Source organism: Schistocerca serialis, unplaced genomic scaffold (assembly GCF_023864345.2).
Source record: "Schistocerca serialis cubense isolate TAMUIC-IGC-003099 unplaced genomic scaffold, iqSchSeri2.2 HiC_scaffold_1261, whole genome shotgun sequence".
NCBI classification, from domain to species: Eukaryota; Metazoa; Arthropoda; class Insecta; order Orthoptera; family Acrididae; genus Schistocerca; species Schistocerca serialis.
Window position 1 is genome coordinate 2,866,948 of NW_026047471.1, and position 115,461 is coordinate 2,982,408.

Consider the following 115,461-nt stretch of genomic DNA (forward strand, 5'->3'; position numbering starts at 1 on the left):
ATAGTTTAGACAAGAAGAGAATAGAAGCTTTCGAAATGTAGTTCTACAGAAGAATGCTGAAGATTAGATGGGTAGATCACGTAACTAATGAGGAGATACTACTGAATAGAACTGGGGAAAAGAGAAATTTATGGCACAACTTGACTAGAAGAAGGGATCAGTTGGTAGGACAAATTCTGAAGCATCAAGAGACCACCAGTTTAATATTGGAGGGAACCGTGGAAGGTAAAAATTGTAGGAGGAAACCAAGAGGAGAATATATTAAGCAGATTCAGAAGGATGTAGATTGCAGTAGTTACTCGGAGATGATGAAGCTTGTACAGGATAGAGTAGCATGGAGAGCTGCGTCAAACCAGTCTCTGGAGTGAAGACCACAACAACAACAATAACTTTCTTATTACCTGTAACTGCCAACAAACCAGCAGAGCTGGAAGAAGCTATTGTTCGTACTGACGTGGCAAATGATTCTGATGTAGAGGGTGGAGTTGCCTCCAGTTCCCGTAAGAGACAAGGGATGACAGAAGGGGAGAAACTCTTTCAGGTACTTGCAGCAAACATCAAGAAAAAGAAAATTCATCAAACCGTGAAGGAGATTACCCTGATAATCATTTTCTACTGTCATTATTGGATGATTTGATATCTGTGGAAAAACGTTTAAAGATGGACGATAATTTTGAAATAATGTCAGTTTTGTGGTAATACAGCAGGTCTTACAGTTCACCAGAAAACTGTAAGTTTCAGATCACTTCACACATACCAGTACCTATATATTCAAATACACCATAACTGTTCATGCTTCCAATCCATGTCCAAGTACATCAAATCACGTTCACCTATATCACCTGATTCATCAGTGACCACTGATTTATTCTCTGGGTAGCGTAGATTTTAGGAAGCTGTTTTAACGTATTTCATCGAAAAAAATTATTGTCGAATTTACTTTAAAAATAAATTTATATGTAAAAAAGGCATTTTATTTACCTTGAAGTAATCATTCGTCTTTCTTCTGATGATATACTATTTCTCATTTACGTACTTTCTTTTATTTTGTTAGCCCTCAGCACAGCACATAACTGATCAAAAGACGTCACAGACATTCTGAAGCAGTTAAAGCATTTTTTAGAGTTTTCTTTCAATTTCTTATAAATTATAAAAAAAGTCCATGTTTTTCTCCAGTACTTGGGATGATGTCGCTGACGCCTGTGTTTTCTTTTCAATAACAAAACGAAAAGCAACACTTTCTCATCAGAGTCCGTTTCGTCGCTAAGTAGCAGACGCATACAGACAGCTCTTGCCACAGAGCTTCTGCTGCGTGGTACAGTTGCGTGTCTGGCAATTCGACCACGCTGCTCAAAAGTGCGGTAGTCGCCCATTGCTGCGATTGAACCGCGTGGCTGAAACGCCACAACGAAGTCGCCAGTGTGAAAGCAGCCGTAGTCTGCGTCACAATGACACAGACAACGGTCGCCAGATGTTGCCCAATAACATCGGCCGACAGTGTGGTCATAGTGCGTCTTATCTCCTCCGTCTGTTTTTGTCAAGGTCAAGAAGGTTAGGTTAGAATCTATTGTGTGTATGATGTGGGTTAGATTTTAATCTCTTAAGGTGGGGTGGATACGACGACGCCTCTGTGTTGTGGATACAAGTGCTGCGTAGCAGCTTCTGCTATTAAAGAGACACCGAATGCATGGGAATGAGCTTTCGTGAATCGTAAAGAACGTGGCAAGTACTATGCTTTCTGTCCTCAGTTAGTGGAATAACCAGACAAGTTTTACGAATATATGAGATGACGGGAGAAACGATGTTCTATACTCGAGATAATTCGTGGTGACCTTGAAAAGCTAGTTATAAACACACGGCGTCGCTGTATTTATTTGAAGTTGTGCTGACGTACATCAATCAGTGATTGTCGTTTTACACACGAGTGAAAGACAAGTAAAAGGTGTAGCATAAAGTACTCTGAAAAACTGAAGCACTTAAAAGTGGAAATACTTACCGTACACTGCATTTTCAAACCACTTCATATTAACAGCATCACTAACCTACTGGCATGAAACGCCAGTAAGCAGTAATAATAATTTGTAGACAACTAATGACATCCTACCACAAGAAAGATCCAGTACAGTAGCTATGAGCATAAAAGATACGCCACCCTCTTCACATCAAAAAATAAATTTTTGAGGTTATAATCTATTCCTAAAATTTCCAATACCGATTTTGCATATGAGGATTCGAATAAACCTGCGATTTTAGTCCATAAATTCCGAACTATGTGCCGATTATGATATTTTCATCCTCAGGATGCCACAAAGTCATTCTCTTTTGGCAGTTTCTCATGCTCCATAGCTCGTGTGCGAGGATATCGGCCGATTTGACCAAAGGAAACAAACTGATTTGAATTTCACCGATTGCCATTCGAAATGTGTACATTCAGGAGAAGGGATCAGTTTTAGTTTGATCGTGCACATAGTGGCGTACGTACTGATTTGGAAAGATCGGCCGTCTCCAGACGATGTCGGTCGTCGGCAGAATCCAGCGATATCGGAGCCGCTACGACTGCAGCCTTAATCCAAGTCCACTTCTTCAAACACTGTCCCATATGACCGTGTCTGGCTGGCGTACCAGATGCTACTTTTGCCCCTGCAATGCAGGCACCATAGACTCAGCCAGCCCCACAGTTTGTCCCACTCATCAACAAGTCAGAACCAGAGGACTCAATCAGCGGTCAGTGCTCAGAGGTTTGTACTACAATGTGCCTGTCCCTATATCCCTGACTGTACATAAACCATTCTGACCCATGTCATCTGTTAGCGCAAACATCATAGATAATTTATATCACAAGTGTATGTCTATCATTAGCACGGCGCAGTTGGGTGCAGTTCAAAAGGATTCGAAATATCATGTTGCGAGAGTGAGTGAGGCACATTCCGTTAATCTCCTACAAAACAATGGACAGTAATCATTTGGACAGAGTTATGTTATGGAACATTCATTTGGCCTGCTCTAATAGGGAAAATCTGGTTTATTTCCAAATGGAATATAAAATTCATATTATGGGATTGGCAGAAACTAGGATAAGAACAGTACATAACTTCTACACTGAAGAGGCAAAGAAACTGATACACCTGCCTAATACCGTGTAGGGCCCCCGAGAGCACGCCACAGTAGTGCCATAACACGACGTGGCATGAACTTGACTAATGTCTGAAGTAGTGCTGGAGAGAACTGAAACCATGAACCCTGCAGGCCTTGGAGATCTCTTCTGAACAGCATGTTATAAGGCATCCCAGATTTCCTCAATAATGTTCGTGTCTGGGGAGTTTAGGGCCAGCGGAAGTGTTTAAACTCAGGAGAGCAGCTCTGTAGCGATTCTGGATGTGTGGGGTGTCACATCGTCCTGCTGAAATCGGCGAAGTGCGTCGGAATGCACAATGGACATGAGTTGATGCAGGTGATCAGACAGGATGCTTACGTATGAGTCACCTATCTGAGTCATATCTAGACATATCAGGGTACATATAACTCCAACTGCATACTCCCCACACCGTTACAGGGTCTCCACCAGCCTCTGCTGACAGGCTGGGTCCATTAATTCATGAGGTTGTCTCCATACCTGTACACGTCCATCCTCTCGATACAATTTCAAACGACACTCGTCTGACCAGGCAACATGTTTACAATCATCAACAGTCCAATGTCAGTGTTGACAGGCCAAGACAAGGCGTAAAGCTTTGTGTCGTGCGGTCATTAAGGGTGTATGAGTGTGCCTTTGGCTCCAAAAGCCCATATCGATGATGTTTCATTGAATTGTTCACACGCTGACACTTGTTGATGGCCCAACGCTGAAATCTGCAGCAGTTTGCGGAAGGGTTGCGCTTCTATCACGTCGAATGTTTCTCTTCAGTCATTGATCCTATTCTTGCAGGACCTTTTTGCAGTCGGAGCAATGTTGGAGATTTGATGTTTTCCGGATTCCTGATATTCATGGTACTCTCGTGAAACGGTCATATGGGAAAATTCCCACTTCATCGCTACCTCGAAGATGGTGTTTCCCATCGCTCGTCCGCCAACTGTAGCACCACATTCAAACTCGATTAACTCTTGATAACCTGCCATTGTAGCAGCAGTAATCGATCTAACAACTGCGCCAGACACTTGTTCTCTTGGATAGGCGCTGCCGACCGCAATGCCGTATTCTGCCTATTTACATATCTCTGTATTTGAATATGTATACTTATATCAGTTTCTTTGGCACTTGATATAACGGAGATGAAGGTGCGTTCGGTAAGTAATGCAACACATTTTTTCGGCCGGTTTTGGTTGAAAAAATGCGGAATTTGTTGTGCAACTTCGTCGAATATTTCCACTTCAGCTCCTATAGTTTCATGAATTTGTGAATGGTGGCGGCACTATACATAGCCTTCGAAATAGTGTCTGTAATGCATGTGCATTCCAAGCAGAGAGCTGTCACTGATTTCTTTTTGTGGAAAACCAGAGCACTGCAGATATTCATGGTCGCATGCAGAATATCTATGGGGACCTGGAACAAAAGAACAGTGAGTCATTGGGTGTTGAGTCAGTTATCATAACAAGGTTGCGCAAACATGCCCAATCCCCTGCGTGCCGGCCGGCTGCAACTCCTGCAATGTTGGAATGTGCAGACACTCTCATTTGAGGTGATCAATGGATAACAGTCAAACTCTCTGCACAACTGGATGGCTCTGTTGGTAGCCTAGTACTCTCGTCCTCCAGTTGGGGTACATAAAAGTGTGTGCTCTGTGGATTATTTGCTACCTAGCAGAAGACCATAAAGAGCAATGAAGGACGATCTGTGTGAAGTCACTTGCACGTTATGAGGCTGGCCATGACAGTTTTTCTCGAACATCATTGCAAGCGATGAAACATGGGCTCGTCACTTTTAACTGGAAACAAAATGGTGACCCGTTGAGTGGTGCTACACCAGCTCTGCTCCGTAGAAAAATTTCAAAGTCTAACTTTCAACTGGTAAAGTCATGGTTACAGTCTTCTGTGCTGAATGAGTTATTCTAATTTATGCCCTCCAGTGCCAGATTAAGGGAAGGGAAAAGGGGGGCTCTAGACCCAGGACTCCATGTGGACGGGGGGCCTCCACTCTGATCTTCCTCATCTGGCTCTCTAATAAGAATCATTCAAGATACAACCATCACAATGGGATAAAATAAGACCCTAAAATATAAAACAAATTTCTTTGTTTGTTACAACCACCATCTTAAAAAACTATCATAAATCAGTTTAAAACAAAAGGTCGAATATAGTACATGATAATTATGATTCATATTTTCTCGTTGAACAGAAATGTTCTGCAGTCTCATGTAGTCACAGAATACCCAGTCCAAATCCAGCGAAAAATTAAGTTACTGCGCAGTTGCGCAACATTCCTTTCATGTCAACAAGTTCCATCTATTTATAAACTCCGTATGCGTGTATTCGAGCAGAATTTTTGACCTTAACAATAGGCAAGTTACTTCAAACACTTTTGTGTTTTGTGTGATGCACTCACCATTCACCCATCGCCCTTTCCTTCTTCTGTTCGTTGCTTATATTCCTCGTCTATTGTTGGAGAGTTGAATTGTTAATTCGAGCAAAAGAAAAGCCCAGAAAGAAGGAGCTACATTTATGAAGAAACTGCCACAAGTGACTGCATAGTCTTACGAAAAAAAATTGCCCCACTGGTAACGTTAGTGAAGTCTGTACTGAACCGGTACCTTTTACATTGGTATATATTTCTTCTAAGGAGTGTTTTACAGATCCCGGTGAAACTGAAATTGTAGTCGGGCAGTATTTTGTAATTGAGGTGGCAATGAAAGCGAATGTTGAACTAAGCGATCATAAAATCTAAATCGGAGACAGAACTTACAGTGAATTAGTGAAGTGCCCAACATTGGAGAAACATTCAGCGAAATGGAAAAACGTGAAACATCATTGGTTGAATTGATTTTAGCGAATGGTTCAGACTATGTTAAGAACAATTTAGATGATCTAAGTAAATCTGAACGTGTCTATAAATCACAAAAAATGTACTCACCCAACACCTTGTTCTTTAGAAAACTGCTAAATGGAGAGAAAAATGAAAGGAAATGGCTGTAGTATTCCGAATCTACAAGAAATGTGTTTTGTATTTTCCGTAAATTATTCAGTGACAGCATTGACTTAGATGATATGTGTTCTCCATTTTCAACCTGTGGGCTTTCTGTCTGGAAGAAAGAGGTAGAAAAAGTGACATCTCATGAAAACAATGCTATTCATCCCAAAAATTCTGTGACGCGGCTTCTACCATGGAAGAATGAGAGACGTGCTGTATCGACGGTGAACTGCAGCATACGATTTAAACCGAGGAAAATTATTGGCAAGAAGTGCTTCCCTGCGTGATAGAGGTAGTTAAGCATTTGGAAATAAGAGGATTTGCTTTTCATGGTGACAACAAAATTTTTTGGACCAAAAATAATGGTAACTATTTAGGTTTCCTTGAATTAATTGCTCATTTTGACCCGTTTTTGAAACAACACATCCATGAGCGTTGCTCTAAAGGTCATTGCCATCAGTCATATTTTTCCAAGGCTACCGGTATTGTGAAGAATTTATCGGTCTTGTGGGAGTCAAGGTATTGAGTAAAATAGTTGGCGAAATACAAACAGCAAAATTCTAAAGATTAGTTGTATATTCAACAGTAGACACAGCACATGAAGATCAGCTAGCCCTTGTAGAAGGTATTGTTTCGAGGGAAGAGTTTATGAGGAAGATTTTTATGTTTTGTTCCCCAACACAGACACACAAGAGAAAGTCTTAGGAAAGTTTACCTAGATCTCTTTTGGGAATACAGTACCGTATGAGGACAGAAGATTGTCGTTGCCAGTAACACGAGTGGGAAATATTCAGGTTTAAGTGCAAAGATAAAGGAACTGAATTAATTAGCTTTCTATGTGCCTTGTGTTGATACCTGTTAAACCTGGTGTTCCAAACAGTGCTAAGAAATCGTCAGAAACAGCTGTTTTTTTTCCAAGTTATTCAATGACTATATGGCTTTTTTGTAGTTTGTACTCACCGTTGGCACATGCTTGTGAGGAAGAATGAGTGACTTAAGATATTGTGTGATACTAGATGGTCATGCTGTGAGGAAGCAGTATCAGCTATTCGACAGAATTTCTATGCCGTTTATGTGTTCTTTAAAGAAATTACTGAGAACAAGAAAATGCAGCGACAAGAAATGAGGCAGAATCGCTTTTGAAAAATCTGAAGGCAGCAAGCAGTACTAGCTGTCTTCTGCGATGCCATGTTGTCTTGAGTGGACAAAACTAACAAATATTTGCAATGGCCTGGACTGAATTTAATTAGCGGGTATCATGTGTTGCGATCATTGATTCCATTTTTCAGCCATGTTAGTGAAAATTTTAATGAACGTGAAAACCAGGCTAATTCTGCGACTGCCATTCCCATTCCCGAGGCCTCATCTCGCAAGTTATGAGGAAAGAAGAGGGTGAGGAATACACCCCATAAAAAAACTTGAATCCATCTGGCTCTCGATGGTAGTATCCTCTGAGGCCCCCACCTAGGGTTACAGGTGAAACCGGTCAACAGTCTCAAAGGCAGAAAGGAATCCTAATTCCCAACAGCAGAGAGAGCGGAAGAACCTAATGGAGAAAACCATGGGAAATCATTTTGGACTAACAATCCGTTCTTATCTTGGAATTTATTTCCTGCCATGTACAACATACAATTTCAATTGCAGAATGGAAGGGCTGGTAAAAGTAAGCACTACCCCAGTTGGTAACTCAAAAGAGGTATCCACCATTTGCTTTATGCAGTGCTTAGGGACCTAGAGTTTGAGAAGCCCCAACATGTGCAGTAAGGACGACATTAAGAAACCTTGGTGTCATTCCAAACTTAAGTTCAAAAGAAAATCTTTACAGCCATCTTGAATGTAAAAACTGGTAAACAATAAGAACTGAAAATTACCTAAGATAAACATGAAATACAAGTTTCAGCAGTACAAGAAACGCGAGTTTTGGACAAAACTGCTACAGAAACCAAAAATCATAGAATTTTTAAGGGTAAACCAACTGCAAAAATTATGAAAGGCATACCAATACTTGGTATCAGCTTCTATACTCATAAAAATTTAGTAGATGACGTTACAGAATTCAAATCCAGTTCAGAAATACTCTCTCTTCTCACAGTGAAATGCAAAAATAAACAGTATATCTTTGTTAACGTCCAAGCTGTATTTAATGATGACAGTTAAGATAAATCTGAGTTAAGTAGAAGCATTCTGGCAACTTTTGGCAGACTAAATTTAAAAAATTCCAAAATCAAATATTGTGATTTTACGGGGGTATTTTAACGTACATGTAGGAAAAGCAAAAAGCTATTTTAAAAATCGTAGGAGAGTATCCAACCCATTAATGAGGAAAAAAAAACCATGCAATTTGGAAAACATTTTTGTTGAAGTTAATGTCAACTTTCAAAAAAAAGTGCTAAGTAAAGCAAAAACATATATATCTCCAAGTCTAGTACTACAGAAGTTCCAGTTAGATCATGTGGATATTTCTCAAAGTAATGTTAAAGAGCTCATAAATGTAACAAGAAACAGGGAATTTTACTTTGTTCATTACCTGACGAAAATTAAACTGAAATTTATCCCTAATAAAAAGGGTAAGAGACAGCAAAAATTGATTAAATATAACGCAGACAGGCTCAACATCACAGACACAAACGTGGCAATGAAACATTTTCAAGAAGAAATTAAAATATCTAAATCAGAGTAATTGGAACAATTATCTAAAGAAATCAACAGGGCAGTGAAGAATGAATTTGAATCAACAAAAATGAGAAGAAAGTCTGCTGGAATGAAATCTGTGAAAAAGGCAGTTGCAGAAAGAATAAAACAGTGGAAGAAATGGAAACATTCTGGGAAGACTGAGTACCTTGATCAACTTAAACTGCAAATTTCAATTTATTGTTCATAACATGTACTGTAGTTTTACATGCATGTGCATTTTCAACTAAGTATAAAGATTTTACAATTACAATTTCTTTTAGTTTACATTATTTCTGAAACTTCCTAGCAGATTAAAACTGTGTCCCAGATCGAGACTCAAACTCAGAGTCTTTGCCTTTAATGGGCAACTGCTCTACTATTTTTTTTCCCTGTAATTCTCATTTTGTTTGATATTGTTCACTGCATTTGTTTGGGGTAGGTGTCGTATGTCACCCATCATTGATCCGTTCACTTTTTTTTTTCGTTGCAGATGGCAGCTAACTCTCTGACTGAACATGCTGAGCTACTGTGCTGGCCTATCTGAGCTACCCAAGCATGACTCACAACCAGTCCTCACAGCTTTAATTCCCCCAGTACCTCGTCTCCTACCTTCCAAACTTTACATAAACTCTCCTGCATCTGTGCTACCAAAGGACAACTCACAACCCATCCTCACAGGGGGTCGTGAGTTGTGCTTGGGCTGCTCAGACGATAGAGCCATTGCCTGCGAAAGGCAAAGATCTCAAGTTCGAGTACTGGACCAGCACACAGTTTTAATCTGCCAGGAAGTTTCATATGAGCGCACACTCCACTGCAGAGGGAAAATTTCGTTCTGAAAACATCCCCCAGGCTGTGGCTAAGCCATGTCTTCGCAGTATCCTTTCTTCCAGGAGTGCTAGTCCTGCAAGGTCTGCAGGAAAGCTTCTGTGAAGTTTGGAAGATAGGAGACGAGGTACTCATAGAATTAAAGCCATGAGGACAGGTCATGAGTCGTGCTTCGATAGTTCAGATGGTACAGCACTTGCCTGCAAAAGGTGAAAGTTCTGAGTTTGAGTCTCGGTCCAGCACACAGTTTTAACCTGCCAGAAAGTTTATATCGGTGCACACCCTGAAAATTTCATTGTGAATACATTATTTCTTATTAAATTATAATTCATGATAAATTCAAGTTATGAGGGAATTTTTGGATAAGGCACTGCTTGACTCGCTTTTTGAAAGTATCCCCTGTCAATATATTAACTTCATTTGGTTACAAATTATGAAAAACATATTTGACATAGGGGCTTTTTGCTGGTAAAGCAAAAAATCTTTTGTTAACCATACAAAAGTCTTTTCTATGCCGTATTTCACAGTTGGGAATATCTATGTTCCTTTTTGTAATCTTAGTGAATGCTTTCACTAGGATTAGAGGTTCTAGGTTGTTGTATATAAATGGCATAAACTGTGAGACTATTGTGTATAATGAATAGGAATTTGCTATAAGTTCCTGGTTTTACTTTTGCGATGATCCTCAACGCTCGCTTCTGCAGTATGAAACCCCTTTTCATATTAGTTAGGCCTCTTCCAGCCCAAAGTAGTAGTCCATAAAACAAGAAAGGGTACACTAATCCAAAATACACAGTCCTTAGGGTTTGAGAATTAAGATATGGTGATAATCTTTTTTTTAAAAAAAAAAATAAAGACGGTGTTAATTTTTTACAGATGTAATCAGCTTGCTGCTTCCATGAAAGTCAATCATCTATGCATAAACCTGATTATTCACAATGTTGTTGGTAGAATTTCATCAATCACAGTATTTTGTCTGTTTGTACCATTTGGTTTAAAGTGAATAATATTAGATTTTTCTTTTTTACATTTAGGTTGTCTCTTTCAAAGTGAGCACTTATCTTTTCAATAAAGTAATGTATCTCTTCAACTAGGCTGGGCTCATTGTCTGCACAGCAGACACCAGATGTATCGTCTGCATGCATAGTGATCAGTTGCTTATTGTCAAGAGAACTTGATAAATCACTTACATAGCATATGAATAGGACTGGACCTAAAATGGAGATCTGTGGAACATAAAAACATATTTGCTTATACTTGACCTTCTCCTCTCCAGTATTTCTTCATTAGAGTGTATAATCTCCATGCACTGCTGTCTACCCTTTGAACATATTTCTAGCAATTGCATGAGTTTTCCAGTAACACCACTCTTCACAGTTTTTGATAAGACCACATGATTATGTGCTCTATCAAAAGCTCTTAAGAGGTCCAGGAATACTCCTGCTGCTTAAGGTTTTTCATTTATTTTTTCAAGTATATTATGGGAAAATAGTACTGCTGCTGATGTGGTAGTTTGACCTCTTCTGAAACCATGCTAGAAATCACCTAATATGTCAGCATTGTTGTAATGTACCAGGACTTTTTTAATATTATTTTCTCTAACAGCCTGCTGAAAGTTGAGATTAGGGCAATAGGTATGTAGTTCTGTAAATGCTTTTTCAACTTGTCAGGGAACACCCCATCCTTTAGAACACAGTTTAGTAGATGAACTAGTGGTTTCATTAGTTCATGTTTCCATTGCTTCAATATATATGGTTAAATTTCATCTAATATTGCTGATTTTTTGTTTGTATCAATAAGCTACAGAATGTCATATGTGCTTATTGAGGGTAGTTTACTGCAGTTCTGTTTGTTACAGAACTCAGATGTTTCCTGTATTTCCTGTTTCACAGAGACATCATTTTCAATTTTCGATGAAGGAATTATTAAAAATATTGCTCACTAGAGGGGGATCAGAGATATTTATTATTCATAGTTAATTGTGCATTATTAATTTTAGTTTGCTTCTGATTTTATGTATAACTGACCAGCAAGTCTCTGAACCATTATCTGAACCTCATATCTGTTGGCTGATTCTTTCTGCATTTAAGCTCCAGTCTTCATTGTGGCATTTATATTTGTACTGCTTGTAGAATTCTTTATGTTACTCTGAGTTAGTCACTCTGAGTAAGCTATACATGTTTTCCACTTTTTCTTTCAAATCTTTTGTTTTAAAATCTAACAGCATAGGTTTTGATTTTAAAGGTTGACTTTTCTGTTCACTCACTTTTTTTAATGGCATGGCTCTGTTTATGTCCTCAGTCAGAATTTCTGTGGACATGTTCTGTTTGTTCTTGATCCTAATGGTAGTAATAACTGATTCCCATGATTTCTGGCTTAAACTATGTCTTAGTGTAGCAATGTTGTTTGCAGACAGTATTTGCCTGTGCTCATACATTTTTCTTGGTTTGAATTTGGTGTTACATTTTAGCACCATTATTCAGCCTAAATGATCTGGGAGGTGACCATTTATGACATCTGTTGAGATGATGTGGTCATAATTTGTGATAGCATGATCAGTTAAACTACTATGTGTGTTAGATATCCTGATGGATACTAATCCAAGAAGATCTTTAGCCCTGTAAGACAGGACGCAATCTGTAAAACGTTTGCTTTCCTGACCGTCACGTAAATTGTTGATGTTCAGATCTCCCGGTATGACAAGATGTACAGTTCTACTACCTGACATTAATTTACTTAAAACTCCATCAGTTGATTTCAGAAAAAGCATCAATAATTTCTGGATAGGGATGTATATACACCTATGACATAGAAAAGAACAGTGCAAAATGTGAGTTTAAGCATTGCAAAACCTTTGTCAACACAGAAATTGTTCCCCCATAGCACTTTTTCTGTGGTGGTTACAAACTTATAATTTCTTGGGTAGATGGCAACACCACCACTTTTATTATGTGTTCTACTGTAGAACATATCTAGATTGTAGCCTTCTAAATTACAATATTGGTTGTTGTCCACTGTTTACTGCTGTTCCGTAACTTATACTACATGTGAAGATAGTCCTGTGATAAATGATTCAAAAGCATCTTATTTTGTTTCCTAAACCCTGTACATTATAATGCAAAAGTGATAAATTAGATTAATAAGATGTTTAAAAATGATCTAAGGGGCTATTGAGCTCCAAGTATTAGCTCGAGATGAAAATGGTAAAATAGGCCTAAGCAATACCCAGAACTGTGAAATACTAAAAAAGCACTTTGAACAGCTCTTGAACTGTGAAGAACTGTACTGTGAACTAGAATTCCTGGATCTTCAAAAAAACACAGAGGCGGATCCCCCACCTACAGCTGAAGAAATAAAAAGAACAATACATATTCCGAAAACTAGCAAAGTCTACGGAGAAAATAATCTCAACCAAAATTTATAACTATTCTTCAGGTCATGTTTGAAGAAATATGGGAAATTGAAAAGATTTCATAAGACTGGAATGTGGCTCTTATTCATCCTAAGCACGAGAAAGGTGATAAACTTAATGTGAATAACTCCATAGGTATATATCTGTAGCCAATGGGTTATAAGATATTTTCAACAATATTACTAAGCCTCTTAGAGAAAATAGTTGTAGAATGGAAACAAAAACTAAAAGAATATAAGATGTCACCAGTAACTCTGGGGACTAAGAACAAAGGTATTAAAATTAACTGTCTATCATTTGCAGATGATTTTGCCATTGTTTCTGGAAACCTAACAGATGCAGAAATACAAATCAATCTGCCAGAAGAAATAGCCAACAAAGTAGGTTTAAGAACTTCTCTAGAAATAATAAAATTTATGATAAATGTAGAAACTGCTCCAGAATTCTTTGTAGCTGATTTGGGACAGGTAAAGAGGGTTAATAAATGCAAGTACTTGGAAAAAATTATTCAATGAAATGGCTTAGAACAATTCGCTGCAAAAGAAAGAGTACATAAAATGCAGAGAGAGCATATGGTACAACAAGGAACATTTATGAAAAAGGTATTTGTCTAAGAATTTGAAAACACAACACTACAACACAGTAGTGAAACGAAAATGTATTTATACAAGTGAATGTTTAATACTAAATAACAAATTACACAAACTTGAGGTCCTAGAAAGAAGAATGATTCAAAAAATACTTGGTCTGCTAAGAAATTCAGAGGTATGGAAATGAAGAAGTAATGAAGAAGTGTATCACAACATAGAAAATGTAACTGAAATACTACAGAAGATTCAATTGATATTTTTTGAGCATTTATAAAGAATGAACAACAACAGGTTAACCAAACAGATATTTAAATATATGTGGGACAAGAAGTCAGTGATAGGCTGGATTCAAGAAGTTAGGAAAGATATGGAAAGAAACAGCATAAGTGAAAAGGATACAACAGAAAGAGAGATTTTTAAGATGAAAGGATTCCAAGGCAGTTGGGAGAAGAAGATGGCTGAAAACGGTTTGAGAAGAGAAAAAGATACGTAGTGAGGAGATGAAAGAATACTGTAGGAAGAAGAAAGAAGAACGAAGCAGGAAGCATTGAAATTGGTATGTGGTCCATATGTAAGCTAAACAGAAAGAGAAATAAGAACAAGGAAACCAAGCTAGCAGGTCAAGTGAGCTTGTATATCAAGAATATAGTAACAAAAGGAAATTCGAAATACACTCCTGGAAATGGAAAAAAGAACACATTGACACCGGTGTGTCAGACCCACCATACTTGCTCCGGACACTGCGAGAGGGCTGTACAAGCAATGATCACACGCACGGCACAGCGGACACACCAGGAACCGCGGTGTTGGCCGTCGAATGGCGCTAGCTGCGCAGCATTTGTGCACCGCTGCCGTCAGTGTCAGCCAGTTTGCCGTGGCATACGGAGCTCCATCGCAGTCTTTAACACTGGTAGCATGCCGCGACAGCGTGGACGTGAACCGTATGTGCAGTTGACGGAATTTGAGCGAGGGCGTATAGTGGGCATGCGGGAGGCCGGGTGGACGTACCGCCGAATTGCTCAACACGTGGGGCGTGAGGTCTCCACAGTACATCGATGTTGTCGCCAGTGGTCGGCGGAAGGTGCACGTGCCCGTCGACCTGGGACCGGACCGCAGCGACGCACGGATGCACGCCAAGACCGTAGGATCCTACGCAGTGCCGTAGGGGACCGCACCGCCACTTCCCAGCAAATTAGGGACACTGTTGCTCCTGGGGTATCGGCGAGGACCATTCGCAACCGTCTCCATGAAGCTGGGCTACGGTCCCGCACACCGTTAGGCCGTCTTCCGCTCACGCCCCAACATCGTGCAGCCCGCCTCCAGTGGTGTCGCGTCAGGCGTGAATGGAGGGACGAATGGAGACGTGTCGTCTTCAGCGATGAGAGTCGCTTCTGCCTTGGTGCCAATGATGGTCGTATGCGTGTTTGGCGCCGTGCAGGTGAGCGCCACAATCAGGACTGCACACGACCGAGGCACACAGGGCCAACACCCGGCATCATGGTGTGGGGAGCGATCTCCTACACTGGCCGTACACCACTGGTGATCGTCGAGGGGACACTGAATAGTGCACGGTACATCCAAACCGTCATCGAACCCATCGTTCTACCATTCCTAGACCGGCAAGGGAACTTGCTGTTCCAACAGGACAATGCACGTCCGCATGTATCCCGTGCCACCCAACGTGCTCTAGAAGGTGTAAGTCAACTACCCTGGCCAGCAAGATCTCCGGATCTGTCCCCCATTGAGCATGTTTGGGACTGGATGAAGCGTCGTCTCACGCGGTCTGCACGTCCAGCACGAACGCTGGTCCAACTGAGGCGCCAGGTGGAAATGGCATGGCAAGCCGTTCCACAGGACTACATCCAGCATCTCTACGATCATCTCCATGTGAGAATAGCAGCCTGCATTGCTGCGAAAGGTGGATATACACTGTACTAGTGCCGACATTGTGCATGCTCTGTTGCTTGTGTCTATGTGCCTGTGGTTCTGTCAGTGTGATCATGTGATGTATCTGACCCCAGGAATGTGTCAATAAAGTTTCCCCTTCCTGGGACAATGAACTCACGGTGTTCTTATTTCAATTTCCAGGAGTGTACAAAGATTCCCTGATGGAGAAAAATCAGAATAATTTAGTGACATGATAAATTTTATGTGCCACTTATTGCAGTTGCTGAGAAACTGCAAGCAAAACTTAAAAGTGAAAAGAAATGTATTGCAAAGCAATCAGTCTTTTCCTACCTTCAACAAATACATAGTAAAGCACAAAGCTAAAGAACTCTTAACAGAAAAGTATAAACTTCAGGAAAAATACTGAGGTAATCTCAATGAGGAAAGTTTTTCTTGCCAAATTCTTTATTTTAGTGAATATTTGAAGAGTTCTCTAAAAGAAAGCTGCTAAACATTTCAGTAGTCAAACTATATGGCATTATGTATTGTGCTATGAGACCAAGAAGCTGCTGTGTTCAATTATATATTATTTATTACAATAGGCCTATTTTGACATAATTGCCATTATCAGGTTATTGTACATCAGGTGGTCTTGATGGCCATATGACATTGGTGTCTTATTTGCGTTCACTAATGTATAATTTTGCTCCTTTGACATTGGTGGAGCTATAGTAGGTGTTAAACTGCAACTGGAGCAGTTATTTATGAGGTTTTACAATTATGAAATTTTATTTCATCAGTTAACATCATTATGACATAAACTTCCATAGTTGGAAATTTCAGGAATAACTGCTCCAGCTAGAGTTTAACATCTACTATAGCTCCACCAATGTCAAGGGAGCAAACTTATACAACAGTGACAGCAACCAAGACAGTGATATCACATGGACATCAAGACCATAATCTGATGGTGGCAATCGTGCCAAAATTGGCCTGTTGTAATAAAACAATGTAATCAAACACACCAACATCTTGGTCTCATAATGCAATATATAATGTTCTTATATGACATATATGATGCAGAAGGCCCAGATGAACACGAATTATATGAATGATCTTGGGGATGTTTTTCCAAAAGTGATGATTTCTTACCAAATTTACCCTGAAAACCAATTGTGAATTGTGTATCTGAGAGGGGATTCTCCAAATTAGCCCTTATCAAGAACAAATTATGTGTTATAGTGCAACAAATATGCATTTTCACTCTCCCCTTGTTATCAGTTGAACATGAGGTGTCTAGTTCTCTTGACTTCCAGGATGTGATAGAGGACTCTGCCAGGACAAAATATTCAGGAAAAGAAATTTTTCAGATACTCATTTTCTATTTATTGCATTTATATAATAGGGTAATGTTGTGTGATTTTTTTAAAAATGCAATTGCAAAGTTCTGTTAGGCATAATATCATCTCCTGATGGCATGGTTGATGTCATAAAAATATATGTATTCTTTTACTTTTCTTATTGTACTTTCACAGAAAGGAATTAGGCCTACATGAAGCAAGCAGGATCCACACATTTTTTCTAGCCCCAGGCCTCCACATGGGTTAACCCAGTCCTGATGTCCTCCCTCAAGGTGCAACAATCAACTGAAAAGTGTATTTTGCTACCCTCATGAAACTGAAGAAACGACTTCAATGTGTTTGCCACCATTAAAATGCCAATGGACTTCTCCTTCTCTGACAATGTGAGGCCTAACAGAAGTCTGTGAAAGCAAGAAGAGTTCACAAAACTTCATTGGACTGTTCATCCTCATCCATCCTACAGCCCGGATCTCACACTTTCTGATTTCCATCTGTTTGGCTGAATGAAGGATGCAGTCTGCAGGAAGCAGTATGTGGATGATGGGGAGGTTTTTGATGCAGTAAGACATTGGCTGAGACGGTGACCAGTAGAGTGGTACCATGCAGCCATACAACCCCTCCCATTGTGATGGTCTATGGCCATCACATGGAACAGAGACTATACTATAAAATAGGATTTTGTAGTCAAAAGATTGGGGAATAAAATGGTGTATTGAAATTGTGAATAAAACAACATGCTTTTAGAAAAAAAGTGTTGCGTTATGTATTGAACACTCCTCATAATATGGTATGCATAAACAGAGAAGACAGATTTGGGGGAGATGGTATAAAAAATAAAAAATGATTAGTACTTTAATTAATTTACTATAGACACTGGAAATGACCTCTTTCAGAGATCTGCTATTAGATCACAAGTAAAAAACATTGAAATGTCTATTGTGCTACATACTGAGTCCCACAACTTAATGACACCAAACATGCCTTCCGTAATTTGATGGCTAATATCTCCTACAAAGTAATTATTATGAGAGACCTCAGTGAGCATAATAAAGCATGGGGAAGCATTATAACAGACCAGGTGGGCATGTTAATGCTTGATACAATGCATGACAATAACTCAGAAGTCCTGAATGATTGTTCTGCCACTGGTATGTCAAGGAGAGGTGAAGCCCATTCAGCAGTAGATGTGGTCCTAGCATCTCCACAGTTGATGCCACCCAACACATGAGAGGTTCTACAAGATACTGGGGATTCAGATCACTTTCCAATAGGCATGAGCATACTGAGAGATTTAGTTTAGAATATTTAACATTAATCTATTTTGAACTGTTTCATTCTCACATTTCATATGGACTGCTGGTATGGGGGGGACTCTTTATATACAAGTGATATACTGAAGATATAAAAAAGTCCTAAGTGAAATGTGCAGGGCTGCACCAAGAGATCACTGTTTATTCTGTTAATATGTATATATATTGTTCAGCACTATACATTAAACTAAATGTAGAATAATTTCAAATAACAGGAGATATAGACTAACACAACACTTGGAGAAAAATTAAAATGGATATTCCAAGACACAGGTTGGTAAAAACACCTTATTTGCCCAGAGCCAGGTCCACAGAAATCCTTAAAAAAGTACCACACTCAGCATAGTCCATGTCTTGTAAAGTATTTCAAAGGAAATTGTATAAATGGTTGGCTGAAAATCAATTTTGTAATGTGAAGGAATTTTTTGATTTACAGATTGTGAGCATATGTTAAAATTTAAAATGCATCTCTAAATGTCTATAATTGTGTGTGTAATTAAGTGCATTTATGTTATGTATGAGAAATCAAGAACATTGTATATATGGTCAATGATTAATAAAGAATGAAGATGAAGGCATGTGTTGCAGCACTTGCCCCAGGACATAGGTCCAAAATTTTTCATTCACTAGAATTAGTTTCATCTCAAACTTACATGCATTGTAATTATCTTTCTATTTTAGTTTCCCTAGCACTGGAGTCATGGTTTTTGTCAAACTGACATCTGAAGACATTTTTGGAAACCTGAACCATAACAAATAACTCAAGTAACATGGACACATAAGGTAATACACTTATTCAATTTTTATATTCCTACCAGCATGACATACATAGTTCACTGCAGAGATTAAGCCCACAACCTATCACAATTTGCTATTGTTTATGATATTATGGATAAATAATTCATAATTATTACATTCATGCATCAGCATTGCATCACACATACAGACAACAAAAGCAACAACAACACAGAGATAATCCATTGACTTGTAGATGGTTACAGCAAAGATTAAATCATGTGCTGGGTCACCAGGATAACCACAGAAGTGCTTTCATTTGCTTGATGTTCCCACAGCATGTGATAGGATATTGAAAACACAAATGCAAACTATACTTCTAATGATACAGAGAAATTTATTAATATTCAGCTTACAGGCACACATGTTCACAACTGAAGTACAAACAAAAGTGGTCACATTAGTTGACGAAGTCAACCAGAGTTCCTAGTTTTGCTCTGAATTCGAATTACTCATTGTTGGACTGTTGGACCTCTGTTTGCCATCTGTATTGTTGCCAGAGATGTATCGAGAAGACATTGGCAATAATTGCTACTTATTTTTGTCTGTGCTATGTTTGGTCTATGAAGTCAATCACATGATTGGTAATATAAGTAATTTTTTTTGTATTAATTATTTGTACCACCATTTTTATGGGTTGAAATCTTTCCTTATAAAATGAGTTTCATTTTTGCTTGTACTTTTAGGGCTCCATTCAAAAAAGGATTATCAGAAGAGGAAATTGAAAAGGTTCTAAATGATGGTTCCAATGACCGCAAGCATTCTGAATTTGACTGGTCCATCAGGCAGGAAGAACAAATATGAGTTAGTGATCACAAAAGTGAATTAGAAATAGAAGCAGATCCTTTGGAGGGAAATGAACACATTCATCTTGAAGAAGATAAAATGCAACATCATGAAGAAGACAATGTTGGTGATGACAATGTAGATTTTATTTGTGCGTCTTTTGTTAGTAAAGATGATAAAACTAAACAGTCCAAGGAAAGTGTTATAGCCAGAACAGCAACATTGCCCTCAAGAAATACAATAAAAATCCTTCCTTTTCCAAACAGGCTGGCTAAGGATATTACACAGGAACTGAAAGTATTCAGCAAGATTACTAGTGCATAAATGATTGATTTACTTGTGGAATACACCAACTTCCATATTAGAAACCTGGTATCACAAATCAACTATTCTAAAGAGAGGTGTGTGAAAGGGACTTCAAAGAAAGAGATCTGTGCTCTTGTTGGACCCCTTACTTTGATTGGCTTGAAGGGTGGAAATGAAACAAATGTTGAAGAACTTTGGAATAATGATGGCAATGGAATGATAATTCTCAGAGCTTGTATGTTATACAGATGGTTCTTATTTCTCCTCAGAAGTGATAAGAACATAAAGATCTGAGAAAGATAAATTATCAGTGATCAGGTCATATTTGGATAAATTTGTTACAAATTGTAAGGAAATCTAAAGTTTGGGAAAGTTTGCAGCTGTAGTTGAGATGCTCACACCTTTTTGAGGAAGATGTTCATTTGTTCAATACATGTGTAACAAACCAGTGAAGTACGACTTGACATTCTATTTTCGATGCCAAAACATTTTGCGCAGCACCAGTTGAGTTATATTGTGCAACACAAGCAGATGGCCCTTACAAGGTGTCAAACAAATCATATGATATTGGGCATTGACTTGTAGAAAATGTGAATGGAACCAATTGGAATATTCAGAATATTATTTTTTATATTTAATATACTAGTTATTCACTGACAGTTTCACTTTTGTACAAAAACATCACTTGTGTTGGAACTCTGGGAGAGAGAGGGAGGGAGGGAGGGAGAGAGAGGGAGAGAGAGAGAGAGAGAGAGAGAGAGAGAAGGAAATTCCTACTGCTGAAATTTAGGAGTGTAGGGTCTTCACTGTTTGGATACCAAAAGGATATCACAATTGTGTCAGATGTTCCAGAAATAAATAAATAAATATGTCGTTCTACCTAGCTCCAAGCACAGTGAAGGTGGTGGTGGTGGTGGTGGTGGTAGTGGTTAGTGTTTAACGTCCCGTCGACAACGAGGTCATTAGAGACAGAGCGCAAGCTCGGGTTAGGGAAGGATTGGGAAGGAAATCAGCCGTGCCCTTTCAAAGGAACCATCTCGGCATTCGCCTGAAACGATTTAGGGAAATCACGGAAAACCTAAATCAGGATGGCCGGAGACGGGATTGAACCGTCGTCCTCCCGAATGCGAGTCCAGTGTGCTAAGCACTGCGCCACCTCGCTCGGTCACAGTGAAGGTGCAATTGATGAAGGAACCAATAAACTACACATTATCATGTACTACAACACTATAAAGGGATGGGCTGACACAGTTAACCAGATGTGTAGTAAATACTCTGTAACTTATGTAACTAGAAAATGGACAATGCCTTTATGGTTTGCTTCACTAAATATTACTGGCACCCATGGCCATATATTGGTTCAGTTCAATGCAGGAAACCCAAGAGAACCAAGGAGGATATTTTTGAAACAGCTATCTTAACAACTTATGGAAGCTCATTTAGTTACACCAGCCTACACTCCTACGCTTCCAGATGACCTCAAAATATTTTTGGCACCTTATAAATTGGAAGAACCTTGAGAGCTGGAAGAGTCTCCAAACAAAAAGAAGAGTTGCTGCATTATGTGTTGTAGAAAAGAGAATGTTGTTATCATAATTCATTGTTGTCAGTGTAATATGGTTGTGTGCAGAAAGTATTCTTCCACTGTGTGTGAAAAGTTTGCATGTAACACAGTGGATGATCTGGAAGAACAGGATGAGTAAAATTTGTGTATATAATAACAAACAACAACAAATCTAATAAATAACCCGAATATGGTACAATTAGTGTTGTAGAAGTAGTATGCACTGCGAAATCAATGTAGGCCAAGTGTGATGTGAGATTATGATGTGTGTTAGAAATTAAATGATTAAAATTTATGTATGTACAAATCAAAATAACATTAATTTTTTTCAATAGCAAGCAGTATGTTTTGTGCCTCTAGAGAACGTGTGACAGTGTCAATCATGAGACCACTGACGTTAACAAAAACTGACACCACTGCTTGAGGGTTAAGGAACACATGGTGTTCATGAATGGCACCAACCTCTCTTGATATCACAATTCCATTCATTTTTTAAAACTCCTGTCATACTGAATATGCCATAAACACCATTCTCTAACATATCAGTTCAAATACATACTGTTCAAGACAAGGAATTATATCAGTGTACCCCTGCTTTGTTTAATTATTCCAGTATCTTTATGGGACTCCTAGAGAAATCCTTCCTAACCAGGAAGCACTTTAAATCTCTCATCTCTTTAAGATGGACTTTGTTGATAATCTGGGTCTTTGAGAAGGATAGCCTCTGCTCTTTCTTCCTGAACTGAACACCTACTTCCAAATCTGCATCATCTATATACTTTTCAACTCATTCTTGAGTATTGATCTCCACCTTTCTCATGATTCAATAATATTCTTTGTTGATGTATAAAGCAATAACTACCAACAGAATATCTTCATTTTACACTTGTCAACATTTTCCTATATAAAAAAAAAGCACCTTGTTTACGGGCTTTGCACTTGTGGGTGTCACAGTCACAGTGGAATGCAGTAATTATCTCCAAATGTGTATCCTGCCCAGAAGATTCAGAAATTGATTTTTTGTGAGATTTCTTCTCATGCCAGCAACAGCTGAACAAGTTCCACCAATAACTGCCACAGTTTCTTCAGTATCCGCACCTTTTGTATAAATGATGAACTCTGTCAAATTTGATAGGTGTGTGTGTGTGTGTGTGTGTGTGTGTGTGTGTGTGTATGTGTGTAAGAGCAGAAGCTCAAAAGCTACTGTGATTTTCCCATGTTCTAAATGTGCCTGTGCACCACTGTAATGTTAAAAGGCTCTGGTATGTGTTGTAACTGAATCAACAACTTCACTAATGATCTGTCATCTTTATGTTGTTCACGAGCTTTTACCTTCACTGTTTTTGTATGATCACCTTCTTGTAGTTTCTTGGTGCTCACAGTGGAGATTTTCTAGATACTTAAACAATGTTTTTACATGAATGTTTTTCATCTTGTTGTGGCAAAGAGGCGAAACATGTTTTTCTAATGAATAGCATGTTCCATCACAGATCCCCCATAGAGATGAAAGATATCATTTAAAGTAACTTCGTTAATGAATTAGAAATTTGCTATAACATTGTGCTTTTTACTAAATTATTAACATTATTACAATAAATGTCTTGTAAGACTGAAATCAGTTCCTCCACTCAACATGGCATCAGCACCAGCACCTGCATGTGATGCATCACTGTCACCAGTGGCATTATCAGTAGCAGCATTAGAAAATGAAGCAACTGTAGATTAAAATTGAGCTGTTGGTTTGAAAAAGTGATGTATTTTTAATGACAAATTTCATTAAGGAATAAATATATTGGGAAGCAGTAGTTAGTATCCCTAGTTCCTTAAACAGGCTTCTGCATGATGTTCTTGAGTTCAAGCCACATATAACTCTTGTTGCATGGTTTTGTGCCTGGAAAACTTTAGCTTGGCTTGATGAATTACCTCAAAAATAATCCCATATGACATTATGGAATGAAAGTAAGCATAGTGTGCCGGTTTTTTCAATTTTATATCTCCTATGTCTGACACAATTCGCATTGCAAATAGAGATTTCTTAAGACGCTTCAGCAGTTCTGTGGTGTGCTCCTCCTACTTGAATTTATTACCAAGCTGTAATCCCAAGAATTCAACACTGTCCATTTCTTCTATCTGCTTGTCATCGTATGTTAGGCATATACTTGTGGGATATCCTTTACAAGTTCTGAATTGCATGTAATGTGTTTTTTTTTTCAAAGTTTAGTAACAAGCAATTGGCTGGGAACCAGTGATTAATGTCCACAAATATGTTATTAGCTGATTTTTCTAAGGCTACAGTTGATTTGCTATTTATTGCAATGTTCGTATCATCAGCAAACATAACAAACTTGGCATCTGGTAATGTTACTGATGAAAGGTCATTGATATATACAAGAAAAAGTAAGGGCTCTAAGATGAAACCTTGTGGGACACCACATGTTATTAGTTCCCAATTGGATGATGCCTGGTATCTTAATACATGTCTCTTTGCTGATAACACCCTTTGTTTCCTGCCAGATATATAAGATTTGAACCATTTGCAGCATTTCCTGTTACAGCATAATATTCTGATTTGCTAGAAAGGATATTGTGATTTACACAATCAAATGCCTCTGACAGATCACAAAATATACCATTTGCCTGTAATTTTTTGTCTAATGAATTAAATACATTTTCTCTGTAAGTGGTGGATAGCCTTCTCAATATCAGATCCCTTTAGAAATCCAAATTGTGACCTTGACAGTATGTTAATTGTGGTAAGATGGTTATCTAGCCAATTGTACATTAGCTTTTCTAAAATTTTTGAGAATGCTGGCAAAAGTGAAATTGAATGGAAATTAGATGATATTTCTTTAGCTCCCTTCTTAAACAGAGGCTTAACTTCAGCATATTTTAACCATTTAGGAAATATTCCATTGATAAACAATTGGTTACACAGATAGCTTAATATGTTACTTAACTCAAAATCACATTCTTTGATTAACTTTGTTGATATCATCACACCCACTAGAAGTTTTTGATTTTAAAGACTTTATGATGGACATTACTTCTGCTGGGGTAGTGAGGGTCCAATTCATATTATGTAAGTTATTTGAAATGTCTGGTCTGAAGTATTCCATAGCAGCATCTACAGAACCTGACAACCCCATCTTTTCAGTAATAGATATAAAATGTTTGTTAAAAAGCTCTGCAACACTATACACATCTGTCACCAACGTATCATTTGCTCTTAATGCTATTTGTCCCTCTTCATGTCTGATTCTACCAGTCTCCTCCTTCGCTATATCCCATATTGTCTTTATTTTGTTATCTAATATGACTATCTTTTCCTTGTAATATATTTGCTTTGATGTCCATATTACAGTCTTTAATATTTATCAGTAGTTCTTGTAATGTGCTATAGCATCAACATCAGAACTGTTTTGGATTGACAGATACAGTTTCCTTTCTGTTTTACAAGATACCTCTATTCCTTGAGTAATGAATGGCTTCTCTGTAGCCTTTGCTCTAACCTTGATTAGTTTTAGGGGAAAACAGTGTTCAAATAATGTAAGCACTTTATTAGCAAAAGTGTTATATTTTTCATTCATGCCATGAGCACTGTAAACATCATTCCAGTGAATGTATCTGAGGAGTGTTCTAAAGTAATCAATTTTTGGCTTATTGATTACCATCTTGAGCTCAGATTTAACAGATTTTATATCCTGTGCAGTATTAACATTTAGCAGAAGGAACTGCATGTCATGGTCTGAGAGGCCATTGACTATTGGTTTTTAATATAATTTTGTTCATTGGACTTTTCTATAAAGATGTTATCAATGGCTGTTTGTGAGTAATTGGCTACCCTAGTGGGGAACTTTACAGCGGGAATGAAGTTGAATGATAGTGTTACTAACTCAAATAAGTTCTTATTGGAAGAGGTTTTAAGGAAATCTACATTGAAGCCACCAGCAACCACTATTTCTTTGTTTTTGGTTCTTAAATGGGTCAGTACAGCGTCAAGGTGGTTTATGAACAGAGTAAAGTTAGCTGCAGGGGCTTGATATACACGTAATATTATGAAGGATTTTTGAGCAAAATTCTACTTCTCTTGCACATGTTTCCATATGCTGTTCTAGGCAAAATTTATGAATGTATATGTTCTTAAATTTATGACAGTTCCTGATGAATGTGGCAACTCCTCCTTTCTCCATTTCTCCTCTACAAAAGTCAGATGCTAACCTAAATCCTGTAACACTTAAAAGTTCTATACTAGTGGTCACATGATGTTCAGAGGGGCAGATTATGTCAGCTGCGTTTGAGGACTCTAATTCATTTATGCAGAGAATTAATTTATTAATTTTATTTCTCAGTCCTCAAATATTTTGATGCAATAAAGATAGCTGACATTTCACATTGACTGAGTTGAAATTTCTGCTGATTGTTGAAAATTCTTAACCAATAGCTGTTTATGCTGATGTAATAAGCTAGAATTATGTCTTTTGGTTTCTTTCTGAAACTGAAGGTTTTTCTCAATCCTAACCTCTCTTAAAACTTGGTTTCTTTCTGTCCTCCCTATCCTAAAAACGGTCTTTTATGAATCCTATAACCACTGGTATTTTATCACTCATGGCAATGCTTCCCCCCTTTAACTTTCCTGCTTTTTTCCCAGCCAGTTTACCCTTCCTTACACAAGCCATAAAAAAAGTTTCTCCAGTAACACTACCATCAGGAGAAGGGAACAGAAATGCAGTTGAAGAAAATGTGTCAGCTGTTATGGGTAAGCAGAAAACAGTGCCCCCTCTCTGTCTAAACAATTTTTTAGTGGAACGCAGCAAGATGAAGAGGCTCAGTAGATAAGTAGTGCAACAGATACTGTAGTTTCTCACCAAAGAGGTTCAGTCTGAAGGGAATAACAATTTTGAGATTAAAATTTGCTACCTAAACATTCAAGGAATAAAAGATAAAGAATTTTTTGGGAGTAGCCTACTTTTGGCCTGGATAATAAATTTGATTTTTTTGTTTGAGTGAACATTGGGCTACTGTTGGTGAACTTACAGTTGTGAAACTTGATAACTATAATACAGCAAATAGTTACTGTAGAAAATTGCATAGAAGAGGTCGTATAGCAATCTATTTTAACCAGTCACCTAAGGGTACCACCAGCGTATTTCTAGAAAAACTGGACATGTTGTTGCATGTATTTAGAAAGCCAAAATAGTTGCATTGTGATGTTGTAATAGGTGGAGATCTGAATACAGATTTTGATGTAACAACACACAAATGTAGTGCCACTGAGCTGAAAAATCTTATAAGACAATGCAATTTATACCTTATCAATAATGAACCCACAAGAGAAGCATGACTTGACAACATTTTTGTCAGTTTTGAAACTACAGAAGACTCATGTGATGTGACAGTATTTCTATTCTTGGCCCATGATTCTGTATCCTTAAATTGTAAAACTAAATTTTCTGCTGATAAGAGTAATATTGCAAGGCATATCCCAAAAGCTGTAATTACCAGACCTGTCACAAATTATAAAATTGTCGGGTTTTGTGAGTCCCTTGCAGACAGAGACTGGCTTGGCCAGTGTTACAGTGATACACATTATAGCTTATATAATGATTTATCAACAAAGTTAACATTTGAAAAGTTCTTTACAGCATTTTTGACACAATTTAATGACAGCATTCTCTTAAATAAATGCAAAATAATTGACAAAGGCTTCAAATCAAGGGCACAACTAAATAAAATCCATGGTATAGTGAACAAATAACAAATTTGAAAAACCAAGTTATGCTGTTGCAAATGTATATAAAAGTCTGAAGAATGGCCATACCAGATCAGTCTATCTTAAATATAGGAATGAGTATAAAAATGCCATTGTGGAAGCCAAAAACGCACACAATTCCAGCAGTATTGAGAATTCCACCAATAAGTGCTATGCTGTGTGGAAACTAATAAATGGTATTGCTAAAAATGAAAGAAACAAGAAAATTAATGTCCCCCCAAAAATTCAATGATTTTATTAAATCAGTTGAGAAAGAAGGAAATTCTATTATGAAACACGATATTAGTTTATAATTTCGTAGGCTTCCGCGGCCAGAGTCAGCCGACGTCTACCAGTTGGTAAACAGTAGCCAACTTCTCATTCAACGATGGCCACCAATCATGGTACATAACACAGGAGCCAATGGACAACAGAGGTCACTTTCTCCCTCCATCGCAATAACCTATTAAAATAAAGTTCCCTCTCCTTCTTCCTTAAGTGACCAATAAACTAACTACCTTTCAAAATTATGACATAATGGAATGCTCAGTGAACACTAACAACAAAATATAAAGGACACTGCATAGCTAGAACGCACCATTAGACCCAGAAGAAGGCTGCTGCAATCGTGGCCGAAACGTTGGCTTTTCTATAGCAGCAGTAGTTTTACATTATGACGCGGTACCAAACCCAGAAAACTTTTATGTCGACTGACTCTGGCCGCGGAAGCCTACAAAATTATATTAGCAACCTGTATGGGCAGGAAACACACAGCAACATCCGCAAACTGGAAACACTCAGGAAGAAGAAAGGGAAACTTCTCAACAATCTTATCTACTTGAAGAGGTGTCGGGATCAGGACATTGTACATAAATTTCTTCAGTTCAAATTTAACATCGACACTCACAAAGCAAGAAGCATCTACAGGCGACCCAGTAAATCTCTTCCGAAGGAGCGTATTCAGCAGGTGCGGAGAGAACTTGACTTCAACAACAAACAGTTGCTGCAAATACATCTTCTGCTATCATCTACGTTATCGCCCACCGACTGGAATAACGTCGACAGAATTACTCTCCTGCAAGCATATGCAGCCAGTGAAACTGCCGCCATTCGCCAGAAGAAGAAATTTGAGCAGCTAGCAGAGACGACACGGAACACTACGCCTCGACTGGATACATCTCGAACAGTGGTGAACCTTTCTCCTCATCCCACCAGCACCGCAGCTCCAGAAGCACTAGCTAAAGGACTAAACTTTGCCGTCACACCTGAGCGGATTCCCACGGAATAAATTATCAAATCCGTGGAAACAGCACTCCGGCACACATCTGCGATTGAAGCCGAGAAAATTAGACAGGAAACCGTTCGAGTTCTACTACGTGCCAAGCCACAGAAACACAACCTTAACAGAGAGGAAAGAGCAGCTATCAGGGAGCTGAAGAACAATGACGAAATTGTGATATTAACAGCAGACAAAGGCAATGCTACTGTCATCTTAGACACCTTGCAGTATGAATACAAGATGAAAGAATTATTAAATGATCCCATCTACAAAGAACTAAGGGCGGACCCTACGGCAAAGATAATTTGAAAGACGCAGGCCGCGATTAAGGACTCGAGAATTGACGCTGACACAGCCAAGGGTCTTATTCCCAGAGTACCAGTCTCTCCTAGAATTTACGGTGTTCCAGGGATACACAAGGAAAGTTGTCCTTTGAGGCCAATTGTGAATGGGATCAATTCGCCTACTTACAATTTGGCAAAGTACCTAGCCTGCAAACTAAGACGTCTAGTTGGTAAGACGGACTTTTATGTGAAGAACTCGACACACTTTATAGAACGCCTAAAGGGAGAAACAATTTTACCTACGGACATCATGGTCAGATTTGACGTGAAATCACTATTTACGAACGTGCCAGTAGATGAAACTATCCACATCCTTCAGGAGCATGTCCCGCCAGACATATGCAACCTGGTTGAGTTGTGCCTGACTTCAACGTACTCCAAATGGCAAGGAAAATACTACGAGCAGACAGACGGCGTAGCAATGGGGTCTCCCCTATCTCCGCTGGCAGCCGACATATTCATGGAAGCCTTTGAAGCAACGGCCCTCGGTTCAGCTCCTTTACAACCACGTTGATGGTTTAGATACGTGGACGACATGTTCGCTATATGGCCTCATGGTGAAACGGAGCTACACAAGTTCCACGATATCTGAACAGTATGCATGGGAAGATACAGTTCACGCTGGAAGTAGAAAAGAATGGTGCTATCCCATTTCTAGACATCGAAGTGTACAGGAGAATGGAGGGCACACTAGGGCACAGAGTATATTGTAAGCCTACGCATACTGACAGGTATCTGCACGCCCAAATCTACCACCACCCAGTGCAGAAGAACTCTGTCATCCGCTCTTTGGCAATCCGTGCGCAGTGCCTTAGTGATGCTCAAAACATCACACCTGAGCTTAAAAGGTTACGCACAACGTCTTTGGCCAATGGCTACAGCCACAAGTCGATAAACACAGCCTTGCTGACGAACACAAGCAAGAAAGATAAGCAGGAAATGGACAAACAGCAGCCAACAGTACGCTTACCATATGTGAAAAACGTTACTGACTGAATAGGCAAACACCTTCGCCGCATTGGGGTGCAGCCTGTCTTCTATAGTGGTCGTAGGATCCAGGACGTGCTTGGCTCCACCACGGACAAGGTGGATGCATTACACACTGCAGGCGTTTACAAGGTGGAATGCGAATGTGGAGAGGCACACATCCGCGAGACTGACAGGCCAATAGCAACGCGTATTCGGAAGCACGAGCGTTATATTCATCTTGGGCAACACAACAAATCCGCAGTGGCAGAACACTACCATGACTGCGGAAAAGAAATAAAATTCAGCGAAGCGTGTGTGTTGGCCAAGCAGCCAATTATGACGAAACGCAATATCAGAGAGGCCATCGAAATACTCAAACACCGTAACAACATGAACAGGGAGGATAGACTCAGGCTTGCCCCATTCTGGCTGCCAGCAATCACAGCCCAATAGACCGCACTGTCAACACGAGGCACGAGCACTACCGACGAGTAACTGCCGCCGCGCGGCCGACGTCCACCAGTTGGTAAACAGCAGCCAACTTCTCACTCAATGGTGGCCACCAATCATGGTACATAACACAAGAGCCAATGGACAACAGAGGTCACTTTCTCCCTCCACCGCAAGAACCTATTAAAATAAAGTTCCCTCTCCTTCTTCCTTAAGTGACCAATAAACTACCTACCTTTTAAAATTATGACGTAATGGCATGCGCAGTGAACACTAACAACAAAATATAAAGGACACTGCATAGCTAGAATGCACCATTAGACCCAGAAGAAGGCCGCTGCAATCGTGCCGAATCATTGGCTTTTCAATAGCAGCAGTAATTTTACATTATGACGCGGCACCAAACCCAGAAAACTTTTATGTCGATGATATTAGTTCATCAGAAATTTTTTCAAAAATGTCTGTAAACCACTGGCTAATACACACATCTGTGCCTTCACCTAGGTCTCTTCTAGTCTCATCCTAAGAATAGTAAAACAGCTAAAACCATCAGACAGTGTAGATGGCATGTTGTGTAATGTTCTAAAGAAACTAATATACTGTGTTGTGTATCCCTTAACATATTTTATGAACAATATATTATCTTAATGAGCTAAAAGTGCCTTACCGGATCTAACTCCCCCCCCCCCCTACTACCCTCTCCTTCATGGTAACCAACCCTTCCCTGACAACCTTAGTAAGGCCAATCACTTTGCCTCCTACCTCTCTGATATCTTTACCATCCCAGACGATCCCCAGTTTGATTACTTCCTCTTCCCAGATGTCCACGATTGAACTGACACCTCTGTCCCTCCCCTCGCTCCTGGTTTCCAGTACTTGGACAACATTGCACACAACAAACTCAATGCCCCCATCACTACTCAGGATATCATCACTACACTCCGCGCGAAATGCAACACCGCTCCCGGTCACGATCGTGTCACCTATCGTCACCTTCGTGAAGCTCCTGCCTCCTTCCTCTCCACCCTGGCCAGGCATTATAATGTGGCCATGTCCACTGGCTACCACCCCAACCTGTGGAAAACCTCCCATATCCTGATGTTCCTTAAACCCAACAAACCACCATCCGCTGTCTCCTCCTACTGTCCCATCAGCCTTACCTCGGTCTTCAGCAAGGTCCTGGAATCCATCCTTACCCGACGCATCCACCAGCATCTCCGCCACCACTGCCTCCTTCCCATTACCCAGTGTGGCTTTCGGCCGTACTTCTCTACCGATGACCTTCTCCTTCACCTCACTCATCTCCTCTATGAACAGCTCAACTCCCGTCACTCCACTATCTTCCTCTCCCTTGAACTTGAACGCACCTATGACTGGGTTTGTCATTCCGGTCTCCTCTTCAAGCTCCAAACCTTCACCCTTCCTATCAACTACGTCTGTCCTTTCTTTCCCAATGTCCTACCTACGTCACCATCCATAACACGGATTCTTACACCTTTTTCCCCTTGACCGGTGTGCCCCAAGGTTACGTCCTTTCCCCTCTTCTATACCTTTTGTATACAGCAGACATGCCACTGTCTACACCCCCCGTCCACCTTCTCCAATACACCGATGACACCGCCTTCCTTGCCCTCGCCCCACCCTGCAACGCTCCCAACACCTTCTCCAATCCCATCTTGACCAGTTCACTGCTTGGTGCAACCAGTGGTTGCTGAAGGACAATCCTTCTAAGACCTAGGCGATCACTGTAGGCAAAACCACACCTTTCTTCCGTCTCCTCGACTTCTATGTCAACATTTATGGCCATCCTATCACCCTCACCCCCACCCTTAAGAACCTTGGCATCACCCTTGACCATCGCCTCTCCTGGACCCCCCATCTCTGGACAATCCAAGCCAAGACGCGCTCACGAGTCTGTCTCCTCAAGCTCCTCTCTGGCCGCACATGGGGTCTGTGCCCCTCCACCATCCTCCACACATGTAAGTCCCTCATCTGCCCTATCCTCTGGTACGCCAGTGTCGGTTGGTCACAGCCAGTGTGTTCCCTGCCGCCATTGGATAAGCAGCTGCCAGCAGCAAGTCATATACTCTTAGTTCACTTACTTATTACATAGTTTAATTCTTAATTTCTTTGCGAGTTTTTGGGCACTTGCTTTGTTTAATTCATAAATTTCGGGCGTATTATAGTATTTGAGAGTTGTAGCATCGCATTTTAGTTCCTGAATAGTGTAAAATCTCCTTCTGCCACCAAGCAGTGTGTCAGCAGTGCGCAAGTAGCAGCATTACTGCATTTGCTAGGCAGTCTTGTATTTTAATAACTGTTTAAATTTTGTGTCGAACTGTTTGTGCTCTCTGTAAATTAGTTCAGACGTTCTTTGCACAACAGTATTTAGCATGGATAGGTACTGTGACTGCTGTGTTCATATGTGGGCTGAGTTGGCATCCCTTCGCTCCCAGCTTCAGGCTGTGTTGGCTTTGGGCACACAGCTTGAGGCTGTTGCCAATGGTCATCACTGTGGGGGTCCGGATGGGGGTTTGTCAGGAACAGCAAGCACATCCCACGCATCCCCCGATCGGACTATGGCTGTGGCTGCCCGTGATACTGCCCACATTGAGACTGACCCCTCACCCGTGGTCGAGTGGGAGGTCGTCTCGAGGTGTGGCAGGGGGCAAAAGACATTCCGGAGGGCTGAACGGAAGGCCTCTCCAGTTTGTCTGACGAACCGGTTTCAGGCTCTGTCTCAGGCTGATACTGATCTCCGGCCAGACATGGCTGCTTGTCCTGTTCCAGAGGTTGCCCCTCAGTCTGCAAGATCCAGGCGGTCGCAGAGGGTGGGCTTACTGGTAGTTGGGAGCTCCAACGTCAGGCACGTAATGGGGCCCCTTAGGGATATGGCAGCAAGACAGGGGAAGGAAACCAATGTGCACTGCGTGTGCATACCGGGGGAGTCACTCCAGATGTGGAAAGGGTCCTTCCGGATGCCATGAAGGGTACAGGGTGCACCCATCTGCAAGTGGTCGCTCATGTCAGCACCAATGATGTGTGTCACTACGGATCAGAGGAAATCCTCTCTGGCTTCTGGTGGCTATCTGATTTGGTGAAGACTGCCAGTCTCACTAGCAGGATGAAAGCAGAGCTCACCATCTGCAGCATCGTCGACAGGACTGACTGCGGACCGTTGGTACAGAGCCGAGTGGAGGGTCTGAATCAGAGGCTGAGACGGTTCTGCGACCGTGTGGGCTGCAGATTCCTCGACTTGCGCCATAGGGTGGTGGGATTTAAGGTTCCGCTGGATAGGTCAGGAGTCCACTGCACACAGCAGGTGGCTACACAGGTAGCAGGGGTTGTGTAGCGTGGACTGGGTGGTTTTTTAGGTTAGATGGCCTTGGGCAAGTACAGAAAGGACAACAGCCTCAAAGGGTGTGGGGCAAAGTCAGGACATGCAAGGACCAAGCAGCAATCGGTATTGCAACTGTAAACTGTCGAAGCTGCATTGGTAAAATACCAGAACTTCAGGCGCTGATAGAAAGCACTGAAGCTGAAATCGTTATAGGTACAGAAAGCTGGCTGAAGCCAGAGATAAATTCTGCCGAAATTTTTACAAAGGCACAGACGGTGCATGCAACTGGTGGTGGAGTGTTTGTCGCTGTTAGTAGTAGTTTATCCTGTAGTGAAGTAGAAGTGGATAGTTCCTGTGAATTATTATGGGTGGAGGTTACACTCAATAACTGAGCTAGGTTAATAATCGGCTCCTTTTACCGACCTCCCGACTCAAGCATTAGTGGCAGAACAACTGAGAGAAAATCTGGAATACATTTCACATAAATTTTCTCAGCATGTTATAGTCTTAGGTGGAGATTTCAATTTACCAGATATAGACTGGGACACTCAGATGTTTAGGACGGGTGGTAGGGACAGATCATCAAGTGACATTATACTGAGTGCACTATCCGAAAGTTACCTCGAGAAATTAAACAGAGAACCGACTCATGTAGATAACATCTTGAACTTACTGATAACAAACAGACCTGATCTTTTCGACTCTGTAAATGCAGAACAGGGAATCAGTGATCATAAGGCCATTGCAGCATTCCTGAATATGGAAGTAAATAGGAATATAAACAAAGGGAGGAAGGTTTATCTGTTTAGCAAGAGTAATAGAAGGCAGATTTCAGACTACCTAACAGATCAAAATGAAAATTTCTCTTCCGACACTGACAATGTTGAGTGTTTATGGAAAAAGGTCAAGGCAATTATAAAATGCGTTTTAGACAGGTACGTGCCGAGTAAAACTGTGAGGGATGGGAAAAATCCATTGTGGTTCAACAACAAAGTTAGGAAACTACTGCGAAAGCGAAGAGAGCTTCACTGCAAGTTTAACGCAGCCAAACCTCTCAGACAAACAGAAGCTAAACGATGTCAAAGTTAGTGTAAGGAGGGCTATGAGTGAAGCATTCAGTGGATTTGAAAGTAAAATTCTATGTACCGACTTGACAGAAAATCCTAGGAAGTTCTGGTCTTGCGTTAAATCAGTAAGTGGCTCGAAACAGCATATCCAGACACTCTGGGATGATGATGGCATTGAAACAGAGGATGACACGCGTATAGCTGAAATACTAAACACCTTTTTCCAAAGCTGTTTCACAGAGGAAGAGACCGCACTTCAGTTCCCTCTCTAAATCCTCATACAAACGAAAGAATGGTTGACATCGAAATAAGTGTCCAAGGAACAGAAAAGCAACTAAAATCACTCAACAGAGGAAAGTCTACTGGACCTCACGGGATACCAATTCGATTCTACACCGAGTGCGCAAAAGAACTTGCCCCCCTTCTAACAGCCGTGTACCACAAATCTCTAGAGAAACTGAAGGTTCCAAATGATTGGAAAAGAGCATAGGTAGTCCCAGTCTTCAAGAAGGGTCGTCGAGCAGATGCGCAAAACTATAGACCTATATCTCTGACATCGATCTGTTGTAGAATATTAGAACATGTTTTTTGCTCACTTATCATGTCATTTCTGGAAACCCAGAATCTACTCTGTAGGAATCAACATGGATTCCCGAAACAGCAATCGTGTGAGATCCAACTTGCTTTATTTGTTCATGAGACCCAGAAAATATCAGATCCAGACTCCCAGGTAGATGCCATTTTCCTTGACTTCTGGAAGGCGTTCGATACAGTTCCGCACTGTCGCCTGCTAAACAAAGTAAGAGCCTGCAGAATATCAGACCAGCTGTGTGGCTGGACTGAAGAGTTTTCAGCAAACAGAACTCAACATGTTGTTCTCAATGGAGAGACGTCTACAGACGTTAAAGTAACATCTGGCGTGCCACCGGGGAGTATTATGGGACCATTGCTTTTCACAATATATATAAATGACCTAGTAGATAGTGTTGGAAGTCCCATGCGGCTTTTCGCGGATGATGCTGTAATATACAGAGAAGTTGCAACATTAGAAAATTGCAGTGAAATGCAGGAAGATCTGTAGCGGATAGTCACTTGGTGGAGGGAGTGGCAGTAGAAAGAAAGATCCTTTATTGTATGATAGCAGCTACTTCTGTAAAATATCTGGGAGTATGCGTGGGGAACGATTTGAAGTGGAATGATCAAATAAAATTAATTGTTGGTAAGGCGGCTGCCAGGTTGAGATTCATTGGGAGAGTCCTTAGAAAATGTAGTCCATCAACAAAGGAGGTGGCTTACAAGACACTCGTGTGACCTATACTTGAGTATTGCTCATCAGTGTGGGATCCGTACCAGGTCAGGTTGACAGAAGAGAGAGAGAAGATCCAAAGAAGAGCGGCGTGTTTCGTCACAGGGTTATTTTCTAAGCCTGATAGCGTTACGGAGATGATTAGCAAACTGAAGCGGCAGACTCTGCAAGAGAGGCGCTCTGCATCACAGTGTAGCTTGCTGTCCAGGTTTCGAGAGGGTGCATTTCTGGATGAGGTATCGAATATATTGGTCCCCCCTACTTATACCTCCCGAGGAGATCACAAATGTAAAATTAGAGATATTTGAGTGCGCACGGAGGCTTTCCGGCAGTCGTTCTTCCTGCAAACCATACGTGACTGGAACAGGAAAGGGAGGTAATGACAGTGGCACGTAAAGTGCCCTCCGCCACACACCGTTGAGTGGCTTGAAGAGTATAAACGTAGATGTAGATGTAGATGTACGCCCACCCTGCCTGGATCTCCACCTTTCCTACCTTTTAAAAATCCCTTCAAATGCTTGAACGTCCTGCTCTCTGCCTCACCTATCACATCCGTCTCCCCTCCCCCACCCAGATCCTGTACGACTTTATTCTGTTCCCACACCTCCTCCTTTTCCTCAAATGGATGCGGATCCTCTACGCCTCCCATAAACTTGATCCCCCTCACCCGCTTTTCTCTCCCATCCTCTCCCACCCCCTCCGCTGCCGCGCCTGTATTCCCACATCCCACCTGCTCTCCATCTCTCCAGTCTCCTTACCCTCTCCCTAGGTGGCTTCCACCAGCTCCCCCTCCCTGATGATGCCTTCATCCCCTCCATCTACCCCTCCTATCAACTTTGATCCTCCCCTTCCACTTCCTGTGTTTTTTTCCTTAGGGCACCCTCTCTCTCTTCTCTCCCTCCTCCCTTCCTCCCCCAGGCTTCCCCTACCCCCCATACCTTCTTTCCTCCCCCCCATCTCCTCTGCCACTGGCATCTCCACTCTCCCCCTCCCCTCCCTTCGTCGCCTTTTGGCAGGTCCCCGAACTCGCAGATGTCACGTCAACATTAGCGTGCTTGAAGGTCATCTCCATCAGTTGTGTGTGTGTGTACTGTCGTGTTTGTGCTTCAGTGTTTTTCGCCACCCACGCTCCATCGTTCACGTGTGTTGTCTTAATCATCAGTGTTTGTGTACAGTGCTAACAGTTTCTTTGTTTTTCTTTGCGTGTGAACGGCTTCGTGTTTTTTCGTTACTGCATCTACTGTTATTTGTCCACCGTTACGTTATGTGAACCATGGACGTCGCCGTTGGTGGGGAGGCTTGCGTGCCTCAGCGATACAGATAGCTGTACCGTAGGTGCAACCACAATGGAGGGGCACCTGTTGAGAGGCCAGACAAACGCGTGGTTCCTGAAGAGGGGCAGCAGCCTTTTCAGTAGTTGCAGGGGCAACAGTCTGGATGATTGACTGATCTGGCCTTGTAACACTAACCAAAATGGCCTTGCTGTGCTGTACTGTGAACGGCTGAAAGCACGAAGAAACTACAGCCGTAATTTTTCCCGAGGGCATGCAGCTTTACTGTATGGTTAAATGATGAAGGCGTCCTCTTGGGTAAAATATTCCGGAGGTAAAATAGTCCCCCATTCGGATCTCCGGGCGGGGACTACTCTGGAGGACGTCGTTATCAGGAGAAAGAAAACTGGCATTCTATGGATCGGAGCGTGGAATGTCAGTTCCCTTAATCGGGCAGGTAGGCTAGAAAATTTAAAAGGGAAATGGATAGGTTAAAGTTAGATATAGTGGGAATTAGTGAATTTCGGTGGCAGGAGGAACAAGATTTTTGGTCAGGTGAATACAGGGTTATAAATACAAAATCAAATAGGGTAATGCAGGAGTAGGTTTAATAATGAATAAAAAAATAGGAGTGCGGGTAAACTACTACAAACAGCATAGTGAACGAATTATTGTGGCCAAGATAGACATGAAGCCCACACCTACTACACTAGTACAAGTTTATATGCCAACTAGCTCTGCAGATGATGAAGAAATTGATGAAATGTATGATGAGAAAAAAGAAATTATTCAGGTAGTGAAGGGAGACGAAAATTTAATAGTCATGGGCGACTGGAATTTGGTAGTAGGAAAAGGGAGAGAAGGAAACATAGTAGGTGAATATGGATTGGGGCTAAGAAATGAAAGAGGAAGCCGTCTGGTAGAATTTTGCACAGAGCATAACTTAATCATAGCTAACACATGGTTCAAGAATCATAAAAGAAGGTTGCACACATGGAAGAATCCTGGAAATACTAGAAGGTATCAGATAGATTATATAATGGTAAGACAGAGATTTAGGAACCAGGTATTAAATTGTAAGACATTTCCAGGGGCAGATGTGGGCTCTGACCACAATCTATTGGTTATGAACTGTAGATTAAAACTGAAGAAACTGCAGAAAGGTGGGAATTTAAGGAGATGGGACTTGGACAGACTGATTAAACCAGAGGTTGTACAGAGTTTCAGGGAGAACATAGGGGAACAATTGTCACAAATGGTGGAAAGAAATACAGTAGAAGAAGAATGGGTGGCTCTGAGGGATGAAGTAGTGAAGGCAGCAGAGGATCAAGTAGATAAAAAAATGAGGGCTAGTAGAAATCCTTGGATAACAGAAGAAATACTGAATTTAATTGATGAAAGGAGAAAATATAAAAATGCAGTAAATGAAGCAGGCAAAAAGGAATACAAACGTCTCAAAAATGAGATCGACAGGAAGTGCAAAATGGCTAAGCAGGGATGGATGGCTAGAGGACAAATGTAAGGATGTAGAGGCTTATCTCACTAGGGGTAAGATAGATACTGCCTACAGGAAAATTAAAGAGACCTTTGAAGAAAAGAGATCCACTTGTATGAATATCATTAGCTCAGGTGGAAACCCAGTTCTAAGCAAAGAAGGGAAAGCAGAAAGGTGGAAGGAGTATGTAGAGGGTCTATACAAGGGCGACGTACTTGAGGACAATATTCTGGAAATGGAAGAGAATGTAGATGAAGACAAAATGGGAGATACAATACTGCGTGAAGAGTTTGACAGAGCACTGAAAGACCTGAGTCGAAACAAGGCCCCGGGAGTAGACAACATTCCATTAGAACTACTGACGGCCTTGGGAGAGCCAGTCCTGACAAAACTCTACCATCTGGTGAGCAAGATGTATGAGACAGGCGAAATACCCTCAGACTTCAAGAAGAATATAATAATTCCAATCCCAAAGAAAGCAGGTGTTGACAGATGTGAAAATTACTGAACTATCAGTTTAATAAGTCACAGCTGCAAAATACTAACGTGTATTCTTTACAGACAAATGGAAAAACTGGTAGAAGCCGACCTTGAGGAAGATCAGTTCGCATTCCGTAGAAATATTGGAACATGTGAGGCATTACTGACCTTACCACTTATCTTAGAAGAAAGATTAAGGAAAGGCAAACCTATGTTTCCAGCATTTGTAGATTTAGAGAAAGCTTTTAACAAAGTTGACTGGAATACTCTCTTTCAAATTCTGAAGGTGGCAGGGGTAAAATACATGGAGCGAAAGGCTATTTACAATTTGTACAGAAACCAGATGGCAGTTATAAGAGTCCAGGGACACGAAAGGGAAGCAGTGGTCGGGAAGGGAGTGAGACAGGGTTGTAGCCAATCCCTGATGTTATTCAATCTGTATATTGAGGAAGCAGTAAAGGAAAAAAAAAAAAAGAAAAATTCGGAGTTGGTATTAAAATCCATGGAGAAGAATTAAAAACTTTGAGGTTCGCAGATGACATTGTAATTCTGTCAGAGACAGCAAAGGACTTGGAAGAGCAGTTGAACGGAATGGACAGTGTCTTGAAAGGAGGATATAAGATGAACATCAACAAAAGCAAAACAAGGATAATGGAATGTAGTCGATTTAAGTCGGGTGATACTGAGGGAATTAGATTAGGAAATGAGACACTTAAAGTAGTAAAGGAGTTTTGCTATTTGAGGAGCAAAATAACTTATGATGGTCAAAGTAGAGAGGATATAAAATGTAGACTGGCAATGGCAAAGAAAGCGTTTCTGAAGAAGAGAAATTTTGTCAACATCGAGTATAGATTTAAGTGTCAGGAAGTCGTTTCTGAAAGTATTTGTATGGAGTGTGACCTTGTATGGAAGTGAAACATGGACGATAAATAGTTTGGACAAGAAGAGAATAGAAGCTTTCGAAATGTGGTGCTACAGAAGAATGCTGAAGATTAGATGGGTAGATCACATAACTAACGAGGAGGCATTGCATATAATTGGGGAGAAGAGAAGGGACCAATTGGTAGGACATGTTCTGAGGCATCAAGGGATCACAAATTTAGCATTGGAGGGCAGCGTGGAGGGTAAAAATCGTAGAGGGAGACCAAGAGATGAATACACTAAGCAGATTCAGAAGGAAGTAGGTTGCAGTAAGTACCGAGAGATGAAGAAGCTTGCACAGGATAGAGTAGCATGGAGAGCTGCATCAAACCAGTCTCAGGACTGAAGACCACAACAACAACAACATTATGTTCATTCTGTGTCTCCATTGTTTTCTCTTGTACTGCCTGTGGCTGAAGAGCGGCGTACTGTTTCGCTGCCAGCCCACCTTGTATAAGGTGTAAAATGACAATAAAGAAAAAAAAAAAAAAATAAGCTCAGCCTGCCAGTCTAACCTTGCATACGTCTCAGGATATATCGCCTCGCATTAGACAGCGTTTTTACTTCTGTGTTTTCTTTACGAGTGGACGTGGTTGTCTTTTTTGGTTTTCTTGACTCTGTTATCCATTCTTGTTGTTGTCGTGAGGTCCTTCATTGGTCGTGTCTGTTCTCTCCCGTTGTGTTGTTATTCGCGGGCTGCTCAGCGGGTCCCACTGTGTTTCCGTCACTTCAACCCTGTGACTGTTCCAGTTGCCGTTACAACAAAGTCACTGAAAAACGTTCTTAGTACTGCCCAAGAGTCGATACCATGACGTCTGCACCTGTAGTGTGCTATTTAGCTACTGAAACTACAAATATAACAGTCCCGCATATTACTTTTGAACATATGTGGGATGCTACACTAATATGAAAGAAAAGTGTACAACACTTAAGCATGACAGCTGTAAACACACCGCTACTACAGGAAGAAATATTGGTGTTTAATGTCCCTTTGATGAGAGATGAAGAACAAGTTCCAGCTGAGGAAAGTTGAGGTTGGAAATTAGCAGAGGCCTTACTAGAGCAACAACACCAAAAGTGTCTTAAAAGTTTAAATGTGGTTATGTGACGGGAAATTTAGCCACCTCCCCCCCCCCTCTCCCCCCCCCCCCAAATGCAATAATAGTTTGCTACCACTTCACCAGTAGTGGAACAAGGGCGGCGTCACCCCCCTCTGCATTGTTACCAAATTTATTCAAAATGGCGGCGATAGATATGGCAACATTGTAATGACATCATGGTGGGAAGTTCAAATTTTTGTGGGAAAAGTACGTCAATTGAGCTACCTCCGTTAACCTAACCTTTTTCCCCTTCTCCCCCATAAAATGCTGTACCTAAGAAAATTGCTGGAAAAGTTTGGCAGGAAAATAGGCCACCTGGGCTACCTCCACTAACCTAAGTCACTGGACCACCACCTCTTCCTTGGAATTGCCGGGAAAAGGACTCATCCTGCACTGGGCTGCTGGAGAGGAAAGACTGTACTTTATTTATTTTCAGTGGGAAGTTGGAACAATTTATTTAGGGATGGATTTCACGGAGTTTATTTATTACACTGATGTGTTTGGGGTCACAATACACAGCATACAGAGCTGCAAACTACATATAAATCATGGAAATAATGCAGTATATTGATGTACAGACACACAACTCATAGATTGTCAAAGTAATGCATGTAAAACGCTCTGCAGACATGCTCAGTAATTACAAACAGTTGAAATAATGCATTGCCCAGCCTACAGACCTGTTCACAAAATAATGCAACAGACACATTCACTACACATAAAATTGTCAATGCGTATATAGAACTCAGCCCACATGCTCACAACACTTAAACAGCTGAAAATAATGCAGTGCGCAACCACTCACTGCACGTGAAATCACTTTCGAACTATTGTTAAGAAATTCGACTGCAGTATATCAGTAAATTGTTCCCTACAGAGGTCCAATGCGCTTGTGCACCAGTATGGCCTGACCTGCAAAGTGACGATGTAACCATCAGCTGATGGGCCAATTGGTGTCCATTCGGGTCCTGCAAGCATTAGGTTCTGGCATCCCTTTCATAAATGACACTTGCGAAATTCCTGTCGAAAGACATATTTACCTGGCCACTGTGGCTGATGCATAACTGCAGGTCCAGTGCCGAGCAAGAGATGTTTGCATAGCAGTTCACATTCGCAGGTGCAGCTAGAAGATTGTCAGGGTTACACTGACATCAGGAGTCTATGTAAATAACAGCCAAATCTCCCTCTGGATGCACTATAGAAATCTGTTGCAGTGCTTTCTGTAACTGTTTATGAAAATATCCCTCAATAGCACAGGGTGCATTCTTCCTAGTGATCCTAACGGGACATCTGTCCCACATACAAGACACCTCCAGCTACATACGTGTTTACCCAGCCACCGTGACTGAGGCATCACTGTGAGATGTTTCTCTAGCAGTTCACCCGTGCAGGCGCAGCTAAAAGATTGTCTGTGTCATACTGACATCTAATGTCTTTGTAAATAACAGCCAACTCTCCCTCTTGACGTGCTATAGAAACCTTTTGAAGTGCTTCCCAGAATAACATAGGATACATTCTTCCTAGCAATTCTAACAGGGCAGCTGATCCATTACATATCAGTCCCTGCACGTAAATCGTAAAGTGTCACAGAAACAGTTAACAGTCGCTATTGTTGTAAGAGCTTTCGTGATGTCTGAGCTTGCCTGCATGGAAATTCTTGTTCTAACAGGACCTGGTTACGAAAATAGCTCGGAATAATACCAACTGCATTCTGACTGATGGTCCTAATGGCACATCACGTGTTCCCTTCCTGGAAATCGTGACGTCCTGATTTCAACATGTCTCAGAGACAGTAAACATTCTCACTGTTAAAAGCATTCATCATGCCTGTGCATGCTTTTGAAAACATTGTTAATCATAAAAGCATTCTTGTTATTTGGAAAGAGAGACAATGGTCACATCAATCCCTTCCAGGAAATAGTGACATTCCATAAAAGCTTCTCATTATCTACCCATCCAAATGAAGCTCTCTCACTGGTCACCTCAGTCTATATATAAATCCACAACCAACCACACACCTCTGTGTGTGCGTGTGTTTTATTCTCCAAGATGAAGAGTGTAGCGGCAAGAGGCGTAGAGTTCTAGAGACAGGATTACCAACTGAGTAAATAAGTGGTATTTTGAGTGTAAATTTTTGTGTGTATGTTAAATTTGCTTTATTAATTCCGTCTCCTTGTTATAGTACAGCTCCAGGAATTTATCTTGGAGTGTGAGGAGAGACAGGAGGGGGCTGGACCTTGGCAGACTCTCAACGTCCAGCCATCCATGGTGGGTTCACAGCTAGCATTGCCATATGAGTATAATTTTCCTTGTAATTTGTTCTTGTATAGTAGTGATTCAAAATCTTCTTATTTCATACTTTTTTTTCAATTTATGCATCTTGCTTTTTGTTGTTGTGAGCAAGACAAACCAATTGCCTGATGCCGATTCTGACAAGGACAGTGATATGCCTGAATGGGACAGACAAAGGGTCATTGAACCAGAGGAGGATGTAATCTGGCCCTGCTAAATGATGACGACGATGATGATGATGACTTCTTTGAGGGTGTGGTGGAGATTTCCGATGAAGTGTTAATGCCTTGCAGCAAGAGTGAAAAATGTAATCACTCACTCTGCTTATAACCTTGAGATCGTCAGTATTCTTTCTTTCACTGTGCCAGCAGCGGTAAGCAATGTACTTAACTATTATTTTTTTATTTCTTCTTTTACAGCAGTCCCATCTTCACAGCCACAACACAGTGTGGCACACATACCAATGGTGGCTAAATCTTCTTCATCCCCAAAGCGGCGCCCCGTAAGGCACGCATCACCTATAAGGATGCCGCTAGTTGCCGCGAGGGAACTGCAGCCACCGCTGCCCAAAACACCACCGCTCTGGTGTCCATGAGCCAAGCAACGAGCCACCACCCCTCAAGTTATTGGGTCAGTTCTGCAGCAGCAGCAGCAACAACAGCATTGAGAACCATCACCGCAGCCTGGCTGTTCCCATCAGTCTGACCTGGTAACACTGCAGCATCCTCCTCCATCATCATCATCATCATCATCATCATCATCATCATCATATGAGCCTTGTCAGAATCGGCGTAAAGGCAAATGGATTGGTGAATACCGACTGGCCCCTCCCCAACACCATCATCAACAGGATGGACTCAGAATGAAAATGCGGGGCATGTCAATTGCCGGATGGTTTCGTAAATCCACCTTGAGTGCTATACTGGCCCGGTTTTCCGAGATGGAGGTCGGAGGGTCAGCTAAAGCACTCAGCTGAATACTACACCTGGACATCCATATAGATGTCTATGATCTGGTAAATGGAGGGTCAAGCTATATCAAGCTCCCTAAAGATATAGCTAACAAGAGAGCATGCAATAATGTTGAAAATAAAATCAACCAGGTTTGTTTCGCATGATCAGTCCTGGCTTGTGAGAGAAATTACAATTACATAGATCATCCTCAGTATCCCAGTACACACCATGTAGGTGATAATATTCGTGGGTGTTATAACTTTGATGGTATCGATTTCCCCATCAAGATGCAGGACATACATAAATTTGAGGCACAAAATACTGGAATATTGGTTCATGTTTATGGCCTGGAGAAGAAAAGCAAGTCAGATGAGCGAGACAAGCACATTGTTGCCAGGCCCTTCCATTTCTCAAAATTTGCAGGTGAGCGTGAGCTGCATGTGAACATGCTGATCTTCTCTGAAGGTGATAATTATCACTACGTTTGGATCAAAGACATGTCTCGACCCCTTTACAGCCAGTTGTCGAAAAAGTAACATAAAAAGTGTATTTTCTTAAGGTGTCTGAATTATTTCTCCTCAGACAAGTTATTAGTGGCGTACCTAGCAGACTGCATTTCCAATGGCCCGGTAGGTGCTATCACGCCTACTGAGGAAAACAAATTCAAAAAGTTTAAGAATGCTCACCACCAGGAGCAATGCCTGTTTGTAGTGTATGTCAACTTTGAATGCCTCCTCGCTCCTGTGACGCACTGTGGAGGTAACCCTACAGCCTCACACGTCACATTTACAGAAAAACACGTACCATATTTGGCAGTGTATCAAACTGTATCGTCATATGATTCCAGTCTTAACTGCTACAAATGTTATGCCAGGTATAATCCTGAAGTTTGGCTGCTCACTGAGCTCAAAAAACTTTCAAGGGAAGTTGATAACCTTTACAGCGACAACATACCCATGACCAAATCGAAGGAGAATGAAAATTTGTATAATAATGAGGAGGAAAATGACTACTTTGAAAAAAGAAAAAGAAGAAATGGGAACGGCTTCTTCCATACATTAATTAGCTAGTGTTTTAATTTAACTCTTCAAACAGAGCATTTCAGCAACTTTATACAGACCACAACCAGCTGCCTACATACTTGCAAACATAAACACAATATATATTCTTGAGTACCCTTGAGTACACTGCACATAGAATGGCTACTACATTCTTTTATTTCAACTTTAAATATTTGGATATTTTCAGTTTCTTGTCATAAGCCAATATATAACCAATTATAACGTTTTGCACCAGAATAAATAAGCTCCATTCTGAAAACTAGAGATTTATATTTAATCTATATCAAAATTATATTTAATTCTAATATTGTGTTAGTGAATTTATGAATTCACCCTAAATTCACTTTTATCATCAACCAGAAATACCAGTATGGAGCATATGACTGACATGTAAGTAAATGAAATCTTAGCTCCCTGAAGAGGCTTCTTCAAGATATTTACTTGTCAACTTGACAAAATGTTCTTATTTCAACTTCTGTAGCAATCATATTTTTTTTTCATTTAAACTTCAACAAGTTGCAGATTATACCATAGGACAGAACTGAGTCAGACAAGTGCATGCAATGTAGTTGTAGTTGCAAATATGGAAAAACATTAGCTGTATAATGGAGTGACAACAAAAATTTTTTTGTGCTGGACCTAGAATTGTGGCAGATTTCTGGCTTATTGATAGCTGTCAGTTTACCATTAGCTACCTGTGTATTCTCCATGTATGTCACCAACCTGCACTTGTACATCTGTTATGTATATTCCCGTACAGGAGAGATATTTTAATTGAAAGTCACTAGCCCAGTATTGGTGGATAAATAAAATACTGCAGTGGCTTTGTTGTTCTGAAGTACAATGCAATGTTCCTTTAGATGTGCATCCATGTGGAAAGGAACAGGCACACATTGGACAACCGTCAATTGTATAACTGAATGACAATAATGAAAATTTGTGCTGGACCAGGACTCAAATGCGGATTTCCCACTTATCGCGAGTGGTCACCTTACCATTAGGCTATCTGAGCCAGACCCAAATTTCCGTATGTTGTCAACCATGCATCTGTAACCAGCATTCATATGTTAATTATGTATATTGCCATACAAGAGTGACATTTTTAATTGAAAGACACTTGCTAATTGTTGGTGGATAGTTATAGTATTGCAGTGCGTGTGTTGTTCATAATTATGATGCAATGTTCCTGAAATTTGAATGATCACATAGATAATATTTTGAGGGAGGCAAAACAAAGACTTCATTTTACTGGCAGAGAACTTAGAAGATGCAACAGGTCTACTAAGGAAATTGCCTACATTATAATTGTCCATCCTGTGCTTGGGTATGACTGTGCAGTATGGTACCCTTACCAGATGGGATTGACAGAAGACACTGAAAAAGCTCAGAGAGGGGCAGCTCATTTGGTATTATCAAAAAATAGGGGAGAGAGAGATGGACATGTTACATGACTAATGATGCCAGCTATTAAAACATACCGTTTTTCAGAGCAGTGATATCTTTTCAGCAAAGTCCGTTTTTCCCATTCACTGTTACAGAGTGGAACGGTAGAGGAATAGTAAAAGTGTTTTGATGAACCCTCTGCCAGGCACTTAAAGGTGACTTACAGAGTATTCATGCAGGTGTAGCTCAAGGTGACACTACCTCAGAGGTGCAATGAGATTTATTGTTACTTCAACTGATGTTGCTAAATAAAATGATGTACTATCGTGTAGGAGATGTGATGAGATGAACGAAAATTTTGTCATACTCCCGTGTCATCTCTCACTACAGGACCGGTACATAGAGCTATCATCACTATCTGACTGCGTATGGGCTATTCTGATGTTGTGGTAGATAATTGCAGGTGGCCTAGTGATTGTGATTGAGTATGGAAACATAATAGCAGTGTAGAATCTTACTGTGAATGGTGTTTTGCACTATCGTCAATATCTTGGCTATTTGTGTGTCAAGTCATGGCAATACAACTGTTGTGCAAACCTTATGGACAAAAAGTTCATGATTTTTCACAAGATGTGTCTCTGCCAAGTAATATGGTTCAATGAAATGTGGGCCATTCATAGAAAGAATTGCTACAGTGTATTAGAGAAGGTTGCTGAAAGAAGTGCGCAATGAGAACAGAAATAACTTCATTCAAAGTCGAATTACACTAAAGTGTCCGCGTTTCATGATGGTCCCCTGGTATTACAAATGGCGGGACATGGGTCTTAATGGAATGTGTTATCACCACTGATGACAGTGCATGCTCTGTTGCATCCTCCTATGCTGACCATACGTTTGGTAATAAGTTCTTGTGGCAGTGCGTTTGATTCATCTACCAGCAGGACTGACAGCTGTTGGATGGTCATTGGTGAATGTGGATATGCTGAAATATGTTTTCCTACTGGATCTCACACGTGCTCGATGAAATTTACGTCACGGGACAGGCCAGCCCATTTGCCAAATATCCTCCTACTCCAAGAGCACCTCCAACAGAGCTGTTCGATGCGGCTGGACATTATTACTCATCAGGAGCCCTGTACGAAACTTAAGTGCTTTCATAGTTTTAAATAATGACAGTATTTGGGATAAGAATGTAGTTGGGATACAGATGGTTTGTGAACTGATAAAAATTCTTTAAAAATAAACCAAAAAAGTGAAATAATAATCATAAATTTATGACACACACTTTTATATATATTTCCACATAGAAAATTTGAACGAAATTGTTTCCAGAACTTTAGTATATCTAATTGTAAATGATATATCGTATAAGAATCTGAGCTTCATGAACTTTTTATTTTTCATTTTCCTTAAGGGATACGAAAATGTTGGTTGATTTAGTTTGTCCTGAAATGGCTACATGCGACTGCCTGTAAGTAAAGAATGGATATGGTAAATACGATTTGAAACTTTGTCCCCGTAACTTGCTTATAGTGACAGCAAATGCAATTTTAATTCGCTTCTTACCTGGTATTCACTAAGACCTCAATAAATTCTAACTGTATTTCAGGATTCTGATTGCATTTCGTACTTCATGTAAGCACGTTAGGCCATAGCAGCAATACGTAAATCATAATTTATGTTGGCAGTGGCTAATATTTTTGTCATTTCGACAGGCATATTCGTATAGGAATGTCAACCTGTACAACAGGCAGAGATAATGGACTACTGCAGTGGTCTCCGTTATAGTCTATGACACTGATGTATATAAATTATCCAGTTAATAAGAAGTAATTTGTAATAAGATAAAATGAAAAGTGAGTTTCTTGTTCGTGAGTAAGAGGTTAGCTTCACAAACTACAGGTATGATGCCGGACATCTATGATGCCCTTTTGCCTACGATAGTTCAAAATTTTCGACAAATAGTAAGTCTTAGCACAAAACTGGTATGCAGTATGAGAAACGATTAAAAATTTTCTAATGATGCCTCATTCATCTCTGTATGATTAGCATGTCTTGAAGAAAAGGGATGTTGACTTGAGAAGTAATATATATGAATAAAACTGAAGCCAGTGCCGAATGCACCTTTGGAAAGACAAACGTGGGGAACAAGTATAATGTCGCAATAACACTATGCCTTTGCCCACCATTAACACCTGCACTATGAAAACAATCATGTTAGACAATGTTCCAGGATGCATTAGCTATTACCACCTCTCACCACTTGGGGGAAGATTCAACTTCCCAGAAATAGTGTTTTGGTACAGCAGTGGATATCTACTATGTGATGTGCAATACCTGACATGTATTTACATTCCCCTAAAAGCTAAAGGTATCATTTTGCTACAATGGAAGAGTAAAAATAATGTGTTTCACTTTCTGACTTTCAGTAATAGAAAAAGATCAAAAAACGTTGTATGAAAGAGCTGTTGGCTGTGGTCCAGCTCAAAACACTGTGCTCTAGAGTTTTCCTATGTCACACCAGACTCTGGCCACCAATTGTGGAAGTTGGCTGATAGGGGCCGATGGCCAGTCATGTGACTGTGACACGTCATTTACTGAACCAATGATTTATGCTGGTGCACTCGCTCTGCCAAGCATGAAATTATTTCCTTTTTATTTTGACTTTTCATGTGAAATATCTGTGATGAAGCGAATGAATACAGTGTGGTAACTTAACTGGTGTGGCCTTTCTCAGGCAGAATATGTCAAGAGGGATGTTTAAGTGTTAAGATTTCCATGGGAAAAAAGTCAGGATTATTAGTTTGTAGCTGTGTCTGTGACGACCACAGATAAATTCTTCTCTATTATAAGTTTCTTTTCTCAGGCATTATCTCTCGATCTAGGACTGTTATACTCTGAAGATGGCTTCGAAAACATGAAGCTCTGGAAACTTTGTCTGTATTGAGAGTTCTGCCATGAAGAAATTGTGAGGTTGATGACGCATAATATACATTGCTACAGATAGGCTAAGTGGTTGGCAGTGAACGCCTTCAAGAATGCTGTTAAATTTCTGATGGAACAAGATGCTGAATGAAAGTGAATAGGCCAATGCATGTATCGTCGTGTAACTAACGCTCTAGTACAAAGCTAAAACAGATGCCCTACACTGATCTCAGTGAAGGTTGTTACGCGAACTATTAAACAATGATACGTTACTCTCAATGAGTATTCTCATGTTGCTCAAATAATTTGTTTATTGTAAACAAAAATCAGTTTTAAATGCCAGGTAAACATTTCTGACTGTACTGATGTAGCCTCACAATGATGTAATGTTTCTGTTGTGGTAACAGCAGAGCCACAGCGTCTCCAGCCAATAGGTGATGTCTTCTCTGTGCCCGTGACGTCGGCACGTGGTGCTGCTAGTGTGTTGGCTGTGCTTATAGTATGCGGATGCCCACCACAATAGAAAAAGAAAACATCGTCGATGATGAGCTGCTGTTCTCGTTGCCTGGAAGGTGGGTGTCCACCCCGATACTAATGAGTTTGTCGCTGCTGGCTGACCTGTCACAGGGGACATTAGGAGTGTCCAAGACAACCGAGCACACCTGTGGACAACAAAGACACTGATTTAAGTGCTGGTGCCTATGCCACATAAGAGAAATGTCAAATTTCAAGTTTTATGCCAAAACACATAGACCTTACACATAAAGAGTAGAGGGAGGTGCATATCACAAGGAACAGTTCATCAAAAGGAGTCAGTTTCCAAGTATGAAACAAATTTTAAACTGGAAACAATTATTACATTTTAGAAGTTTCGCCTCTTTAGCTGTTACCACGGATTTCAAATGTATAAGCTACAGTTTCTACATTTTATAGTTATATTAGGGGCATCCTCACATTTTAATCTTGTCATGTGGCTTTATGGTTAATGATACTTTGACAAAGGTAATGATATAAATTAATTTTTGCCTAGTGAAGTTGCTAGTGCCTATATTTTGTTAATTTTTGTTTGTTTCATTGTGCTCATAATGTTTGTTACTGTTTATACCATTAAGCTGCACCATAATATACAAGAGTGTGAAACTAACTATGGATGAAACTGGCTAATCGCCTAACATCTTTCAGTACAATCTTCTCGTACTTCCAGCCATGTCAAGAAGTCATACTTCCATGTGTTTCTGGACAAGTTGCTATTAGCCCACTGTGAAGCAGTAACCGACTGTTGCCTGGTTGCTGTCCTCATCTTTACTTAGCCATGGAACCAGCTGCAGCTAAGGCCATCCACATAAGACTTTGAGGATATAGCCTTGGATACAACTCGCAGAAAGTCAAGTTGCTCTTACTACCTTTTCTACAACTCATTCGCTGTCTGTTTCTTTTACAGCAATTTACAAATTATCAAGGTCCAATCTTTGAAAGAATATTGGTCTACAGCAATTCAGTGAGATTTGCTCATACATTTCTGGATCGAAGACTAGTTCAACCTGTCCAGGGCACAATGAAGGCAATCTGTAAGTACTGATGTGGGGTGGCTGTACAGTTGTTGTTGTGGGTATAAAACTTTTGTTACCATTCTGTGTTTGGTGAGAACTTGTAGCACCACTCCATGACAATTACGAGAATTATGAACGTTTTCTTGAAAGAGTCTAATATTCTCATGGCCCTTACAGTACAGTGCAAAATATAACACAGGAGCTGCGGGAAGGTGGAAGACTCGTGCCACTTATGATGATGTGCACGGCAAGCAACAGAATTTCAATCATTCTGATGACCAGTTTTAAGTAGAAAACTGGCAAGTAATAGTGAGGAACATAAATAAAGTGTATATAGCAGCTGCCACAGGTGGCCTTGTTGGGGAGGAGGTGCACTCAGTGGGGGAACAAGATTGCTGAATAGCTTGGTTGGGCAGCTGATGGGAAGTTCTATTGAACTTTGTAAGAATGGAGACACTAATGAGTGGGGGAGACATTATTGCACCACTGAGTGTGTGTGAAGAGTCACCTGACTTGCACCCCAGTTATTATTATGACATAACTGACGGATTAAATGCTGCTGGTACTATTGGGATAGTGTGACAGTTTGACAAAAAGCAACTGACTGGAACAGGAACAATAAGAAGTAAAAATTCGTTGATGTGGCAAGTGTGAGGACTTCAGGCTCCAGAACAGTATATGAAATACTGCAAGGAAGCAAGCACTTCTGAACTGCAAGGGAGAGAATTCAAACAAGAATGTTCATTACGAAACACAAGAGTGCCTCTGGACAGCACTAATATGATTTATAAATTCGTATTTGATGGAGATGCCAAATATGACTGCCATCAAGGTTGGACAGCACTCATGCAGTGTGCTTTTAGACTCCCACACTCAATGGTGAATAGGAAGAGCAAAGATAGAAATTCGATGCCTGTGACTGAGTTGGGTAAAAAAAAAATCCAAAATAAAAGAGTTGTTTTGTGGGGGGAGAGCTGGTGCCCATTTCAGCTGATGTCAATCCGATTGTAAAAGTAGCAGTAGGTGGCTTAGAAACTGAGGTACTGGTTGACAGCTGTTCACAGATTTCAGTGACTTCACCTAGCAAAATGAACACAGTACTACTGCTGACCTGTAACGTTAAAATTTTTGGTGCTACAGGGATGGTGTCCAAAAACAATCCAACATGAAGTCAAACTACTCTTGCAGTTCAAAGTTGTGGTCACAGAATTGCACACGTTAGAGAATTCAGAAACTGTGTTAACATGATCATAGGTATCAATTCTTTAATATAAATTGTTGTGATGTAAATGTCGAGCGGTGTTGTATAATAATGTACATGCAGTGCTAATGTTGGTAATACGCACCTGTGTGTGGTTTTTCTGTATATAGTTGTTCTTGTTGTACGTACTTTGTGTTGAACCGGTACCTAATAAACCATATGTATTTCCAATCATCATCATCATCATCATCATCATTTAAGACTGATTATGCTTTTCAGCATTCAGTCTGGAGCATAGCCCCCCTTATAAAATTCCTCCATGATCCCCTATTCAGTGCTAACATTGGTGCCTCTTATGATGTTAAACCTATTACTTCAAAATCATTCTTAACCGAATCCAGGTACCTTCTCCTTGGTCTGCCCCGACTCCTCCTACACTCTACTGCTGAATCCATGAGTCTCTTGGGTAACCTTGCTTCTCCCATGCGTGTAACATGACCCCACCATCTAAGCCTGTTCGCCCTGACTGCTACATCTATAGAGTTCATTCCCAGTTTTTCTTTGATTTCCTCATTGTGGACACCCTCCTGCCATTGTTCCCATCTACTAGTACCTGAAATCATCCTAGCTACTTTCATATCCGTAACCTCAACCTTGTTGATAAGGTAACCTGAATCCACCCAGCTTTCGCTCCCGTACAACAAAGTTGGTCGAAAGATTGAACGGTGCACAGATAACTTAGTCTTGGTACTGACTTCCTTCTTGTAGAAGAGAGTAGATCGTAGCTGAGCGCTCACTGCATTAGCTTTGCTACACCTCGCTTCCAGTTCTTTCACTATGTTGCCATCCTGTGAGAATATGCATCCTAAGTACTTGAAACCGTCCACCTGTTCTAACTTTGTTCCTCCTATTTGGCACTCAATCCGTTTATATTTCTTTCCCACTGACATTACTTTCATTTTGGAGATGATAATCTTCATACCATAGTCCTTACATTTCTGATCTAGCTCTGAAATATTACTTTGCAAACTTTCAATCGAATCTGCCATCACAACTAAGTCATCCGCATATGCAAGACTGCTTATTTTGTGTTCACATATCTTAATCTCACCCAGCCAGTCTATTGTTTTCAACATATGATCCATAAATAATATGAACAACAGTGGAGACAGGTTGCAGCCTTGTCTTACCCCTGAAACTACTCTGAACCATGAACTCAATTTACCATCAACTCTAACTGCTGCCTGACTATCCATGTAAAGACCTTTAATTGCTTGCAAAAGTTTGCCTCCTATTCCATAATCTTGTAGAACAGACAATAACTTCCTCCTAGGAACCCGGTCATATGCCTTTTCTAGATCTATAAAGCATAGATACAATTCCCTGTTCCACTCATAACACTTCTCCATTATTTGCCGTAAGCTAAAGATCTGGTCCTGACAACCTCTAAGAGGCCTAAACCCACACTGATTTTCATCCAATTGGTCCTCAACTAATACTCGCACTTTCCTTTCAACAATACCTGAGAAGATTTTACCCACAATGCTGATTAAAGAGATACCTCTATAGTTGTTACAATCTTTTCTGTTTCCATGTTTAAAGATTGGTGTGATTACTGCTTTTGTCCAGTCTGATGGAACCTGTCCCGACTCCCAGGCCATTTCAATTATCCTGTGTAGCCATTTAAGACCTGACATTCCACTGTATTTGATGAGTTCCGACTTAATTTCATCCACCCCAGCTGCTTTATTGCACTGCAATCTATTGACCATTTTTTCCACTTCCTCAAATGTGATCCTATTTCCATCATCATTCCTATCCCATTCTACCTTGAAATCTGAAACATTACTGATCGCATTTTCACTTACATTGAGCAACTCTTCAAAATATTCCCTCCATCTGCCCAAGGCATCCACAGGATTCACCAGCAGTTTTCCTGACCTGTCCAAAATACTTGTCATTTTCTTCTTACCTCCCTTTTGAAGACTGCTAATTACACTCCAGAATGGTTTTCCAGCAGCTTGACCCATAGCGTCCAACCTGTTTCCAAAGTCTTCCCATGATTTCTTCTTGGATGCTGCAATTATCTGTTTGGCTTTGTTTCTTTCTTCAACATAATTTTCTCTGTCTACCTGGGTTCTGGTTTGTAGCCATTTTTGATACGCCTTCTTTTTCCTTTTACTGGCTGCCTTGACTGTATCATTCCACCAAGCTGTTTGCTTCATCCTACTTTTACACACTACTGTTCCAAGACATTCTTTAGCCACTTCTAGTACTGTGTCCCTGTACCTTGTCCATTCCTTTTCCAATGACTGTAATTGACTACATTCAACTAACTGGTACCTTTCTGAGACCGCTGCTATGTACTTGTGCCTGATTTCCTTATCCTGAAGTTTCTCCACTCTTATCCTCCTACATATGGACCTGACCTCCTGCACTTTCAGCCTCACAATCGCAATTTCACTGCAGATTAAATAATGATCAGTGTCATCAAAGAATCCCCTGAATACACGTGTGTCCCTCACAGCCTTCCTGAATTCCTGATCTGTTATTATATAGTCAATGACAGATCTGGTTCCCCTGCCTTCCCAAGTATACCGGTGAATGTTCTTATGTTTAAAAAAGGAGTTTGTGATTACTAAGCCCATACTGGCACATAAATCCAAGAGTTGTTTCCCGTTCCTGTTGGCCTCCATATCCTCTCCAAATTTACCCATAACCTTTTCATACCCTTCTGTTCGATTTCCAATCCTGGCGTTAAAATCACCCATGAGCAGAACACTGTCCTTGTCCTTTACTCTAACAACTACATCACTGACTGCCTCATAAAAACTATCCATCTTATCTTGATCTGTCCCTTCACAATGCGAATATACTGACACAATCCTAATTTCTTGCTAGACACTGTCAAATCTATCCACATCAGTCGTTCGTTTACATACCTTATTGCAACTACGCTGGGTTCCATTTCTTTCCTGATGTAAAGCCCTACACCCCATTGTGCTATTCCTGCTTTGACTCCTGACAGGTAGACCTTGTATTCTCCCACTTCCTCTTCTTTCTCACCCCTTACCCGAATGTCACTAACAGCTAAAACGTCCAGCCCCATCTTACTTGCAGCCTCTGCCAGCTCTACCTTCTTCCCAGAGTAGCCCCCATCTCATTACCATTTGTTTGCCAAGTTGTATCTTTGGAGTCCCTGGTTTGTCAGTTAGAGGTGGGACTCCGTCACCTCCAAAGGTCCGAGGCATTTTGCTCTGATTGTTGCCAGCATCATATTTAAAGTACCAGGGAAGCAGGTTGCTAGCCTTACTTGCCCCGAGTCCCATTGGGTTTTACCCCTAACCGCTGAGGGACTAACTGGTGGATTTAGTAGTCTTTGCTGTATGAGCACAAAGGTGACCACGACTCAGAATATGTCCGAGATGCCCAGCCTTATTCCAAAGTAACTGGTATCCCGACTGTCGGGACCACTTACTTGGCCACTCATACGTTCCCCGTGGTTCATGAACTAGGACATGACTACAGGAACCCACACCATGAACCACATGTATTTCCAAATATGCAAATATTTATTTTTCTAAGAAAATCTCAGCAGGTTATGGACCCAGGTGTGTGTTAAAAGGACACTTGTACAAAAATAATAACGTAGCTCTGTGCAAAAGGTTTTTAAAGTTATCTCCAAGAAGCCGTTTTCGAAGTTGTTAATTCCATGCAACCACGATGGATTCAATGAGAATTATCATCATCGGAGTTGTGGAAGGCAAAACAAATTGGGACATTTGGAAATACAAAATAAATATTTGTCTATGAGGAATTCCTGGTGCACTTGATGTTGTGGAAGGCAGGACAGTGAAACCTAGTATCATTTCAGAAAGTGCTACCGTTGAACAAAGGGCGATCTATAAAAGTGCTTTAGAAGCTTTTAACAAAGCAGACAGCAACGCTCTACTTGTTTTGACTACAAATATGTTGGAAAAAACTTAGCAGAAAATAATGCATCTAAATACAGCGTATGAAGTGTGGACAGAATCTCACAAAATATTTGATGGTGTCTCTGAAGACAAAGTGTACAACCTTTGTTTGGAGTTCTTTAGTTACAAAAAGGCTCCTGAAGATGATATTGTGACACATATTTCCAAACAGAAATATTTGTGGAGTGAATTGAAACCAGAAATGACCAAAGATATCGTAAATAATTCAGAAATGCCTGATTTGTTTTTGATTTGTAAAATATAAGGTACACTACCAGAAGACTATTTTTTGTTTAAATCTAGTTGGATGCTAACATCTAGAGATGACAGAACAATTGATAATTTAACAAATCAATTGTGTGCATACGAAAAAGCTCTGAGTACAAAGGAGGGTGATTTTAGTAAACAAGAAGCCCTCACTACAGACTCATCAAGGCTGTCATTTCAGCAAGTAAATCCAACAGAGAAAAAGAAATTAATATGTAATTACTGCATGAAACCTAACCATACAATTAAAGTGTGCAGAAAGTGGGCAGCGGATGGCAAACCTCCAAAACCAGCTACCACAGATACAAATATGCTACTTCTTGCTATGACATCTTCTGTGATGAACTCTGAATGTAGAAATGATGACTGGTATATAGACAATGGTGCAACAAGTCATATTACAAATGACAGGAATTGTTTCAAAACATTTCAGCGTTTTCTAACAAAACAGTCAGTTACTACAGCTAATGGTGACATAATTGAAGCAATTGGAAAAAGGTTCAATAGACATTGAAGCAGCAGTTGGAGGAAAATGGAACAGAATTACCTTGACAGATGTATGGTATGTACCTCAGATTCACAACAATCTATTCTCTGTTCTTGCAGTAAAGGATAAACATCCAGAAAGTAAATTCACATCAACTGCAGAAATTTGTCATCTTAAGATTGATAATGTTACTAGATTGGCAGTTGTCTTTGATTGCTTTGTAGGCCTTTTTAAACTTGCTGTAAGAAATGTGAAACCTAGCTCCCTCAGTGCAGTTAATACCACTAGCAGAGACAATATGTTGCAGCTTTATCATGAAACATTTGGAAACCAGAACAAGCCGCCATGTGAAGTCTGTACTTTGTAGCGAGTTAAATAATGAGGTGGAAATGGACAGTGAACTTTGTGAAGGCTGTATTTATGTCAAGGCTCTTCGTTTACCATTTGGCAACAGAAAGAGGACAGCAGAACCAGGTGAGCTTATTCACGCTGATGTATGTGGTCCATTTCAAGTACCTTCTGTGTCAGGGCACTGGTATTTTGTTCTTTTCAAAGATGATTATACAAAGTTTAGGGCAACATATTTCATGCAAGAAAAGTCTGGAGTTGCAGAAAAGTTAAGGCAGTTAATAGCTGAAGCAAAAGCTGCTGGACATACCATCAAGGAACTTCTGAATGATAATGGAAAAGAATTTGACAACAAACAAGCAAAAGAGATTCTTCACAAAGAGGGTGTAATTCAACGCCTCACAATGCCTTACACTCCAGAACAAAATGGGTGCAGTGAAAGAGAGAACTGCACAGTTGTGGAAACTGCCAGGGCCATAATGCATGCACATGCAAACATTCCACAGAAACTTTGGGCAGAGATGGTGAACACCACAACCTACATTCCAAACCGAAAAGGGCCTTCCAGTATTCCAGGAACATATCCATATGAATTGTGGTATGGAAGGAAGCCAAGCCTGAAACATCCGCAGGTGATAGGATCCACTTGCTATGCTCATATTCCAAAACAACAGAGGAGGAACATGGACCGAAAAGCACTGAAATGTGTCCTTTTTGGATATGATCACAATGAGGGTTACAGAATTTATTGTGGAGAGGTGTGCACACTCATTAGGTCATGAGATGTCATCTTCGAGGAGAGGCCACTGAAGAGTGAGAAAAGTTCAACTCTTCCAGTGAATGTTTTCAGTCATCAGGATCCAGTACCTCAGACTGAAGACCAATGGTATTGATAGTGAGAGTGAAGAGGATGGCAGTTCCTTGGGTGTAGATGAAGACCCTCAGGAGGAAGATCAGAAAGACACAAGTGCAGAAGCTTTACCATGTCTGCGTGATCGGTTAACCCTCAGACCTCCACAAAAGTTTAATGATTATGTAATGAACCTCTCAATATCTTTCCAAGAACCAGAAACATACAGCGATGCCATGAAGTTTGTGCAAAACGATTTCTGGAAGGAAGTTATGGATTCTGAAATTAAAGCTCTTCAAGAAAATAAAACGAGGGATGTGGTTGACCTACCATAGGCAAAGATGTCCATTCCTAATAGATCGGTGTATAAAGTCAAACAAATGCTGATGGCTCAGTCAATAAATTCAAGGCAAGATTGGTGATTAAGGGTTATTCGCAGCAGAGAGGAGTTGACTATGAGCAGACATTCAGAGCATGTTCAGAGCACTGCTAAGTGTTGCTGCAAGGAAGAGCATGAAACTTTTACAAATTGATGTTTCAACGGCTTTTCTTTATATTGATTTAAAAGAAACCATTTATATGCAACAACCTCAAGGATGTGATGATGGGTCTGGGAGAGTATGTTGCTTGAAGAAAAGTCCATACAGACTGAAACAGGCTCTGCGTTGCTGGAATTAGAAGTACAGTAATCATCTCACTAAACTGGGCTTTCTGAGGAGTGAAGCTGATCCTTGTCTTTTTGTGAGACAGTAAGGCTGTAAGAAAATATTCCTTGTGCTTTATGTTGATGATGGTCTGATTGCAGCTCACAGTGAACAGGAATTTGAAGAGATTGTCAGTGATTTAAGAGAAGAGTTTAAAATTACTTCAGTGCCTGCATCATTTTTCTTAGGTCTGGAAATTGACCAACAAGAACGTGGAACTGTATGTGCAAGTCAGACTCATTACACAGGAAAACACCAGAGCGTTTCAACATGAAGAACTGCAAGGCTGTAACTACACCCATTATAAATGACAATGATACAGAAGAAAGTCCTTGCAACTCTGAATTTCCATACAGCCAAGCTGTTGGAGTACTGATGTTTCTGATGTGTGGGAGACGTCCTGACATTGCATATGCTGTCAGTGTTGTATCATGAAATCAACAGATTGTGATGTAGTGAAAGTTAAAAGAATCTTACAATACCTGAGAGGCACTACAAATTATGGACTTTTATATAAAAACAATTCTAGGAAGCAGGTTTTAGAGTGTTCTAGTGATGCTGACCACATTGGAGGTGATCTTGGCTCTGGGCTCTCAACATATGGTGTCCTTTGTCTGTACTCTGGGGTACCCATCACCTGGATTAGTCAAAGGCAATCTTCTGCTGCCATATCCACAACTGAAGCTGAGGTTGTGGCTGCCAGTGAAGCTGCTCGGGAAATTGTCTGGATCAAGAAGTTTCTGACAGAATTGGACCAATTGGAGGCAACACCAGTTCTGGAGGTTGACAATGAAGCTGCTATCTGGCTTGCCCAGAATCCCAAGCTTCACTGAAGAATGAAGCATATTCATATAAGGCATTTCTTTGTTTGTGAACTATTTAGTGCTTATGAAATCATAGTTGCAAAAGTAGATACTGTAGAACAACTTGCTGATATACTAAAAAAGCCTCTGTTTTCGATTAGATATCAGTATTTATGTAATAAGATTAGACTTTGCAAGTTATTAAATAAGGGAGAGTGTTAATGTATTTTACATCTTTGGTGTTCTTTAATAACTAAAGTCAGTATTTCATGTTCAGTGGTTAGTAATATGCACCTGTGTGTGGTTTCTCTGTATGTTGTTGTTGTTGTACGTGCTTTGTGTTGAACCAGTACCTAATAAACCATGTGTATTTCCAAGTATGCAAATATTCGTTTTTTAACAAAATATCAGCATGCATGAAAAGGCAGTCATCAGATCAGCGTAGTTAAACACTGTCAGAGTGAGCTAGAACTTGGACGGTCTGTTGAGCGCTGTTGGTAAGTGGGGTGTATTCAGCCCTTGTGAGGCAAACTGAGGAGCTACTTGTTGGAGAAGTAGCAGCTCCGGTCATGTAAACTGACTAACGGTCAGGAGTGCGATGAGCTGACCACATGCTCCTCCACATCCATATTCATTGATGCCTGTGGGCTGAGGATGACAAGGCGCCCATTTTGGTATCACTAGAACTTCATAGCACCTGTTCATGCTGAGTTTACTTAGGAAAAGGTAGTAGTAACACAATTTTTTTAGTAAAAGGAGCCATTTCTGGGAAATTTTGAACTTCCAAGTAGGACCAAAGGTTGTACCAAAAAAGAAGTATGAAATATAAGTTATATAAGTTTATATTGTTTTGGAGTTCAAAGGGAAGCAGAAAAAGGATGTAAGAGTTATCCTCTGGAAGGAGGACCAGAAACAGATCCGTGGAAAGTTGATGAAGGGATGGTGGATGAGGCACATTAAAAAGGGTATGAGGTTTCCTGCTCTATGGGAAACTTCACAGTGAGGCGACTGTGCGTACTTGAGCTGGGTAGAACAATGCATTCTTTCCTTCTTCTATTCTCTTCCTCTTTTGTTTAATATATTGTTGATAATCTTCAGTATGTGCATATAGACAATTGAAGTGGGGAAGTCATTAAAATGGCAAGAGAATATGTGAAGTAAGTCAATGGTTGGATACAGGATGTCATGAAGATATCATGATAAACGTAAAATCCCAAAAGTAGAACAGTGTGAATAGAGTTTTGAAATACAGAGAAAATAACAAGGGGGACATGAAGTGAAAACAAGACAGAATTCTGGGTAAATAACAACATTGGAAGTAACACTCTGATATACAAGTATGAACAGTGTTTTTATGGTTTAAGTAAAATAGGTTACAAGAGGAATAAAAATAATACAAATGTTACTTGGAACTAAAGTAACAGTGCGGAATGTGTAATATATACGATTGCAAGGATGTGATGTTAAGAAGATGAGTGATTTGTGTCACAGACAGGTGTGTGACCTGTATATTTTATGTGATTGGCTAAGGAAATAAGAGACTGAGCAGTGTGGAGCACCAGAATAGGTGGACTCAGGAGTGTAAATATAAAAAGATCTAGTGATTGAGTAAGTGTAGCAAATGCAATCAAGAAAGTATCATTTTCAGTCTATGAAAAACAAAAAAGTACATTAATGGACAGGGAAAAAAGTCTATGGAGTCATGAGTGGTATTCCTTGGACAGAGTAAATCATAATGAGCAATAATGGTAAGCTTCCATCACTAACGTCATGACTAAAATTATTCTGAAAATATTTGGAAAAAGCAGCGTAACAAATTAAACTGTGTGTAGTTAGAAAACAACCTTTGTTACATGGTGTGGAAAATGGTACCATTCAGGTGTCATTGTGAGGCTTATATTCTAAGATATATGAACCTAGCTCACATCTTGAGAAAGAGGGCTCTGGAGTAGCAATTGAAGTGGACCATGGTGTTGATGAGAAAGAAGGTGTCATGGCAGACCTGGTGGACAGCAATACTCTCTTTTGTCCCATGCCTAGGGTTAGATCTCAAGGTGGAGGAGCATAATCACTTACCTCATATCTTATAGGTTAACACACCAGCACTAGCATGTGAAACTGTGTGGTGAAGTTAGATGTGAAGTGTTAAGTGGTACGACAAAGTAACTGTGATAACTCTACATACATAGCATAAAGAGATACTCTTACTGAAATTTGTTGTATTAGAATTAACTGGTGTTACTATCAGTGCATATTTTCTTAAAATATATAGTGTTAAATGTTGGGGGGTGTTCTAAAGACTGGTAAGACTTGGTAAAGGAAATGAAAATGCCAGAATTGAAGGCTGTGAACAGTTGGGGCCAGGAGAAAACGTGAGAAAGTAAAATATACCTACACGATGTAGAAATAAAGGAAAGAGAAGTTATTCATGTACCGATATTCAGAGCTCATGGAAGTTTCAAAAACAATGTGAGAAGATTGAGACATGGCAGTGGTAGATTCTTCCACTTTGCATGCTCAGCAAACTCATAGCTAATCTCTCGATAAATTAAAATAATGAAGGAGAGTGATAAGTATATGCAGTCACAGGATGATGGACATACAATTTGATTACAGTAAGTTTTGTGAAAACATGCTTTGTGATTTGAGAGTTAGATCTCAAGATATATCAGTTTCAACTAAGCACTGACATTAGAATTTGTAGGACCACCTGAAGGCAAGAAGCTACCATTGTTGCATAGGGTGGAAAGGGAGGGGGAAGGGGGGACAAGGGCACCACGTCATTAGGGCTGGCAGGAGAGCATAGTTGCTGAAAGTTTCTGGAGAGCTGACATAAGGTTTCGCTAAGGCACAAACAATTAGTAAGACTGAATTTCTGAGGACAGATATCCCTTGGAAATTAGTGAACAGATGAGTCCAGGGAAAGGACAACCAAGGAAAGAAAAATAGTACATCCGAAAAATGCATTTTAAGACAGTAAAAATGAAACGAAAATTTTTCAGAGAGTTTTGCTAAAGAGTATCCACTGGAGAAAACAATATAAGACACTGCAGTTTTGATAGACAAATAATTGATAAATTAGCTTGTCTGCTGTCACAGCAGCCTCATATGTTCTAAGTAAGACAGACAGGCCATTGAATGGAAGAAAATGTCTTGGGGCTTGGCTGATGTCGGACCTACTTCAGACTGTAATCTGCCTTGGTTACATCATCCACATAGGCAGTCTTTTTAGTTGCCGTTTCAATATTTATTTTTCCTGGTGGCAATATCTACAGACTTAGATGGAGGTAGTTTAAGTGAACAAAGCATATGGGAGGTCATACATCATGACTCAACCAACTGTCGGTCAGTGGGTAGAGACCTTCATTGGTATACTGGCGCATTGTTGTAACAGGATGTTGATGATGGCCGTGTGGTTGAGTCCAGGTTGTTAGTGTGATTTTTGTTCTGAAGAAATCATGTGATTTATTAAAGGCAGAGTCCAAAATGTTCCTAAGAGCCACATGGCACAACATCAACAGGATTATCTATGAGTAACTAAATACGACACAATGGGATTGTTTTGTATCCACATTAGTTTGTCTCCCAAACTCCCTGAATTCAGATAAGTACTGTTCTCAATTTTGGATAAATGTTGTGCATTCTTAATGTCAACCTCATTGGCAAGTAAGGGGCCTCAACAAAAAAGTTAATTTTATCAGATAGTTTGTTCTTTCTGTGTTGGTACACTGACCCTTTTCCGAGTGTTATTGTAGTCATGCAAGATTCAGTGATGTGTGCAGACTGGAGTGCAGCATAAAAAGAACTGCCTCATAAGTAGGGATTGTGTTGCTGGACTTAAGGCATGCAGTCTCTTAACGTAGGTCTATGATAAAATGAAATTCTGCACTCCTGTTAGATTGTCAATTACCGTCACATGCAAGTTGTTCCATATTATGTTACCGTACTGTGTATTGCCTTGGTTGTTTCTCTCTGTGCAGTCCAGTGTACTTATTTGTATTAACATCAAATTGATAAAATATGTTCACAAAATAACCGAGAGAAGGTCAGTTTTTAGTTCTTAACAAGCATGAAACAAAAATTTGTTTAATTCACATACTGTGTAAATTCTCTTATGTCTGTAAATAAGTAAAAATCTGTTCTTATTTTTAAACACACCCAGTGTTACATTAAACTTGTTGAAACTGGCGAAATTTTCCTGTTTGTAAAAGTTAACTTCTTGAAAACTAGCAGTCATAAAGCTTTGGGCAGCGGAAATGATAACAGTGGGATATGACAATGCCAGGCTCCAAATGGTGCGCTGGAGGCGATGCCAGTGCAGCATGCTGGTTGTCAGCAGCCAACTGCTTTAAACTTGACCATATATGCCTTCTTGCCTCTATACACCCAAGATCCATATAGCATGTAGGAAGGTAGGAGATGAGGTACTGTTGGAAATGGTCCTATGAGGGGACATCATGAGTTGTGCTTGCATAGCTGAGTCAGTAGAGCACCTGCCCACAAATGGCAAAAGTTCCAGGTTCAAGTACTGGTCTGGCACACAGCCTTACTCCACAGGAACTCTCAGATCAGTTCTTGCTCTCCTGCACAGTGAGAATTCATTATGTCCTCTCCAAGGCAGGCCTTTCTCACATGTGTCATAAGGCCTATAACCTCTATCCCTCAAATAATAGTTACCAATAGGTGCTGACGTAAAGAAGAAATTGGTGCAGGATCAGCTCTTCATTGTGTCATTGTGCCCCTCATCAATAGTACTCCATGTCCCAATATATTAGGTATATATTATACAACTGTATGTTTTAAATGTAATCTCACTGTGTCACTGCATTTACACAATTAAGGTTGCTGGGAACAAAACATGAGACAAACCTGAGCAGTATACAATAAAAGCATATGGGTGATACTGCAAGAATGCATGTATGCATGTTGACATCAGCAAATACTACAGGATAACTTTGGCAGTTTCTTTACAAGCCTTTAAGATTTTCCACAGTAGATGCATTAGCTTTGCTGTGAATGTATTTATTGTAGAACATTTGACAAAGGCAACTGGAACAGCATGCAAAAGAAAATACTCTGTAATGAGTCACTAGATACCAATGATTGCTTATATCAAAACACTCACTGGATAAAACTCATTGATCTTTGGAAACTTGTCAGCATAGACAGGATTCAAACCACCTAATTGTGTTTCATTGGAGAGCTGGTCACAGAGGCCATGATAATAATTAAGAATCTATTCTCTGCAAAATGGGTTTTTATTATTTCAGAGCCTCATTGCTCACTATTTTTTTAATGAGACAGAAATTAGCATCATCAACAATTTTACAAACATTGATTGTTTGATATTTATTAATGCACACCACTGCTGCTTCTCTGAGGCTTTGCAGAAATGCAGTGTCTGCCATAGACAGAGGTCATATTGGATGTGGTATACAATGAAATTAGTTAAGGCTTTCACTTCTCTGAGAGACAGATGTGCTTGTCTTGCACTGAATGACTTTTGAAATTTCTTACATGGTTATGCATTCAGAGTTAATGCCCTACACCGATGCTAACAGCATGCATCCCAGTAACAGCAATGCATTCATGTGTGAAGTCACATAAAGTTGATAACCTATTAGTGTCATTTTGATCAGGGGTATGGAATTTGGGATTCTGGTCTGCTACTCATTTTGTTTACTTAGTAGCATTTCACTTGCAAGTGCTGGAATTTTCAACACTTAATGCAACATACAGAGCTGAGAGAGATCATGGAAAAACAATGTAGAATACACTAGATGCTGAAGAAAGATACCTTTAAACAAAGGCAAATGCTTTTACTTGAGGTTGACAGATGAAGTGAATGTGTCATTGCTTACTAGGCCATTCATTCTTTTCATTGTGTTTATACATGCTGTACTGAAATAAAACTTTCACAGTTGTGAAACAACTTGAGGTGCTCATAAACAACAAAAGTACATGAGAAATTGACACTGCACACTTATTGAAAATTACCTATCAAACTATTAAGTTCTATTTGTGCTTGCACAGGTTAAGATGAACATTAAAGATTAGCTGGAAAGCTTCTACTTTATGGGAAGAAACCACTGTTAATACCACAGTTCTCTTATTACTGCTTCTTGCTTTGAATTTACAGAATTCTAGTTATAATTATCACAGAACAAGTCTGCTTTCAAGTAACACTTTTAATCACTTTTTCGCAGAAGAAGCTGACTTGCACTGTGGTGTAGTGGTTATTATACTAAACTATTGAATGGGGGGTGCTGAGTTCAAAACTCACCTGCAGTATACCATTTTAATTTCTATATTCAGTTTGAGTACATTCTAGAAGTATCCACAAATGTCAAGAATCATCGTACTGGAATGTTCTGTATATGTGTGTGTGTGTGTGTGTGTGTGTGTGCGAGTGTATACCTGTCCCTTTTTCCCCCTAAGGTAAGTCTTTCCACTCCCGGGATTGGAATGACTCCTTACCCTCTTCCTAAAAACCCACATCCTTTTGTCTTTCCCTCTCCTTCCCTCTTTCCTGATGAAGCAACAGTGGGTTGTGAAAGCTTGAATTTTGTGTGTGTGTTTGTGTTTGTTAGTGTCTCTATCAACATACCAATGCTTTCATTTGGTAAGTTACATCGTATGTGTTTTGGCCAAAGACTCTGTGCTCTTGTACGTGCAAGTGCTGAATAAATCTTCTTTAAGTGAAGTAAGTGTCCATCATTCATCTAAGTACACCTTCTTCTACATGACATTATTCTAGTGGAGATGCTGGGTATTGTGACGACACAGTTGCTCCCATCAGGCCACAACAGAGCCACCGTTAACGTGGCGAGAAACCTGAGTTTGGGCCATATTCAACAGATTGCAATCTACCGGAGACAGAAGAAGAAGAGGATATTACAATGACAGTGACTGTGTGCCACCACATGAGACATCCTTCTGGGTTCTCTGGTGATGATGGCCAAGATCCAAACAAGTGGCTGAAGGTATATGAGCGTTTGGCCAAATTTAACAAATGGGATAACACCGTGTGTTTGGCTAACGTATTTTTCTACTTGGAGGGTACTGCCAAGCAGTGGTATGAGAACAACGAGGAGAAGTTAACAAGCTGCGAAGTATTCCGGGTGGAACTGCGCAAGTATTTCAGTGACACACAGTGACAGAAAGGCAAGGCTGATGATAAATTAAAGTGCAGGGCACAGCATCCACAAGAAACTACTGCATCCTACATTCAAGACAGCTTCGAGCTGTGTAAAATAGTGGATCCTAGAATGAAGGAGGAAGATAAGGTTGCACATATCATGAAGGGTGTTGCTGAGGACACGTATCAAGCCCTACTCCTGAAGGAGGTTTCGACAGCAGACGACTTTATAAAATGGTGCCAGTATATTGAGACAATGCATCAAAAAAGAATTACATGCAAGAAGTTTGAACGGCCAGATTAGCACTGTAGACTATCAACCAATAAGCCAGAGAGCATACCATGTGTCAGCAACTGAACGTCAAATAATTTGCGATGAGATAGAGAAAATGACGAAAAATGACTTCATTCAACCTTCACAGAGCCCATGGTCATCACCTATGGCCCTTGTCAGGAAGAAGGATGGCAGTTGGTGCTTTTGTGTTCATTACAGGAAGCTTAATAAGATAACTAAAAAGAACGTTTACCCTCTTCCACAAATTGATGATACACTAGATGGTCTGAAGGAGGCTAAGTTTTTCTCAACCATGGACATGTACCTGGGATACTGGCATATTGAAGTAGATGAGGCTGATCATCAGAAAACTGCATTCATCACCCCTGAGGGCCTGTATGGGTTTAAGGTAATGCCATTTGGTTTGTGTAATGCATCAGCAACTTTTGAATGGATGATGGATAATCTTCTACGTCACCTGAAGTGGACGATTTGTCTTTGTTATTTAGATGACATTATAGTGTACTCAGAGACATGTGATGAACGTATCAAAAGACTGAGGGCTGTTCGTAAGTGTCTCCAATAAGGCAGACTGAAAGTCTGTCTTTGGAGCAAAATAAATCAAAATACTTGGACACCTAGTGTCAAACTACGGTGTGTGGCCAGACCCAGAAAAGGTGAAATCTATAATGGAATTTCCTATTCCTAAAAGTATTAGAAATGTGGGAAGCTTCCTCATATTATATTCTTATTACCATTGTTTTATCAAAGACTTTTGTATCAAAGCCAGGCCACTCCATGAGTTGTTAAAAGCTGATGCTAAATTTATCTGGGGTGGTGCTCAACAAGATTCTTTCAATGTGCTGTGAAAAGTTCTGAAGACTGACCCTGTAATTGTTCTGTATGATGAGAGAGCACCTACAGAACTACACACAGATGCCAGCGGTTATGGGCTTGGTGTTGTTCTGGTGCAAATTTCGGATGGAAAAGAGAAGGTTATAGCCTATACTTCTAGGGCACTTACAAAAGCTGAGAGAAACTACTCAACTACAGAAAGAGAATGACTTGCTGTGATCTGGGCCATGTGCAAATTTTGACAGTATCCCTATGGAAGGCCATTCACAGTTGTTACACACCATCATTCATTTTGTTGGTTGACAGAATCGAACAGGACGACTCGCCAGGTGGGCACCATGTTTTCAAGAGTATGACATTACCGTAGTGTACAAAAGTGGAAGAAAACACCAAGATGCAGACTGCCTCTCAAGAAACCCTGTGCAAGACCATCAAGGCTTGGTGAAGATAGTGACTGTCTCACTACACTTCAGGATCTCTCTGCTTAGCAGAAGGAGGACGCCAATATATCTCAAATTATGCTTGCCCTAAATCAGTCAGAGGATGTGAAAGGACAATTTAAGGTAGTTAATGGATTACTTTGCAAGAAAAACTTTGATCCGTTTGGAAAGAGGTGGCTACCAGTGGTTCCTGAACACATGTGCTCAGATGTTCTACAGAAATTCCATGACACACCTGAGGCTGGACATTTAGGATTTGTTAAGACATATGATAGAATCCGCAAGAGATTTTTCTGGCCAGATTTATTTAGGAGTGTCCGTCACTATGTATCGTATTGCAGAGAGTGCCAGAGGAGAAAGGAAGTTCCTCAGAAACCATCTGGCCAACTCATACCAATTCCACCAGCCGAAACACCTTACCAGCATGTTGGGATTGACCTCCTTGGATGATTTCCAACGTCTGCTAGTGGAAATAGATGGATTATTGTTTGCACTGATTATCTGACACACTATAACATTACAAAAGCTGTGAAAACAGCTGAAGCATCCGAGGTAGCCAAATTCATTGTGGAAGACACTGTATTAAAACATGGTGACCCAAGGTCGTTAATTACAGATCGAGGGAAAGTTTTTCAATCGAATCTTGTGACAGAGATAAGCTGTCAGTAACATTAATCATCACATGATGACTGCCTACCATCCGCAAACTAATGGGCTTACTGAATGCCTTAATAAGACCTTGGACAACATGCTATAAATGTTTGTTAATGTTGAGCAGAGCAACTGGGAGGGGGTGCTACCTTTCATGATGTTTGCCTACAACACCGCAAAACAAGACACCACAGGATTTACGCCATTTTTCCTGGTGCATGGGCGTGAGGCGACTATGACAATGGACACTGTGTTTCCATTACATCTTATGGTGTGGACGATGACCACATCAGCCACGTGTTAACCAGAGCTGAGGAAGCTTGGCAGTTAGCTCAACTCTGCATGTTGCAGGCTCAAGAAAATGATCGCTGAAGGTATGATGTGAGCTACCGCCCTGTTGTCTACCAGCCTAGTGACCTCGTTTGGATCTTCACTCCGTTTCAGAAAATTGGTCTCTCTGAGAAGCTCCTCAGGCCCTAATTTGGACCTTATAATGTTGTAAGACAGTTGTCTGATGTTACTTATGAAGTTGAAGATTTTGACCCCGACACAAGGTTAAGAAATATCAGAGATACGGTCCAGGCCCTTCAAATGAAGCCCTACAAGGATCATGCTACCCAGGGTAAATTCAAAGTTCTGGTGACAGGCAACAAGCAGAAACATGATGAACAGCAGAGTGGCAAAAGAAGTTCTAAGAAGATCACCGCCAGGGTAAGCATCAGTCATCGAAGGTCGGGGTGTGCAGTATCGATGACTCGTTCCCGGACTAGGACAACGTAACACAGAGATGCAGTTCTCTTAAGGAGTGAGCAATATCACAGAACAAGCTGAGTAGTACTGTGGTGTAGTGGTTATGATACTAAACTGCTGAAAGGAGGGTGCTGAGTTCATAACTCATCTGGATTGTACCATTTTAATTTCTATATTCGGTTAGAGTACATTCTAGAAGTATCCACAAATGTCAAGTATCACTGTACTGGAATGTTCTGTAGTTGTACATATACTGTATGTGTTCTAGCTGGAGGCAGTCCTCTCCCCACTCTTATATGTGGAAGTGCTGAATAAACCTTCATTAAGAGAAGTTAGAGTTCATCATTCATCTAAGTTCACCTTCTTCTATATGACAGTATTGTTCTGAACAGAAGTTTTTAATCTACACAGTGGCAATGACTCACTCAGTGATTTGCACCCCACAAAATTACCAAATGTTAATTATGTGATATGTGAAGATAACCAGAAAGTCAAAACTGATAGTAAATAATGAATTATTTATCAGTAGCTCTCAGCAGTTTTGTGAGTATAATTTTTTTCAAAGGCAGTGCAAAAGTTACAGTACAGCTGGTGTATGACTGCCACACTAGTGGCTCTGCCTCAGGTAGGATAAGGTATGCCTGGGAAGATAATGGGAAGTTATGTGCTAGGTAAGAACTTAGAACTGATCTTGCACCTGGGTTTTTTGAAGGAACAGAATCCATTTGGAGATGGGTTGTATTTAAAGTAGAATAATGATGGAGCAAGATATTTTCTAGCTGTGGTGGATGGTGGAATACCACTTTGGGAGGAGTGGGAAAGAATACAGGTAGAATGTATATCAATCCCGAAACCAAAGATGCACTTTTAATAATGTTAATCAACAACATATTTATATTTCAACAGTGCCAATGTCAGTTCCATGCTAAAATTAGGACGCAAAATAGAAATCTCACATTCAGTCTGTGTTGGGAAAAACCAAGTTACATCAACTGAATATTACAGCACCACACATTAGCATACGACCTGATACCAAATGTCTCACATCACTGTATACTTTACGTAATTGTATTACAACAAATTATATCCATCATTGCAACAATAATGACACCTGTAAAGCTTTGATTAGCTAATTAAGTAACAGAGTGGTACTTCGAAAGTAATTTCTTGAACAAATTTTAAACAAACAACATAGTTTCATATTTTGATACAACCTATTTATTTAATAAAGAAACAACTTAACGTTAATACCAAGTAATGTATTTGAATCTTAAGGAAATGTTAACTACAACATCTGAATTTTAATTAAAAAGTAAATCATCATTATATATTTTCAGTTATCGTATCCAACATAAAACACTATTTTGTACAGAAAATCACAAAATCCAAAACAATCATTACTATTTACGGATATCAAGCAACACATTGGAGTTCATGAAAACATTATTAACAAAAGCCAATTTGTAATTAAGAATAAGATCAATATTTTATATTTTGCATTATTGGGTCAGAAATAAAAGATTAAAATAATTCACAATTTCAGCCACAGAATATCTATCTGGCAATTTGTTTGATGTATAACTGTTGCAGCAAGAACTATTGTAATTAATTATTTTAGCTTTAAGTATTGTATTTGACTGTTTCAATAATTACTATTTTGTTTACTTGATTATTAAGAATATGTTTATATCTGTCAGCTGCAGAGGCAGGAGGAGAGAGATATTAGTTGTTGAGAGTTTTGTTATTTACTGTTGTGGAGTGGAGGAAATTCACAATAAATACCAAGGAGATGTAAAATGGTGTTAATTTTTAGAAAGCCTGGATTACAAAAATTATGATTATTCAGGCTGCAAAGAGAGATTTACACCCTGCATTCTACATGGAGGGTTGCCAAACATGGGATAAGTATTCCATTCTACTAAATTACTCATAGCAACAAATACCTGTTTGAAAGTTCATTGCTGGCCATATTTAGAGTGTAAAGATTCATGCTTGATTAGTAGATGGTATGCTATAAGTCCTAGATAAAGTCCTTGCAGTGGTGGTTCAATCTTGTCTCCCATTGACTTGAAAAGGAGGCTCAAAGTTAGCATCTGCATCATATGTTACTATCATGAATCCTAAAACAATACATAATTGGGTTTTTGTTGTTATGAAGGAGTATGTTTGAGTTTAGAAGCCTGACTGCCTCCTGGCTTGGTGTGGAAGACCAACACAGGAACAAGGTGGAGTTCCATACACTTGATCACTATAGGATGCTGAGTACGAAGCTAGGCTACTACAGGAAGTGGACTGAAATTCCTGAAAGGATTGTGGTGTTTGAGCCAGCTATAGATATGTGGCTGACTGGTGAAATGTCACTTTCCAGTGACAATATATTATTTATGAAAATTACATACAGAAGTGGTAAAAGTAAAGTACATGAGGAAATCAAACTGTGCATCTTGATGACTTGAGTTCAGTGGAGTACTGCATGATATGGCGAAAACTTTAATTTTTAATGGACTTAGATCTTTATAGGTAATGATTACAAAACTTTTTAAATTATACTACTGGTAAACCAAAAATACTACTATCATAAACAATATGTCATATAAGGGCTGAACTGCAAATTGAACATGTATTGACATTGTTTGTCTGAAACTTATCTGGGTCTAGAGTATCAATGATTTGATTAAAACCACTTAAATTGAACAGAATCTTATAATGTCAACATGTGTTACTCTGTGCCCTAACCGTTCATGTAAGTGTATTTGCAATCAGATATGCAACATATTTCTGTGCCAAATTAAGTTTATATTGTTTGATTAGGTTAGGCCTCTAATTAAATCAGCTATGATTCACATGCGGTGTGCTGTGAGAAAACCAAGAGCACCATATAAATGAGCAAGAAACTGTGCTAAGTTTTCATATGCAGTGCTTATGTATGTAGAAACATTTGCTTGTGTTTGCTTGTTTTAAAAGTTTTTCATGATAGCACCATATCATTTTTTTTTTTTTTTTCATATCCAGTGTAAAAAATAGTCTCGAGTCCATATGGATGAGCCTTATTCATCTTCTCCAGAGCTAAGTTATTTTAAATGAATTTTTGTCAAGAACCTCTGAGGAAAGGTTTGATGTGACAGACAGATTCTTTAAAAAAGTAACAATGCTAGTCGCAGCAGTCAACCTGCTGTAAATCTAAATGTATTTATTTATTCAGTTTCAGAGTCTGATACTTGCCCACAGGTAAAATGAATGCCATTCAATATCTCCTTTTGAGCTGAATAGAAACTGATGGGGAGGCTGAGATTTGGAATACAATGCTCCTACTGTTTCAGTGATGCAAAATATCAACCATCATTCCACTATTGCATCAAGAAAGACTTAAAAAAGGAAGTAACTGACCAGGGTGTCTGCTAAAAACCCAACCCTCCATTCACCCCAAATGATATTCTGCATATGCATGACTACTCTGGAATTCACACTTCAGTACTTGCTCAAAGCGTTCAGTTTACAACTTTCACACGCCATCTCTAATGTTTCACTATATAACAGTGCATGGGAAAATCGAACACTTAAATCTTTTCATGCGAGCTCTATTTTTCTTATTTTGGTACAATGATCATTTCTCCCTCTGTTGGTGGGTGTCATCTAAATATTTTCACACGTTGGAGAGAATGTTGTAGATTGAAATTTTGTCAAAAGATCTCAAATCAGTGAAAAATGCCTTTGTTTTAACGATTGCCAAGCCAACTCGCATATTATACCCATGACACTCTTTCCCCTATTTTGCAATAATACAAAAGGAGCCACTCTTCTTTGAACTCCTTGATGTCCTCCATCAATACCATCTGGTAAGGATCCTATACTGCACAGCAGTACTCTTAGCAGAGGATGAACAAGCATAGTTAGGCAGTCTCCTTAGCAGAGCTGTTGCATCCTCTAAGTGCTCTGCAGATAAAATGCAGTCTTTGGTTTGTTCCTCACAACATTATCTATGTGATTATTACAATTTAAGTCATTTGTAAGTACTTAGTTAAATTGACAGCCTTCAATTTTGTCTCTTTTATAGTGTAACCGAAATTTAACTGATTTCTTTTAGTAATCATGTCAATACTTTTTATTACTTAGGGCCAATTGCTAGTTTTTGCACTGTAGAGATATTTTGTCTCAACCATTCTGCACTTGATTTTGATCTTCTGACGACTTTACTAGACACTAAATGACACTATCACCTGCAAACAGCCCAAGAGGGGCTGCTCGGATTGTCTCCTAAACTGCTTGTAAGAATTAGGAACAGCAGAGGGCCTATGAGACTTCCTTGGAGAACACCAGAAATCACCACTGTTTCACACTATGACCTGCCATCAGTTAAATTGATCTACAATCTTTCTGACAGGAATTCACAAATCCAGTCACACAACAGAGACGATACTCCATAGGGACACAATTTGTTTAGACGCCACCTGTGAGGAACAGTATCAAAAGTCTATTGGAAATCTAGATATATGGAAACAACACTTGAGATTCCCTGTTGGTAGCATTCATTACTTTGTGAGAATAAAGACATAGTTGTGTTTATCAAGAATGGTATTTTCTGAATCTGTGCTCACTGTGTGTCAGCAGATTGTTTTCCTCACAGTAACCTTCAAATGCAGTATATGTTACAGAGTCCTACTGTAAATCTATGTCTGTGATACGGACCTGTAAGCCATTGGATTACTCCTTCCTTTCTTCAGTAATAGTGTGACCTACACAACTTTCCAGTTTTTAGGAATGTATCTTTCGCATTGTGAGCTATTTTACATGGTTGTTAAGTAAGGAGCTATTATATCAGCATACTCTGGCAGAAATCTTATTGAGATACAGTCTGGACCAGAAAACTTATTAAATGATTTAAGTTGCTTCATTACACCGAGGATATCTACTTCTAAGACACTCATGTTGGCAGCAGTTCTTAATTCGAATTCTAGAATATTTACCTCATCTTCTTTGGCAAAGAAATTTTGGAAAACTGTATTTAGTAACTTAGCTTTAGTGGTGCTTTCATCGGTAACATTACCATTGTTATCACAAAGTGAAAGTATTGATTGTATATTGTCATTGGTGAACTTAAAATGCGACTAGAATCTCTTTGGATTTTCTACCAGATTTTAAAACTGAGTTTTGTTGTGGGAACTATTAAAAGCATCTGCTGCTGAAGTCTGGATGAAATTCAAAGAGTTTGTAAAAGTTGGCCAAACTTGTGGGTTTTATGATTAAGGAAACTGATGTCTACATAGCAAGACATGGGTTCCAACAGCCCGTGCTCCTTATATGAATGACATGAAGTTACATCGGTTGACCTCTGTCTTTGTGGAAAACTGAGACTTTAGACATGAATCAGCATCATTAGTTGCTTATCTGATTCAGCAGACTATATGATTACAATTAATTATAGGTCTCATGACATACGAGTAGAAAATTAACCGGCAAATGACGGAAATGAAAAAACGCAACCATGTAGAAATATTTGACAACTTCTAAAATGAGAATGTGTAATATGGAGAAAACAGCTGTATATTGAAGTTAAATGACCCTACCCAACACTGGAAATAAGTCAAATCGATGAACGAAAATGTTAAGGGGTTGACACAACCAGCGTGCTCAGCTAATAAAAAGGGCATACCCAAAGCTGAGTTATGAACATCCCTGTCATTATCAAATCGGATTTTCTCTTCCAAAGTGTGGCCTACTGAGGGCCATAAACCACAAGCACCTCATACTGATGGGCCTTCTTGCCCAAAAATGGTCCCATGCTCAAACACAATTGAGTGCCCATACATGGTTTACCAGTGCGTGGGAGCAGCTGCACTGATGGCTGATTGCAGTCCCCCACTGGAATCCCCTCCTGTTGCCAGAGAGGCAGGACTCTGTGTCTCTGCAGGGCCACAATAGTTAAACAGTAATGAAATCCTAAACTCAGATTGGAATGTATACCGCAGAGACAGGCTGGACAGTGAAGGGGGAGGCGTGTTTATAGTGATTAGAAGTGCAATAGTATCGAAGGAAATTGACGGAGATCCGAAATGTGAAATGATTTGGGTGAAGGTCACAGTTAGAGCAGGCTCAGACATGGTAATTGGATGCCTCTATAGGCCCCCTGGCTCAACAGTTGTTGTGGCTGAGCACCTGAAGGATAATTTGGAAAATATTTTGAGTAGATTTCCCCACCATGTTATAGTTCTGGGTGGAGATTTTAATTTGTGGGATATAGACTGGGAAGCTCAAACGTTCATAACGGGTGGCAGGGACAAAGAATCCAGTGAAATTTCTTTAAGTGCTATATCTGAAAACTAACTTGAGCAGTTAAACAGAGAACTGACTCGTGGTGATAACATATTAGACCTTCTGGTGACAAACAGACCCGAACTATTTGAAACAGTTAACGCAGAACAGGGAATCAGCGATCATAAAGCGGTTACAGCATCGATGATTTCAGCCGTAAATGGAAATATTAAAAAAGGTAGGAAGATTTTTCTGTTTAGCAAAAGTGACAAAAAGCAGATTACATTGTACCTGATGGCTCAACACAAAAGTTTTGTCTCAAGTACAGATAGTGTTGAGGATCAGCGGACAAAGTTCAAAACCATCGTACAATATGCGTTAGATAAGTATGTGCCCAGCAAGATCGTAAGAGATGGAAAAGAGCCACAGTGGTACAACAACCAAGTTAGAAAACTGCTGCGGAAGCAAAGGGAACTTCACAGCAAACATAAACATAGCCAAAGCCTTGCAGACAAACAAAAATTACGCGAAGCGAAATGTAGTGTGATGAGGGCTATGGCGAGAGGCGTTCAATGAATTCAAAAGTAAAGTTCTATGTACTGACTTGGCAGAAAATCCTAAGAAATTTTGGTCTTGTGTCAAAGCAGTAGGTGGATCAAAACAAAATGTCCAGACACTCTGTGACCAAAATGGTACTGAAACAGAGGATGACAGACTAAAGGCCGAAATACTAAATGTCTTTTTCCAAAGGTGTTTCACAGAGGAAGACTGCACTGTAGTTCCTTCTCTAAATTGTCGTACAGATGACAAAATGGTAGATATAGAAATAGACGACAGAGGGATAGAGAAACAATTAAAATCGCTCAAAAGAGGAAAGGCCGCTGGACCTGATGGGATACCAGTTCGATTTTACACAGAGGACGTGAAGGAACTTGCCCCCCTTCTTGCAGCGGTGTACCGTAGGTCTCTAGAAGAGCGTAGCATTCCAAAGGATTGGAAAAGGGCGCAAGTCATCCCCGTTTTCAAGAAGGGACGTCGAACAGATGTGCAGAACTATAGACCTATATCTCTAACATCGATCAGTTGTGGAATTTTGGAACACATCCTATGTTCGAGTGTAATGACTTTTCTGGAGACTAGAAATCTACTCTGTAGGAATCAGCATGGGTTTCAAAAAAGACGGTCGTGTGAAACCCAGCTCACGCTATTCGCCCATGAGACTCAGAGGGCCATAGGCATGGGTTCACAGGTAGATGCTGTGTTTCTTGACTTCCACAAGGCATTCGATACAGTTCCCCCCAGTCATTTAATGAACAAAGTAAGAGCATATGGACTATCAGACCAATTGTGTGATTGGATTGAAGAGTTCCTAGATAACAGAACGCAGCATGTCATTCTCAATGGAGAGAAGTCTTCCGAAGTATGAGTGAATTCAGGTGTGCCGCAGGGGAGTGTCATAGGACCGTTGCTATTCACAATATACAAAAATGACCTTATGGATGGCATCGGAAGTTCACTGAGGCTTTTTGCAGATGATGCTGTGGTGTATCGAGAGGTTGTAACAAAGGAAAATTGTACTGAAATACAGGAGGATCTGCAGCGGATTGACGCATGGTGCAGGGAATGGCAATTGAATCTCTCAATATAGACAAGTGTAATGTACTGCGAATACATAGAAAGATAGATCCCTTATCATTTAGCTATAATATAGCAGGTCACAACTGGAAGCAGTTAATTCCATAAATTATCTGGGAGTACGCATTAGGAGTGATTTAAAATGGAATGATCATATAAAATTGATCGTCGGTAAAGCAGATGGCAGACTGAGATTCATTGGAAGAATCCTAAGGAAATGCAATCCGAAAACAAAGGAAGTAGGTTACAGTTCGCTTGTTTGCCCACTGCTTGAATACTGCTCAGCAGTATGGGATCCATACCAGATAGGGTTGATAGAAGAGATAGAGAAGATCCAAGCAATTTCAAAGACTTATCAACACAGTAATGGCAAAAAGGTGCAACAATCCAATGATCTTACAAAACATAGAGGAGCAGGCATTAACTGCCGAAGTTTTACGTGTAGTCCATAGAGTTTCTACAACACTAGCATGCTAGACTGCACTCAAGATAAGTCTGTGAAATTTAGCAGCATTTACAGTTTTCTATGTGCGAAAATATTTGTAAGGTTCTTGTAAGAAGTCTGTATGTTGTTTCTTGAAACCAGCTGCCACATGCATGGGCAGATGACGGATTTTAATTTAGGATGCATCAGAGTGTATCATTCCCATCCCAATGTTTTTGTTGTAATCCAATGGAAAGGAAGGCAGATCAGAATTTAATGGCCTGTCAACAGTGAGGTCATTGGAGAAGGAGCACAAGCTTGGACCACGGAATGATGGCAAGGAAATTAGCCAAGTCCTTTTCAAAGGAACCATCCCGGCATTTCCTGGAGCAATTTAGGGAAATGAGAGAGAGCCTAAACCTGGATGGCCGAAGGAAATTTGGACCGTCATCCTCCAGAATGCAAGTCCAATGTGCTGATCACGGCACCATCTCATTTGGCGATGCCAGCATTTATAGTTTAATATATGATATGATATGAGATACATGTATACAGTATTACCTGCACATGCTAAATAGTGTATGAAGTATTTTGATTAAAGGATTTACAAAAGAAACGTAAAACAAGAATAGGGACTGTAAAAAAAGCTAAGACATGTAGTTCGCTCACAAAGGCGTCAGGCCCTCTCATCAAAAAAGGATCCCACGCACATTGGCAAGTGAGTGCACTATACAGAAGTGACAGGCAAGGCTGTGGTTTTGCCAGTGCCTGGGAGCGGCCGTACTGGGAAGATGATGTCACTAATGGCTCGATGTAGTCCCCAGTGCCAACTACTCCTCTTGCCAGAGAGGACTCTATGTTTCTGTAGAGAGATCAGTGCACATGTGGGACTTCACACCGTGCCATAGTAGCTATCCTGGGAAAGCTAGTGTCTAAGCTGTGTTAACCAGAAGTTTCAATAATCACCTACTCCATAAAACATTGCAGCTATCAGTTGTATTTAACTATTTACGTGGGACACTAGATAAGATGCAAAACTTGAAAAGAGTTATTGGACACTCAGTTCATTGCTTCCCAAAACAGATGGTAGGATAACATTGAGACAAATTTGTGTTCTTGTTCTGAACACAGAATGGAATCTGTCAAAATGTTGCTCACAGCAACAGGTATGTCACAGACACCACAAACCGGCATATCTCATTCATGCTGGAAAGGGTCATGTGCTATGGGATGCTGCATAATGTTAGTTCCATTCCATTCCCTTAGACAGATTGGAAAGATGTCCACTATTGCCTAGTAACAAGTCTTCCCCTGGCGCATCTCGCTGGTTTGTATGCCCTATCATTCGTTCTTGCGCTAGCATAAAAGTGTTCTTCTGAGGTACGATATGGTAGCATGTAATCTGTCTGGTTGCTGAAAAATAACTGAAATACATGATGTGGAACATCATATTTGTTGTACTCTGTCAAATTCAAATACAATGTTAATTATTTTAAAAGCCATGAGAGAATAGCCATGGGGGTTATTAATGCCATCTCTGGATTTGGACGTTCATCTCCATCATGCCTAAGTTTGTGTGGTGTCTGTTTGACTGAATTTGAAAGGATCTAGTTCCTGCTCCATAATCTATTAAGGCATGTCCAGCTGATATTCAAGGAACTAGATTAAATACAAATAACTGATGGAACGTCATATTATAAGCGTGTTGGAACTTTCAAAGAGCACGTGTATCTCACCAAATGCCCCACCATAGATTCTATGTAACGTTGTTAGATATGGTCTATGTTGATCCAGAGTCACACAGTGGTGGTGCACCTGGGGGTGAAGAAAGGCTGTACAAAGCAATAAAAGGGAAAACATGACTGTACCCCTTGTCTTGCCACAGAGGAATTCAACACTCAGAACCTTAACTTTTTTAAGAATTTTAAGTTTATTAACTAGCTTGGTTTCTCATAAAATGTGGAACTGAGGAATAGCTCTTACACTCTGAAACTGAGAACGGTGTCTCCCAGACTCATATCCTGTACATTATAAAGACGACGCATATAGTTAAAATTCATACACACCTATTCTTAGTGGAGAACTAAAACCCTGTAGCTTCCGTCACCAAAGTCTTTTGTCTCCTCAGCTTGAATTATATTTGATAGGTAGCGCCTGAAAGAGAGGAGCCAGGGGGGAGGATTGTTCAGTTTTCCACAACTATAGGCAATATCTGCAAAACAGAAATCAGAGTTTTCTATTACATATTGTTTTATAAAATCCGGAAAAATTCATGGTGTTAAAGCCATCACCATCTAATGGTTTCTGCTGCAGTCTTTTATTGAATTTTGAAACACTGATGAACGCAATTTTTCTTACTGATGAAATCTGCGATGCTATGTTATTTTAATCTCAAGTGTAATCTCACATTGACGACTTTGTGATGCTACCTCAATAGCAAATTCTAAGTGATCAGTTGCCATGATATTTTAAACTATAGATCCATTTCATATGATCAGTGAAAAATTTTATTTTTGTTATCGTTAGAAGCGGCTATGTTGGTTTGAGTCTAGTCTCAAACTTGAGAGCCAATTGTCTAGAAAATATCACAAAAAATCCAGAATAAAGATTTAATATGAGATTCTCTCACATACATTTTATGTTTTGTTATTACTCTTGCATGAATATCAAGAGCCCGGATGGAAACCCAGATCTAAGCAAAGAACGGAAAGCAGAAAGGTGGAAGGAGTATATAGAAGGTCAATACAAGGGTGATGTTCTTGAGGACAATATTATGGAAATGGAAGAGGATGTAGATGAAGAGGAAATGGGAGATATGATACTATGTGAAGAATTTGACAGAGCACTGAAAGACCTAAATCAAAACAAGGCCCTGGGAATAGACAACATTCCATTAGAACTACTGATAGCCTTGGGAGAGCCACCCCTGACAAACCTCTACCATCTGGTAAGCAACATGTATGAGACAGGCGAAATACCTTCAGACTTCAAGAAGAATATAATAATTCCAACCTCAAAGAAAGCAGTTATTGACAGATGTGAAAATTACTGAACTATCCGTTTAATAAGCCATGGTTGCAAAATACTAACATGAATTCTTTACAGATGAATGGAGAAACTGGTAGAAGCCATACTGTTGGAACACGTGGGGCAATACTGACCCTACAACTTATCTCAGAAAATAGATTAAGGAAAGGCAAACCTACATTTCTGACATTTGTAGGCTGAGGGAAAGCTTTTGACAATGTTGACTGGAATAGTCTCTTTCAAATTATGAAGGTGGCAGGGGTAAAACACAGGGAGCAAAAGGCTATTTACAATTTTTACAGAAACTAGATGGCAGTTATAAGAGTCGAGGGGCATGAAATGGAAGCAGTGGTTGGGAAGGGAAGTGAGACAGGGTTGTAGCATATCCCTGATGTTATTCAATCTGTATACTGAGCAAGCAGTAAAGGAAACAAATGAAAAATTTGGAGTAGGAATTAAAATCTATGGAGAAGAAATAAAAACTCTGAGTTTCACCGATGATACTGTAATTCTGTCAGAGACAGCAAAGGATCTGGAAGAGCAGCTGAACAGAATGGACAGTGCCTTGAAAGGAGGACATAAAATGAACATCAACAAAGGCAAAATGAGGATAATGGAATGTAATCGAATTAAATCGGGTGATGCTGAGGGAATTATATTAGGAAATGAGACCCTTAAAGTAGTAAATGAGTTTTACTCTTTGGGGAGCAAAGTAACTGATGATAGTCAAGGTGGGGAGGATATAAAATGTAGACTGGCAATGGAAAGGAAAGTGTTTCTGAAGAAGAGAAATTTGTTAACATTGAGTATAGATTTAAGTGTCAGGAAATCGTTTCAGAACGTATTTGTATGGAGTGTAGCCATGCATGCAAGTGAAATGTGGATGATAAATAGTTTAGACAAGAAAAGAATAGAAGCTTTAAAAAGGTGGTGCTACAGAAGAATGCTGAAGATTAGATGGGTAGATCACATAACTAATGAGGAGGTATTGGGGGAGAAGAGAAATTTGTGGCAAGAACTTGAGTAGAAGAATGGATCAGTTGGTAGGACGTATTCTGAGGCATCAAGGGATCACCAATTTAGTATTGGAGGGCAGTGTGGAGGGTAAAAATCATAGAGGGAGACCAAGAGATGAATACACTAAACAGATTCAGAAGGATGTAGGTTGCAGTACATACTGGGAGATGAAGAAGCTTGCACAAGATAGAGAAGCATGGAGAGCTGCATCAAACCAGTCTCTCGATTGAAGATCACAACAACAACATTACTCTTGTTCCCCATGTAATTAAAGTGAACTGACAGCTGGTTTTCCCATGGAAAGTTCTGAATCGTGTGGGCAGTGTGAGTGGATAATGAGGAACATGTGCTGCCATCATTTAGCACTGCCACAGATCGGGATGTGCACACCGTCTGTTCTGACTGGTTCAGTCACATTAGGAAAATGTTCAGCAGTATGATGCAGATAGTATAATAGAATTCCTCTTCAGTCTACAAGATTCACTGTGCCTGTACCTATGTTTTATCACAGCTATGATGCAGAGACAATTCTCCCTGTTGTGTTTCTTATATAATTTTAAACCGTATCGTCATGAATGAAGGGCCGAAAACCTCATTAAGTGAGAGTTTTTTGTACTTAGCGGACGACAACTACGAATACCAAGTGGATGCACCATACAGAAACTTTTTATGTTTACTGCTGTACTTTCTCCCCTCCCAGTTTTAATCCCACAGGATGCTACATTTCTGAGTAACCAGGATTTACTGTGAAGGCAATGAAAATTGTCTGGACTAGAGTCTGGATTAAAATATATTTTGTAACTTCTTTGCTTCTGCATCTTTTTGAAATAATCTTTCATGTCTGTGATTTCTGTTAAAGTGTTTAGTTTCACTGTTGTAACACATTACAAAATTGAAGGCATCCACATCACGACTTATGGTACAGGTCTGCAAGCGCTTAGCATGTTGGTATCATTGGGAAAAACTGGAAACACACATATCATTCTTTCACCTTTTTGACAGTCAGTGAAAATTATTCCACTTGTGTAAGAAACAGTTTCTGACGAATCAAGTCCTTGGTAAGATTTCAGTATGGCTTAAGTGAAATAGTACAACAGTTTGACAGACTGTTATGTGATGATCTTACGTTGGTATTCACTCTCATGCCCAGCATGTATTATGTCTGATCACTGGGACTGTTGTAAGTCTTCTAATCATCCACATTTCCTACTGATGTACATCATACAACTGTGACAGACCTTTGATGCTATGTGGCGTGTAGAATGTACAGAGCTTAATATGGAAACACTTCAAGGTATGCATATTTGAACACAAATGCAGATTGTAGTGAAGCCTGCAGACTGCAATACTGTATTTGATCATGAACTGCACCTGTGCAATATCCTCCATTCATTACAAGATTCACAGTCTGGTGCATTATGTCAGAGCTAACTAAATTCAAATGTGGTAACATTGTTGGTGCTGTTATGTTGGGTACTTCCATAACCAAAGGAGGTGAAGTGTTTGGTGTTTCGAGAGGCACCGTATCAAAGATATTTTGTACCGAATACAGGGAAAGTGAAAAAACGCCTTCTGCTAAGTCACAACATGGACAAAAGTGTGTGGCGAGTGATCATGATGTGTGGTCTTTGAAGGGGATTTTGAAGAAAAATAAGAGGATGACAGCTGCAAAGTCAATGCAAAACTGAATGTCACCCTCACGAACTCTGACAGCATAAAAACAACATGATGGAAGTTACATGAGCAGGGAATTGGAGGGCAAGCTAGAATTTCAAAACCACTCATAAGTGATGCAAATGCCCGTAGCATGAACATTTGGTGTCAAAGACATAATACCTGGATTATGGAGCAACGGATAAATGTCATTTTGTCTGGTGACTCAGATTTCACATTCTTTCCAACTTGGCTGAGTTTACTTCCCAAGAATGAACATGATGGGCATATGGTGATGATATGAGCAGCCATATTATGGTATTTCAAGAGCCCTATAATTACTTTGCAAGGTCTCGTTACTGCCATGGATTATGTGACCAGTTTGGCTGATCAGGTCCAAAAAATGTTCAAATGTGTGTGAAATCTTATGGGACTTAGCTGCTAAGGTCATCAGTCCCTAAGCTTACACACTACTTAACCTAAATTATCCTACAGACAAACACACACACCCATGCCCGAGGGAGGACTCGAACCTCTGCCGGAACCAGCCGCCAGGTCCATGACTGTTGCGCCTTAGACCGCACAACTAATCCCGTTCAGCTGATCAGGTCCATCACATGGCAAAATGAGTGATGCTGTGTTGCAAGACAACAGCGCCCCTGTTCTCACTGTTTGTGTAGTCCAGGACTGGTTTTATGAGCATGAGAATGAAACTTCTCTTGCCACCAAAGCCACCAGATCTCAGTATTATTGAGACTTTGGGGTCGATTTTTGAGAGAAGGAAGTTTGATTGCTATCCACAGCTATAACGATTTCCTGAATTTGCCACAATTTTGCAGGAAGGATGTTATAATATTTCCTTGATACCCATACAGGACCTGTGTTTGTCCATTCCAAGATGAATGGAAATTTCTTTCGAATGCCACCAGTTTTCTGACACTGGTGTGGTAATGTGTTGTATTTTCAGTATTTTCATATTTTTGTTCACCTCTGTACAGTACAGAAAGTCTTGATGTAAATTTTCTTGACCAAAATAAATGTTAATTACCACGATGTTTTTATTACAATGTATTCATACGTTGACTTGAAAATGGTACTTCCTGCAGAAAGTAGTCAACAAAAATGCATTGTTCACTGCAAGCAACTTCTGGCGGTAACATGTATTTCGAGGAATAGATTAGTGCAGTGGAGAATGCTTTACAAAAAGAAATAAAAGGTTTTGTATTAAAAGGTGGTGACTGAGCCTGTCCACTACTGATATTCAAAGATATCAGGACCGCGTCGCTTGGTAATGTTTACCCCAGCGGCCTTCTAGGCGGGGTGGCAAGGCATGTGATGAGGCTTTAAAGTCCTGTATGTGCATTGGCTCGTGGTCTTGGCACCTCCACAGAATGCAAAGGTGAGTGAGTCTTTGAGTCTTGTGGGACAGCGAGGGAACTGTTCACATGTGAAGCTGACACACGGTGATACCTCTAAAGCTCGGCAGCAGCATTTATGGTAGATGTTCACAAGGTCATCTGCATGCGACGTGGAGTTCAAGCAGTACTTTCGAGTTTAAACTGAGCATTGTCTGGAAGGTGTTATGTTTGCCGGCTCAACTAATTCACCATCGAGATAATGAGCAGGTGTGTGCGCGCACGCTTGAATGAGCTGCCTGCTTCAGTTACAGGACAATGGGCACAATGAGTGCAGCTAATATCATCTGATAAATTGGCAGAATGTCATCATATTGCCTGTGGGATTTCACAGTGAGAAGATGGAAGGATCATGCAGATGAATAATCAGTGAGCATTACAGTTTGATATGGAAATATTTGTCAGCCTTGATATGAAAGTAAACAACTGATTCAGTTCATTTAAGGGGGTACACAAGAGTAGAAATTTTCTTTTTAGCCTAATTTCAATTTGCTTAAAATGTTCCCCAGAGAGTCTGTTTTTAAGATTCATTCATATAAAATGTATCATAAATGTTAACATACGTTAAAACAGTGATTTATTGCATGGCCGTCTCGCCCATCCGAGTCCTTAGCAACTGATGTAACACAGCAATAGTTACTGATGGAACAGGGGTCATGGTAGTTGTAGATAGTGCCACATATGGCATTAGTATCGACTAAAATACTGTTCTCAATGTGATTTTTCTTTGTAAAATGGTTCGTTTTGGTAAAAAGTCTGAGAGCACGTACTTGTCTATTATCTGCTTAACTTGTCATTTTGCTTGTTTTTCTATACAATGTAAAATGTGAGTGCCTGTAAATGACAAAAAAGTTAATTATACAGATAACAAAGGTTCTAAAAGTAATACTAATAGTGCAAAAAAAAAAGTTATGATTTTTGTAAGTGGATGGCAGTTAATCGATATAATTTGGCAAAATGAGATTGTTTCGACATCAGCAGAAAAAAAGCCAACTTGTACGATGTTTTGTTCAGTTTCATTATTAAAAAAGATATGTTGAAACTTTAAACACTTGTTTTTTTTAAAACAACATTTTTCAAGTTGGTTGGAGCTATAACTAATGGAATATACATGCAATTACACTATACCTTTTTGTAACTTGTCAGTAGTTTTTTCTACTGTAGTGCATACGATATTTGAGATATTTTTAATTTTGATTTTTGGTTCACATTTAATGACTTTTTTTTTTAAAGAATTGACTTTTATTTCAAGGTGCTGTCATTTAGTTTAAAAAAAATTTTTAAAAATATCCCTATGTATTACATACTATGTCAGTTTCAAAGTAGCTTTTGAAAATTTGTTCTAGGTTGAAATTTGTGGCATTCAGGGCACCTTTTACTAATGTTGTGCTGCGTCCTCTGAGTGCAAGTTTGTTTTCTTTAAAAATGCATTATACAATTTTAAGGCTGTACAATAAAGGTCCAAAGAAAGTTATATAATCTGTTTGTTATTTTATTTTTTTAAAATCATGATTATAGGTTCCAAAATAGAGTGTCACCCTGATCTAGCCCTTAGGTGTCTCAAAGTATTTGTGAGCATTCAGTTTGGTTGTATATTGTGAGTGGTATGTTCTATATCCAGATAAATCCCTGTTTTTTGCATTTTGGTTTTGGCTGGGTGGTGTTAAGTTTGGTGTATGAATGTTGATGTTCATTGGTCCACTCTTTGTAACAAAATATACATATATGAAGAGGCTCTTTGCCTTGCTAAGCATTTCTCCTTTAAACTGTTTTGAAAGACGATATAGTTTACAGTTCTGCTCTTTGTTAAGATCAGTGATTTGTTGCCTTTAGAGAGAGAGACAGAAAGAAAGAGATTTTGGCTAACCTGTGATTCAAGTCTAGCAAGGTGTTTCTGAAATGATGTGACAAAGTTGTTTTAATCTTTTAATGCCTGGTAAAATCTTGTTGTTTAAGTCATAGTTAAGATTTGCATTTTATTCAGTGGGGCATCTGATTTAAGAGATGTTTTGGTTCTGATACTTGGTTTTCAGCTCACATTACTAAGAAAGTGTTCTCCTTTTCTTATACGAGGTGCATTCAAGTTCTAAGGCCTCCGATTTTTTTTCTCCGGACTGGAAAGAGATAGAAACATGCGGATTGTTTTAAAATGAGGCCGCATTCATTGTCAATACATCCTAGAGATGGCAGCACCGTACAGCAGATGGAATTTTACCGCCAGCGGCGAGAATGAGAACTGTTTAAATACTTAAAATGGCGATGTTTTCCTTACTTGAACAGCATGCAATCATTCGTTTTCTGAATTTGCATGGTGTGAAACCAATTGAAATTCATCAACAGTTGAAGGAGACGTGGTGATGGAGTTATGGATGTGTCAAAAGTGTGTTCGTGGGTGCGACAGTTTAATGAAGGCAGAACATCGTGTGACAACAAACCGAAACAACCTCGGGCTCGCACAAGCCGGTCTGACGACATGATCGAGAAAGTGGAGAGATTTGTTTTGGGGGATCGCTGAATGACTGTTGAACAGATCGCCTCCAGAGTTGGCATTTCTATGGGTTCTGTGCACACAATCCTGCATGACGACCTGAAAATGCGAAAAGTGTCATCCATGTCGGTGCCACGAATGCTGACGGACGACCACATGGCTGCCCGTGTGGCATGTTGCCAAGCAATGTTGATGCGCAACGACAGCATGAATGGGACTTTCTTTTCGTCGGTTGTGACAATGGATGAGACGTGGATGCCATTTTTCAATCCAGAAACAAAGCGCCAGTCAGCTCAATGGAAGCACACAGATTCACCGGCACCAAAAACATTTCGGGTAACCGCCAGTGCTGAAAAAATGATGGTGTCCATGTTCTGGGACAGCGAGGGCGTAATCCTTACCCATTGTGTTCCAAAGGACACTACGGTAACAGGTGCATCCTACGAAAATGTTTTGAAGAACAAATTCCTTCCTGCACTGCAACAAAAACGTCCGGGAAGGGCTGCGCGTGTGCTGTTTCACCAAGACAATGCACCCGCACATCGAGCTAATGTTACGCAACAGTTTCTTCGTGATAACAACTTTGAAGTGATTCCTCATGCTCCCTACTCACCTGACCTGGCTCCGAGTGACTTTTGGCTTTTTCCAACAATGAAAGACACTCTCCGTGGCCGCACATTCACCAGCCTTGCTGCTATTGCCTCAGCGATTTTCCAGTGGTCAAAACAGACTCCTAAAGGCCTTCGCCGCTGCCATGGAATCATGGCGTCAGCGTTGTGAAAAATGTGTACGTCTGCAGGGCGATTACGTTGAGAAGTAACGCCAGTTTCATCGATTTCGGGTGAGTAGTTAATTAGAAAAAAAATCGGAGGCCTTAGAACTTGAATGCACCTCGTAGTGTAAAGCACATACTGACTTCTCTCATTTTAAGACATATATTGCAACTGGTTCTTACATGTGTTTTAGATTACTGAAGAATGAGATTCTGTGTGTATCATAATTAACCTGTTTGAGACAGCCCACTGTGATTTTGTGAGGCTGGAATCTGAGGTTATTTGGAAGCTATTATGAGCAGTTAGATTTTACAAAGGAATTGTATTTAATTTAATGTTTACATTGTGCACATATTAAAGGGCAATTACTGTTATAAATTTTTATTTTTGGGACATCCACAAGTGTTCTGCAACATGTTCATGACAAACAAATCTGTCAAAGTTGTAAAATATTTTTATTGATCGAAGTCTTGCATGATGGAAGTCACTGTACACTACCATGGTGTTGGGCTCTTAGCTTCATCAGCAGCCGTATCTGAAATACAGCAGTAGCAGGACATGTCCATGTCCATACAACAAGTAGATAAATATCTACTATAGGAGGACCACCAAATAATATCCCAAAGTGTGGCTGCAAAGTGCCCCAACTTTTAATCATGGCCTTGGAAAATGCCTCTTGCAGGAAAATTGCGACCAGGAATGCAGGCAATCAAATTCAGGTACACAGCGCTTGTATGACCCATTCGCGTACGGGAAGCAGAGTACATTGACATAAGGTTTCTTTTTGTATAATTAATTGATTTCCTTACATAAACGTCAAACCTTCAGACTCTTAGCATACACTGGTTGCTGTTTCTTCGAATGTCTGAACATCGCATCTACATACTTGGGGATGACCTCAAATTCCAAACATTTTTTTTAAAACTTTGTTTCCGTACATTTGACTAATTTATAACATAGATTGAAATACTCTTCCCATAGCCCCATGGGTCACACAGGTGCGCTGTTGTCAACATTTGGCTTCATGCATTCCTGGTGACAATTTTGTGACAAGAGGAATTTTCTCAGGCTGCAATTCTTCGTAGGCACAATTTGGGATGTTATTTGATGGTCCACCTACTAGTTCTTTGGGCATGGGCATGATGTTGTTCTACTGATAGATTTTCTGATACATCTGATGGTAGGGCTAACACCCCGAATCCATGGCAGTGTATAGTGTCTTCTGTCATGCAAGACATTGATCAATAAAAATATTTTACAGGTATGGATGAATTGCTTATCATGAACATGAAATAATTGTTATCCCTCATTATTTTTTTAAGTTGACCACTTTAATTAGAGCTATTTGATGAAATAAAATTTTGTAAAATATTGTACATGTTATTTCTTGGTGAATGCATCTGGCTCCTTCCACAACCGAGTTAAATGTTCTATCTTGGGATAATTTTGAGATAGCTAACAGTAAGAAACCTTGTATTAGAAGGTGGTCACCTGCAGTTGTAAATGACAAATGAAATACAGTTTCAATCAGAACCACAAAAAATTCGGCCACCCTTAATACAAACAGTAGTTGCAAATTGAAAATTATCAGCTAAAACAAATAAAATTAAGCAATTAAGTTTTTGATTGTTTGCAAGGACTTGTCAGCATCTCCGTGATGCAGTATCATGGCAATACTGTAGTGCAACCAAAAGAAAATAGTACCCATCTCCACTTTTATCACTGGGCTGCACCATGTTGGCTTGGCTCACCTAACTGAATGATAAGGTAGTGTGGCATGTGGCTATCAGTATGGAACAGATCTGGAGACATCCAGGAGACAGTGTTGTACCTTGGCACAATTTATAGATTTTCCCATTTATCCAGCACTGTAATAGAAGTTCAGTGTATTTCCTTATTTCATTTTGGTATGTTGGCATTCACCCTGTGCCTGTTGCAGTCTTTTTTCTGAAATTACAAAAATCACTCCATAGAATAAGGTCACTCCAGTTGTGAAAATCTGTTCCCAGGTACTACATGGTCATGTACCTAGGAATAAATAATCTACTCAAATTTAATAGTCTTTCAGTCAAGAAAATCTTGTCTGTACTAATTTAATACATCGCAACCTGGCACAGGTTCCTTACCTTTCTTGGTGCAATCAGAATGTTAATATCATTGTGTGTTAGTTTGCTGTATTATGAACCTTTAGAGCAGAGATGAGAGGGAGAAAATCTCCTGGGTTGTAGGGGGCTAGGTTACAGAAGATTGATAATTCTCGTGGATTTGGTAGAGATTTTTGCTGCAGAGGCAAGATATTACTCTTTTTTAACCAATTTGTTGTTATAACGAACACATTTGCTCAGTGAGGTGTTGGACCAAAACCACTTATCAGAATGTCAGATGCTTTCAATAATTATTAGAAAGGATCTCTCTCAGAGACAAGTGTTTGGTTGTCACTCAGTCTGCTAACTGCTGGCCACTCGGTCTAACTAATCAACACTGGGAACTGCATCACTAGTACTTACAGGCCATTTCACCCACTGTACAAGTGACAGGTACCAAGCAATAACTTGGTCCTGGTATTTGATGAAATTCCACTAGTCTAACTTTTTGGGACAGAGAGAGAGAGAGAGTGTCTCTGTTCAGCACTATTCCAATGAATGTTGTACAGCGCTACTTAACTTATATTTGCTGTGTGTTCACCAGAGTCTGTCACTATCTTCTCTTACACTTGATGAAGTGTTTACCGGTGCTGGTACAGAGCATCCCTGCCCCCTGAATGCTCTGTACTGACACTGAGAACCTCCCTACTCACTGCTGCATGACTCTTTTATAACGTTATTAACTGACTCTGATTGCACACAGCTCTCTTTAATTTCTTTCTGGATCATTCCTTTGAAACCTTCCCATGACATGTGATCTCCTTAGTTCTTGACTGTCTCTCTATATCGTACGCGAGGTTCTTCCATTACGTGTTGTGGAAAGTTCTGTACGATTCCATTGACAATGACCCTCTGCACCGTTGGTAAGATGTCAAGTATTCTGCTTGTTCACGTGTTTGACCAGCCTCAAAAAAGCAAATAGTGTGCAGCTCCTTTGTGGAGTATTATTTGCTCTCGATATACCATTCAGCTCTCCTCTATGATGCACGCAGGCTGTCTTGCATACGGTATCCAGCTAACTTCTCTTGTTATGATCTGACATGTAATATAATTTATTAAACTCTTCTAAGGTCACCACAAATAGCTTGTATTACATTATTATTATAGTGTACACCAATAACCACTAAGTGATACCAAATTAAGAAGTATTATCGGAAACCATTTTCAAGTCAAAAACTATTTTAAATAGAGCCTACTGGCAGTTAAAACGTATTTCCATTTTCAAGACAGGGAAAATTGTTATGAAATCAGAGGGACTCAGCTAGTTTACAAATATTTTGTGTTTCATTGTTGAAAAACTTCTTCTGTTTCAGTTTACTATATAGTGTACGACTGACCAAGTATGGCTTCACTGCCTACACATTACGTAACTAGTTTCAAAATTACACTGAATTTTACGAGCAATGAAAGTATGTAACTGATTAATTAAAATACACTCCAAATAGCTTAAATGTGTTTCACAGCCCTTAATGTGCAGATCTTGTAATACTGGCAAATGCTGCTCAAACATAGCCTCATGTCTCACTCCAACAAAAACTGTAGAAAATGACGGAAACTGCTGATAGTGCTTCCTACTGTGTATACCTTCACATGATTCTAAAATCAGTCACAGTCACCGACCAGTCGGGTGCACTATCCTTCAGCTACAACTCTCTTCCCTCCTTGTATTGTCTATAGAGTTGATACAGTAAGTGACAAAAGGTGAAGAGATTTGTGACACAAATTGCACCATGGCATCAGGATTGTCAGAACAAAAATCACTAGGCACATTGCTTCCAACGTAGCTGTGTAGTGTCACAGGCCAATCATGATATAAGGGAGATAGCCACACACATATGTGGAGTGCAGCTCAACTGAACTTCAGAGCACCAGGCAGATAACTAGTCCCAGGAGACATTATGTTAACACTGTGTGATACTGCCTCTAGACTTGATAATGTCCTCAATTCAGCACAGAAGAGAGTCAACAAGTTTTCTCAGTTACGCCATGTCCAGGTGAAACCCCTGACGGATTAGGTTCCATAGAGTCAAGGGTATGCAGGGATATTGATCCCTTCGTTTCACCTTTTTTATCCAGCCAGCCCCAGGCATTTTCAGTGGTACTAAGATTGAGTTATTTAGCTTTCACCTGGACACGCCGTAAGTGAGAAAAGTTGTTGACTCTTTTCCGTGCTGAATTGGGGACATTATCAAGCCTAGAAGCGGTATCACACAGTGCAACAGTGCCTCCTCTAATTATTCTTTACATATTATTGAACTTATTGATATATGATTATGAACTTTATTCATTTTATAGTGTTGTAACATTTCTGCCGGTGTGTACCCGGTTTGGTTTGGATACATGGGTCAGTCCACACATTGTAAGCATAAGCCCTAATATTTTTCATTATTTTCTCTTCTCATGAGCCAACATATCCTTACATACTCTGGTTTATGTACCTGATTAATTTTGTGCTATACTCCTACTTGTGATCAAGTATATTCTTCTGGGCAGTACCCATCATTGAGAGTTTTTGAGCTGGCTCACTCATCATACACTTAGACTCCGAAATTTTTTCTTCTCTTTTGATGATTTTGAAGGTGTAACTTCATAGATGTAAACTTGCAATTTTTAATTCTAGTACATCAAGTTGTCTCTGCACTTATTTCTATAGTTTAGTGTTGCAATGTTGCAGTTTTGACTTTGTTTAATTTGTTATGGAACAGAATGTTCCATAGGTCTGAAAATTTGAATGCAATGTCCTTACATAAGTATAGATTGTGACGTGCATAGTAGATATTTTTGTTATGTTTTGCGCAACTTCATGTGAATTTTGCCCACAATTTTGGAAATTGTTGCCATATGTTAATTTTACCATTTCACTACTCAGGTTTCACACTTATTTGGACTATAGACAAATTGTATGCAACAAGAACTCTGTTTATTGTAAGCAGAAATTTGTCAGATGCCTTTTGCAGTTTTTTGTAAGCTAACCTATACTTGTGTTCATAGGGAAGTGATGATCATTCAACCTTAAATTTTCTTGTAATTTCAGAATTTAACTTTGAGAATCTGTATTCTACCTTTTGGCATTATTTTGCGCACCATTTGGCAAACCTTACAGTAGGTCACAAAATATTGTAAACACATTATTTCCATATTATATCAGGGGGATGTTGTAATGGCAACTACTGCTGTAGATATACTTTTCCTCAACAGTAGTTGTTGATATAAGTATTATTTTTTGAATTTTGGACAGGTCAATAATATCTCAGCTGCTTTTCTGAAAACTTCCATATAAGTTTATACACAGTAGCATACCATATGTTATAGTTCAAGATAAAATTTAAGAAAAGGAATTACTTAACAAAATATTTTAGTTTTGATTTTATAACCTGTAAGTACAGTTGAAATTATTTTCTTTGAAACATGCGAAATTACGAATTATTGGCACACTTAAAATTTGTATTATTAATTACACAATCCTGTACTGTTTAGTATGTTTATTTCTGGATTCATTTATGATATAATAATTGAAATTAATAATGTAACAGAAACTAATAGAAATTCATTTGATAAGAAAAACTGTAAGCCCTTTGGAATATTTTTATTTCCACTCAGTGTGAGAGTCCTAAACATGTCTCTGAGGTGCAATCAGATGTATTTTTGCGCGAACAATGTAATTCCAGCTCTGTTAACATGAAAAATAAAAATACTGTATGGTATACTAAAATATGAGAAAATATATTTACATAAAAAAGCAGCAACAACAATCTTCAGATTTATTTAATTCAAACAAACCTTGAGGACCTGATGTGATTTTTTCAGTTTCAACAATCAGAACCCTAGACAAGAACAACTGGAGCCAACTCAACATGACAAGCTAAGTAAACTAGAAAGTTTATTGTAAGCTTTGCTCCTCTCAAACCATCATAAAAGACTTTGATGGACATTGTTTAATGTTGAAAATAAATTGGAATCAGGAAGGAGGCAGGGGGGGAGATTAAAGGCTCCCCATGTTACTCTATCCTGTGCAAGTATCTTGATCTCTAAGTAACTGCTGCAACCTACATCCTTCTATCCTTCTGAATCTGCTTAGTATATTCATCTCTTGGTCTCCCTATATGATTTTTACCCTCCACACTTCCCTTCAATACTACATTGAGGAGACCTTGATGCCTTAGAACAAGTCCTACCAACTGATCCATTCTCCTAGTCAAGTTGTGCCACAAATTCCTCTTATCCTCAATTCTATTCAGTACCTCTTCATTAGTTACATCATCTACCCATCTAACCTTCAGCATTTTTCTGTAGTACTACATTTTGAAAGCTTCTATTCTCATCTTGTATAAACTATTTATTGCCCATGTTTCACTTCCATACACGGCTATACCCCATACAAATACTTTCAGAAAGGACTTCCTCACTCTTATATCTATACCAAATTTCTCTTCTTCAGAACGCTTTCCTTGCCATGTCCAGTCTACATTTTATATCCTCTCTACTTTGATCGTCCTCAGTTATTTTGCTTCACAAATAGCAAAACTCATCTAATACTTTAAGTGGCTCATTTCCTTATTCAGTTCCCTCAGCATCACCTGATTTAATTCAACTACATTCCATTATCCTCATTTTGTTATTGCTGATGTTCATCTTACATTCTCCTTTCAAGACACTGTCCATTTTGTTCAAATGCTCTTCCAGATCCTTTTCTGTCTGTGACAGAATTACAGTGTCATTGGTAAACGTCAAAGATTTTATTTCTTCTCCGTGGATTTTAATTCCTACTCTGAATTTTTCTTTAGTTTCCTTCACTGCTTGCTCAATATACAGACTGAATAACATGAGGGATAGGCTACAACCCTCTCTCACTCCTTCTCTACCACTATTTTGTTTTCATGCTCCTCAACTCTTATAACTGCCATCTGATTTCTGAACAAATTGTAAATAGCCATTTAATCTCTGTATTTCACCCCTGCCACCTTCAGAATTTGAAAGGGAGTAAATTTCATCAACATTGTCAAAAGCTTTCTCCAAGTTAGCAAATGCTAGAAATGTAAGTTTGCTTTCCTTAGCTTATGTTCTAAAGTATGTCATAGGGTCAGTATTGCCTTGTGTGTTCCAACATTTCTATGGAATCTAAACTGATCTTCCCTTATGTTGGCTTCTAACTGTTTTTCCATTCATCTGTGAAGAATTTGTGTCAGTATTTTGCAATCATGACTTATTAAACTGATATTCAGTAATTTTCACACCTGTCAACACTTGCTTTCCTTGGGATTGGAATTATTTTATTCTTCCTGAAGTGTGAGGGTATTTCGCCTGTCTCATACATCTTGCCCACCAGATAGAAAAGCTTGGTCATGGCTGGCTCTCCCAAGGCTATCAGTAGTTCTAACAGAATGCTGTCCACTCCTGGGTCCTTGTTTCTCCTTAGGTCTTTCAGTACTCTGTCAAATTCTTCACGCAGTATCATATCTCCCATCTCATCTTCATCTATGTCCTCTTCTGTGTCCTTAATAGTGTCCTCAAGTACATCATCCTTGTATAGACCCTCTATGTACTTCTTCCACTTTTCAGCTTTCCCTTTTTTGCTTAGGACTTGTTTACCATCTGAGCTCTTGATATTCATACAGGTGGTTCCCTTTTCCCTAAAGGTCTCTCTAATTTCTTCATAGGTAGCATCAATGTTACCCCTAGTGATATATGCTTCTACATAATTACATTTGTCCTCTAGCCATTCCCACTTAGCCATTTAGCATTTCCTGTTGATCTCATTTTAGAGACATTTGTATTCCTTTTGGCCTGTTTCATTTACTACATTTTATAGTTTCTCCTTTCATCAATTTAATTCAGTACCTCTAGCCCTCATCCTCTTACCTACTTCATCCTCTGCTGCCATCACTATTTTATCTGTCAAAAGTAGCCATTCTTCTTTCATGGTATTCCTTTCCTCTGTTCTTGTCAATTGTTCCCTAATGCTCCCTCTGAAACTTCATACAACCTCTAGTTCCTACCTTTCTGCAGTCTCTTCAGTTTTAACCTTTAGTTATAACCAATAAACTGTGGTCAGAGTTGACATCTGCCCCTGGAAATGTCTCACAATTTAAAACCTGGTTCCTAAATCTCTATCTCACCATTATATAATCTATCTGACACTTTCCAGTGCCTCCAGGTCTCTTCCACATATACAACCTTCTTTTGTGACTCTTAAACAAAGTGTTAGCAATGATTAAGTTACACTCTGTGCAAAATTCTACTAGACAGCTTCTTCTTTCATTCCTTACCCTCAGTCCATATTCACCTACAACTTGTCCTACTGTCAAATTCCAGTCATCCATGACTATTAAATTTTTATCTCCCTTAACTACTTGAATAATGTCTTTTATCTCATCATACATTTCTTCAATTTCTTCATCATCTGTGGAGGTAGTTGGCATATAACTGGATTACCCATATTTGATTTATAACCATGTATTCACCTAACCTGAAGTCTTTTTTCTCCAGCCACCAAACTTCACTAATTCCTATTATATCTAACTTTATCCTATCCATTTCCCTTTTTACATTTTCTTACCTACCTTCCCAATTAAGGGATCTTACATTCCATGCTCCAATCCATAGAATGCCAGTTTTGTTTCTCCTGATAACGACATCCTCTTGAGTAGTCCCTGCCTGGAGATCTGAATGGGAGACTTTTTTACTCTAGAATATTTTACCCAATAGGATGCCGTCATCATTTAACCACACAGTAAAGCTGCATGCCCTCTGGAAAAATTAGGACTGTACTTTCTCCTTGCTTTCAGCTGTTTACAGTACCAGCACAGCAAGGCTGTTTTGGTTGATGTTACAAGGCCAGATCAGTCAATCATCCACACTGCTGCCCTTGCTACTACTGAAAAGGCTGCTGCCCCTCTTCAGGAACCACGCATTTGTCTGGCCTCTTAACAGATACTGTTCCATTGTGGTTGCACGTACGGTATGGCTATCTGCATCACTGAGGCATGCAAGCCTTCCCACCAACGGCAAGTTCCATGTTTCATGGCGGTTACTGAATCATATCTGGGGAAAACTGGAAGTATCAAGAGAGAGGTGGTCAGGTGGCTGTGGTTGGGGTGGGGAAGAGAGAGAGAAAAAGAGAGAAAGAGAGAGAGAGAGAGAGAGAGAGAGAGAGAGAGAGAGAGAGAGAGATAAAATTGTTTGGATTTTTACTACAATTACCATTGTTCAGTAAGTTAATTCTACCTGTTGCTGAACAAATGACAGCGTCCTAAATTTTTTAAAGTTCAACCATGGCACTGAAGAAGCAAGAATTCATTTGTGTTTTTAGGCTTTCCTGGCAGATGATAGTATGTGGTGCGGATGGCCATGGCTACCTGAAAATGGACAGTTAGCATCCTGAAATATTGGACCATTTGGATGATGGCACCTGGTTTAATACCTGAGATTCTGAGAGTTTATTTAACTAAAATGTCAACAGTGTGTACTGTGAAACACATTGTGTATTATATCCATTTGCAGTGATCTGGAAAGTATTCTTATTACAATATGGAGAAAAAGATCTCTCAAGTAGTACGCTGAATAGCAAAGTACTCTGTTACAAGTCTTTAGAAATTCAGAGGTACTAATAACACAACACTCTGGAAATAAACCTAATTATTAGTGAAGCTAGATGTCAGGGAGGAGGTGGCAGTCTTAATATAATTTACTGAACAAAAAATTTTAATGTAAAATCTTTTAACGCATAGACCACAATTTTCAATTCATAGTTAAAGGACAGTGACTAGTTTTGGTTGTTCTTCACGAACATCTCAGATCATAACTTCACAAGATGATGATAATAGAGGTTGAAAACGCCCAGTGTCACTAACAAAAATTTGCATCGCAGGCCCATGATTTGCAACTGTATAGCATGTGTTATAGTGAGAGCAGTACAAGCAAGGGTAACAAGAATTGTCAGCTGTTCCATAGCCTAGCTAGCAGAGGAGTGATCCAGCATGGCATATAAAATAGTCATCTGCAGTGGTATTTTGGAACATATACTACGTTTGAACATTATGAATTACCTCAAATAACATGACTTATTAACAAATAGCTACAATATATTCAGAAAATACTGTTCTTGTAAAATATAATTAGCTCTTTATTCTCATGAGGTAATGAGTGCTATCAATAGCAGATGTCAGACTTATGACATATATTTTAGATTTCTAGAAGGCTTTTGACACCATTCCTCACAATTGTCTTCTAAACAAATTCTATGCCTAATGAGTATTGTTTTCGTTGTGTGAACTCGGTACATGAGTTCCAGTCAGAAAGATAACAGTTCATAGTAACTGACAGAAAGTCATCGAGTAAATCAGAAGTAATAACTGGCATTTCCCAAGGAAATGTGATAGATCTTCTGCTGTTCCTGATCTACACAAATGACGTACGAGACAATCTGAGCAGCCCTCTTAGATTGTTTGCAGATGATGCTGTCATTTACCATCAGTAAGGTCATCAGCTGATGAAAACCAAATGTGTAATGATTTATACAAGACATCTATATCATGTAAAAAGTGGTAACTGACTCATAATAATAAAAAAGTATGAAGTCACCCACGTGGGTACTAAAAGACATCTGCTAAATTTTGATTACACGATTGTTGTTGTTGTTGTTGTGGTCTTCAGTCCTGAGACTGGTTTGATGCAGCTCTCCATGCTACTCTATCCTGTGCAAGCCTCTTCATCTCCCAGTACCTACTGCAAACTACATCCTTCTGAATCTGCTTAGTGTATTCATCTCTTGGTCTCCCTCTATGATTTTTACCCTCCACGCTGCCCTCCAATACTAAATTGGTGATCCCTTGATGCCTCAGAACATGTCCTACCAACCGATCCCTTCTTCTGGTCAAGTTGCGCCACAAACTTCTCCCCAAATCCTATTCAATACTTCCTCATTATTTATGTGATCTACCCATCTAATCTTCAGCATTCTTCTGTAGCACCACATTTCGAAAGCTTCTATTCTCTTCTTGTCCAAACTATTTATTGTCCATGTTTCACTTCCATACATGGCTACACTCCATACAAATACTTTACAAAATGACTTCCTGACACTTAAATCTATACTCGATGTTAACAAATTTCTCTTCTTCAGAAACGCTTTCCTTGCCACTGCCAGTCTACATTTTATATCCTCTCTACTTCGACCATCATCAGTTATTTTGCTCCCCAAATAGCAAAACTCCTTTACTACTTTAAGTGTCTCATTTCCTAATATAATTCCCTCAGCATCACCCGATTTAATTCGACTACATTCCATTATCCTCGTTTTGCTTTTGTCGATGTTCATCTTATATCCTCCTTTCAAGACACTGTCCATTCCATTCAACTGCTCTTCCAAGTCCTTTGCTGTCTCTGACAGAATTACAATGTCATCGGCGAACCTCAAAGTTTTTATTTCTTCTCCATGGATTTTAATACCTACTCCGAATTTTTCTTTTGTTTCCTTTACTGCTTGCTCAATATACAGATTGAATAACATCAGGGAGATGCTACAACCCTGTCTTACTCCCTTCCCAACCACTGCTTCCCTTGCATGTCCCTCGACTCTTATAACTGCCATCTTGTTTCTGTACAAATTGTAAATAGCCTTTTGCTCCCTGTATTTTACCCCTGCCACCTTTAGAATTTGAAAGAGAGTATTCCAGTCAACATTGTCAAACGCTTTCTCTAAGTTTACAAATGCTAGAAACGTAGGTTTGCCTTTCCTTAATCTTTCTTCTAAGATAAGTCGTAAGGTCAGTATTGCCTCACGTGTTCCAGTGTTTCTACGGAATCCAAACTGATCTTCCCCGAGGTCGGCTTCTACTAGTTTTTCCATTCGTCTGTAAAGAATTTGCGTTAGTATTTTGCAGCTGTGGCTTATTAAACTGATAGTTCGGTAATTTTCACATCTGTCAACACCTGCTTTATTCTTCTTGAAGTCTGAGGGTATTTCGCCTGTCTCATACATCTTGCACACCAGATGGTAGAGTTTTGTCAGGACTGGCTCTCCCAAGGCCGTCAGTAGTTCTAATGGAATGTTGTCTACTCCCGGGGCCTTGTTTCGACTCAGGTCTTTCAGTGCTCTGTCAAACTCTTCACGCAGTATCGTATCTCCCATTTCATCTTCATCTACATCCTCTTCCATTTCCATAATATTGTCCTCAAGTACATCGCCCTTGTATAGACCCTCTATATACTCCTTCCACCTTTCTGCTTTCCCTTCTTTGCTTAGAACTGGGTTTCCATCTGAGCTCTTGATATTCATACAAGTGGTTCTCTTATCTCCAAAGGTCTCTTTAATTTTCCTGTAGGCAGTATCTATCTTACCCCTAGTGAGATAAGCCTCTACATCCTTACATTTGTCCTCTAGCCATCCCTGCTTAGCCATTTTGCACTTCCTGTCGATATCATTTTTGAGATGTTTGTATTCCTTTTTGCCTGCTTCATTTACTGCATTTTTATATTTTCTCCTTTCATCTATTAAATTCAGTATTTCTTCTGTCATCCAAGGATTTCTACTAGCCCTCGTCCTTTTACCTACTTGATCCTCTGCTGCCTTCACTACTTCATCCCTCAAAGCTACCCATTCGTCTTCTACTGTATTTCTTTCCCCCATTCCTGTCAATTGTTCCCTTATGCTCTCCCTGAAACTCTGTACAACCTCTGGTTCTTTCAGTTTATCCAGGTCCCATCTCCTTAAATTCCCACCTTTTTGCAGTTTCTTCAGTTTTAATCTACAGGTCATAACCAATAGATTGTGGTCAGAGTCCACATCTGCCCCTGGAAATGTCTTACAATTTAAAACCTGGTTCCTAAATCTCTGTCTTACCATTATATAATCTATCTGATACCTTTTAGTATCTCCAGGGTTCTTCCATGTATACAACCTTCTTTCATGATTCTTAAACCAAGTGTTAGCTATGATTATGTTGTGCTCTGTGCAAAATTCTACCAGGCGGCTTCCTCTTTCATTTCTTAGCCCCAATCCATATTCACCTACTACGTTTCCTTCTCTCCCTTTTCCTACACTCGAATTCCAGTCAGCCATGACTATTAAATTTTCGTCTCCCTTCACTATCTGAATAATTTCTTTTATTTCATCATACATTTCTTCAATTTCTTCGTCATCTGCAGAGCTAGTTGGCATATAAACTTGTACTACTGTAGTAGGTGTGGGCTTCGTATCTATCTTGGCCACAATAATGCGTTCACTATGCTGTTTGTGGTAGCTTACCCCCATTCCTATTTTCCAATTCATTATTAAACATACTCCTGCATTACCCCTATTTGATTTGGTGTTTATAACCCTGTAGTCACCTGACCAGAAGTCTTGTTCCTCCTGCCACCGAACTTCACTAATTCCCACTATATCTAACTTTAACCTCTCCATTTCCCTTTTTAAATTTTCTAACCTACCTGCCCGATTAAGGGATCTGACATTCCACGCTCCGATCCGTAGAACGCCAGTTTTCTTTCTCCTGATAACGACATCCTCTTGAGTAGTCTCTGCCCAGAGATCCGAATGGGCGACTATTTTACCTCCGGAATATTTTACCCAAGAGGACGCCATCATCATTTAATCATACAGTAAAGTTGCATGCCCTCGGGAAAAATTATGGCTGTAGTTTCCCCTTGCTTTCAGCCGTTCGCAGTACCAGCACAGCAAGGCCGTTTTGGTTATTGTTACAAGGCCAGATCAGTCAATCATCCAGACTGTTGCCCTTGCAACTACTGAAAAGGCTGCTGCCCGTCTTCAGGAACCATATGTTTGTCTAGCCTCTCAACAGATACCCCTCCGTTGTGGTTGCACCTACGGTACGGCTATCTGTATCGCTGAGGCACACAAGCCTCCCCACCAACGGCAAGGTCCATGGTTCATTACTCGATAAGCAACAGAAATCTAAAGACCATAAATTCAACTAAATACTTAGAGATCACAATTACAAATAACTTAAATTGGAACAATCACATAGACAATGTTGAGAAGAGAGCAAACCAAGAACTGCAGCAGTTTATTGGCAGAACACTTAGGAAGTGCAACAGGTGTACGAGACTGGTTACACATGCTTGCCTGTCCACTTCTGGAGTACTGATGTGTGGTGTGGGATCTACATCAGCTGGGACTGGTGGAAGACATCAAAAAAATTCAAGAAGGGCAGCTGAGTTTGTATTATTGCAAAATAGAGGAGAGAGTGCTATTGACATATGTCAACTGGGTTGGTTATCATTAAAAGAAGGGCATTGTTTACTGTGTCAGGATCTTCTCATGAAATTTCTTTCTTTTGAATTACTTCAGTATCCCTCTTTCCATTTAAAATTAAAGTTTCTGATCCATAAGACATTTAGGTTTGATTACAGTGGTGAAAAGCCTAAGTTCACTGAATTTAAAAAGCTATTTTTTATTATAAATATGTTTTTCATGCCTCAAATGAGCATGTATAGCAAATTTATGCCCTGAATGCATAAATGTTCATACCATATGGTCGATGGGTAATACTTTTTTGAAAATAAATTGCATTGAAGATAAACCAATAAAACTGAATAACTAATAACAGAAGGCCATTTCCCAGCAGCTCAGTTCATTTCGCAAGTGGAGGAAAGTAAATAACTGTGGTTAATGTAAACTCGCCTGACTGTATTCAGTTTCTGGCAGTGACAATGTAATCTGGTCATAAGAGCACTTAAAGGGCTGAAAATTATGGTTACAAAAGAATGTCTTGAAGGCTAGATTCAAGCTAAACATATTAGATTAAGAAAGGCTAAATATCAGGTGTATGCAATACTTTGTATCAAAGATGTAGCCATTAAGGGGCAGGGGAAGGTAGTTGCCCCTCTCTTCTTGCCTACAAAAAATCACCACAAATCAAACTTGCACCATTCCTAACCAAGCAGACAGATGCCACAACATGTTGTGAATATTCATTGCGGTGTGGGGGAGTAGCCATGTATGTGAAAAACGTTATCCCATTTGAGTCAATTGATGTTTCAAAGTACTGCACTGAAAAGGTGTTTGAATGTTGTGCAGGTGTGGTTAAATTTAGTGGAGCTAAACTTCTTACTGTTGTTATTTATAGATCCCCAGACTCCGATTACACAACATTTTTGCTAAAGCTAGAGGAGATTCTTGGTTCACTTTATAGGAAATACAAAAGGTTAGTTATATGTGGTGACTTCAATATTAATTGTATAAGTGATTGTGCAAGGAAAAGGATGCTGGTAGACCTCCTTAATTCATATAATCTTATGCAAACCGTACTCTTTCCAACGAGAGTGCAAGGGAACAGTAGAACAACCATAGACAATATTTTTGTTCATTCGTCATTATTAGAAGGGCATTCTGTTGCCAAAAAGGTGAATGGCCTTTCAGATCATGATGCACAAATTTTAAGTCTAAAAGATTTTTGTGCTGCAACACATGTTAAATATAGTTACCAACTTTTTAGGAAAGCTAATCCAGTTGCTGTACAGACTTTTGTAAACCTTATCAAGGAACAAGAGTGGCAAGATGTTTATAGTGCTGATACAGTAGACGATAAATATAATGCTTTCCTCAAGACTTTTCTCGTGCTCTTTGAAAGTTGCTTTCCGTTAGAACGTTCAAAACAGGGTACTAGCACAAACAGGCAGCCTGGGTGGCTGACTAAAGGGATAAGAATATCTTGTAGAACGAAGTGGCAATTATATCAAAACGTTAGAAACAGTCAAAATCTAAATGCAGCACCCCATTACAAACAGTATTGTAAGCTGCTTAAAAAAGTTATTAGGAAGGCAAAAAGTATGTGGTATGCAGATAGAATAGCTAAGTCTCAGGATAAAATTAAAACCATATGGTCAGTCGTAAAGGAAGTGGCTGGTCTGCAGAGACAGGTCGAGAATATAGAATCAGTGCATAGTGGGGATGTACGTGTTACTGATAAGTCGCATATATGTACAGTACTTAATAATCACTTTCTGAATATAGCAGGTGAACTAAATAGAAACGTAGTCCCAACAGGGAATCATATAGCGCTCTTACAAGGGAACCTCCCCATCACACCCCCCTCAGATTTAATTATACGTTGGCACAGTAGATAGGCCTTGAAAAACTGAACACAGATCAATCGAGAAAACAGGAAGAAGTTGTGTGGAACTATGAAAAAAATTAGTAAAATATACAAACTGAGTAGTCCTTGCGAAGATAAGCAACATCAAGGAGGCTGAAAGTCAAGCAGCGCCGTGGTCTCAGTTCCGTTTCAGCCGCGCTCGCGAGTGGCCGCTGTTAACTGTTGCGCTGCACTTCAGTGTTTACATCGCTGTACTTGTGCTTTGCCGAGTGCCGTCCGTCCGTTAATCTCCGTGTTCGTTCCTGTTCCTTGTGATCTGATCGCTCTTTCTGGTCTTGCTGCTGCTACTTGGAATTTCGGTTGTTTAACCGAAATTGCTTCGCTGGATTAACCATGGCTACAAACCTCAGGAAGAATACTCTGGTATTTGCTTTTGACAAAGAATCCCGTTCTGTTCAGCCGACATCCCTGGCAATAGATGACTGGATTACACAGGTAATTGGTCTAAATTCTGAAACCGTTCATACCTGGCAACTGGATCAGGAAAAATACTGTGTTTTTGTCAAGTTAATCAGTGCTTCGTGGTTAGCGAGAGCAGCTACGAAACGAGAGGTGTTAGGTTCAAGCACAGTCTAATATAAGTTCAAGTCTTCCCTCGAGTGAAAAATTTAATTTTTTATTTTCAGTTTATGTGACAAACTCTTACGTTTTCATCACTTTTTTGGGAGTGATTATCACATCCCCAAGAAAACCTAAATCGTGCAAGGTAGAAGAATCTTTTTACCCATTCGCCAAGTGTACAATTAGGTGGGTCGACAACATATTCCTGTCATTTGATGCACATGCCGTCACCAGTGTCGTATAGAATATATCAGACGTGTTTTCCCGTGGAGGAATCGGTTGACCTATGACCTTGCGATCAAATGTTTTTGGTTCCCATTGGAGAGGCACGTCCTTTTGTCTACTAATCGCACGATTTTGCGGTGCGGCCTCAAAACACAGACACTAAACTTATTGTAGTGAACAGAGACGTCAATGAACGAACGGACAGATCGTAACTTTGCGAAAATAAAATTTTCAGTTGAGGGAAGACTTGAACCCAAGACTTCTCGTTCCGCAGCTACTCACGCTAACCACGGGACCACGGCGCTCCTTAGCTTAAGGGCTCCTTGATATTGTTTACGTTTCACATGGACTACTCAGTTTGTATTTTTACTAATTTTTTTCACGGTTCCACACAACTTCTTCCTGTTTCCTCGATTGATCTGTGTACAGTTTTCCAAGGCCTATCCACTGTGCCAACTTATAACTAAATCTGAGGGGGGTGCGATGGGGAGGTTCCCTTGTTAGAAAAAAGTGTTCCGAGACTGTTACCTGAAATGCTCCTCCATGATACTGACAAGAGGGAGATTGAGTTAACAATTAAATCACTAAAGACCAAGAACTCTCATGGATATGACGGGGTATCTAGCAGAATACTGAAGTATTGTTCCACGTATGTTAGCTCAGTACTTAGCCATATCTGTAACTTTTCCTTTAGGAGTGGTCGGTTTCCTGACCGATTAAAGTACTCCTTAGTGAAGCCACTTTCCTATCGAAGTCCAGGCTTAGATCATTACATTAATCACTGTGTTGTCGTATTACCCTGTAAATTTCTGTTCTTTGCCACGCTGAATGTCATTTGGTAGGTACAATTTAAAAAGAAAGCAGATGTGGAAATTGCAATAGGCCTGACAATCTTAAAGTCAGTTCTGTTCCTTCGTAATTTAACGTATTTTTCACTTTGTTGACATGACAGCTGGCTTGTTTATATCATCCCTGCATACATCTATGGGACACCAAAGGAAATAAGGTAAGTTTCTTGCAAATGTGAACATTTAAAATTTGCATTTGACTTGAAAATGCAACGAATACAAATCGGTGCCTCTAAACTATCAATCATTGTTTTTGGAGTTCTGGCTTTATCAATTATCGCCACAAACACAATGAAAGTGAATAGAAATGGATTACAAAAGCACGCTTTTCATAGCACATACGTCTCTTCTCGGTCATTCTAAGTGTATAAACAAAAATGAATTACAGTACTGAGGCAAGAAGCGTAATATTTTTACGTATTACTGTATCGAATACGCATTTAAGACCAGAAAAACGTTTGAAGTTGCGTTCCTTATGCTGTGTTGTTCACTAAAACCGAGTAACATTTACTATATAAAACAAATATCACGTGCACACGACATAAATAACGAACAAGAAGCAATTGTAAACACTCGTCTGCTAATGTTTTGGGGAATCCAAGATGGCGGCAGGCCCCGCCCACTGCCTTCAAAACAACGTACAGCGCAAGTCTGTGGCGCCATCTCCCCTTATTCTACACCTGCGTCTAGGGGACGCCAGGGAATCGGGTCTGCTGATTGGTTGAGGCTCATGACGTCATCAGGGTGACAGAACGTGTGACGTGTGTAGCAGTGCCACCTGGTGACGAGAACTGTAATGAGCTCTATTGACATTAGCGACGTCGCCCACCTGTAGTTTAAAATGCCATTACATGTAGATCTGCACACAGCTGTCATTTTGGAACGCCAAATAAGTCCAGATTATTCAATGGAGCTTAATTTATTGGAGTTAAATGTAAAACCCTGGTTCGAATGCAAATAAACGCGAATGCGGTGACAGACTAACCCGGTTACAGCTCTAGCAAATGCGGAAAAGCGGACCTAACATATGTAAAAGTTACATACATATTCCTTGCATTTTCTACAGTTTATGTACGTTATTGTTCATAATATGTATCAAAATATTCTTTGAATGCTTATTCATTAACTATATTTTCTGATTTTTGCCTTTTTCTTTTAGGTTTTATTGCGAGAAGTGCGATAAATACGGTACCTTCAAATATAAAGCAAACGTAAATATTAGGCAATGCCATGTCCGTTTGTCAACACAATTATTCCGCATTCAGGCTTTACAAGTTCCACAACTAACGAAATTATCACCCTTCAACTAATCTAGGCCTCATTATGCTTCAATTTTGGTAGTTGTTGTGTAAACAAAGAACTATATATCAGTGTTATGCACGAACTGCATCTTCCTATACCTTATCTAGTTTTTGAGAATCCGGGTTATGTTCATATGGCATTGTGATAAACAAAGCTGAATGGGGAATTATTAATAGGTCTAGACAATACAAACATCTCCAAATCATGAGACTGTTATAGATGTGTGTCACTGGTAATCACAGTTTATCAGTTATAGTGAAATGTGTAACAAAACATTTGAAATAAATCACAAAGCGTTAGAGTGATACCGTATGTTTTAATGTATTAGACATTCACTCATAGTTCTTTTCCGTATTCTGTATTACACAGGGCCTAATTTGCTAGCTACAATACGGTATGTGGTGATTGTTACCTTGTAAGACATTTCTCTAAATTTTCTCAATAGTGTTCTATGTAAAGAACATGTTTGTCCAGGGTATTCTCACTTGAGTTCATGAAGCATCTCCATAATACTTGCATGTTGATTGAGCCTACCAGTAAGAAATCTAGAAGCCCACTTCTGGGTTTCTTCCTTAAACTGACCTGGTGGGGATCCCAAAAATTCAAGTGGTACTCCAAAATGAATTCCATCAGTGTTCAATACAGGTGGATTTCTCTCAACTTGTGGTCTGAGTGACACTCCCCTCCTTCCCAATCTTCCCAGAGGAAGGAACTACAAGTACAGAAAGCTAGAAATAGTTTTTTTACTCAACTGTTGTTTCCTCTAATAGTTCATACAAACCATTTTATAATTTTTAGAGAGCACCATCAGATGTTCATATAACTGTAAAGTTAAATATCTGTTTAATATGAACATTACTGTTATCCAGTACATGCATCCTTGAGTCCAAACATGATTAATTATAGGAGAGGAGGCTAATGAGATACTCTTTTACTTTATATTTATTTTGGATAATTTACTTTAAATCATTCTCGATCACAATTTGAAATTATTTGTGGTGACTGGCTTCGATCACTTATGTGGTCATCTTCAGACCGATTGGCAGTGGCTGTCTGTGGAGCAGAACTCCATATGAAGGAGGAGATTAGTGTTTAACGTCCCGTCGACAACGAGGTCATTAGAGATGGAGCGCAAGCTTGGGTTAGGGAAGGACGGGGAAGGAATTCGGCCATGCCCTTTCAAAGGAACCATCCCAGCATTTGCCTGAAAGGATTTAGGGAAATCACAGAAAACCTAAATCAGGATGGCCGGAGACGGGATTGAATCGTCGTCCTCCCGAATGCGAGTCCAGTGTGCTAACCACTGCGCCACCTCACTCGGTAGAACTCCATATGGCAGTAAATCACTGTTTGAAAAGTAATTAGATTTATTCAATATCTGGAGTTTCCAGTTTTCTGTCTGATGCCTGCCAGCAACCTGTTAGACTACAGGGTGTAGAATAAAGGAACAGTCGTGGAGATCAGCACCATCCATCACGGATAAAATTCTGATTTTGCCCCAGAATGTAAATTTCTATTTTGAATCCCAGGCAGAGAAACAGTCTATGCAAGTATTATGGCATTTAATTTCACAAGTAATCCTAAATTCACACTTCTTATTAACAGCAAATAAAATTAGGGGGTTAATATATTGACACGAGAGTGTGAACTCAAAAACAATGAGGAGGCTTCTGTAAGATGTCAAACTATCACTTTTACACAATAATCTTACTCACATAGATAAAAAGCTCTCTCATAAGATTCCACATCAAATCTGAATAGAATCCCATGCTTTTGATTACTGCCTCCATCACCATTGTCAGGTGCCAGGTCTGACTGTCATAAAATTAATGAGGTGCACACTTACGCCCAGCGGACACAATGCAATTGGCTAAATTACATCATGGAGAAAGCATATGCTAAAGCAAAACTCTCTGCATCCACAGGTCACCTTTTTTGCAAGCTGTCCAGCATAGCTTGCAGTGCCATCACTTGTAGTAGGTGGTGAACTATGTGAAGTTTTTCTCTGTAATTTTTCTTTCCGAAGTGCATGCTTCCATCCATTGCTTAATTATACTAATTAATTTTAAATTGTGTGAAAATATTGTGTTACATTCCTATATACTGCCTCATGTAGTCTGTTCTTTTATTAGAAAATAGCAAATAAATAAACATAAATACTTAGCCAGCATGTGTATTATTGCAATCATACAGTCTAATTTCAGCTGCTTCCGTAATTACAGAGACCCAACAGTTAGAAATATGGGCCAGATTCTCATCTGCTTCAAGGCTATCTTGTAGTTACTCACTAAACAGTTCTCGGAAACTGCTGACTTTCATTTTTTCATGCTTGAGATGATGATGATCATCAACACAGCAATTAGCAGTAGTTTGTATAGGCTGTCCCATATAACTGATACCATACTCACAAGGAATATAGTAAATCCCTTGTACACTGAGCCTGAGAGTATGTGTGTTAGGCCACAACCTTTCTTTAATTTTCCTTGGTGACAAAAAGACTCCTCTGATTCCTTGCCTGTTTACACTCTAACTTACCTGTTGCACCACAGAATGGAAGCCATGCTGCGTCTTCCTCATCATGACTTGGCTGATGATTTCTTCAACAGATTTGACCTAATTTCAGATACAGAATGTTTGTTTGGAGGGAGGGGGGGGGGGGGGGGTTGGATTGTGCAAGAGCAATGGGAAGGTGAGGAGGTATGGTCAAGGATATAAGTAAGATAAATAGTGACTAAATGGTCGTGGCAAGGGGGTGGGAGGTGGTTTGGAGTCATAATAAATACAAAATCAGAAGAGATTATGTCATAGCATTATGACAAGACCACAGACTACATGTCGTAAGGCATGAACCAAATTTATACAGCAGTGTTCTATCTGAATTAATAGCAAACTGACTTCCAACCGGGAATTTGCATAGATAGCCAATACATATATTACATACCTAATACTGCAAAGAATGCAAACATTATAAACAATATCATGCTTTGCTGAATATGCAAACACACACAACAATTCAATAATAATCATAAGGATAAAAAACATTGTTTCTACAATATATCACAACAAGTGTAGAAGGAAAAATGCCTTCAGCTGATTCCAAAATCATGTTGTTGTTGTTGTCTTCAATCCTGAGACTGGTTTGATGCAGCTCTCCATCCTACTCTATTCTGTGCAAGCTTCTTCATCTCCCAGTACTTACTGCAACCTACATCTTTCTGAATCTGCTTAGTGTATTCATCTCTTGGTCTCCCTCTACTATTTTTACCCTCCACGCTGCCCTCCAATGCTAAATTTGTGATCCCTTGATGCCTCAGAACATGTCCTACCAACTGACCCCTTCTTCTTGTCAAGTTGTGCCACAAACTCCTCTTCTCCCCAATTATATTCAATACCTCCTCATTAGTTATGTGATCTACCCATCTAATCTTCAGCATTCTTCTGTAGCACCACATTTCGAAAGCTTCTATTCTCTTCTTGTCCAAGCTAGTTACCGTCCATGTTTCACTTCCATACATGGCTACACTCCATACAAATACTTTCAGAAACGAATTCCTGACACTTAAATCTATACTCGATGTTACCAAATTTCTCTTCTTCAGAAACGCTTTCCTTGCCATTGACAGTCTACATTTTATATCCTATCTACTTCGACCATCATCAGTTATTTTGCTCACCAAATAGCAAAACTCCTTTACTACTTTAAGTGTCTCATTTCCTAATCTAATTCCCTCAGCATCACCCGACTTAATTCAACTACATTCCATTATCATCGTTTTGCTTTTGTTGATGTTCATCTTATATCCTCCTTTCAAGACACTGTCCATTCCGTTCAACTGCTCTTCCAAGTCCTTTGTTGTCTCTGACAGAATTACAATGTCATCGGCGAACCTCAAAGTTTTTCTTTCTTCTCCATGGACTTTAATACCTACTCCAAATTTTTCTTTTGTTTCCTTTATTGCTTTCTCAATATACAGATTGAATGACATCGGGGAGAGGCTACAACCCTGTCTCACTCCCTTCCCAACCGCTGCTTCCCTTTCATGCCCCTCGACTCTTATAACTGCCATCTGGTTTCTGTACAAATTGTAAATAGCATTTCGCTCCCTGTATTTTATCCCTGCCACCTTCAGAATTTGAAAGAGAGTATTCCAGTCAACATTGTCAAAAGCTTTCTCTAAGTCTACAAATGGAAGAAATGTACGTTTGCCTTTTCTTAATCTATTTTCTAAGATAAGTCGTAAGGTCAGTATTGCCTCATGTGTTCCAATATTTCTGCGGAATCCAAACTGATCTTTGCCGAGGTCGGCTTCTACCAGTTTTTCCATTTGTCCGTAAAGAATTCGCGTTAGTATTTTGCAGCTGTGACTTATTAAACTGATAGTTCGGTAATTTTCACAACTGTCAACACCTGCTTTCTTTGGGATTGGAATTATTATATTCTTCTTGAAGTCTGAGGGTATTTGGCCTGTCTCATACATCTTGCTCACCAGATGGTAGAGTTTTGTCAGGACTGGCCCTCCCAAGGCCGTCAGTAGTTCCAATGGAATGTTGTCTACTCCCGGGGCCTTGTTTCGACTCAGATCTTTCAGTGCTCTTTCAAACTCTTCACGCAGTATCGTATCTCCCATTTCATCTTCATCTACATCCTCTTCAATTTCCATAATATTGTCCTCAAGTACATCGCCCTTATATAGACCCTCTATATACTCCTTCCACCTTTCTGCTTTCTCTTCTTTGCTTAGAACTGGGTTTCCATCAATGCTCTTGATATTCATACAACTGGCTCTCTTTTCTCCAAAGGTCTCTTTAATTTTTCTGTAGGCAGTATCTATCTTGTCCCTAGTGAGATAAGCCTCTACATCCTTACATTTGTCCTCTAGCCATCCCTGCTTAGCCATTTTGTACTTCCTGACGATCTCATTTTTGAGATGTTTGTATTCCTTTTTGCCTGCTTCATTTACTGCGTTTTTATATTTTCTCCTTTCATCAGTTAAATTCAATATTTCTTCTGTTACCCAAGGATTTCTACTAGCCCTCGTCTTTTTACCTACTTGATCCTCTGCTGCCTTCACGACTTCATCCCTCAGAGCTACCCATTCCTCTTCTACTGTATTTCTTTCTCCCATTCCTGTCAATTGTTCCCTTATGCTCTCCCTGACACTCTGTACAACCTCTGGTTCTTTCAGTTTATTCAGGTCCCAACTCCTTAAATTCCCACCTTTTTGCAGTTTCTTCAGTTTAAATCTACAGTTCATAACCAATAGATTGTGGTCAGAGTCCACATCTGCCCCTGGAAATGTCTTACAATTTAAAATCTGGTTCTTAAATCTCTGTCTTACCATTATATAATCTATCTGATATCTTCTAGTATCTCCAGGATTCTTCCATGTATACAGCCTTCTTTTATGATTCTTGAACCAAGTGTTAGCTATGATTAAGTTATGCTCTGTGCAAAATTCAACCATACGGCTTCCTCTTTCATTTCTCTCCCCAAATCCATATTCACCCACTGTTTCCTTCTCTCCCTTTTCCTACTCTCGAATTCCAGTCACCCATGACTATTAAATTTTCGTCTCCCTTCACTACCTGAATAATTTCTTTTATCTCATCATACATTTCATTAATTTCTTCATCATCTGCAGAGCTAGTTGGCATATAAACTTGTACTACTGTAGTAGGCATGGGCTTCGTGTCTATCTTGGCCACAATAATGCATTCACTATGCTATTGGTAGTGGCTTACCCACACTCCTATTTTTTTTATTCATTATTAAACCTACTCCTGCCTCACCCCTATTTGATTTTGTATTTATAACCCTGTATTCACCTGACCAAAAGTCTTGTTCCTCCTGCCACCGAACTTCACTAATTCCCACTATATCTAACTTCAACCTATCCTTTTCCCTTTTTAAATTTTCTAACCTACCTGCCTGATTAAGGGATCTGACATTCCACGCTCCGATCCGTAGAAACGCCAGTTTTCTTTCTCCTGATAATGACCTCCTCTTGAGTAGTCACCGAGATCCGAATGGGGTACTATTTTACCTCCGGAATATTTTCCCCAAGAGGACGCCATCATCATTTAACCATACAGTAAAGCTGCATGCCCTCGGGAAAAATTATGCCTGTAGTTTCCCCTTGCTTTCAGCTGTTTGCAGTACCAGCACAGCAAGGCCGTTTTGGTTAGTATTGGAAGGCCAGATCAGTCAATCATCCAGACTGTTGCCCCTGCAACTACTGAAAAGGCTGCTGCCCCTCTTCAGGAACCACACGTTTGTCTGGCCTCTCAACAGATACCCCTCCGTTGTGGTTGCACCTACGGTACGGCCATGTGTATCGCTGAGCACGCAAGCCTCCCCACCAATGGCAAGGTCCATGGTTCATGGGGGCAGGTCCAAAATCATAGGGCAGACTTTAGTATCACAAAGACCATCATACTACACCTAATGACTGCCAATACCAATCACTATAAGGTGATATCCAAATTTACCTATTAGTGTTGACATACAGAGGGTATTTTCTGGAGTGTAGTTACACAATCAAACAAAGATATCCCTCTCTTCTGCTCTTATTTTTTACACCTCCATGCCCCAACCCTTTAATCCGTGTTCTGCTTGCATCTTTCCTTGATCATGAATGCTCACTTTGCCATGTGCTATCCGACCCCCACCCCGCTCCCAATGATCTGTCTCAACGCTGACCCTTTGCATCTGGCGATGCAAATGTATTATCGACTGCCACTCACCCTAAGGTCAGGGCAGACCCACCACATCAGATACACTAGAAAGTGCCTCAGCAGCAGAGCCTGCGGTGAAACAAATGATACCTGAGCGGTTCCAAGTAATGCAGCAGTTTCTCCACCACCACTACACCTGAAAGCAGCAGCCTGAAGACTGCTGACCATAGTTAAAAGCACCTTCAGCTGATCATGAACTGTAGCCAGCTCCTTTTGTGTCCAACACATACACTGTCTGTCCTACCATTTCTAACTTACGGATTAAACTATGAAAACAAACCAAAAAAAGCGTAATATGTGACTTACTACTGTTTGACAGAAGCTAATGGCTTCTCCCCACTAAAATAGCATTATATTGAATATATTGTGTGTTCTTACCTAAGTGCGGGAATAATTTAATAACCTGTTTACGCAGTTTAAAGAAATTTCACCTTCAACTTATTAAGTGTATATGCAATACCTACTAGAATTACAGTAAGCCTCTATTCCCTATTTTAAGTTTATTAATACCAGAGATTGCTGGTTCTCATGTACTTAAGCTGAG

The 115,461-nt window shown here is 39.7% G+C and overlaps 1 protein-coding gene and 1 long non-coding RNA gene across 2 annotated transcripts; one reads left to right on the plus strand and one right to left on the minus strand.

Moving 5' to 3' along the window:
- The first annotated feature begins 23,263 nt into the window (after positions 1-23,263).
- LOC126438164 (uncharacterized) lies at positions 23,264-28,667 on the plus strand. Its single transcript, XM_050090540.1, has 2 exons — positions 23,264-23,347; positions 28,143-28,667. The coding sequence occupies exons 1-2, from the start codon at positions 23,264-23,266 to the stop codon at positions 28,665-28,667; spliced, it is 609 nt and encodes a 202-aa protein (XP_049946497.1).
- Positions 28,668-50,306: 21,639 nt separating this feature from the next.
- Positions 50,307-105,702, minus strand: LOC126438134 (uncharacterized). The gene is made up of 2 exons (XR_007581013.1): positions 105,303-105,702; positions 50,307-50,677 (listed from the first exon to the last, which is right to left on the minus strand). It is a non-coding gene; the product is annotated as an uncharacterized LOC126438134 (long non-coding RNA).
- Between the last annotated feature and the right edge of the window lie 9,759 nt (positions 105,703-115,461).

Excerpts from the sequence above, each read along its gene's own strand:
- LOC126438164 (XM_050090540.1), top strand. The coding sequence starts at position 23,264 with ATGGCATCAGCACCAGCACCTGCATGTGATGCATCACTGTCACCAGTG. Across the intron at positions 23,348-28,142 it reads CATTAGAAAATGAAGCAACT|GAAACACACAGCAACATCCG; the intron begins GTAGATTAAAAT and ends CTGTATGGGCAG.